Consider the following 132938-nt stretch of genomic DNA (forward strand, 5'->3'; position numbering starts at 1 on the left):
ATAGTCATTCTCAAATACTTCATAGCCATGCATTATAAACGAAAGCTGAAAGTAAACTGTCGTTTCATTACCTTAAACTTGTTATAATTATCTCAATTACATATCATATTTGTTGTTATTGACTGTTTAATAATAATTAGAATTGTTGTCATCCGATGCATATTATACGCCTTCATATAAATAAAAGTTCAAAGTTTAAAGGCAATGTTTAGACAACAAAATCAATGTCTTGTCATAGGGCAAAATTCGGTTTACTTAAATTTAATATGTTGGCAGATATATTATTATCTTCGGAACGATCAAAACAAAGCGGTATCATTTTGTTCCAGTAACCGTTGATTTTGAGAAAGACATATATTCTTTCTTCCAAAAGAGAATTTCACTTCTTATAATATACTTTTAAAACACGTCCACATAAGATGTTTTTAAAAGCCAAAGAAGTCGGGATTTTGTCTCAAAGATTAGAACAAGAATTCCATACATCTATGTTCAACCATACATGTTCTTCAAGCCAGTAGTGATTGAAGTAAAGAGCCAATAATCAATATCGATCTACAGAAGACCAATCATGTATATTGACAGTGTCAACCTTGTTGTTAGCATTGCCATAATAAACCTCCAAGTCTTGCACTTTTACATTAGGCCATATACAATATTGGAGATCGTATAGGATCTCTGAAAATGTGCATAATGGTAGTTAGCGGTATCATACCAAGATGTACACAAAAGGTCAAGTTCAAGTCAAATATCCGATGAAACTAAATGCATGTAGCTATATCATTTTTAGCCAAGATAAAAAGGTTACATAAAACAATTTGAAGAGTAAAAGGTTCATATACATGTTGTTGTAATTACACTGAGTGTTGGAATACATGAAAAAACAGGACACTTTTCCAGCTCTGATCTCGTATATAACATCTTCAGACCAAAATAGTGTAAGACCTTCATATAACGATAGCTCCCCATGTTCGTGTTGTTATATCCTCTGAGCTGGTACTATAATACAAATACAATCACCAGCGAATTAAGAGTGCCCTCCCCCCCCCCCCCCCCCACACACACACACGTGTGTAAAAACATATCTGAGAAAAAAGTAATAATGTGCGCTCCAAATGCACCACTCCGGAATAGAAATTATGAAAAAAAGAATAATGGGGGAGTACCCCTACCGCCCCCCCCCCCCCCCACTGCTTACACTTGAAACCATTTAAAGGTCGGTTCTGAGGAAGTGGCGAATGTCAAAAAGATGTGCCCCTTAGTTACACCTCCTCTAACGTCATTTCCTAGATCCGGCCCCAATTTCTCGAAACTTGTTATCTTAACAGGCTTAAGTATACTTACTTAAATTGAATTATTATTGGAAAAACTGGTTTATTGTGATTATCATAAAGATAATTCCTACCTTAACTGTAAAAGTTCTTAAAGAAGTAAATATTACGCAAATTATTGAGAAAAAAAATAGTGAGCTTAGCTAAGTGCTGTTATAAGGGGCTTAATTAAGAAGTTTCGGGAAATTGGACCCGTACAGTAGTGCATTTTGTAAATCAGTCATAGGTATTTTTTGATATCATGTAAATGTTTTATCAGTATATATATACACAAATGAAACCAATCTTATTTCGAATAAATTAACCGAATACCACACGCATTCTTTCAAAAAACAATGTAAACATCAGGGACAAGCAACGCAGCCACGAATGTACTAAGGCACTTTGTGAAAGTCATGTAATTACATGTATATACATATATTAGGCCTTTCAAAGTTTTTTTTCAAATACTTTTATCGAAATCACACATCTGATCACATAACAAAATTAACAATACTATACTGTCTTATATTGAATCGAAAACGTTCAGAGGTCTTGCTTTGAGAGGACATGCTTCAATATGTCTGATAAAATACACAAAATAAAATACTGAAAACCTTTTTTAACTTTTTGTTAAACAACAATGTCAAAATCAACCTGAATAAAAACTTCCCGAGCTCTTACTCTTCTCAAAACCAAGTATAACATCATATTAATCAGGAGTCTAGCCTTAATTAGCCCCACTTCATAGCTTCATTCGACCATAAAGAAATAATTTGAAAAGGTTTTGGTCACATTTTGCCTCTTCTTTGACTGTTTGAGGTGTGAGGATTGGCGGAACTCAACTGCTAACTTGGGCAGCCTAAGTCAGGTTTGCCTGTAAATAGAAATGGACAGGCAAAGAGCAATGCTATCAAAAGAAGATTTGTTTTAATGAAAACATATTTATGTATTTTATTTTATTTAAGAATAATTTGCATCAAATGGTAACCATGTCAAGACGGCGTGTCGCCTAAAGCCCCAAGTCTGAAGGTCAAAACTCAAGGACACACACAAACACGTCAGCGTGTCACTTTTCAAAATCAGGCTTTGTAGTTTGGCTTGTCCGGGCTGTAACTTGGCCATATATTTGGGGATAGTGCTCACCCTCATATTGGAAGTCTTGATTCTATACCTCGATTATTAGCTGTTACGATTCTATACATTTTTATAATACAAGTCAATAATTAATTTCGTTTAGAGTATTGTAACACAGTCATGCAAACGCCCTTGCTTGTAAGTGTGTGGAGAAACCAGACCCGATTCCGCCAAGTGCAATTATCTTCAAGATTCGCAATGGTTTGTCATAATGATGACTCCCACGTCATCAGTTCTTTTGAGACGCTATTTTTACATTAAACCCGTGTCAGGCACCATGCCGCCAAGTAACCCTGAAGTAAACAAGCACGGGTACCTGGCACATGGCACCGGTAATCCACCGGCTACCCTGTCCACCCCTTAGCGACCCGGGATCCGTTGATAGGGTTCCATGGACAGGACCCGAGCCCCGAGCATCCCGAGAGTTATCGAAGTTTGCTTTGGTTATTCAGTGGTGGCATTGCCTCATTGTCAAAATCCACTTCCAGTCCACCACTACTGCCTTTTATATACCTAGATGATAAAAAAACCATACGAAAATGTCAAGATAGGAAAATATGACAGCATTTGTTCCGAAACTTTGCTAAAACCCCTCGTATGCGCTATGTATAAATGTGTTTATTATTTATAAGACTACGCAGTCATTCATCCTCACAATGATATTTTATTTTTGCATTCAGCGATGCTGGTATTATACAGGGTAGCTCGACCAATTCAAATAATGCCCCCTTTTCCCTCAAAAACATTGACAATCATGTGCTATAGTAACACAGTAAAATATATTGAGGGTCGGACGCACTCTGAACTGGCGTTTAATGGAAGTGTGGCGATTTCGCCTGGTTGTGCAATACATATTTCTATACTTTTCAAAATAAGGTGCGGACTGTAATCAATTTATGTTCCTAAAAGTGTTTAGGTTTTAAAAGATCGCTTTAACGAGTATCTTAGTATTTAACAAAACGTTCAAACATAAATTAAAAACTAATGTGTTGGTTTATTTTCGCCATTTTCGAATGTTCCTTAACATAAAGCATTAAAACATTAAAGCATGGGAGGCCTGTGCACGTCTATGCAACAAAACGGATGGGGGTGGGGGCGATTTTTGTCCGGGATGAATTATGGCTCGATCTTCAATTTTTAAAGCAGTTACATGCATCTTTCATTTGTTATACATCAAATAGCCGTAGGATATTAAGGTTTAAAGCTGCACTTTCACAGATTTACCGATTTTACAACTTTTTTTTTTCTTGGAACGAGCAAACTTTTGCGTAAATATCTGCAAACCAACGATAAAAGATAGCTGACAAAAGATCAGAGTGCAGATTTTCATATTTACGTTCGAAAATTAATGTGTTATGGTTTAAACCGTTACTAACGGTTTAAGAAAACTGCAAAAGACATCAATTTTGGAGCGCAAATATGAAAATCTGCGATCTGATCTTTTAACATCAGTATTTTATCACTGGTTTGCAGATATTTACGAAAAAAAAATGCTCGTTCCAAGACAAAAAATAAAAAAAGTTGTCAAAACGTTCAATATGTGAGAGTGCAGCTTTAATGCGTAATACGTTCATAAACCGATCACGACTCAGACTAGTACCTGCTCTCTATAGTTGTCTATGACTTTGTCTGCAATTCTTATTTAGTTAATGGTATTAATATATGAAAGACAATTTCATGACGAAAAAGACATGCATTTCTTTTTTGGATATTAAGATTCGCCTCTGCATTTACTACACTGTAAGCATATTAAAATGTAGGTAGGTCATCGTTTAGTGTAATCAAATATATAAAATAAAACAACATCAACAAACAAACACATAACAACAACGAAAAAAGACGATTGATACATGAACATATAGTATAAAAAATGGCATTAGTGTTGAGATATGTTCTAGCCAATCAGCAGCAACAAATAGAGCCATGACAGGGGCCTTACCAGGGGCATATTCAGCCTTTGGCGTTATAGGGAACGCAATTTGGGAGCGTAACTAAGAAAGTAAGCCACTTCCCAAAGAATACGAACAAAGCATGGTTTTAATTAGTTAAATAAATGGGACTTGAGGTCGTTCTCAAGGAAAGATGGTCATTTTAGCCTGAAATAGTGCAATCGAGTGCAGTATTTTCATATTGTTTCTTGAATATTGACATAAAAAGTAAACTTGAACAATTTTAGAAAGGGGCGCGCGCAGAGTGTCTAAAACTACCCCCCCCCCCCCCCCTGTAAGCCGCTTACATCAAAAGCGTCACATACACATACATGTACCACTTTAACAAACTCTTAACATCTCATTTGCTTCTCTCTGTAACAGCAAATGAAACATACACTGTGGCAATGGAAACGGGTTGTTTTGCTCCAAACAACAATGTACAAATATCGATGAATTCATTTATTGCACAAGTATATTTTGTGTCAGCGCAATTTGAAATCATGTACACGCCTGTGCAGCAAGGCGTTCTGTATTCGGAAGTATGCCGAATAAATTAAACAGCGTGTTATTCATACCTGATATTGCTCCCTGTTTTATGTCAAATAACGTTTATAACAAAATGTACGAGCAAATAATTGAGGTACATTACACTATATTCGGCATCTAAATTAACATTCAGAACAGCTATATCAGATTTTGCGCAGGCTTGTAGATATTTAGTCACGGATCAATCCATAGCGATGACGAGTCTGTGTGGTATATAAACAGCGAAGTTTGCCATTTTACTTCGGAATACCCCCACTAAAGGAAAGCTTTGGTGAAATCTGTCTGGGAGCGGCAGGCTTCGATCTGCGTCCGGACTTGAGGAAACCATGGTGGACTGGAAGTGGATTTTGTCGATGGAGTAATTACACTAACTCTGACCAATGCATACTTCGATACCTCTCGGGATGTTTGTGTCTCGGGAAACTTCCCGGTTCGCGGGTCCTGTCCATGCAACCCCGCTTACGGCTTCCGGGCTGCTAAGGGGTGGGTAGGGTAGCCTGTGGACCACAGGCGCCATGTGCCGGGTACTCGTGTTTGTTTACTTCCGAGTAACCTGGCGGCATGGTGCCTGTTGGGTCCATTGGGCGTTTCTACACCCGCAAGGTAGGTAGTTGTATGTTTTCTCAGGGACACGAACTATAGAGAGCAGAGGTATCGAAGAATGTGGCTGATCAGTGTTTGTGACATTATTCTACCGAAAAAAATCCACTTCAGTGCATCTATGGACTCAAGTTAAACGGATCGAAGCCTCGTTCTGTCTGGTTCTGTATACTTACTATTCAATAACTTTTGGATTTAGGTTTATTTCACTTATAATATTGCCATCGTCCTCTGTGATCTTTTACATTTTTTTAGCAATATTAAAATATATGGATTTTTTTTATAAAAAACAACAAGAAAATAACAAACTATCATGGATGTACTTGTGATAAAAACATGGGGTAATCAGCAATTTGAAAAATAAACCATTGGTATGGCAATGTTTAGCCAACAATGCGTAGCCAAAGAGCAAAAATTAAGTTTACTTAAGTTAAAAATGTCGGAAGATATATTATCGTATTCGGAACGATCAAAACAAAAGGGGGCCATATGGTTCCAGTTTTATTTCTGATAGAGAAAAACTTATGCTTCGAAAAGAGAACTAAACTAATAAATCGCAGAGACTCTTAACACAAGATGTTTTTTAAAAACTAAATTGAAATATTAAGAAGTCAGAATTATTTTTCAAATATAATAACAGACATACAACCATACATGTAGTGACTACATGTACTATATTAACATTATTAATGTATACAGTAGAGCCAATAATCAATATCGATCCACAGTAGACCAAGCATTTGTATATTGACAGTGACAACCTTCTAGTTAGCATTGTCATAATAAACCACCAAAGCCTGCTCAGATAGATTTGGCCTGGGACCAATAATAATCCTACTTCGAGATAAGGCCACATAAAATATTCATTTTGATACCACATATTTGAAAGATCAAGTTATAATAATAATAATAATATAATATAAATAATAATAATTATTATTATTAATAATAATTAATAATAACAATAATAATAAAATAATAATAATAATAATAATAATAATAATATGAAGATAGCACACTAAGGCACATCAGTATCTTGTTTACAATGTGGTCTTCAACTATGACAAAACAAGATCATATAAACACAGGACTTAACATTTATATGAAAATAATCATCAATCATTACACATGCACCAAAATTATGCAAACAGTAATTGGCAATAAGTTCTAATCAGGATGAGAGTGGTCAAGTGGTAAACATTTGTACATGTAGGTGTCCACCTCTCAACCAAGAGGTTTTATGTTTGAGCCTACCCTGGGGTAATTTCTCATTATCTCATAAAATGGACAGTGGTTATCCACAAAACAGACTCTAGCGTGATTTTATTAGCTAATTGGTTTCGTCAAAATCAAGCTTAAAGTAATTAGAATGAAGTAAGTTCTAATAAATACAAAATGTACATATAATTTTATAGCTATCTCTTTCAAAGTAAATCCAAGGGGAAAAGGGTCACAAAAAACAATCATATTTAAATACATAATTATCATTGTATATAAAAGATGGTGGTTTAATTCAAGGGATATTTACATACTTAAGATATATTTAATTCTCTCCGAGATTGTTTTTCCCATGTGGTAAGTATACAGGTCTGACATTAAAAAGACATGTTAAAGTCAAAATAACTATACAATATTATATAGAGCTTTTACTTTTTTAATGTTTAACTATATAGTTAAATATAAAAAAACAGTAAAATCTCTCTATATATCTTTTAAATTTGATCCAAATTGAAAGATGAATTACAAAGTCACATTCCTCAATGCTCAATAGAAAGGCCATGTTTCTATTAAAATAATATTTATATACCACCATGCATGGACCTATAAACCATAGGTCCGTGATTCGCCTCAAAGGCGTACCTTGACACAATACAAAACGCCCGGGCTTACAGATAAAAAGATTGTTTGCCCCAAAAGGGCAAGGGATCAGGAAAAAAAAAGAATATTAAAAGGCTACGAAGAGTATATACATGCAACTTTTAAACGGTTTGTTGCAATTCTACTGAATGAAGCATTTAGATTGCTTAAAAATGGTCCTTCGGTGCAATGGTTCATGACTGTGTTCGTTAAAAGTGGTACACTTTTTCAGCTCTGATCCCGTATAACATATGAAGAATGTCCATATATCGAGAGCTTACTGATATGTATGTGTACAATTCAAAATTCTACCATACAGGCCTGTAGCTATATATTTGAAAGTGGCCAAATGTGAACTCTTAGCTTGTTCTCCATGTATAATAAAACAACGTACCAGATATGAGATATATGGTCATTGTTTACATTTGAACTAGTTGTGGGATATATTTGATAATTTTGAGATCATGTGAATATTCAAGTTTTATCAGTTGGTAAACAATGGATTGTACATGTGTGTTCGAATAGCAAGCCAAAAAAAATCATCAGTACCTGTATTAAATCTTATTTTTTAAACAAATACAGAATACCAACTTATTACTTTAAATACCGGTAATACAATATATCCTACAGTGACATGATCTGTTGCCCAAAATCTATAAAGCACTGTTATAAGGCACAAGGTATTGAAACCATTTCTTTATTGTAAGAAAGCTAATGTTTACAGAGACTATAAAACACTGTATTAAAGTCCATGTTTTTTAATTCAAGTTGTGAAAGTCATGTAATTACATGTGTATACATATTGGCCTTCTTAACATTTCTTTTCAAATATGATTATTGAAATCTTACATCTACTTTAATTACAAAGCCAGAACTTATATTGAAAGGACAACTTTAAAGACATTACAGAATTTAAACCTATAGTTACTTACATGCTACAACATGTATGTAATGGTTTGCATAATTACATAAAAGCTACTTATAAAACAACAATGTCGAGATTAACATGAATTAAAACTTAAAGCAAGATCTTAATATTCTCCAACATAATCCTCTCCAGAGTGCTGATTCAACAAGCAAATTCGTTGAATTGATATCCCCCGCCTGATTGGGCTAAGTCAAGGAATGGAAATCAATTGTTGATGAAATATATTTATCACATGCTTACCCTTGTTTTCCGTGTAATATACCCATTACGAATATTTTTATCTTACACATGTGTAAGATAACCTATCAGACATTTCTATTGGCTAGACTAATCACACGCAACCTAGATATCCCTCCGCATTGTTTGTAAACAAAATGGTTTAAATGCCAACAAATACTTACCTCAATAATGAAGCTGAAAGACTTCCGGGAGACAAATGACTAACGAATCATAGCGCCAGAAAGCATCTTGTACAAAAACTTTCTGATAACAATGTTCCGCCAACCAGATAATGAAAATCATTAGTCACAGAAATATCCAGTCAGTCAACAAATAGTGAAATACAGCCACATTAGTGACAAACATCACAAGAACATTTCAAACATTTCCATCTTGACCAACACAAGCAATACGCAATCAATGCCATTTGCTTGCCAGTTTAATCAGCTGTCGGTTACCGAAAACACAGATACGAATTCCGCAGCACAGACATCTCCTTACACATCCCATGGCGGCTAGAACATCATGTTCTCTGGAAACATTCTTGGTGGAACTTTTTCAACATCAACATCCATGTAGTACAGAGAAAGGCTTCGCCGTAATCATCTGCATGTTGTGAAACTCCAATTACACTAAGAAAACGCTGCAAAATCATCGTAGAAAGCGACAGCAAATAACCTTTTTTCTAAGATTTGACCTAGTGACCTAATTTTTGACCCCATGTGACCCACTTTTTTAAGTGGTCCATATTTCTTCAAGGGGTACATCATGACTAATTTTGAACATAACTTGACCAATCATTACCATGAAATGGTTCTGGACAAGATTTTTCTAAGATTTGACCTATTGACATAATTTTTGATCATATGTGACCCAGTTTTATTTACGACCAAGAGTTCAACAAGGAAAACATTCTGATAAAGTTTCATGAATATTTGACCATGTATAATGCCTCTAGTATGTTCAAGATATTTTTCTAAGATTTGACCTAGTGACCTAGTTTTTGACCCCATGTGACCCACTTAAAATAGGTCGAAATATGATCAAGGGGAACATTCTGACCTGAAGTTTGAACATTTTCTGATCAATGCCTACCAAGATATGGTACCAGACGGTAGGATGGACGAACAACGCCAAAACAATATCCCACTCCCGAAATCTTCGATTCAGCGGGGGATAATAAAGACCTTATTCGAATTCAGTCATAAGGTAAAATTATTTTAGTGTGATTATAAGTGTCTTTATTCTGCTACATAATTGAGTGCAATGACCTTAAGCCAGTATTAAAAATGAAGACAAAGTTGAGGAAATAAAATAAATCATTGAATGTCATAAATATAATGAAGCTCATACAGATTAAAGATGGTTGAAGTTACAACTTAAGTCCTGTATTGATATGGTCCACTCAAGTTTTTCTGGGCCATGTTCACTTAAGGAAAATATTTCAAGGCCAAATAAGTTCATGTTCAACTTTCTTATTATGATGTTCAACTTTCTTATTATGAAAACATGTTTTAAGTGGATAAGGAAAACACTTGGGCAATATTCACTTTTGTATGGAGTCTGAGACATTTAATATTGAGACATTTATACATAAATTTTAACAATCAAGTGTTCATATCATTCCATTTGACAAAATGTGGACAATAACAGTAAAACTAGTCATATGTAACATATACAGCCAGGCGTGTAGCTAGGAACAATTTGTGATTACACAGATCAATGACGGACAGCATATTAACCCCTTCACTCCTACCCCTCTTCTGTTTTTATTTCATATTCGGGGGATTTGGTATAACAAAAACTTCCACCTGTCAAAATTTCATTACCCAACTGCATATTTGCTAACAGCTTTTGTTATCATTAACACTCTGCTGATACTAAATTTTCAAAACAAAGTCACGGTTTAGGTTTTCAAACACAGATTCAAGACGTTAATAAATACTGGCTCTGTCTCAAGTCTGAGTTTCAAGTGAAACTCAATACCAGTAATCAAAACTGCTTATTATAATTTTGAGAGCAACCCTTGTATAAATTGCTGTACTCTTACAAATAATCCACCCTTCAATCAATCGCACACCTTTCACAAAAAAATAGTGATATGGCCAATTTAAGTTAATTGCTCGATTTTCATACAATTTTTTGGAATGGGGGCAGCGGGGTCACTTTTTTTCTCAGATGACTGTTTTACCGTTGAATATGTGTTCATGCTATTTTTTATTGCATAAGGGACCATACACATGTATTTCTAGATGAACTTAACACACCATCAGAACAGTTCTTCTTTTATACATGTGGATGTTTACATCGGCTGGTATGAGTAAACGCCGTTACCGAAGAGTACCAGAACGATGAGCAAATACAGTCCCTACTTCAACAGTTTTATTTTGAGTCGATAAAATTTAAGAGGCAGCAGAAAAAAAGAGGGGGCGGGCGGGAATGTATATCTAGCAATTAATCAATAGGCGCCTTTCAAAGATTTAAAGTTTCACTTTTCTTAGTCTGAATCTAAAACTCAAACACAAGACATTTCTGCCCATAACTTCAGCGGTGTCCCTGAACACTCTTAAGCAGTTCATGGTTCATCATGAAGATATCTTATTGAGACAGGGCCTTCAAAGGGCGATCGACTGCCCCATACACCAATGGTCCCAGCAAAAAATATTTTCTTTGCAGTCCACAGATTATTCATGAGGTAGAATCTCAGCATGTCTTTTTGTTTTCATGCTACACTGTTAGAAGTCACAATGATGAACAAAAGTTTGAGCCCATCTATGCATCTTGTTCCCAGTATCACACTGTCAGGAGTAAAGGAATGTCCGAACATTTTCTGCACTTGCTTTCCCGACCACTGATGTCAGCTCCTGTAAAAAAATGTGCTAGTGTATCATAGTAACAGAAATTAAAGACAAAATTATTGAGCCGGACAAACGGACGGACGGACTGACGGATGGTGCGATTTTCTGAGACCCTGTTATTCTATTAAGAAAGAAATAATTGACATTCACCTGGAATGACATGAAATCACATGTTTCACCTGACTGGAGCACCCATTTTACTAGCAAAGGTCACCATGACCTTGACCTTTGACCTACTGACTCCAAAATAAGCAGAGGTCATTTTCTGAATATGACCAATGTGCATACATGTACAAAGTGTCAAGACTAACAACAAGTCATTCAAATGTTATTAATCGGAAACAAAAGTATGATGCGACCCCATCACCCTGTCACTGATCCCTATCTGTCTGCCGTGCTTCCCAGGCAACACAAGGACATGTAGGCCTCTTAAAGAATATAAACATGTAAACGAATTGGTGCATACCTCAACTGTTGCTGCTTGTATTGCCTTTAGACCTGAAAACAAATATCATACTAATTTATTTAAGATTGATTATGAAAATAATAATCGTTCATTTATTTATAAGCCGATCAGATAATTAATCATGCTTGAGTCTACTTACTGTATAGAAACACCTAAGTTATTGTGTCCACTATCAGAGGACACGAGAAAGTGTACCTGGCGTGGCTTGAACCCACAACCACTCAGATAAGACAGAGGCAGACTAATACATGTTACTTATGAAGCTACATGCACTTGTAGGCACTGGATGTTATGAATTATTTGTTGCCCGCAAAAAGAATATTCATTTATCATCATTTATAACACTAAGCCACCTCACCTTTTAACCGAATCATTGGCATCATGCTAAAATTGTCTCTTGTTTTCTAATATCTATATATAATACATACTTTTGAACCGCTCCAGGAGTTTTCTTGCCTTGACGGCTCCTAGTTTTGGAATGCTCTGTACTGTTGAAAGTAACATCTCATCCAAATTTGGTGGCCGTCGTCGCTTCCTAAAAGGGTTACTTTCAAGCTTGCTCTCTGTTAAAACCTGCGTAAAGCAATATATTGTGGTTATTACACCAGATTGTGAAATGGACTGAACATTCCAACATTATAACAATAGATTTTAATTATTGCAATAGATTGTGATTATAACTATATATTGTGCAATCGACATTACAGCCTTTTTAGCCCGATTTTTCATCGAAAAATTACGGGTTATAGAATGACGAAAACCGGGCGTGTGGGCCATTGGGCGGGCGGGCGGTTTTCGTTAACAATTTTGCGTTAAAGTTTTCATTTTTTGTAATAATCTCAAGAGTTTTTATCCAATGGTAATCAAACTTCATCTAATGGTAGAGCATAATGAGAGAAAGTGCAGTGTACAATAACCATATCTCTATTCTTGCTTATTACTGAGTTATTGCCCCTTGTTACTTTTTTTTTGTTCAGAGTATAACTTGAAAAGTACTGGATGGAATTCGTTGGAACTTCATACAATGGTAAAGCACAGTGAGAGGAAGTGCTGTGTACAATAACCATAACTCTATTCTTGCTTATTACTGAGTTATTGCCCCTTGTTACTTTTCTTTGTCCAGAGTATACCTTGAAAAGTACTGGATGGAATTCATTGGAACTTCATGCAATGGTAAATAAAGCACAGTGAGAGGAAGTGCAGTGTTCAAGAACCATATCTCTACCTTAACTAATTACTGAGTTATTGCCCTTTATTTGTTTTTTTTGCTGTCAAATTTTTTTCCGACATTAACTTGCAAACTACTTGATGGAATTTATTAAAACTTCATACAATGGTAAAGCACAATGAGAGGAAGCGAAGTGCACAAGAACCATAACTCTATTTCAGCTTATTACAGAGTTAATTTAATAAAACTTCATACAGTGATATATCATAATGAGAGGAAGTGTAATGTACAGGAACCGCAATTATTTTTCAACCAATTACAGAGTTATTGCCCTTTGTTACTTTTTCTTGTCTGGAGCATAACTTGAAAACCATTGGATGGAATTTAATAAAACTTCATACAGTGATAGATCATAATGAGAGGGAGTGCAGTGTACAGGAACCACAATTCTATATCAGCTTATTACATAGTTAGTGCCCTTTGTTACTTCTTTTCTTGTCCGGAGCATAACTTGAAAACTATAAGATGGAATTTAATAAAACTTCATACAGTGATAGATCATAATGAGAGGAAGTGCAGTGTACAGGAACCGCAATTCTAAAGTTAATTCCAGAGTTGCTGCCCTTTGTTACTTTTTTCTTGTCTGGAGCATAACTTGAAAATTATTGGATGGAATTTAATAAAACTTCATACAGTGATAGATCATAATGAGATAAATTTGCTTTATACAGGAACCGCAATTCTATTTCAGCTAATTACAGAGTTACTGCCCTTTGTTACTTTTTCTTGTCAGGAGCATAACTTTTAAACTATTGGATGGAATTTAATAAATCTTCTTAAGTGATAGATCATAATGAGAGGGAGTGCAGTGTACAGGAACCGCAATTCTATTTCAGCTATTTCAACCAATTAGAGTTATTGCCCTTTGTTACTTTTTTCTTGTCCGGAGCATAACTTGAAAACTATTAGATGGAATTAAATAAAACTTCATACAGTGATAAATCATAATGAGAGGGAGTGCAGTGTACAGGAATTGCAATTCTATTTCAGCTAATTTCAGAGTTACGGCCTTAAGAGAAACAATTCCACGGCCATAAAAATTCATTAATTTTTGTCAAATCTTTATGAAACTTGCTCAGAATATTTGTCTACTTGTTGTCCTAAAATTTTGTGAATATGGGTCACCTCAGATCAAAAACTAGGTCAAATCTTAGGAAATATTTTCCCAATGTCATAAAAAAAATCTCAAATTTTCATGAAACTTTTACAATTTTTTTTTCCAGGATATCTTAGTCACATTAAAGTATAATAAAAAATTAGCAAAAATTAGTTTTTTCCTGCAGGATATTGATTTTTTTTTCAAATTTTCATGACATTTGGTTACTTTACATACATACTCACAGGTGCACAAATGCTTTCACACTGGCACACACACCATTGACCGATCAGCACCACAGTGAAACTACAGACTACCACTCTGGCATGGCCCATATATATGTCTCATATATGCCTCACAAAACAGATGTCATGGAAACCTTCTGGACTGACCAAAAAACTGTCTGGATTGGTTTGCAAAATTGCAATAAATAAAAAATCCGGCTTTAATGCGGCGTTGCCGCATTGGCGTCTTGTTTATTGATTGAAATTAAGCAGAATTTATTAGATCGATAGAACCACTTTTTCTATATTACTTTTTGAAAGCTAAACACCTTTACTAGATCAGATGGGATCACGATCAGTTACAGTATCTAATTCTGGGCCATTATTAGGATTCATGTGTAGCAAAAAAAAACACTATCTGATGAAATGATTTTTACTTAATAATTTATTGCAGTGACATTCAAAGGGAAATAACAACAATGCCATGAATACACATTGTGGCACATACATGCAAGAGTAGTGTACCTTATTTGATATTTTTTTTTTTAAAAGGCTCTTGATCTCAAATAGGGTTTCCATTTCCAAAGGTTTCCACAATTTACTGGCACAATAGTTAAAAATATTATCAAAATATATATGCAAGAGTCTTTTCCTAGATTGTTTTATCAGCATTCCAATTACTATATCACCAGAACAAGTTACATACCATCTGTGTAAGAATTCCTGCTGCCTCGATCTGGCCAGGGATCGGTGTTATAGTGAAGCCAAGCTCAAGAGCTACGTATTTCTGCAGTGGGAGGAAATACTGACCACTTGTTCCAGTCCTCTCTGCAAGGACCAGCACCTGCACCTGGTTAGCCTAGAAAACAGGGAGCAATAGACAAATTATCGTACATTAAGAATTTCAGTTGGATTATCTGAAATTGTCTGAAAGTAGGAGAGTAGCTTTCTTTATGCCGTGTAAGCTGCAGCTAACAATTTTGTTATAAAAAATCGAAAAAATATAAAATGTCAAAATAAATGCGTTGATTTGTTTTTGTTTTTTTTGCAAATGACGTGATGCAGACAAATGAATTGAAGGACACATTTAACATTTTACTTATTTTCATTAGAATACTAAATTTATGAATATTTCATTAAATCTTGTTGTTGTGTTTGTAATCTATACCTTCCGTAATTTGGCCAGTTTTCTGCGGAGGCTCGCCTGGGACACCAGATCTGCCTCAGTTGCATACACAACCCCAATTTGCGTACTTGGATGAAAGTCAATAAAGCCAAGTTTGTCCTCATACACTAGCCTTACGCCTGCAATATAATAAACAAAATTTTACTGTGCATGATTAGGGATGTGTGATATTATTAATAAGTTGAAACAGAGTAGATTAGTGATATGTATCGAGGAATATCGATATTTTTCTTGTTCTATTTTTCTCCTTCTTTAAATGCAGTTCAATTACTATTGTCAACCGCATTCTTTGATGTGTTTTGAAATGTGGAAAATATTATCATGTTCACTTGCAGATATAGGTGGGGCGCATCCAGCACATGTCACCCCCTCCCCAACCCCCTCTAAAATTGCCCAAGTTTAAATTTTTTTCAATATAGGACAAAAAGGTAATACAATATTCCCTAAATGCACCATTTCGGATATTGTTACATTTTCTTGGGGGGGTACCCCTAAACCACCCTGCCAAAAATTTCAACCAAATAACTTTTGGTTCTCAGGGAGGTGGGCGGGTCAAATGGTTATGCCCCTAATAAAGTTACTCCCCCTCTAACATCAAATCCTGGCTCGGCCCCTGATGTCATACTTAAGCATAATGAAGTGTATGATGATTGTTGTATTATTAAAAAAAATGGAAAAAGCATGAAATGCCAAGGTGCTCGTTTTATTCACTATTATGCACCAGTCATTTGTAACCACGGCCCCCCCAGGTCCGGGGAATAGCGGGGACTTTGACTTTTGGTCCAGCCAAGCCCGGGCAAAGTCTCCGCCCTGCAGGGACAATCTGCTGGTAAAACTCCCGCCAAATGCCCCCGCACCCAAGGGACCCTAGATATACTGTACATTGTACTGTAACAGAAGAAGACAAGCATTGAAGACAATGGCATACACTTCTAAAGACCTCTCAACATGCGTATCGTACATGAAGAAAACTATATTATCCAAACCAGTGATTTAATATAAGTCACATATGTATCTCAAGTTCAAAAAGGATATAAATTGTTGTTTTACTTGTAGAAGTTTGATTTAATGGTCAATTTACATTGCATAGAAATCACGGACCTATAAATGGTTTATAGGTCCGTGATAGAAATTTACAAAAAAATCTAAAAATTACTATTTCTGAATACACTGCACATGTACCCTGTATTGCATTAGATAACTCTGAGTTTCTCCACTTCGTAGAAACAACAAGATGTCCACAAGGAACTCTCATACACGCTTTCTCTGGCGTTTCAGTACACTGCAAATCTTGCGATTCTTGCCAGTTATCCGCCATACCTCTTTTTGAAGAGTTTTAGAAGGACACATATTAAGGGTAAGTTTTAAACTCGACACCAACATGAAAATAAATGAAAACACAAAACTTGTCTCAGGAAAAGTTGTTTTAGTTCCGTATGAAAAGAAACATGTTTTGAAGTAAGTCATATACCCTTCTTTAATATTCATTAATCAAATTTAGATGACAATCGAAAGAAAGGGATATATCAGTATATATTTCTCTGTAGTGTTATTCGGACGTTGTTATTCGGACCATTGACATTTTATGCACCAGTCAATTGTAACCACGCCCCCCCCCCCCAGGTCCGGGGGTATACCGAGGATAGCTGGTGAAATGGGCCGTGTTTTTAACTTTCAGGTGGACCCACAGTGCCGGGTGAATGCGGTGGTTTTGTCTTTGCTTTAAATATAGCAGGGGAATGGGCCTTACCTAGGGTCCCTGGGGTGCAGGGGCATTTGTCGGGGATTTTACCAACTGTTCGTTTCTGCATGGCGGGGATTTTAGCTGGGATTGGCTGGACTGAAAGTCAAAGTCCCCGCTATTCCCCGGACCTGGGGGGGCCGTGGTTACAATTGACTGGTGCATTACTGAACTTATCAATGACATTACTACCAACAATCGGTCCGAGCCTCATATTGGGAACACTTTTCCTCCCAGGTTTATTTTAAAATCTACAAACATATACATATTGTGTGGCTTATGTTATCATCCTTTATAGAAGCAGTGGTAGATGACAAAAAATATTGACATGACTTGTACAGTAGAAACTTATTAAACCGGAACTCCACAAAACCGGAATGCTCGGGATACCGGACTTTTTTCAGGTTCCCGGTTTTCCCCTTCTATTTTCAATGTAAAAAAATCCCAACAAAACCGGAATTCCGGATACCGGACAAAAAATCGAGAAAATTTGTTAGTTGTCAACGTAATTTTACCTCACAAAACCGGACATATATTTGTTCCAACATGTCAAAATGATTTTGTGTATTAGTAATTCGGGAATCGCGTGTCACTTTGTTTTGACAGCCGGTGCGTCGTTAAATATTGCACCTGTGATGTGTTAACTCAATAATGGATAATAATGATTGCGCTGTGGATTGACTGCCGCACGATAATCAAACTTGTGAAAAGAAAATTGAAACATTAATTTGTTTGTTACAGAAACAGACGACACTGGACACTTGCTTTAAGTAATGTAGAACAATTACCTTGACTGAACATTATGTGTCACAGTAGAAACATAAAGATACAATGATATAAACGATATAAATGATATAATCTGTATCTGTGATGTAACAAGCACATGCACATTGATATATTAATGAATATATATTCTATGCATTATTTCAAGTTACTTGAACCATTGTTGATGTTAAATAAATGTTATCTTTATGTGTTTTCATTTTATTCCAGTTTTCAACTTCAAGGTTAACTCAGTTAATATTTTGAGTAAACTTACTCCGTACATCAAATCCTCACTAAACCGGAATCCTCACTAAACCAGAAATTTTGCCTAGTCCGGACCTTGTCCAGTTTAGTGAGTTTCTACTGTACCAGGCTGTATGCAAGTCCATATGAACAGGTTTTTGATGTTTTTCTTTGTACATGGCAGGCGCTAGATCTATGTGGAAAACAATACAGGATTTTTTTGAGTACAGATAATTGGACTAGCGTTCTGCCTGCGAAATTTGAGGTCTAAACAATTATCTCATCTATCAAAATCAGAGATGAAAACACCCCTATACACCAAGTTAAGAAAATAAACGATCTCTTAAAATTTCCATGCATACTGAAGTTCTCACTTAAATGTATGACTTGAACGACCATAGTGTGTTTATGATTTCTTTTTTGTTCTATTTAATAGGTACCATGAGTGGATGAAGTCCGAGGAGTTACAACAACTGACAGCATCCGAGCCCCTTACACTGGAAGAGGAGTATAGCATGCAGGAGTCCTGGAGAAATGATGATAATAGTGAGTTGCGATTATCGGTAAAAAGGGCTTTTTGTTTTACGTTACAGTCTGGGGCTTTGTCCTACAATTTTTGTGCTTTTAAAGCACAAACATCAGGCAATTCATATGCAGGCCGGTAGCCTTGTTGAAAGCAGTTTTTAACATAGAGGATATCTCATTCCAATCATTAAATTATTTCTCATTGGGCTAACATTTAGTAGCTTCTCGTCATGTTTTAGGGTAGTGTTGAGCTTAGGCCAGGGCAACATGATAGGGTCAATCGTACGAAGAATGACCAGTTTACAGTAATGTATGCAATGAATGGTTGGACTAGACTGTTTTGTGTATGTGGTGTTTATATGTTTGTGTCCCTAGTTTATTGTTGTTTGGGCCCTTGCTTCGTTCGTCTTATAGGGTTTATTTTAGAATTTTCAACTACTAGGCTTGTCCCCTGAAGTTTAATAAATTTAGCAGTGTAATAATTATGTCTTAATGACTGTTGAAAATAGCACATGTTTAAACTGTTGCTTTTCATTGTTGACTTGATGTTCCATAATCGCTGTCGATGAACTGCTTTTTTATTAAAACTTACAGATCTGATGTAGTTTGCACTTCCATAGCATTTGACTTCTAGAATGTATGTCTATGATATTGATTTCCTTTTCAGAATGCACCTTTATTGTCCTTGACAAGAAGCGATATGACCATACAGAGGCATCAGAGATAGGTAACACATACTGTCAATGTAACATTTTCTGAACTAAAAATAATTTCTAAGGGACTTTTAATACTCTGAAAAAAAATCACATAAAGAATTGTGCAATCTGTAATATTCTGTTATATTCTGAAACAGTACACCATTTTTCTCTCAGTGACTTTTGTAAAGCGGTTTAATGTTTTTTTTTACTATTTAGTTTAGATAAAAAAAAATGGGGCATGGATGTGGGGTGGGTACATTTTGATGGGAACCGGTACCTCGGTACAATTTTAGTTCTCGGTTCCAGACCAATACAGCAATACCATTTAATGTTTGGTGCTTTTCAGGTGTTTTAACATCAGCCTTGTCACCTGCTGCTCGTTTAAGTAAATGAAATCAGTGTTTTTTCTCCATGTACCTTTTTATCGATGAAGTTTCACCATTGTGACTGAGAACAGCATTTTCATCTTTTAATTTAACAAATTATAAAAAAAAAACACTTCCAAACTGCTTGTTTTTGTTTTATATAACATGGTTTTATTGTGCTTAAATATTTCCTATTCCGTGTCATGTTTATTCACAAGTTTAAACAAAATATCATTTCCAACATAAAATCTGGGAATGTATCTCTTAATTGTTTTTAACTGAAAATCAGACAAACATTATGGTATCCTCACTCTTTGTGATATGTTTTTTCATTTATTTTCAGACAGTATGGTTGGTGATGTGAACCTATTTTTCAATGATGAGGTGGACAAATCAACAGCAGAAATTGAAATCATGATTGCAGGTAAGTAACTGAAGAACAAGAGTGTTGCTGAGGGAACTCTAATGCTTGTCTGTTCTCAAAAAAGGTGCACAATCTGACAATTATAAAAGCAAGAGTTGTGGGCCTTGCTACACATGTGTGTGTTTCTGTGTTGCGTCTTGGAAAGATGTCTACCATGTGTCATTTGAATATCAATGATGAACAGATTTTAACTTTTTGCTTCTATAAATAAAGGTTAAAAAAATTTGCACATCACCGCCAGCAACCCGCTATACATCATTGACAATTTACCAAATATTTCTTTAAAACATTGACAAGCTATAAATGCTTTAATGTATAATTTGTCAGATCAGAAATTGCTAATTGGTTTAACTCCCAACAAACGACTTTTGTTTACTATTTTGAAAGATGAAATTACTATTATTAATTCAAATATCTTTTTACGCCGTCTTATAATATTTAGAAATACAAAAGTGAAATATTGTCATAGTTTTGCATTTTTTTGCATTTTTCTTTATTAATCTCTACAGATCCATCTGCAAGGGGCCAAGGAATTGGGAAAGAAGCATTGTTTTGTATGATGGTGTATGGTAAGATTTAGTTCTGAAATTAATTTTGGCTCGTCTAGTTTTTTGGAAGAAAAAGAAGCTGAAAATATGGTCCTATTTTTTTTGTGTGGTCATCTTCATAGTATTTAAAAATCACACCCACATGTAATGAAAAAACTTAAGTATTGTAACAATTGATTTTAAATATGAATATCACCTTAAGAATGTTCATGATATTGGAGTCAGGCTTTTTTAAAAAGCAGACCGTTCTATGAATAAAGACGTACAAGGATTTATTTACCTCATATGCGTTTTTGAATAAAACATAAAAATCAAAAGTAAACATCATTCTCTAGTGTAAAAAAATATTGATAGGAAATTAAGGTAGAATTACTTGGGAAAGTGTTGTCTTTTAATGGAGATTTAAAGACGATTCATGCTTTATTTTTCTTCAGTACCCTGTATTCTCCTGTCCTTTGCAGGGTTTGAGGAACTGTCAGTGCGCTGTTATACAGCTAAGATAGGCTATGACAACCACACCAGTGCAACTATGTTCACCAAGATCGGGTTTAAAGAGGTAACTATTGTGCTAAGATTGGCTATGACAACCACACCAGTGCAACTATGTTCACGAAGATTGGGTTTAAAGAGGTAACTATTGTGCTAAGATAGTCTATGACAACCACACCAGTGCAACTATGTTCACCAAGATCGGGTTTAAAGAGGTAACTAGTGTGCTAAGATAGGCTATGACAACCACACCAGTGCAACTATGTTAACAAAGATCAGGTTTAAAGAGGTAACTATTGTGCTAAGATAGTCTATGACAACCACACCAGTGCAACTATGTTCACCAAGATCGGGTTTAAAGAGGTAACTATTGTGCTAAGATAGGCTATGACAACCACACCAGTGCAACTATGTTAACAAAGATCAGGTTTAAAGAGGTAACTATTGTGCTAAGATAGTCAATGACAACCACACCAGTGCAACTATGTTCACGAAGATCGGGTTTAAAGAGGTAACTATTGTGCTAAGATAGTCTATGACAACCACCCCAGTGCAACTATGTTCACCAAGATCGGGTTTAAAGAGGTAACTATTGTCCTAAGATAGTCTATGACAACCACACCAGTGCAACTATGTTCACCAAGATCGGGTTTAAAGAGGTAACTATTGTGCTAAGATAGGCTATGACTACCACACCAGTGCAACTATGTTAATAAAGATCAGGTTTAAAGACGTAGGTATTACGGTAAAATAATCTATGATAATCACTTGTGTGCATCTATATTCACCAAGATCTGTTTAAAAAAAGTAACGATTGTGCTAAAATAGTCTATGACAATCACGGCAGTTCAACTATGTTTACCAAGATCCCATTTAAAGAGGTAACTTCAGTGGAGGGTAAAGCCAGACTGGTACTATGTGGCATAGGCAGGGTGGCTTTCGTCATTTAACACATTATTGTCAATTAACAGTCTTGACCAAACCGAGACATATGCTTTTTTCATAATTTGGCAGTAGCTTAATTGGTATGTTTTTCTTTTGGATCTTTTGAAATTGGGATTCTTTTTATGGTTGGAAGGGAATCTGGTGATGATGAAACAGGCATGCTTACAATTTTATTTTATGGAAATATTATTAATAAATCAATTAACTTTTGTGGCTTGCTGGAAAGTAATTGCATGTGTGCAAGTCCATCAGTTAAAAATGAAGAATTTTATTACACATATTTATGTTTGATTTAAACATGTTTCAGATACAGAAAAGTGATGTATTTCGAGAAACCACTTATGAGCTGAGAGTTACAGACGATGTGATTGCTGGTATTCTTCAAGGCTCACAACTCTATAAAGAAGAAAGATATGAAAAAAGATGACATCATATTGAGAAGCCATAAGATATTAAAAGATAAAAATGAATGCCATAATGCATGCAGGGTCCAAAGAGTCAGGTGGCAACGTTCTTCAATTCTGATTAAGTTTCTCCTGGATTGTTCATTTCCAATTCAAAGTAATAGAACTGTCCTATTTTTGAGTCATATTCACATTCCTTATGGTTATAGGCCAAGAAAATGGCTTGAAACTATTTAAACTGCATAGTTACATGGTTGGAAAGACACATTTACTTTTCTCAAATTATGCAACTTTCTGTCGTATACAAGTATGTTAAGACACAAAGCCCACATAGAACTTATATCAAGATAAAAATACTTGTTGTGGGTTAATCTGGCTGATTTCTGAAAACATTGATGACAGTAACGTTCAAAAACTGAAGAGTCTGGCATTTGGGATCATAACAGATGAAGCACAGATATTAGTAGGGAGGAACCAACATCTAATAATAATAACATTAATAATCTCGATCATGGATGTCATTGATTAAACTTGTTTCAACAGACGCTAGTTTTGTAAACAATGCACTTGTCAGCTATCTAAGAGCTTGACGTGTCTGAAACTCACAGGTTAAGTACTGATGGTGCTGCTGTCATGGTTGGTAAAAACAACGGTATTGCACAAAGTCTAAAAACAGAGAATCAATATAATTCTTGTCCAGCCTTGAAGCTGCAAAGTTGGTGAAAGAAGTAACCTTCTATGAAAACATTTTGCATGCTCTTCACTCGTTCTAAAGTAGATGTAGTAAAGCCTTTAGGACTTGAGCATACATGTACATGAATCTGGCAAGATGTTTTGGATGATCCAAAAGTTAAGCCATTTGCAGTTTAGGAGTAAGGTTGCTTAGCTTTTCAAACTTCATGGCAAATGTACACAAAGTTCCTGCTAGCATCCCTGCAAAGCGACACCCATTATCCTTTCGAATACCGCTACCGTACATCAACGCGCTACCGTAGCCGCCTAATGCAGACCAATTTTTCAAGGGTGCTGGTTACCGCTACTGTTTTACTGTAGGAATACTGTAGACGACTGAAACGTACCGAAAAAGTAGGTACGTCCAGTTCCACAGCCGCAAAATGCACATTTTCCACAAATTTATGGTACGTTTTTCATTAAAAGAAGAAGAATTGTGAATTTTAAAAACAGTATTAGTACGCTATGGTACTTTGTCTTAGAAACAGTTACTACACTATGGAATTTCTTTCAAATATAATAACCATGCAAAAATAAGCAACGGTATTTCTTTAAAAATCGTCATTCAACATTATTCGCCTCTGGCTTTTGTAAATTGGCTTTAATAAAACAGCATGCTTATGGTTTTCCTCTTGTATCAGGAGTACACTGTGGTATCACTGTTAAATTTAAGAAATGAGCAAAACTGCACAGTGGTATTACTGTGATATTTGTTTTACGGACTGTGTGTTAACTTCGATAAGGTAGACATTTCATGTTTGAATCAAACTAAATCAGTCACTTAAGTGCACTTTGGTAGCGTTCTTGAATCCAGAAGTATGCAAAACTACGCAGCGGTATTTCCTGTATAAACATAATACATAATCAACATAACAAAACCCATTTCAAAGGCGACGTTGCCTTTGAATGTCATTTAACGCTAGTTACGCTTTTTTCCTGTTGAAATATATGCTATAACTTTCTTATACATCCAACCGGACATCTATTACGTGATCGCTATAAAGATATCATGGAAACCATAGTGACTGCAAATATATCAACAGAACATCCAATACAAAATAGCTGTCACAGTTGCCATGAAAACCACTGCAATAGACAATAAACCAACCGGACAAATATCACAAGGTTACATTGGAACCACAGTGACCCCTGTTATGAAAGTTGTATGGGAAAGGAGCATGACTTAATACAACATGCATCAATACATATCTGTCGATGAAGCAATGATCAAATGTCACGATCACCATTCAAGAATCGTTGGTGCTCCGTGTGTCATGGGGTATCTCAGGAATTACCAGGCGTACTTAATATAATTATTTGCAAAAAGCTACAGAAACATGCTCAGTAGCAAAAAGTTTAAACATAAACCCGGTTTAGTGGCAATGGGCAACACCAAAGACATAGAACACAAATTCACAGACAAGAAACATAAGTCGAAAGATAGAAGTAGGGTTGACTCAAACAGTTGTAGAGAACTGAAGAGAAAACATCACAGGATGATCATGTTGTATTTGCCGACAAGTTTAAAACATCAGTTCCTCTGGCGTTTGGAAAAAATCTATACATTCGTGTCACGCATTAAACACCGGAAGGACATATTGGTCAATCGCAAAATCAGTCCACGAAAAGAGATGACAAAGTTAGGGTGCTCAGCAGAGGGGAACACATGGCATGAAATAGTTCGGACCGGAAGCTTATGTCCACTGCATGGGAATAATCAAAACATGTGTGCAACCCGATGACATGTTTCAATCCTATAATAAATAGCCGACAGAACAAGGTTTTGATGGAAGAAGTAAATGCAAAAGGAAAGTGGGAAAAACATGCATCAAAGTTATTTTTTTAATTAAAAAAGAACATGGGTGTTGTAGACAGTCAACATTTACAGTGTACCAACACCTAATTTGGACCTAATTTGTGTGGATGCCGTGGACATCTCGCTTGTGATTCATCATGTATAAAACGTCAACCCTCCGGCTACCTATAAGCTGTTTGAGAGAATGGTAATACTTTTTTTACAGTATATTACCAACATGCTGTAGAATGTTAAATAGTAACCATAATCAGGCTTAATAACGTATTGATCGTTGCAAATACCACCAAAATGAAACATGATCAACATCTTTTAAAATCAATCAGCTGTTTAATGTTTTATGTTTCTGTTTTTAGGTTGCAGAACAACTTATCGGCGGGAATAGCACACGTATAAGGAAATCAAAACAAACAATCGACATTTTTTAACTTGACCTCTTTGGCAATGTGCAGTGCAGAGTCAGCTTGCACAAGTATAATTCTAATGTTTATAAAATAAAACTCAAATGAAATGTTATTTTATTTAAAGGAATGTTTTATTTCGTATCGTGGCATTACCTCTATGAAAGGCCGAATAGAGGTCAAGTCAAACAAGACTATGGCTCCAGAAACACAGAAGAATGGAAAACAACAACTCATGGTTGTAAAACATTTTCAATAATATACGTTTTTTTTATATAATTGCATTTTGAAATGACCCTTAAATCGAAACAATGAACAGCCTCTGAAGTTCATGAAAATGCATTAAATTATTTCTACTGTTTAATGGCACATCTTGAATTTCAGAGTCTAGCACAAGAAAGCGCCATTTAGATCAATCATGTATTAAAATAAATTTTCAATATAGTATTGATGAAATAATCATAACAAAATGTTGTTCAATGTTTGTTTTAATGTTGTTTTTTTTATAGAATTTAACATTTCATGCTTAAAATGAGGACATATTTTACGAAATTACACATATACAATGCAATTGTCGCTAACAAAGTGTCTTTATAAAAATATTAATCAATATGTGATTTCTTTTTACAGACGGTCACCGATGATATTGCATTGCACCAGAAACTCCACTAGACACTGTTGCCGTTTCGTTAATCGCATGCTGTGATTATACTGGTGTTGTTTTCCGTGACAAATCTTGCGATATTTTTAGCAATATGATAGTTAGTCAAATACTTTGATTTATGCTTTGGTCTATGTTTTTCTATTATATAATTATGTACATGTGTTCTTTGTTGATAGGAGAAAAATTATTATCATTATTGATTTTCGTCATGTTTGATTTTATCCCTATGTATTCCTCAAGTTCCTATGATGTAAATAAATGATCTTTACATTTTATAACCTTGATGTATAAATGAATTGTGAATCTGTATTTGGATTTTAGTCCTATAAGTATACATTTATATAGGAACATGTGTGTCAAAAATCATGATATTGAATTGTTATTTTAATTCTTTTCTGATTTATTTGATAAAAAACATATTGTTTTGTAATCGCTTTATGCATGTGTAAATACTAAAATACACAAACATATGTATAATATAATGAAAACTACAGGGACAAGCCCATTAGTTGAACAGTAAAAAATAGGCCCTGTTAAGGTACACGTAAAGGGCCCAAACAACAATGAACTAGAGACACAAACATTGTTTCACCACTTCTTAAATCATAAGTTTCACTTTTTGTTTTATTACTGAATTTTAAATGGAATGACACTTGCCTAAAAAACTGTGATAATGTGATGTCTGCATTAAAATTAAGCACGGCTAAAATAGCGTATTTATACATACATAGTTTAGTCACACATGGCATTCCAGAGAGTGTTTATGAGGATTTTTTCCGATTCAAGCACACACATGCATAATATGATTGAAATAATAAAAAACATTTCGCAACGTTGCCTTACAAACATCTTTTTAAGCATTGTACTTTTGAAATATTTTGGAAAACCTTTTTCTACTACTGTAGTACAAAATTGCTGTTTTAGAAATATCAAATACTAGCCGTAGCATATTTATGAGGAAAACAACAGACATAAATATCAAGTTACTACAAAAGCTAAAACTGCCCTAGTGTATCTATGCATGCACACGTGGTATAATTCCAAGATTGATCATAACATTAAACGTCTCCGGCAATTTTGAACTATATATACCTGAAATGTTTGTACTAGAACTACCAGAGTGTATTAATGCATAATATTATCCTTTATGTACTTAACAATTTGTTTAAAGAAGTAATTCCTGTCTACAAAACTCGCCTATAGTAGTTTTATAAACATTAAAAAGTAGCCAATACCGAAGATGAAAATTACCACAACCTACATATCACAGGATTACCATTGCGCTGTTTTGCAAACATGTGCGTTTACCTAATGATGATTGTCTTCAATCAAATTACTACAACACACGACTACGGTTATTCCTACATTTGTTCAAAATTCATCATAATCGTAGTGTATTAATGAGAGTTTTGTATTTTTCCGAAGTCAACCAGAGCGTAGTTATGCCGATATGTCATATTTATTAATAAGTGAATATTTTAATTGCCGTTACATAATTAAACCAATAAAATGCATTTTATTGTATTAATGTGTCTATTAAAGGGTTTAAGTAAAAGGAAAAATGTACATTTTCACTAGAACATTACCTAATTAGGGATAATGTATATGTCACTAATTCGTGAAATGCAAACTTGATTTATAAGGGTGTTATGTTATATAATTTTATGTACTATATAATGTTTGTAATTAATTTCTTTAATTGTGTTAAACAAACATCAATAAACCAGTATAAACTATGCAACATTAAATAGGTTAAAACAGTTATAAACCAGATTAATTCTGTGATTTTTTTAATTCTGCAAGAAGAATTAAAATAATATTTTTGAATTCATACCATTAGGAATGACTGTGCCAAGAATGTGCATCCATTTACTCTCCTTTAATAATCGTTTCCAATTGTTCTCAATTTTATCAATTGGAAACGATTATTAAAGGAGAGTAAATGGATGCACATTCTTGGCACAGTCATTCCTAATGGTATGAATTCAAAAATATTATTTTAATTCTTCTTGCAGAATTAAAAAAATCACAGAATTAATCTGGTTTATAACTGTTTTAACCTATTTAATGTTGCATAGTTTATACTGGTTTATTGATGTTTGTTTATGCATTTATATTGCATTTTACCAGTATAATTGTATCTCTTTAGATCCTATAAGACATTATTTTGCGCAAAAATGTATGCTATATTTTGACGTTATCAACGTTGACGTCATTTGATGTTGACGTCATTTCCTGTTCATTATATACATACAACCCGATGAAGGCCGAATGGCCGAAACGTTGTTTCATAAATAAATAATTTGTGTTGAAGTTGGACTTCTTTAATTATCACCATCTTTAATTGTGTTATAAATTTGTACTGTTTCGAAATTGATAAACATTTTACCTAATTGCTAACGCATTTTAATCGGGAGATTTAAGTCTCTGCTTTTAGCAAAACATGTACAAGATTATAAAAATAAGCGGTATTCCCACGCTGTAGGATAGCGGTAATCAGAAGCCGAAAATTTGAGTACGGTTTACACTGCTGCGGTAGTTCGCCGGTGAATGATAGAGGTATTGGGGACACCCGAATTTAGGGTCTGCATTAGGCGGCTATGGTAGCGGAAAGGTTATGGCTAATGTCAGAATACTTTTTCCATGCCTTGTCGTCATACACATGCCTGTTTCTGACTCCATTCTACAGTTACATCATGGGTGAAATTGCTACGGTGGGTTAGATAAGGTGTTTGCAGTTCAATAAAACTGTAGTATGTGGTTGAAGATGACAGTTACGTGAATTTCTAGATATTAAATGCAAAGAAATTTGACATAAACAATAGCGAAAATTGAGAGAAGATTGTTTTAGGGGCAAACTAATGAATTGCGGATTGGGGAATTTAGGGCCAATGGGCCCAAGCTGATTGAGATTTCATCATCCCTGCTATGGCGTCGTTGCTTCAAATGATTTGCCAGTGTTGTTTTGTAACAGTGTTATTATGTTAAATGTATTACCTTTCTCTTTTATTTTTATATGGCCTTATAGAATTTATTCCAGTTTCAACTGAAGTTAATGTATTTAGTTCCTTCGTGTAATTTCCCAGATTTATGAAAGAAATGATGTCATAATTATATTGATTTATTTTTTCTTCCTCAATCAAAATTAACATAAGACGGTCTTGATGGACATTAGAATAGACTCTTGCCACTAGTACCACTATGCATAAGTATGGTATCGTTAATATTACATGTAAAAGACACTGTAGTATCATATGACATCTAGTTTGTTGTCTGACATCGTTACTGTATCTCTCATTATCATAGCAGTGCAAAACAAAAAAACTCCAAATAAAATGCTGGAATGGAAATAGATTTTATTTTTTTCAATTCCATTACAGACTGATCGACTCACATCTGCAGCAAAACAATTAAATCCTACAAATAGAATTCCACAGGTCTGATATATAGCCTGTAAGGAGCATCCATCATTTTATCTTTTAAAGGTCTCCATGACATTGACCTTTGATGTACTGAGCCCAGGAGCATCCATCATTTTATCTTTTCAAGGTCTCCATGACATTGACCTTTGATGTACTGAGCCCAGGAGCATCCATCATTTTATCTTTTCAAGGTCTCCATGACATTGACCTTTGATGTACTGAGCCCAGGAGCATCCATCATTTTATTTAGTAAAGGTCACCATGACTTTGACCTTTGGTCTACTGACCCATTAGTTTAAGGCTGATATGATTCCCTCTAAAGACTGACTTACTGTGGTGGAGGTGTCCTGAGAGGCCAAGAGCACATTCCTCAGTTGGGGCTCGAACTCTTGAGGTTTTGGGTGATAGGGGTCACCTTTACTACCTGTACTAGAAATCATTGACCCTCTTTTGTGTACCAAAGCCAATGAAATTTAGGAAACTATTTGTTCAAGTCTGTATTGAATGGCACTCATGCTTTTCATGTTAAATATTGTAAGAAAGAAGTATAAGAAATTACAATGTGTTTCAGTTTCTATGTTTGCCTGCTCATGTTTGAGAAAAGGTGCCAAATTCGGGTAATAAAATAAACATTAACCTCTCTTCACATCTGACCAATACTATAGGACTGACTTAGGCAGTTGTGTGACATAGAAATGTATAATACTACTAACTCATCTGAAATATGCAACCATTTTTCAAAGCAATCTATGAGTATTATTGAGTAGATTGCAAAAGCTAAAAGGGCCCCTTAGGCTCCTAAACATGCCCTAAGTAGACAACTTGTTCAGAGAGTTGTGTATTGTTACTTTCCCTTTGCCCAGATCTGCCCATGCATAACTGGATCATGGCCTTTGAAATGGTGTAGCCCTTACTCTAAGTGATACAGAGAGTTGTGTATTGTTACGCTCCCTTTGCCCAGATCTGCCCATGCATGACTGAATCATGGTGTTTGAAATGCTGTTATCCTCTAGTGTAAGGGAGGCTACTTGTACAGAGAGTTGTGTTTTATTACGCTCCCTTTGCCCTTTGTAGCAAATGAACACATGGTTCTCTGACTGCTTCCCTTTGTGGGTTCAATGTATTGCCTATTGGTGGTTTGTATATGCTTTGGATAACAAAATACCTGAAGTCATGCTAGTCAATCGTTGGCTCTCAAGGGTCACCAAGTTGTTCACCATTGGTTAAATGGTGTTTCACTCATCCAATCAGACATCGGCAGTTTTTCTTTGACTAGTAAATAAGAAAGAGCATTGAATATTTTTTTTATAATTTTATTGCCCATGAACAGTGTACACATTTCTGACCATATATTACAATATATAATCACTAACAATGATTCTACTATAGAAAATACAAGATAAATGCTATGAAAACCAACAGTGATAACTTTTTAAACCAGAGATTTCTTTTTATTAAGAACATAAAAAATAAAAAGAATGCCGCGGAGAAAATGCCAATGCTGTTCTGATGCTGTTTTATCAGTAGAACAAGGTGCATTATTTTACAATTATTAAAATCAGAGTAATGGGCCTTGTTTTAAATGTGCCTATTGTCTGTAGCAACATGTGTACCAAGTTTCATTTGAATAGCTTGAGTAATGGCCAATGGTTAAGCTCTGTATGATAACACTGTTGCTTTAGATGACACCATGGCTATGATAATACTCAAAACGTTTTTCTTTGAGAAAAGGACAAGCTCAAATGTTGAACTCATGTTTGTTTTTTTCTAGTTACCATACATTTTAATGTAAGAAAGCTGCTAAATAATTTCAACAAGAATTCTTTTTTGCACTTTTACAGATCATTTTCCTATAAGGTGTAAGAATTGAAAAGTAAATTTAAAAGAATCGGAGCATAAACAACAAAAAATATCTTTACAACCAAAACACAACAACTAAACAAGAAATATTGCACTTGTGAAAACATTGTTAATTTATTAGATAGGAATATAATATCTTTTGTAAGCATTCAATTAACTGCAGTAAGTTAATTTTAGACAAAAAACTTTAAACTGAAAAACTACAGCATAATTTTGACCAAAAAAAGGTTATAACTTGGAATTAGAATACAACCTACATTTTCAACCAATGAAATTGCAGATAGTCAATCATTAAGTACTAGATTTAATTATAAAGAATTTCAACTTTTGTGGGAGTTTAAAGGTCTGCCTACAGCCACTCATCCTGTATCAGCCAATAAGGTTGTATTCTAGTCAATTAGATGACCTGAAGTAATATCTAAATAATTAAGAAGGGCTCGATTAGTACGCTCACTCTGCCCATTCTTAATCATTAAGAATTTACTTCATGTCATCTATATATTACTCAGTCCTTATTTGAAGCTGACTTATTTGTTATCCATCTTTGAAAGATAAAGTAACAAGTCATACAGTGTAATAATGCTTTGGTATTAAAACGGGATTTCATGTTTCTGGTGACAATGTTAGAAATTCTGGAGAAACTGTAAGGAATGTTAAATTGAATAATGGAATGAATTATACAGTAGTTGATAAAAAAAGTGTGAACACATTTTAAATTATGTAAAACAAGAAAATAGGGTAAATGAAAAAGCATAACAATTAACAAGCAACCATACATTCTACAATAATATTCATTATTTAAACACAAAAAACCTGATGTAATTGCATTAATAAATAAATTGTAACTTTTCAGTCATAAACATGTATTCTTTTGAAAAAACACACTCGAATCACTTTATGCTACATTAGATAAAGTCATAAAACAAGCTCAACTTTGACTAAAAACCCACAATAAATCATGAATTCTCATGAGATATTCCACATTCAACACTTTTGCATCATTTATGTACAAGTTCAGTAATTTTCAATGTTCAGTTTGTGATAATTTGCGTAAGTTCCTTGAAATGTACATGTGCTTGTAATCAATGTGTTGACTACATGCATGAAGGATAATGGAATTCTACATGATTGAAAAATGTAAATATCACATAATACACAACTTTGAAAGAAGTAGCCCCTTCAAAATAAAGGTGATTTTCTTGTATGAACAACATAAATATTGATCTTATGACACAAATTTTGACCTCTTGGGCTACATTATACCCCTAGGCCCCATTTCAATCAAGATTGTAAGCTTTAGTCAAGCCCTTAAAGCTGCGATCTCGCAGATTAAATGTTTTGACAACTTTTTCTTTTTCTTGGAACAAGCCAGTTTTTGCGAAATTACCTGGAAACCAGTCATATAAGACTGCTGACAAAAAATCAGGGTTTAATAATTTTTCTGATCAAAAATTGATGTTTTCTGCATTTTTCTGAAAGTGTTAGGAACGCTTTAAGTCATAAATCCTCAATTTTCAAACGTTAATATGAAAACTGCGATCTTAGCTTTTGTCAGCAGTGTTATTTCACCGGATTTCAGATATTTACCCAAAATTGGCACAATCATTACGAGACAAAATAAAAAGTTTCCAAATGGTCAATCTGTGATGGTGTAGCATTAAGGGTGCCCTCGAGCTCTCGTAAGCAATGAGTACTCTTAAGAAGCGTAAGGTTTTCGACTAAGATATCTTATTGAAACAGGGCCCTGATTGACATAATAAAGTAAAATAAATTCAAACATAAAAACAAAATAATCAGATTCATTTATACCCATCTAGATTACATGTTCTGATCACAACATCCATCATTTAAACATAATACATGTAAGTTATTGGATTTCATCCATAGGATCTATATATATACATATATATTTGTATCATTCAACAATAAATGTCAATATTCCCACGATAAAACTATGATTAAACAAGTTAACATCAAAAGTTACCTGCTCGAATGCATACATATGGCAAATGTCAATTAATTGCTAGATTTTCATCCATTTTTTTTTCAAATTGGGCAGGGATAACAGTTTTTAATTTTTTTCTTAGATGACCATTTCACTATTGAATTTGTGATCATCTCTTTCTTATTGCATAAGGGATCATCTATATGTGTTATTAGACGAACAATGAACACCATCGTAACAATGTTTTTTTTTTACATGTGAATGTTTACATCAACAACGTAAATCAATAAATAAACGCTGTTCCCCGACAGTACCGGACCGATACACAAATATCATTTTATCAGTTTATACCCAGTTTATCATTTTTATTGGAGTAAATAAAACTAAAGGGCCGCAGAAAAAAGAGAGGGTGGACAGGGATGGAAAATCTCGCAATTAATTTATAATCACCTGAATTACATACTAGCAAAAAAAAGTAACTGCATATAACGAATCAGGTTTAAAAAATGATCAACAAATATTTGATAAACAACAATGATTGTTCACTTCATTCAATTAAAATATTAATGATTGTGTAATATAATGGAAAATGTTTTTAAACATGTGACAAGTTTCAGAATAACTGTTTAAAATCCTTTCAAAAGTTTTGTAAGAAATGGTATGTTTCAATATGTACAGTCAACTTAGTATATAATACTACTAGAAATTCATAATATTTCTTCATTAAGTCTTTCAGAGTTAATATTTTGTTCAGTGTCCAATGTTGTCATCTTGTTCTTCCTTTTATTACCAATTTTATTTCACAGTCTTGCTAGCTGTATAAACTCTGGAACAGCTTCAAATCTGAATAAAAGCTTCTCCCTTCCTTGCTCTGTTTTACAAACGGTCCATTCAGTGGTCTAAACCCTCTGTATCTCGAACAGCTTCACGTTTGTATCATACCATATTGGGGGATCCACATTTCTGTAAAGAAAAAACAATATGTAAATTTGACCATACACACAGTCAAACCAGGCTAAGGTTTGTTTTGTCAAACCACACTTACAGCCAATGATATAAACAGTTCCCGAGCTAGGACTAAATAGCAGGGTGGGGCAACCGCTGCCCTTTCCCATCGCCTGCTGTGCACTTTTGTTTGCCAGAGTCAATTTTTAGGACCCCCCCCCATTTTGTTTACCAGTATACATAATTCTGTCACTTAAGTAAGGATAACCACTAATTAAGGTACTCATAACAAACTATTAGTATTGAAAGTAGTGACAACACATACACAATATGAACTGAACATTGACCCTTGCAAGCGCCCCATTAAGGCTCTTTCAATTCACATCAAAAGTGCCCTTTCTGACCTAGCACCCTGCTCTTTTCAAAACCTGGCTAGAGCACTGGGCCTTTATTATTAAACAGACTTAAAATCAACTACCAGTAATTCTCAAACCTGAGATAGATGACGCCCCACAGGTACGTTCGGAACCACATTGTTGTGCCGCTGTTGGCCTGGTATTTCCGGATCAATATCGGGTGTGGGACGGGCAGAAGCCCAACCAGGGTACCATGCTGAAGGAACTTCAGAATCTCGCTCTCGTCTGTTAGACCCCTGAAATGAATTAAAAGAAAACAAATTTATTAATTAATTTTTAACCTAGCTGATTTATAATTTTCTTAGGTTGTGGATAATTTGTTTTAACAGCCTTGTTATTTATTTTGCTATACATCATTTTTCATAGCTGTTCACATAATATCCTAAGGGTTCTTGAGATTTATCAGTGAAATAAAAATGATATTTCACTGTTTACAACAGTAGTTTGCCATTTTTAAACTTGAGTACATGTATCTTAAACAACTTATTTAAAACCATAACATTGTTTGCTTGTAAAATGATATTTCATGTTTGAATGACAAAATATCTAAGGCCAACATAAATTAATTAAGATTTTCATCCAAATATTTTTTTTAAATAGGGGCAGTGGGTAACATTTTATTTTTCACTATTCTTAGATGACCATCATTTCACCATTAAATATGTGTTCATGCTCTTTCTTATTGCATTAGGCACCATATACATGTTTCATGATGAACCTAGAACATCATAATACAATTCTACATTTTCACATTTGAATGTTATACACCCACAATGTAGTTATGAATTAATGCGTTCCCGGACATTACTGTACCGATACGCAAATACAGATGCCAGTTCAACATTTTAATTAAGTCCATAAAAATTTAAGGGGCTGCTGAAAAAAGAGGGGGCGGGTGTGAAGAAAAATCTATGAATATTTCACCATTGAATATGTCATCACCTTAGTGCAAGAACTCAATATCTGCTTCTATTTCTGCATGCAGTTATTGAGTTATTGCACTAAGGTGACGATGTGTTCATGCTCTTTCTTATTACATAAGGGACCATATACTTTTGTTGCTAGACAAACCATGAACACAATCATAACAATTTTTCACATTTGAATGTTATAAATCAACACTAGGTACGAATAAATGTGTTCCCAGACTATTTCATTTTGAGTTAATAAAATTTAAGGCGCGGAGGAAAAAAGAGGAGGCGGATGGGGATGAACATCTAGCATGTAATTTACAGTCACCTTAGTGATAACCATACTTACTTGTCAATACAGATTTTCTCGACCTGCGGCACCAGAACCTGCAACATCCTCATGATTGTCTGTAGGGGAAGTTTATGCTTCCATGTGTGTACCTGATAAATTGGACAAAGAATTAATTTCTTAGTTTAAGCAAATATAAGTGATATTCTGAAAACAATGAAGGATAAAACTTTACTAAAACATTCTCGCTGAAGATGAAATTCTGTTTACAAACACAGGAATTTAGTCTATATAAGCAATTTTGGGAAGTCTTATAATGACAACATTACAAATACGATTGCCAATTGTATTGACTCTCTTATTCATGCTTTTTATGTTAACTTGCCACCCAGTAGTTGGAACAGTACATAATCAAATATCGCAATAATAATTATCTTATTAAGACATATAGCTACTATCAAATCATTCAAGACTATATTAATCTTGGGTATTGTCATACTGACAACTGCAAACTATTTGTTCAAAAGCTCTCAGAGCTTACAAATGACTGATTGTTAGATTGCTGTCTCAAAACAAGATTGTTTTATCTTACCCACTCTGGGGAGGCTACCCAGCCCCCTCCAGCACTCGCATTGGAGCCCGCACGTTTAAGTGGGGCTTTTCCAGGATCAGTTGGGGTTGTGGGTGTGGCAGGGGGCGTCTCCTGAAATTATTATAAGGCATTTAAGGAAAGGAATGTAAACAAATATTTTGTGAGATGTTTGATGAAACAAAACTTAGTTTATACTTTTTTCTTTTAGCTTCATTGTGACAAAAGCTGACAGCTTATGAAGGTAACGGACTCGAGAGTGATTCTATAAGCTACAAGGTTCTGTCACAATGGAGGTAAAACAAATTAGTATAAAACTATGAAGCTAAAATCAAGCTGGAGTATGTATCCTGTGTAGAAACCAGTACTATGTCCATTTTGAGACAACCTGATAAGGTTGGGTACCTTATAATGGTGTCTTAAATTGGACAACAGTACTAGTTTCTACCCAGGATGCAGACTCCAGCATGGTTGGTGATCAAACCAATAGCCTCTTGGGTGCGATGTGGACACCTTAAACATCAGACCACACTAATCCTCCAGTATAATGGGAACTGCGCACAGAGGACCAATCAAAATCAAAGCTTAATAGTTACATAATACTTTGTAAGGCCTTCCAATAAGGAAACTAGGTTCAAATTTCTCCCACCCCAGATAAGTATATCAAAATATTTGGCCATGCTGGAAATCTTTACCTTGCTGCTTGCTCGAGAGCAAAGATAAAAAATAATAATTTTAATACATTTTACTATATTTTGTTTAATTTAGGTTTGAGAAAAAGCATGGCCGCTCGTTTATAGTTTATCCCAAGCCGAGCACAGGGTGTTCTGCGTAAACTCAGTAAACTTTGTTTACGCAAAACAACCTACTGTCGGGTTGGTATAGTCCTATCTTACATGAGCGGCCATGGAAGATACAGTACATAGAAATACTTTTATGTAAGAATATGGACAATAACACCAAAACAACCATACCCCTTAAGAACAGAAAATCCATTGAAATGGTACCAGAACTTACAGTGCTTGGGGACTTGAAAACTTTGGGCTCGGGCTTGGTAGGAGAACCCTGAGGGGCCATGGGGTCCTCTATCTCATTCCGTGGCTGAATGGACATGGTGCCCGTGCTTGTCGCCAGCTCCTGCAAAGCTTCTTTGTGGACCTCGTCCGGCGCTGTGTGTTCTGTCATCTTTTCAAGACCTTTTGAAGGAACGGTAGAACAGCTTGATGTTATTTCTAGTAGATTAAGGATTAAATATATTTATCTCGAAATTCTGATCTCACTTTGATATTAAAAGTACAGGGGAAAAAATCAATGTCTAGATAGAATAAGTTCAGTAAATAAGTTCAGTAACAAGAATTTCTATTGTTATACATTGGTATGCTTTGGTGTTCTCACTTCTAAGTTAACGGGAACGTAAAAGGGAGGTAATCAATGAAGATACTTTAAGTTCAGTAACAATGACTTCTATTGTTCTACATAGGCACGCTTTGGTTTAACTAAATTATTCTTGTTTAAATAAAGACAAAATAGTGGATTATTGCTATAAGGGACACACTCACAGATATTATGTTGGCAAATTGTTGCCAACATAGTTTAATGAGCAAACTACAAAATGGCAGATATTTATTTAAAGGGGGCAATATAGTTTTACACTTGATAGATGCACAAAAGAAACACATTTTAATGCATTATTTTGTTTAACTGATTTGACTTTAATGAAAGTCAAATGTTTAATTTAAACCAAAAAGCAGATGATTTGTGAGCAGATGAAAGAATATTAGTTGTATTTTGGTGCTGTTTTTAATTGGGAAAGTTGTGGCCACATAGCTAATAATTGAAAACCCCATATATATGAAGGCTAATATTTTTCATACACAATGATTGCGAACAGCAAGTTCAATGTATAATAGATCCAGGAGTGTTTGTTGTGATAGCTGTTTTTGTACCTTTTCTCAATCTCCATAGTACAATATGAAGCATGTGTAATTGAAATATCATTAAATTTATCTGCTTCTTATTACAGGGTACGAGCCTCTGCCTAATTTGTATGTGTTACCTACAGTTCTGATTTAAGGAATAATACATAAATAAAAACCAAGAAAACACCCTTTTTGCCCCAACTTGGTATAAGCTTGTATCAGATAATGCAGTGAGATGGGTGGTTTAAAGAATTATTTTTGGGGGCCTGTCCGCCTACAGCCATTGTCAGAACCCTCGCTATATTATTTGATTACTCCACAAAATATACCCTTGATGAAAAAGGTTAGTGAAACTTCCTAATACATGAATATTCATATTCAACCATAGTGCCTGAGGTGTGTCTCGGGCATCCAATCAAAACGTCTGGATTTCAATATTCATGAATATGAAGTTTCTGCAGTCAATTTGCCCAGGGTATTCAATTGAGTTATATGATATGAACAGGCTGGGTACCGATGATTCCCCGAAGCAGAAGCACTAAGGAACATTGAGAGAAATGAAAAATTGCTTTTCAACAGTTTTTAACCCAATGCATGAAGCAAATTGTAATATAGAACATGCCTCCAACTAAACTTGTTCAAAGTAATTTATCCACTTAAAAAGCAAAGAGAAAAAAATCATAACCAAAAACAGTAGAAAAAATGAATTCAGTTTAAAAATAATCTGATACATTATAATGCTTTGTAATTTGCAAATCCAAACTCCCTCAATGTACCTTTAACCATTTGCTTCACAGATTTTGGACAATACACTTCATGTACTGCTCTGAAATGCTGAAAACCTAGAAAATTCATTGATATATGTAAGTCAATGAAATTCAAGTTTTTAATGAACAAGCCCTAATTCAATCACTGCTTTACGCAAAGCTGTCACAAAAATGTGACAAATGCCCCATCCCCTTGATTTGGCCTTGTTGGAGTAACCTTGACCCTTGAAACAAGAGCACAAAAATATGCGATACACCCTTTTAAATGCTGTTGTACAATTTTGTAAATTTTGATTGGAATTTAAGTTAGTTACAGTTGTGACATTAGAGTATAGGATTTATTGAAAAAAGAAGGAATACACGGGTTTCAACATGAGGCTTGTCCATTTGTCTATATTTTGCTGGCCCCTCTGTAATCTGATTTGAGAAAGCATTTAAACGGTGCCAGGTTTGCAAGCTAATTTTGACTAGTGAACAATGTACATCACTCTAAAACAAGAATTGGGTTGTTCTTAAATAAATTAAAATTTGTCACCTTAGTGCAAGAACTCAATATCTGCTTCTATTTCTATATGAAGTTATTGAGTTATTGCACTAAGGTGACATCATAATCAATTGTAACAGAGTGATTAAAGATGCTACACATTCTTTATAAAATTATGTGTAAAAGGGTGCTGAAATCGGAAAATCTATAACAAAATGTGCTGGTTACATGAGAAGTTTGAATTTGTTATATCTAGCAAGCTAATAGCAATGTTAGTCATTAAGTCTTTGTTAGAGAAAGAAATTCAAACAAATATCAAAATAATTATCTTGTTACTTTGTAACTGAGAAAAATATTGTAGTTAATCACCACACTTCATAGCTGTGTCAATAAATTAGTATTTTTAATACCAGTCCAAACCTTTCTAGCATTTAAATTCTACTTTAAAACCAATCCACTGTTAACACCACAAATTCCACTTAAACAATTTAAATTTATTAAATGATTTATTGTTTCATGTTTTTTGCTTTAAATATTAAATATCATTGCATATTAGTCTAAGAATGCTTCATAAAACTCACAAGTTGTTAGTTTAAAAGAGATTATAATCATTATTTACACAATGAACATACCACATGACTTTATTTCATAATTATGCAAACAGAAAGTTGATCTATATTTTGAACTTTTTTTCAGCTGGACATGAATGTTTTTTACTAGGAATGGCAACCAGTTGTAAAATTGGTACTGGAGTACTCGGATAGTTTTCCAATCGAGTACTGGGGTACTTGATCATTGTACATTGTGCCATGTTGGCAATATGCCAGTACTGTTACTTGTATGTATGTTCTGCAATTAGTAAAATTTAAGTTATTTTGTAGTTGTTGTTTTTTCCCACAAGTACTCTAGTCGTGAATTAGTATTCAAGTACTTGGACAATCGATGGAGTACTCAGGTACTCGTTGTCATCCAAATGCTACATAACCAAGCACAGGCTGATGGACTAGACATGTGTACACAAAAGCTCATCTAGAACTATTCGGTAACTCAAGCGCGAAAGGGGGACAAAAAAAAAAAGTTTTTTAAGGGACAATAAAAAAAGTAACACATTCATCCTTTACTTCATAGAGAAGTGGCCAAATCAGCCAGTCCTAGTTAATCGCCTTGTTATAGAACATTTTAATAAAAAGGCATATCTATAAGGCTATGGAAAGAGGTGTAAAATGGCGTATCTAAAAAGGAATACTGGATATAATCTATTAAGGATGTGCATACATACAGCTTTTATATGAATTCAGCCATCACGCATTTACTTATTATGCAAATCACAGCTTTCGAAAGAAGAAATTTGTGCAAACCGATATACAGCTCAAAAATGCCCAAAATACTCATCAAGTTTTTGTTTACATATGATGATTTAACCCTGTGGTACTTACAACGTAATTTAGAACTCATAATGTTAGTAAGAGATGGTTATAACATAAATATTATATAAGGTTCAGACATTATGCACAGAATTGCGTTAATCTGCGTATATGAGAATACAGCATAGGTATACGAACACATGCACTTCAGGCATTTTACGTTTTTTTGATTTTGTGGTGTGCACAGTTGGTGTGGGGGAAACTTCGTAAATATCTAGCTTGAAAAGCGGTCTACCATTATACACTGCAGTACCGTGATCAGCACGCGATAAATCATGCTCAAGGCCGATGCTCACTGTGTGGAATTAAACAGAGGAAAATATACTAGTTGGTAATCATACATAATTTCTAAAAAAATAGAGTTTATTAACTTAATATGAGTTATACAACAACTAATAGTTTTAAAAGACTGCTGACAACAGAACAGATTGCAGTTTTTAGTATTTTGATCGAAAATTGAAGTTTTGTGGCCAAAAGCGTAACTAGCTCCTTAATAAGAAAAGTGATAACATTAATCATCAATTTTCAAACGTATTCCTTTGTCAGCAGTCTTATATAACTGGTTGTCAGACATTTATGCAAAAATTGTCTCGTTCTAAGACAAAAAATTAAAACAGTTGTCAAAACTGTCAATCTGAGAGAGTGCAGCATTAACAATAATTCTGACATTTACATAAATCAAATAAAAACTCACAATATAATGAAACACACAATACAACATGAAATAAAACGCTGTCATCTCTTCCTTATAATACTACTACAAAATCAGCTATTAATTTTTCTGCTATCTGTTATAGATAAAAGATGCATAAAGATTTGAGCCCTCAAATTAGTTTATACTTTTTATTTTAGCTCAATTATGAAATAGGCTGAAAGCTCATATGACTTAAAATTGAGTCTGTTTCCTGGATAGAAACCATAACTGTTGTTAATTTTGAGCATTCAATAGAAAGAAATGTGGGTGGGGACAGAACCCACAACATCTTTGGTGAGAGGCAGGCACCTTTACCACTTGGCCACTCTTAACCTTCAGCCCTTCTTGTACAAAATGTAACAATGTGCAAGCCTACTTACGGGGTGTGGCTGCCAGTGAGACTTTTAGGGTCCCCGGCTCTGCCTCTGCAGCCGGCAGGGCTCCATCCATTGTCTGGGGCTCCTGTATAAAATAATTAAAGCATTCATGACCATGTTAAGTTTTTAACAAACTAGTTCATATACTTTCATCAAGTAGTGTACTGAAAATGCAATCCTCCAAAAGGCAAAGCCCTTAGTAGAATAGAAATAGAGAATGGTCAGTTGGAGTGAGTGGCTGTGTGAGTTTCTTGCCTCTCTTTGTCAGAGCCTTGTATAAAGCGGAGTGGTCAAGGGATTCACACTTACCGTGTGGTCAGTTGGAGTGAGTGGCTGTGTGAGTTTCTTGCCTCTCTTTGTCAGAGCCTTGGCTATAGAGGAATGGTCAGTCGGGAGGTTGGCCAACTGATGGAACACCTGGCGCTTCCGTATAATCGTGTACACAAGATTACAGTTACCTGTGAAAAAAAGTTGCAATCAAAGATGTAGTAAAGTCAAGATATATGATTGTATATGTGCTTTGATTGTATATGTGCTTTGTCACAAATTTCTTTCAAAAATATACAATCAATGTCATCGAACCAAATTTTCCAGAAAGCTTTTTTCGCCATTGAAATATTACAAGGAGGCTGAAAATCCATTATAGTAATCAATGGAGGAGAGGTTATATTGTCCATTAAAGATTAAATTCCACGTCTTGGGATTGTTGTATCATAAATCCTAAGACATGATTTTTGTACCTAGATGAGTTTAAGGCTGGGCATTACCACTTTATAAAATCTCTCCTAGATACAAAATTGCTTAATGATTCATGATGAACCAGCTCCTTGGTGGAGTTAATTCGAAGAACCAGACAGTACCCTTCTCACTTTACTAACCTTGCCCAGACCAAATGTTTTTATTCACCAATGAACAACAGTACTACAACATTCTTTTCAAAACAAAAATTAAAATCCTGCCAGACTGGGGCCAGTATTCAATATCATTCTTATCCTTAGACATGCCTCAATAACTCCATTCTGTCTATTGGCCAGATATTTACTGGCCAATCAAAACACTCAGATTCTACTCATAAACTTAGGTTTTAACTATGTTGGTCATTGAATACAGCTCTAAGATCAACTCTCTGTAATGGTCTCCGTGGCCTAGTGGTTAAGGGTCCACCTATGGAGCGGGAGGTCGTGGGTTCAATCCCTGGCATGTCATACCAAAAGACGTTAAAAGTTGGTACAAGTAGCTCCCTTGCCTGGCGCTCAGCATTAAAAAGGGCAGTGCTTGGAGAAGTGGTGAACTCAGTACTGGTTTAACCCAGGAAAGTTGTACCCTGTGTATCGGTGCTTTACACCTAGCACGTAAAAGAACCAAGGGGTCTCTTCGAAAAAGAGCTAGGGTATCGCACCCGGACTTCCTTGTATCCCACCACTGTCTCTTCAGCGTGCTGTTCCTTCAGCAAAAAACAAAGGACCCCGTGCTTGCACTTTCACGGGTTATCCTTGACCGCAAGGTCTAAAGAAATACAAACTAAATCATTGTCCATATCTAGATGTCCTACCATCAAACTGGTACTGAATGATATTGTTGAAGACCTCAAGGAGGAAGAAAACAAGATGGTGGTTGGTCGGGCTTGCGTACAGGAACCAAGGGGTGCTGAATGCCTGAAACAACATGAAAATATTCTGATAGAAATGATATATTTGATGATTATTAAACAAATACATTTTACAGTTAAATAAGTCATTGGGCAAAAAAAAATGGTTTGGTAAGGGTAACATCCTTTTCAAAAACAGGTAAGGTATGTAGGCTTTTTGTTTCATTTATAGTTTTTTTTATTAGGCTTTATATAAGAACTTCATTGTCATCATTGGGGAATGTTGTTAAAGTACTCTTAGAAGTATAAGCTTTAAATGTTTTAAACTACATATTCAGACACTTTTTCCACAGAAAAAATAAAAATAATAGCAACAGACTAAAAAAAACTATAAAAACAGTAGGGTAGGCGCTTATTTCGTAGGTAGAGTTGGGTAACCCTAACCAAATGGGTTTTTTAGGCCTTAGCACAGAGTAACGCGAGAGTGCGGTCCTGTTCTCTAGGGTAAACAGGAGTGTCTGCACAGCCCCTATCTTCTTCAGTGAGATTCAGACTCAGAAAGGTCTTCTTTTTGTCAAATATCTTTAATATAACTATTTGTAACAACGGCTGCGTTCCTGATTGTAGAACAGGTTATAAATTTGTGACAGATACTTTCATTTGCACAATTATTGCGACAAAATTAATCATGCATTTTTGAGTCTCCAGTACAATCGCAGCAAATCACTTCATGGTCTCGGGCAGCAATAAAACTGTCTTGTTATCTCATCTTAATTATTCAAGAAATAAGGTAAAATGTACCTCGAGTAAATGCAGTAGTTTGGTACTGGCCACCATGGAGAGTGTTTTCAGGTAAGGGGACACTGTAAAATAATGAGTTAATGCAATAAACACAATAATGTTATAAAAAAAAAATTGTATACTTTTTCAAACAAATATTTTTCACACTTTAATTTTATACTCATTTTTTGTGTGCTTTGAACTGCACTGAACTATAAATATACTCTTCTCTTCTAAGACAAGACATTAAACATGAATATCATCATGAATATCACTTGGAAAATACTAATTTTCAGTAAAAAATGCACAAATAAAAAGACTTGTTTAAACTAGGTGTTAAAAAATAATGATAAAGGTTGTCAGAAATAAGGATTTATCTTATTATAGTAATTCTCGGTCAAAGCACAACCGAAGCAATTGTACCGTTTACAACGATAGTGAGTAGACAGTCAAACAGTGGCTGGAGTCTTTGGTGACCAGTCGTGATGATCTTATGGAACACCTGCAGAAAACAGATATAGATAAATATGAAGTAAACTATACATTTAAGATACTGACGAATAAGTTCTTTATGCCCTTGGAGAGATACAGATAACTTTTTTCCTAAAGTGTATTGTATTGCCTTTAGGTATTTATGATAAGTCAAAGTGTATTGTACACCTTGGTTTGATTCAATAAAGAGTAAAATCAATCGTTACATTGTACTGGCAATTGTACTGGTTAACTTGATTAAAAACATCAAACAGTGCTTACTTCCCTTTGCATTATAGAACACTATGCTCATCAAGGGAGATAACTGAATAGGAGTAAAATAGATTCCATACTGTATTAGGTGCCATCTTTGATTTGGTCAAAACTGTTGTTTCTGAAACAATTGTACTAATACCATAAAAAAATATTTTTTTACTGTAAATAGTTACTTTTTGCATATTTTTATCCATTATGATCTTTAGTTTCAAAATATTGAATAAACATCAGAATGTGTACTTACAATAATGAGAAAATCGGCATGCGTGCCTGTGAACACGGGAATATCCATGGGAACCCGGACTGTGTATGGCTTGTTTAGACGAACACCAAAGTTACGCTCCCCACTCAGTAACAGCAGTATGAACACACCAATATGCATAAGTCCAACCCTCGCTGTGAAATATACATGAATCATTTATTTTATTGAATAATCACTTCAAATGTTTTTATGTAAAAGAATCAGTATTTTGGGCTTTTTAAATACCGTAAGTATCATTAAATTCTTGTTTTTGATAAATTTGTATTTTCAAGAGTGTTTAGTATTTTCAAATTGTGATACTTAATTTTTACAACATCATAAATCAATTATAAAGTCACATGTTTTGTTTTAGGAAAATTGCTCTGCGAGCTATTGTTGTAATTTATGTATATTCAACGTGAAATAAATTTTCTTGTACCTTGTATTTAAACACATTAATAAAAATTCATATATATTATTCATTTTACTTTATAAGTTATAGTCATTAATAAAATCACCAGCATCAATATGCCCCTATGAGATATATTAAGCTACCAATGAAGTCATATTAACACATTAATGTGATTAAATACATACACTGGTCGGCCCGGGCGTCATTCAGGTAATACAGAATGGGAACTAGAATGTCCAGAACATCGCTGCTCTTCAGAACATAAAACATGAACTTCTGAAATAAGAAAATAGAACATATTAATCATTATTCAACTTAGACATTTTTCATTATTCAGCTTATAGACATTATTTTTATTATTGTAGTTTTAGACATTTTTCATATTTAAATTTATAGATATATTCATTATTCAACTTATAGACATTTTTCATTATTTGACCTGTACACATTTATCATTATTTAACTTAAAGACATTTTCTAGATTCAACTCATTGAAATTTTCTTGAAAAAAGTGATATAAAACTGCCGACGAAAGAGCAGATCAACGTTTTCATATTAATATTTGAAAAGTATAGTTTTATGGCTAAAAGAGTAAGTAATGCTTTAAGAAAAATGAAATATTTGACAGATACATTCTATTGTGTTATCTTATATGACTGAATTGATGGCACTGATGCCAAACTTAGCTGATTCTGAGAAGAAAAAAAAGGTAAATCTGTGAGTGTGCAAAGTACAAACCTTATTTATGTCGCACATTTTCCAGAAGAGCACAAGTAATTCCTGGTGAAACTGGATCTTCTTTGTGGATCCAGGCAGGTAAGTCTGCATCAGAGGGTTGTTTAACAGGCGGGTAATGCCTTTCAGGATAAAGTAAAAGTCCTGCAGGGGGAAAGGTTTGAAGTTGACATAGAATGAGACAGTTTTGAGGGCACTGCACAAGATATACAATAATAATACAGAATTAAGCCCTTGGTTTGTCTGATGAGGCTATGGTGTCAGTTAAAGATACAGACTAACCCAGTTGACTTAAAATCCCAGGGACTGGCAAAATTACCTTGAGCCTCGGGAAATTTGAGTAAAGTGGTAATGCAATAAAATAGTAAAAACAATCGGTCACTTACATCCAGTTTGAGCCAACGAGGAAATTGAGCCAAGTGAGTTCAAGCCACTGGTGTTCGAATTTATGTATGTATTGGTAAAATACATTTAGGATTTTCAGAGGATCCTAATTAGCATAACTGTTTCATTACTTTTGATCTTAAATATCATTAAGCTTTTAAAAAATATTTATATTATTCGGGTTCTAGCCAAATGGATGGTGCCCTAAGGAATGGCTAAATAGGCTCAACATTAAGGGCTATTCTAGTAAAACAGATAACCCATGGGGGGGAAAGGCGATTATTTTCATAGAATATGGGCGGGTGTCTTTCATTTTCATATTTGGACCCCAAACGGGTAAATTTTCTTCTGTGGGGGAGTGGCTTAAGTGCCTCCCCCCCCCCCGGGTTATATGTTTAAATGGAATACCCCTAATGTATAACCCACATTCCTACTACTACCTACTTACATTCTTCAGATGACAAAACCATTCCAGAGAAAAGCATATGTCTCATACAATTTACATTTGCAGGTTTAACAGCATGTCAATCATGGACAATGATGGACAAGGATGGTGCTGTTTTTCTTGAAATAGCAAGTTTTTCACACAAAAACAAATCTGATTTTTAAACCTTTAAGAAATACTTAAGTATGTTATTGATTGTTACCTCCTCTCTGTGGATTCTAGACAGGTAGTTCACAAATAAGTTGTCCGGACCACCAGCCTAGAAAACAGAGCAAGATAATATTGGAAATACCACCTTCTTGTTAAAAGATCGTAATGTTTAATACAAATTGTTAGGTGAACTTGACTGGGATGGTTCTTGGTTATATTCCTTTAATCATAATCTATTTGAAATCATCTGCTCGAGTTTCTTCAATCATTATTATTAGGGATGGCAACAAGAAGTAAAATTGGTACTCAAGTACTCGGACAATCTTCTTTAATTTATTATCAATGTGTTTACATTTGCCAATTCTTTTGTATATATAGAAAAAGCTCTAGTTCATTGTCGCTTGGGCCCTTGCCTTTTGTCTCTTTACAGGGATTATTTTTGATTTTTTGGCCACTGGGCATGTCCCTGTAGTTTCATTGTATCTTTGACTTTCATATTGTAAAACATGCAAGAGGTTATGGCGTTATTGTTTATATTGATATGGCGCTCTGATTGGATTTGCGGAAAATCATTTAAACAATGGTATAAAATGTTAAAAATTATTGGCCTTTCTTTTATTCAATCAATGTTAAAGCTTACCTATATTTAGCGATAAAGGGTAAAACTGTAATGATGCCTATAATTTAGATGAACGGAAAAACTTGATCACAGAAATATTCTTAAAAGCCAAAATAAAGATGCTGTGACAAATTGACAATGTTACATAAATTCCTGCCTCAGTCTGAGGTTCCATGGCAGTCCCCCCGGCAGTGCCATCAACAGACACATTCTGATTGGTCGATTCATTCTCCATGGTGACACAGAGCACCTGAAAGTAGCAATTGGATAAGCAGTGGTGGAAATTAGAACAACATCACACTGGCAATATGCTTTTTGGGCTTGCACAGAATTCAGTAAAATTTAGTCAAAGCGTCCAAAAGATGATGATTGGATCAGCCAAATAACTCTATGGTACTAATTTTAAAATAAAAACTCATTGCATATATATATTAACAAAATTTTACATATTCTTTTTGGCTTCAATAAGTCTTAATTCAAAACAAGCTTTCAAAATAGGATGGGTTTTTCTGCTGTAAACATTTCTAAGAAATAACATTAAGAAATTGAATTGAAACAAAAAATAACTTTGATGATACGTTTGGAACTTGTCTGCATTTCTTGATGCACTTCCATGTGCCTTGTATTATGTGTTATTAATCTCATTTAGCATATGTTGCATTTATATGACAAGCTTTATCCTTGGGGGACAAATTTGCACCCCTGGAAGAATTAACAAGGGCAAATATGTTCATATAAACGCAGGGGTAAATTTACCAATCAGCGGCAAATTTGCCCTTTGGAGGTGAGATATATTTGTCCCTGGGGAAAAAATGCAATACAAAGACATGTTGATGACTGCAATATTTAAACATGGATTTCTATAACCAACCTGACCCATGATATCACTTACCTGTAAAGCCGATTCCACAAGTGCCTCTCGGGAGTCAGTGAACATGAGGTGATTGTAGGGCAAGCCGTAACCCACAGGGTCGTATGCACATACAACATTCAGGAGAGATGTGAACAATGGCAAAGCGTGCCTGGAATAGGAACAGAAAAATATATGAATATTCAAGTAGTTATAAGGCCCCAATTTTGGTTCGATTTCCTTGTAATTCATTGCACAGTCAGAAATTCTATGTATGATTAAACCCGACTTTGTTGAAAAGGTTTTTTATTCATAGAAAACCAAAGTAATTGTTTGACATTTAAAAATGAACTAATATTTGGAATTGTGCATATAGATAGGCCATTATGAGCAATGATGGGCTCATTGCTTTACATCTACCGTAATACAAATAGCCAACATAAAAAGGAGTTGCTTCACTTAATTAGGGAGTTGACAGCAAACAATTGAATGCCAAAAAAGGTACGAAACAATCAGGCAACTACTTCTGAAATTTGATATTTTTCTAGCTTAGGGTCTGTATATTTCATGTTGCAAAAATATTTTCAATGAAACCTCCAAATTTGTATTTCAATTCAGCTTGTACTATTGCTGTACCTGTTTTCTGTAGATGTGAAGAAATGAATCCACTGGTTTGGGCTACTGTGGGCATCAGCTGTAAACACAATTGTAACATTTATATAGTGACCCTTCAGTCACATTATTTGAATCTCACAAAACATTCCATGAAAAAAAGAGAATGCAACTTATTACACATGCTGTAGACAATTGTATAAAACTGGTTAATTCTTTGGTTTACTCCCTTTAGTCAAAGTTAACCAAAATGGCTTTTGATTGGCCAATATTTAAACAATAAATCCAATTAACCAATCAAATCATTTACATGTTCAAACTGGCCAAATATAATTTGTGGACATTTTATCTAATTTTATATAATTGGCTGGTGACTTACCTATTGGGGGCAGGTACATGGTTTCTGAGAAGCATGTGAGGAGAAGTTTGATTATTTCACTGCGGTTGGTGTCATGGTTCACGTTGTGGGTGGGGGAATGAGCAAAGCCCACTCCGGACTCCCAAATATACTCGCAGCTGTCGATCGAGGCCATGTCCTCTGGGTTGTCCTAATGGAATAAGATTGTTAATGTTATTAGTATGTTTTTTAAATTCAATTACATAACTGCTTGGATTAGTTTATAGTTTATGCTAATTTCTTTTAGCTCAATTATGACGAAGGCTGACAACTAATAGAATCACACTTGAATCTGTATCTTGGGGTAGAAACCAGTAGTGTAGTCCATTTTTATTTATAGAGGCCATCAGAAGGTACCCCAGGTGGGTGCCGGACCAACTTCCTCTATGGTGAAAGGTGGACACCTTAAACACTGGACCACTCTCACTTTGGGATCATCCCTGTAGTTGTCATTAGATTATTTCAAAACTCATTGTTATGTTTTGGTAGTTCTTGGTATATTTTTTAAATAACTCACTGGCAGAAATATTTCAATTGAAACTGACAAAATTAAAAAGGTGGAATAGACATTTATTTTTTCTAATAAAAGCAATTCTTCTTTTAGCATAACTAATACTGAAAACAAAGCTGATTTTTAATGTCTGCTCAAGTGATCAAATTAAGTTTTGTTTTCCATATTTGGATAACTCACCGGACCAGATTTTCTGCTCGATGCCACCGTGAACTCCGGGCAAAACAGCAAATCCTGAAACAGAACAGTTTTAAGTGTTTTATTCTAGATAATAACACTTTTATATTTTACCATTTTAATTGCATGCAAGCCAATATTAAAAACTTAATTTGATAAAAACATGCGTATTTATAAGTCATGGTTGAAATTATGTAAAATCTATATGATCAGCCATTAAGATTCTACATGTAATATGTTGAAACTGAATAGACTACCGGTAGAACATGTTTTCACCAGGCGGCAAACCAAATAATGACATCAAGGATTTATAATTTTAGCATTGAGCTTTTTTTAAAGGCTTATATCTGTATACTATTTCATTGGCTGGAAAAATAAAGTTCAAATCTTCAACATCAGATGCCTCAAGTTTAACACTAAGTCTTGGCAGATATTACAAAATTACTACTGAAATACTAATAAATTAAAAAATCTACATGTACAAATACTTACACACAATGCATTCAGCAAGGTTTGTGCCAAGGGTGGACTGTCATTCTGAAAAAAGAGATATCAATTTAAAATGGATTGACAAATACATTTTCTTGAGTGTTGAGTACGGGCATGTGGCAACAAAGATTTCCCAGAACTGCAGTCTCACTAATAGGTGGCATTTTCACAAGAGGTGTTGAATAACATTTTTTTATACATTGATATACCAGAAGATAAGAAAGTCTCCAAAACTGTCCCTTGCCCAATAACACCAAACAAATAAACACATACATAAAATCTCTTTTCAAGAGTCGGATAGACAAACAATTTGGCATAAACTGTGTTGAATTTTTTTCAAGAAAATTAACGTCTTATTTCTTGAGATTGTTTTTTTTTGGTAAAAAATTCAAAAGTAATACATCAGATCCAACAGTAAGGACAACCGGCAAGGTAATATTGCATTCTATACTGTTATCTATTAAAATTAATATCCCAATCTCTGGGTAAAATTGTCTACTCTTGAGTCCCACCAGTGCTGCAAGTACAGCACTTAAAACAGTTACCATGCCAAACCATGAAAGTGCAACATGTGACATAAAAGACGCAACAGATCCCTTCAGAGAAAAGCATACTCGACCCTAAAGGGGTCCACTGGTCTTTAGAAACAGTAAATTCTCTACTTGAGCCAGGCTTTGCTTATATTCATATTACCAACCAAATACATTAATGTACTATGAACATACTTCCATCCATAACGAAATGTGATAATATGAACGCACATCCGCCTACAGCGGACCATTACAAAAGTAACAATTATAAAAGCTACACAGCTATGAGTGATCTAAATTGAATTTTCATTCTGCATGGCATGGGGCCTGAATCTCACTTCTGCTTCTTCTCCTTGTCCAGGCAGTGTCGACCAGAAAAATCCCCGCCAGTCTGGATCCTCAAAGATATAGGGCAACACGCGTGTCAAAAGGCGAATGCAATTAAGCACTGAAAATAGAAAATCAAACAAACATTTTCTAAAATGGCAGAAGTAAAAAAAATGAATATTATATGCAAGCGAACACGAAATCTTAATCTTTCTAGAGAAAATACCTTTACATTAAGTCAAGCTAAGAAGAAAGAATTAATAAGAGATACTAAAAACAACATAATATAAAATTTTGCTTTAATATCTGCCTTAAACCCTTTTTTATTAGTCCCAGCTCAGAACTATTTTCTATAAAGCTAGCATTCCTAAAGCCAAGCATGAATCTTGGCGTTGTCTTATAGTTCGATTTTTCACCTATTTGTTGTTCACGCTGCGAAGGACAGCCACTCTCTGCTGCAGAGACCAGTTTCTCCACAGCCTTGTAACAGAGGGTGGCTAAATTGGATGGAGATTCCTCCCGTAATGCTCGTATCTCGGCAGCCGGTATAAGCGTGAATACATCTTGCACACAGGTGACGCATTCTGACCAGAACTGCTCCCAGAATGCCTCGTCACTAGCTTCAATAGGCTGTAAAGGAGAAGTATATTTTGGAACTCAAAACCAAGCTCATTTCATCATAAAAACCTTTTTCCATATAAACGTGCGTCAGTCTTAGACAATTTTGTTTTGGCGACTCTACAGGGGTCCACATTTAGTCATTCTAAAATGCCGTCCAGGTTGTTTTTTTAATTATTAAAAAAAAGCCTGGACGGCATTTTAGAATGACTAGTCCACATGTTGAATTCTGAAATTTTCCCTTAACACCCTTTCTTTGAGGCTAAATAATAATTGAATGTAAATTTACTTATTTTTGTTCTTTTGTTGAATGATACCATGTTAAGTATTATATATAGTGATAAACAAATATGATAATTTATAATGGTTGACTGCAACCTGTAAAATTATTCTGTGCAATGACAGAAATTATTGTTTTTACCAGTTGTTGATCGGTATATGTGCAAATATATTAAGATGCAGATGAAAACAAATGTCATAAATTATTCCCACCTGTGTTTTTGTCGTCAGCTGAATAACAGCTTTCCTAAAATTCAGTTTTGTGTCAGAATTTCCCATTTTTTGACAGATGGTTTGTTGGCATAATGCGCAGTGACGTAAGTCGGAAAATTTGATTGGCTGAAAATCGATTTTTGCAAAGGGAGGTAGACCCGTTTCAAAAAAGCTCTTCAATCAAAATGGCCGAGCGCGAAAGAGATCCGTATTATTTGGTAACCGTTTTTGTACTTAAAAGCCTTAAAAACTGCTAAAATTGTTAACCTGAATATCCTTAGCAAGTATCCTTGACAAGAGTCACCGACCGGCATTTTCAAACTATTTATCATATTTGTTTTACTTTGTTTGAAATATCCGAAATAATTGTATCCGGAAAAAGGATCAAGTTGTTCACACATTTTAGTATTTGATATGAAAGGCAACTGCAATGATTTGTAAGATTTCGGAAGAGATAAATTCAAGAAGGATTACATGAGGTTATCTGAAAAAACAGTTGTCATGAAGATTGAGGCGAAAGAAAAACACTAATTTATTGTTGTTGTTCGTCTAGTTTATTGGCTATGCCAAATGGCTTGGTTGTCGCCTATGGTCTCCTTGTACTTTTGACGAATCAATTCACCTTTGTGATCGCATGGTACTAATTCTCTATATACTTATACACTTGATACTTGTTAATTTAGTGACAGGCACTTTAATTTAATATTTTTTAGAATTTGGTGTTGGTGGTCGTACATTGCAGAAAAAGAGTTGCCTTCATGAAAGAAATTGTGTCAGAAAGATAAATCCTAGCTATATATTCCTTGGTAGCCAACGTGGACATACGCTTATCATTGAATTCATCTGGTGCTACCCCGTACAACTTAGAAAACATGCAGGTGGCATATAGAAATATTACGTTTTCTGCACCTATCATTTAAATTAAACATGGTCTCCTTCATGAGAACCCAGGGCTCGACATTAACCACTGCCCGATTGCCCGGGGCAAGTAATTTTTGCAGGTGGGCAGTAGTTTTTAGAATCTACCTGTCTGATCGGGCAGTAACAAAAACTCATCATATTGGCGACTTTTCTGGAAAAAAAATAGTAGTCTGTACTCTCCTTCTTGGAGAGTATTTATTAAACAGAAACTAATGCACTCATTGGTTATTGACTCGAAAAATCGGGTCAAACGGAGCTCCTCTGACATTTTCATTCGAAACTACGATGGCGAAGACTGCCAAATATTTTCCGATAGAGCTCGAGTAATTCCGTCTAGATCCGTTGTCCAATCACGTGAGCTGCACCAAATCCATATTGCTAGCATTCCAGTTGCCCTCACAATAAACCCAAATGGCGTTTCAACAGTCGACACTGTCAAGTTTTTTTAATGTTTCAAACGAAAAAAAGGCTATGTCATCCGAGAAAAAGACCAGCTATGAAAAGAAACGAAATTGACGCTGGGTCGATTCTTGGGGAAACAATTTTCCTGGACTCAAAGAGAGCGAGAATGGTACTTTTGGCTTTTTTTCGGACTGCGCCAATTTTCAGATGCTCGGTTTTTGGAACTTCACGATTTCACTTTACATTGCGATAAATTGTAATTTAGTTCAAAATAAATGTAAGATTACAAGGCTAAGATAATAAGAGGTTGACTGTTCGTTCTTATAATTCAATTTTATTTCATCCTAGTGCTTTAATATGTGCTTATTGCTTATTTTAATTTTTATTTTGCTTTGTGCTAAAAATGATGAAAGTTCACATAAAAGTTATGTGTTATGTTACTGAATGTTAGGCCGTTTATTTCTGTTGTTTTTCATGAAAATATTATACCATTGTAAAACTATGTTGAAGTCAATTCTTCTTGTTTCATTAAGCCTCTGTCAGGATCTCATTTCCATTTCTTATATGAATTGTGCCATTGTATGTTGCATTGACTGTTTACCTTTTAATTAATTCAAATACATCAAGCTCTGATGTGTAGGTTGAATCTGAAAATGGGTTTTGATGTGAATTAAAACAACAAAATGAGCCCCAAAAAATTGGGCAAGTAAAAAATCCATTCGGGCAAGTGAAAATGGCTAGGTGGTTGCCCAAAGGGCAACCAAGTATTAGAATAAGCGTCAAGCCCTGGAACCATTGTTTTAAATATTCATTTATCCTTTTCGGTTAATTAAAACAAATGTATTACATTTGGTTTATCTTATTTGGGAATAAAACTGCATCTTAATGATTTTTTAATATGTAGTTAAAATTTTTGATGCTTTATACACAATATTGCTTTAACAGTTAACACCATTCTCCAATGATGAAAATTATGTTCTTATATAAAGCCTAATAAAAAACTAAAATAAAACAAATGCACTACCTGTTTTTGAAAAGGATGTATCCCTAACCAAATCATTTTAAATTTTTTTGCCTAATGTATATAAACACATGTCAAGAGTAATGAATGCCCAACGTAACAAGTGATTATCGATCAATATCTTACTGGTAACTGTGTCTATTAGCAGCAGTCAAACTCAATGACATTAATAACTCCACTCATTATGTTATTAATGGATAGCTTCGGCATTTTTCTCTTTTTGCGAAAAATTGAAAACAGCTCTCTTAATTAACTTTGTATAAATGCTGCATTGACTTGCAGGGGAATGTTGAACAAATTATAGAAATGAATGCAGTGGCGTAAGCACAGGGTATAGTAAAAGTATCAATGCAATAAAAAATTGCGATGTTGGAAGTGTATATATTGAATGATATCATTATTGTCACTTATGATCGTGATTTGCTTTTTATGCCCCCGAAGGTGGGCATATTAAAATCGCACCGTCCGTCCGTCCGTCCGGCTCTATAATTTTCCCTTGTATGGACAGATTTTAAAATAACTTGCCACATGTGTTCCACATACCAAGACGACGTGTGGCGTGCAAGACTCGTGTCCCTACCTCAAAGGTCAAGGTCACACTTGGTGTTTATTCACAATGGAATGCTGCATATAAGGACATAGAGTATAGGTTGTCGTGTCTGGGCTGTAACTTTCTCTTGTATGGACAGATTTTAAAATAACTTGCCACATGTGTTCCACATACCAAGACGACGTGTCGCATGTAAGACCCGTGTCCCTACCTCAAAGGTCAAGGTCACACTTAGTGTTTATTTACAATGGAGTGCTGCATATAAGGACATAGAGTATAGGTTGTCGTGTCCGGGCTGTAACTTCCCCTTGTATGGACAGATTTTAAAATAACTTGCCACATGTGTTCCACATACCAAGACAACGTGTCGCGTGCAAGACTAGTGTCCCTACTTCAAAGGTCAAGGTCACACTTAGTGTTTATTCACAATGGAATGCTGCATATAAGGACATAGAGTATAGGTTGTCGTGTCCGGGCTGTAACTTTCCCTTGTATGAACAGATTTTAAAATAACTTGCCACATGTGTTCCACATACCAAGACAACGTGTCGCGTGCAAGACCCGTGTCCCTACTTCAAAGGTCAAGGTCACACTTAGTGTTTATTCACAATGGAATGCTGCATATAAGGACATAGAGTATAGGTTGTCGTGTCCGGGCTGTAACTTTCCCTTGTATGAACAGATTTTAAAATAACTTGCCAAATGTGTTCCACATACCAAGACGACGTGTCGCGTGCAAGACCCGTGTCCCTACTTCAAAGGTCAAGGTCACACTTAGTGTTTATTCACAATGGAATGCTGCATATAAGGACATAGAGTATAGGTTGTCATGTCCGGGCTGTAACTTTCCCTTGTATGAACAGATTTTAAAATAACTTGCCAAATGTGTTCCACGTACCAAGACGATGTGTCTCGTGCAAGACCTGTGTCCCAACCTCAAAGGTCAAGGTCACACTTAGTGTTTATTCACAATGGAGTGCTGCATATAAGGATATAGAGTATAGGTTGTCGTGTCCGGGCTGTAACTTTCTCTTGTAAGGACCGATTTTAAAATAACTTGCCACATGTGTTCCACATACCAAGATGACGTGTCGCGTGTAAGACCCGTGTCCCTACCTCAAAGGTCAAGGTCACACTAAGTGTTTATTCACAATGGAGTGCTGCATATAAGGACATAGAGTATAGGTTGTCGTGTCCGGGCTGTAACTTTCTCTTGTATGGACAGATTTTAAAATAACTTGCCACATGTGTTCCACATACCAAGACAACGTGTCGCGTGCAAGACCCGTGTCCCTGCCTCAAAGGTCAAGGTCACACTTAGTGTTTATTCACAATGGAGTGCTGCATATAAGGACATAGAGTATAGGTTGTCGTGTCCGGGTTGTAACTTTCCCTTGTATGGACAGATTTTAAAATAACTTGCCACATGTGTTCCACATACCAAGACAACGTGTCGCGTGCAAGACCTGTGTCCCTACCTCAAAGGTCAAGGTCACACTTAGTGTTTATTCACAATGGAGTGCTGCATATAAGGACATAGAGTTTAGGTTGTTGTGTCAGAGCTGTTACTTTCCCTTGTATGGACAGATTTTAAATTCACTTGCTACATGTGTTCCACATACCAAGACGACGTGTCGTGTGCAAGACCCATGTCCCTACCTCTAAAGTGAAAGATACACTAAGTGTTTATTCACAAGGGAATTCTGAATATAAGGACATAAGAATGTAGGTTGTCAAGTATGGGTGGTATTTTTTTATGTTCAGAGGCAATTTAAAATAACTTGCCATATGTATTTGACACGTAAAGGCAAGATCAACTTTTCATGTACTGACCTTGTCCGTAGGTCAATGTCACATTCGGGGGCATTCGTCACATACTGTGACAGCTCTTGTTACTACAATCATCGTTATCTTTCCCGTGCTTCATTTTTTGTGTTCTGAAGCTCTTTTTAAATAGGGTTATAGCCAGGTTTTTAAAAAAGGCAGGCTGCTGCAGAAAAGGGACAGGGTGCTAAGGGAGAAAAGGGACAGGCTGCTGCAGAAAAGGGACAGGGTGCTAAGGGAGAAAAGGGACAGGCTGCTGCAGAAAAGGGACAGGGTGCTAAGGGAGAAAAGGGACAGGCTACTGCAGAAAAGGGACAGGGTGCTAAGGGAGAAAAAGGCAGGCTGCTGCAGAAAAGGGACAGGGTGCGAAGGGAGAAAAGGGACAGGCTGCTGCAGAAAAGGGACAGGGTGCTAAGGGAGAAAAGGGACAGGCTGCTGCAGAAAAGGGACAGGGTGCTAAGGGAGAAAAGGGCACATTGTATAGGACTGGAGTACATCAACATTTTTAATTTGACAGAATGTGTTAGGAATTACGCTTAATTGAAATGTATTGGGTTTCAAATGTCACTTACATAGGTGTGTGTTTTAATATCTTATAAGTTTTAATTACATCAAATGAAATATTTGATTATCTTAAGCATTTAATTCTATGAAGGCAGAAGAGTTTTCATGTGGGTCCCCTTGAGGGCATAACTTTGCATAAGGTAGCTATCTGAAATGAATAGGGTGAAGCACCCTTCCTTCTTCAGCTATAACTCACTATATGTCAACAGGTGAAATTACATCATGATTATCGTGACAGTAATTTGTCAATCTTTTTTTAATTGTGCTTTGCTCATAGGTTTATGTTGGGTCATAAGACTGGTTCTCTTAAAAACACTCAATGTCGGTGTTCAGGTCACACTGGTAATTATTAAACAGCATAATTATGCCCCCGAAGGTGGGCATATTAAAATCTGACCGTCCGTCCGTCTGTCCGACTCAATAACACAGATTATTATGGACAGATTTTAAAATAACTTGCCACATGTGTTCGGCATACCAAGATGACATGTCGCATGCAAGAACCGTGTCCCTTCCTCTAAGGTCAAGGTCACACTTTGGTGATTATTCCCAATGGAATGCTGCATATAAGGACATTATGCAGAGTATAGGTTGTCGTGTCCGGACTGTAACTTTCCCTTGTATGAACAGATTTTAAAATAACTTGCCACATGTGTTCGGCATACCAAGACGACGTGTTGCGTGCAAAACTTGTGTCCCTATTTCTTAGGTCAAGGTCAAACTTAGTGTTTATTCACAATGGAATGCTGCATATAAGGACATAGAGTATAGGTTGTCGTGTCCGGGCTGTAACTTTCCCTTGTATGGACAGAATTTAAGATAACTTTCCACATGTGTTTGACATACCAAGACAACGTGTCACATGCAAGACCCATGTCCCTACCTCTAAGGTCAAGGTCACACTTAGGTGTTTATTCACAATGGAGTGCTGCATATAAGGATACAGAGTATTGGTTGTTATGTCCGGGCTGTAACTTTTTCTTGTATGGACAGATTTTAAAATAACTTGCCACATGTGTTCGACATACCAAGACGACGTGTCACGTGCAAGACCCATGTCCCTACCTCTAAGGTGAAAGATACACTTTGTGTTTATTCACAATGGAATGCTGAATATAAGGACATAAGAATGTAGGTTGTCAAGTATGGGTGGAATTTTTTTATGCTCAGAGGCAATTTAAAATAACTTGCCATATGTATTTGTTTGATCTTTAACTTTTCATGTACTGACCTTGTTCATAGGTCAATGTCACATTCGGGGGCATTCGTCACATACTGTGACAGCTCTTGTTATCTTCTAGAACACCTATACTTGAAAGATAAATATGCTATCAAACTTAGTATGCAATGCATTAACTTCCATAAATGCCATTATGTTTGTCTGGTTAGGGCAGTGGCTAGCGCACTCTCTTCTCATCTACAATGTACGACCCAGGCTCAATTCTCAGCCTGGGTGTATGTGAGTTTGGTTCATGGTCACCAAGCGGGACAAGTGAGTTTCCTCCGGGTGATCGGGTTCCCCCACAACACAAGACCACACTCTCACGTGTCATCGTGCCAACGAGAGTGATTATTTGAATGTTGTAATAAATTTCACGATCATTGTTAAAAAATTAACAAAATGCCATTAATGAATTGCATGTTTTTCCAGGCAGTTGCAGTACACTGCATTTCATTCTGGTAGCCATTTTGATGATCGACATCCTCATAGCTATAATTAGCCACCAATCAGTAATGATATTCTCATGACTTTAAATAGCCACCAATCAGTAAAGACATCTTCATGACTATAAGTATAAATAGTGACCAATCAGTATAATGTTTCTATGCAAATTTCAACAATTCTTTTACAGGAGTTGCCGCACACAAGTGGAACGGCCGGGCTACAAGCTACTTGGGGTTTGGGCAATCAGCTGTTTGTATTCCCTGGCAAAAGAGGACCACTCTACTCTGGTAAAAACAAAGTTGATAATTTCCCTTGTAGACTTTCAATGAATAATTCTTGTCAATGTATCCTGCTACATGTATATGCTATATGTTTGTAGAATATTTAAAAGTAAATGTTCTAAATTTTAACACAACTGCAGCATTTGAAGCAGTGATCAAAATAATGGCGTGACTAAACAAGCCCGGGCTTGTGAATAAATCAGGGTTCTCTGATACGTTTATTTACTTTAGTTTTTCAGGCCAGTTAAAGACAATTTTCATTTTGATGGCTGTAGAAGCATATGAAAGTTTTTTAGCTCGACTATTCGAAGAATAAGGAGAGCTATTCTAGTCACCCAAGCGTCGGCGTAATTACTTATATTAAAGTTTGCGTACCACCTTAAATATTTTCGAAGTCCATTGACATATGGCTTTGAAACTTTTCACACTTATTCACCATCATGCCCCTATCCTGTACACAGGAGGAGGTAACTCTATCAAGCATTTTGACAAAATAATGCCCCTTTTTCTACTTAGAATTTACATTTAAGTTTGTGTACCACCTCAAATATTTTCAAAGTCCATTGACATCTCGCTTTGAAACTTCACACGCTTGTTCACCAACATGCCCCCAACCTGTACATGGGAGGAGGTAACTCTATCAAGCCTTTTGACAGAAATATGCCCCTTTTGCGATTTAGAATTTATGTTAAAGTTTGCGTACCATTTATGTTAAAGTTTGCGTACCACCACTGAGAATAGTCTAGTGCGCTGTCTACTGACAGCTCTTCTTTAATTATTGCTGTTGAAAGTTGACTTACCTGACTCTACCTACGGTTATAAATTATCCTTTGGTTCAAGAAATATAAAAAATATAAAAAAAATTTTTTATGTGTGTGTGTGTTTCAATATGTAGTTTAAATTTTTTAATCCTGATCTAAACAATTTTTCTCTTTTCAACTGATTCCCTCTTGTTTTGGCCACAAAACTTTAAATCAAAATTGTTGCATTTTATCTAATCTGTACGTGAAATGATGTTTCGTACATAGTGTGATGGGGATATTTTTCATATTTGTACTGGTTTCCTCATTTTTTACAAATTTGCATTGGCATCTCTGTACTAAAATACTTGTATACTGACAAATGACAACAACGTCCTTACATAAAGAGATATAAAAAATATATATGAAAAAGCAAAATGTTTTTGGACAAGATGTTACCCTAACGCCCCATTTTTATTTTTGTTTGCCTTTCGTAGGTCATGCCGAGGGTGGTGGTGTATCCGTGATCAATGAGGTGCGATGGGAGACAGACATGCATGGCACTGTTACTAGGAAACTGGTCAATGAGACACACAGTAAGTTCTGGCTTGTTCTGAGATAAGAGAAGATTATAAGTATCTTCCATGGCCGAGAGTGTAAGATAGGTTCATTCCAACCCGAGCGTAGGGTGTTTTGTGGAAACGAGGTTTACCGAGTTTCCACAAAACACTCTGCGCGAGGGTCAGGATGAACCGATCTTACATGAGCGGCTATGGTAGATGCTTTTTCTCCAACCTCATTTTAACAAAATTAAATGAAAATGTATTTTTTGCTGGAACTCTTTTGTGCTTAGTGAAAATAATTGCGTATGGATATGCGATAGCAAGTGGTTGTCATGGATATGTGCGCAATGATCCAGTTAATGTTTATAGTCAAATCGGTCTTTTTGAATAGTTCTAAGGAGAATGAAGCATTATTTCTTGAATGGTGCTTGAAAACTCTTTTATGGTGACATTTGAAGCAAAAATAATTAATTAGCATTCTAAATATTACCATAAGACAAGATTTCCTTGATGCTACTGACGACAGTCTTCAACATGGGAGGTAATTACAATGTGGTGACCATTAAAAGAAGTTCCATACGGGCATTTTATCTTCGCCCGTGGGCAAGATAAGAATATCTAGCATGGTTAAATTATTTGATCTACTTATCTGAGGTGGGAGAAAAAAAGATAAACTTCATTATAGTTCATGACCTTAGGATAGTGATGTTATAGCCCAAAATTGCAAACATTCTGGTTTTACCCAGATAGTTTACAGGACAAACAATATTGTACTGATTTAAAAGACACATGTTACTTTAGAAATAATAAAATTTTTGATCTACTATATAAATTTCAATAGTGTTACTGTTAAGTAAACTTTTTACATTTTGTGTGTACCGGCAATCCGGCATAGGAAATCCCAGTTATATCAACTGCGGGTAACTAACATACTGATATCGCGGAGGGTTATTGTATCTGATTAACATTTGGCTTAAATAAAACAAATAGCTAGTTACTGAAGCAATTAGATCCATTACATTCAGAGTATGAAGTTTAATAAATACGTATGATATATATAGCCTCTGTGTGTGAAGATATCATAACTAAATAAAATGTTCCATGTTTTTTTGCAACCCGTGAGTTTTCCCTTGATTTATGAATACAATTACAGTGATTTTTTTAGCAATTTACTGCCTTCTAAAGGCCGTTTCCCCTTGCGAAAACTGTCCATTTTTCCCCAATTTTTTCTCCCAATTTGATAAACGCAGATTACATTATTGAATAAAAAAGCAATGAGTTTCTTGAATTATAAACAAAATCTAGACAATATTTACTCTTACACAGCATAATGTATGCATAAACAAGTTAAAACATGTATATTTTCCATTATTTAAGCTATTTTGGCCTGATTTTGTATTTTTCCCAAAGTCAACTTTTTTTTCCAATTTGCAAGCACAGGCGGTAAAATTAATTCCCAAAAAAATGAGGAATCATGTATGCTTTCTGATGATGTATGCTTACTATTCTTGGATATTTTTTACAGATATATTCGTCACACTTCAAAACCAGGCAGTTGAGTCTACTGGGCCAGGACTTAAGCCGCTGTAAGTAGTTTTCTGTAATTATTCTAGTATATCTTGAACAGTGATGAGAACATGTTTAATCAAATTAAGGAATTCAGTAGTATGATTGATTTCAACTGGACACAGGATGGTCCCTAAAACAGCAAACACAGTATTGCCTCAAAACAAGCCTAGAATTATCAATACAAAATAGTATGAGGCTGGTAATACATAATTTTACATGGTTAAAATAATATTTTGTCAATGTCTTGGATGAGTCTACCAGTTTAAAAATAGCGCATAATGGTTTCCCAGTTTAGTGTATTTTAAGCATGTGAGAGATACATGTGTCAAAAGCGATGTGATACATAAATATTTAAAGTAAGATTCAACGCATTGTACACAATGATATCAATTTTAGGTAAGAGTATGACTATTTTCTTCTTTTCTTGCAAAGGTATCATCTGGTGTCTAGTCCCTTTAAACCTTGAGTGTTTGAAATTGCGCCCAATGTAAAAAAAAACTTGTTTAATGAATAGTTTATTTGTGCAAGTAGAAAATGTTGATAATCTTAATAAAAATGTATAGCCCGGCTTTTATGTCTGATTTTGTATTATTTGGTTGTGTGTTTAGGTTGGTGAAGGCAAGTAAGCAGTATCGGAGTGTTTTGAAGGCCTGCAGTCTTGACGTCTACAGCATGGCTGGTAAATAGTTGTTTTATTTTTAAAGTAGGTTAATTTCCCAAGGATGTTCCTCAAGAGAGCCTGTAAAAATGTGTATGTATGCCACTGAAGGATGGCATGTAGTTATCATACCGCAGCCTTCCAGCTAAGATTTGAAAAGGGCAGGTAGCTATGATGAGCCTTAATGCGTGCTTAATGGCCAATATTCAATTCTTATCGTGTATGTGTTGTAATTAGTTTCAATACTAATAGTTTGTTATGACTACCTAAGCTGTGTTCTTAAATTTTGTGTCAATGTTTTATATTTTTATTATTTTCATACTTATTTCTAAAAATTGACTCTGTCAAACAAAAGGGCACAGCAGGGTGAAGTAAAAGGCAGCAGGGTGCCGGAATAGGGTAGCGGGGTGCCCCACCAAGCTATTTCAGCCTACATATACCTGGCGCACTGATACTGTCTGTTCATCCGTCCGTCTCCACGGTATTAATATCTTGTGAAAACTTGATAGGCAGATTGGTAATGACCAGCAGATAAGCTTTGTTTTTGAGGACAGTGGGTCATAGGTTAAGGTAGTGGCAGCTCTTCTAATCAAAGCACTGATAGCGCTGCATGAACAGGGTTTTATACGGGTTTTCACCATTATGATACACGAATCATGTGTGTATTAATAGGGTGCTAATATGTTGCACAGTGAATCTAAGAGTCCCTGTGTAAAACAACCACAGGAGCCGCCCCAGGTTTATTGAAGCATGATGGTAAATGAAAAATTAATATTTTATTGACAATAAGATTAATGTCGCTGTGTAAGAAGGCAAACAAGGATGGAGAATGTAACCAATCCAAGCAGAACTCCATTATATGGTGTTACATATGAGTATATATATACTAATCAAACTTTACTCATTTGAAAGAGTGTGCCTATGTTTGCCTTGTTATTCACAAAACAACTTCGAAAATACAACAGATTAAAGAGAAATAGTTTCTTAATTAAAATGATGAAAATTTAAATAATTGATTTCAAACAATTGTAGATGAAACACCTCAAAAAGTTATTAAATCCTCGATATTTTCTCATATTTTCACCAAACCAGCAAAAATAGAACTTGATTCATTTCAATAAAATTCCATTTTCAAAAATAAATGCACAAACATCCGTCTATAAGCACACTATAAAAAGTGCATATATATATATAAAATAAAGTAAGTTTGTTATTCCCACGTGGCCTATCACATGATGTTTCCAGCAGGAAAACTGTGCGATCATTGAGATCAATGAGACCATTGTTGCTTTCTAGGTCATTCCAGGTTTTAATATGAGAATACATTTGTATTTCGTAAGCCAGGGTGGGTCTTTATGTCCAGGTTACCATATGTTCAAACAACAAACACAGTGTGCTTCAATATCTCTATATTCAACATTATTGAATGTAGATATAATATAGGAGCGTCCTGAAAATATAAATATAAACAATCATAAGATAATGAATAATAACATGTTTATAAAGTTAACATCGTAAAGAGTCTTAATATCTTATATAATTTAATCGTGTGCAGTGGCAGATTAAATTAAATGGCTAAAGCATATAAAACACACATATAATTCAAGCGATTACAACAACAACAACAACACAGTACATCATAAAACAAAACATTGACATGGAACTTACTGATTTATGGAATCCAACACTCTTACTCCCTTGTACTCCCATGGTGACTTCTGTTATCCATGCATGTTATCATCTGTAACCAAACCCACATGTATTAGTATATGGAAAGAGGCTAAAAGAATATCACGGAACTGCCATTCTCGTTTTAAATACAAAATCTGCTGATGTCATAAAAATACATGACAAAACTATATAAATGCTGCTAAATGAAATAATGATCATTCCAATCCATTGCTAACCCAAGACAAACACTAAAGACTACAAATGCAAATCAATACTAACCATCAGAACATCAGATTCCAAGTAAAACAATCAAGTTTTCTAAAACAAAGTAAAACAAACATCTCTGTAGACTTCAACTGTGCATGACAATCAATCAAGCTTGAAATTTCTTGCTTCGCAAGGGAGAGAAATCTGATTCACTGCATTATCTCATTACAGGTTTATCTCTCTTCGAGTGTAAATTCATTCTGCTTCATCATTGTGTCACGTGATTGAATGATGCACTTTGATTGGATAGTAATTCTTTGTTTACGTTTCGATGTTCATTCATTTTTTGGCACAGGGATACTACTGTAATGTTCAACAGATTAAATTATTTAAATAGATATTGCGTTATGATTGCTTCTTGCTTTGTCAAATCTACCTCGGTTATTGGAAACATAGCTTGCAATTTAAATAGTCTACACTTTTTCAAACTATATTTTAAGTGGTAAATCGGCTGGCGACATTTGTTACTATTAATAAGAATTTTCTGTTGTGAGTGTCGAGTTTGTGGCTACACTGAACAGGGTTGAAACAACCCTGTTCAAAAACTAACAATTTGCCGGTCTGGACCAGGTCATACACAATTCTGGTTTGTCATAAAAGAATTCCCCAACACCCAATAAAAGTGACAAGACAACCATCAAATTAACTTGACCAGTTGCCTTGTTTCGCTACAATGAACTCTTGATTTCTTCTTATTGGCAGATGCTTGTTATTGGTCCAAACTAATGGGAGATAACAGGAGACTCATTTTGCTGACTATATAATGCAAATATTTTAGACATTGTTTGTCTTTTTATTTGTTACATATCCGAAATAAAACTTACTTTTTTTCTTACGATCAGTCTTTGCGTATTTACATGCTAAATGGCAGGTTTAGATACACCTTTTCTAAATCCAAACAAGGAACTGAGAGGGTTTAACCTATTTACACTTGTATTGAAATATGTGTCAGCTGCAAACCATTAAACCTACAAAAAATTATCGCGCACAATTTCCAAGATGGCGGAAGCCGGCACTTAATCCTTATGATGTGAACTGAAATATGTTTCATTGTTTTGTGATATCACATGCATATTATATGCCATGATGAAAATAAAACTTGAAACTTGCTTGATTTCATCATCTAAGCGCTTGTAAGGAAAATGGCTGCCTTTTACGCAATTTTAAAGTGGATTTAGTTTGACTGAAACTGTTCTTCATAAAATCGTGGCGTTTGTCATTTTGTGATATTTCGGAACGGAATTGTATTTTCTTTATACTGAAGCATACAATCACTTAAATATTGAGGTGTGTAGACCTGTTTACACGGGGACACACTAAAAATTGGAATTTGCTGTACAGGTTCCGACTACAGAAAAAGACGAGAATGTGACATTGGATTTGGCTTGTTTGTCTAAAGACAATGAATTTATACCAACATATTGCATACCATTTTAATGGGCATTGACTCCTCTTTTCATGTCACCCATTTTAAAATGGATTGGAAAACTGCTATTATAAACTGGATCATTTCAATAGAATATATGGATTGATTATGTCCTTAAAGCATTACCACTGACATTTGTATTCACTTTATCTTGGAGCATACATTACTTATAGCAAAAATTTATGAAATATTAAATTTCAAATATGAAATATGTTATTCAAATCTGTTGAAAGTTTTGAAGCATGATGACATAATGTTTCATGTTGCACAATGAAATTCAATTTAATGCCAAGTGTCTTTTATTTTGGTAGTTAATGTCTCAAGTCAATATTATAAATAATTATATGAACTTGATTTTTGTATCTGGTCGTTGAGAACTCAGTTTAAATGTTATGTTTTACTTTATTCTTCATTGTATTCAAGTTGATGCATTACACTGATGAGGCTTATACGGGCTTGAAGACAAACGCGAAGCGTTTGTCTGTACAAGCCCTCTTACGTTTTGTACATGTATGCAAGGGACTACTTCTTTTTTGCCGGAGTGATAGGTATTAAAAAATTTGGGCACCACTGAACCGTGAAAATGAGAACCAGAAAAGCTCGTCTTACATTGTTCATATAAAGCGCGTGCATGCCGGCAAGCAAATTGTACATGTTTAGGGCGGGGTTTGACCTCCGTTAACCAATGAAAATCAATACGAAAATACCCGAGGTACATGTACAATCCACCTTCGGCACTTCCATAAAAGGAAATATTATGAATACACGTCTAAAGAGTACTTCTTTTGACCGGAAATTATATTTCATAACTCTGCAATAATAATACAACACGAACAGGGTTTGTCATAACAATTGTTTTTTTACCCCACATCTTAAAAAATACCGTCTAATCCGAATATCTAAATAATTAAGATAAATGTATTTATGCGTATTTTACGACAGTTGATGTAAACAATGATTTGCATATATCAATATCATGATGCAATAACACGGATTTAACGTTGTTTTCACGGTGAGTTGAACTAAGAATTATACATCAATCGTTCATACGTTGCCGTTTGGACACCATAATGACATAACATTGGTTTTTACGTAATGAACAAGCTAAAGTGATGCAAACGGTAGCCCTATCAACATCCATTCCAAAGTGGGTGGAGAAGGTCAAAAACTAAAACGTTGAAAATGCATGTTTTATTTAGATTTGAGAAACGATCTTTTTTGGGGCTGAAACATTTATTCTTGGCGACATGTTTGGGGTTATTTAGGAGTTGGACAAATTTTACAAAAAAAGATTTTAACAGATTATGGGTCAAAAAGCATTCACATTATTATAATATTAAGAAAAAGTCTGTCGACATAAGTACTGTACTTCGTCATTATGTCAAAATGCCACAGAATACTTATCCAACAATGTCTTGAGAGATTCTTAAAATATTTTGTCAAATAAGAATGTTATTTAGAAAAATAATGAATTTTCGCGGTTACAAAAATGCATAAATCATTTTAAAAATAGCTGCAATCAACACAAATCCATAAGACATTGTTGATTGGGAAGTCCCGATAAATTTGACTCTCAAACATATTATTTTTGCTTTACGACATTTCCGGGAAAGCTTAAATTTATGCTTTTTGACTAGAAATCTAATAAAATATTCTTTTCATTAAACTTGTTCAACTCCTAATTACACGTTTTTATGTTGCATCAGATATATATAAGTCATGCTTGTTAAATATTGAACCTCAAAACTACATAGAAATTGATTTTTTCAATATTTAACATTTGTTTTCCATTAAAAATCATTGTGCATGGTATGGTAAACCTGAGAAGAAAAGTGTGCCTGGTGTGGGGCTCAGACTCATGGCTGCAGGAACACTAGCACGGCGCTATTGCCAACTGAGTTAAACGGGCAGCTAGTCGCATAGGCTATACTCGGTCGCCAATTAAAGGGGCTGTCTCACAGATGATAAAATAAAAATCAATGTTTTTGTCATGGCAGAGTGGGGCAGATGACTCGCGAATACTTTAAGCGATAAAGATGTATGAATGAAATTACAGAAAACATCTTCAGCACAAATAATGAAATCAAATGTTTAGTAATTCATAATTTGTTTTTCAGGGGAGGGTTCGGGAGGGGTTTCCCCTCCCGACAACCATCAAATTTGGCATGTTTGACCTGGTTTCAACAAGCATAATAATGTGAGTATTATAGATAATGAACCCGGGGGAGATTTCAGCATAAAAGGCAGCGTTTCTTTTTTGGCAGAATTACATGATAACACTATAGCTACAGCGTCTTACTGGTGATTTTTTTACCAAGGTTTTCAGAAGGATAACCTTTAGGCGAGATGTAATGTATTGACATGTCTCGCTTAAACTGGCACATGTTTCCGCACATAATTTCTTTAAGTTAATCTCTTTTCAAAGTTATTCAGCTGAAGGCATGTATAAGCATGCAAGACAGTTTTAGACAAACTCATTCCTACAAAGTAAAAAATGACATTTAAGTAATTAAATATTTGAATGGGGTGGGTTCGGGAGGGGTTTCCCCTCACGAAAAGCAATGTTTATAATGCCTTTTTTCTTCTGCATATTATCAGAAAATGCGGGGTCATCAGTTCAGCACAAAAACAGTGGCAGTTTTCGCAATATTTTTCAGAAGTTTTTAACATGCTTGTAGATTAGTGATTTTTCTTCGTGCAGTGTGAAATTTACTCTTCCTAACTGCTGTTTCGACTTGAGATAGAATATGGACGAGAAATATTTTCTTCTCATTTTTTTCTTCGAACACAATCTATATGAATTACTTAAAAAGCGATATTGTTCATGTAAAATTAACAAGACATTTACAATGCCAGCTCTAATATAGTAAAGCATAGGCATAGCAAAATTCAAAACATTTTTACTATATATCATTTGTGGTGATTTATAGACATTCATAAACAACAGAAAAACAACCTTTCACTGTTTCAAACATATTGATATTTTTTTTACTGTTTGAAATTTCAGCCAGCTCTCAAATAAATATTGAATGCCAGTGCTAAGAGGGCTGGGACACAATTTGAACAACTTCATTATCAAAATAATGTAACCTTTGTATACAAATTTAATTTTAGCCAGGGTTGGCTTGACCAGAAGTCAAAGTCCCTGCTTATACCCGGACCTTGGGGGATGGTTACAATTGACTGGTACATAAATGCCAGCTTCACCAACCCAACTCGAAGCCTTTAGTGAATGTCCTTATGAAAATAAGATTTTTAGTAATTACATCAACCAGGTAAAGTGGACATTTTTTAGTAAGTCAATTCCTTAATAATTTATGATTAATTTGTTATTGTTTGCAACAGGTTGGAGATGGGGATGATGACAGACCAGCCAGTCGAACTCAAATTGGATAAGACATCATGCGGTAAATTATTAGTATTTCACAATCACTTTATGAAAAAGTATCCAAACAGTAGCAGGTTTGAATCTTTTAAGTTTATCTTTTCTGTTTGTTTCATTCCTAAATAACATTGTTTCATGCTGGTTGTAAATTATTTCCGGTCACGGCCATGAGATTATATCATTTTCTAATGAACTATTTAGTTTGATTTTTTATAAATTTCAGGTTTTTGACTTATCCCTCAATACTTCTTAATACATTTCAACATTCTGTAAAGCACAAATGTATTGGTTCTTTTTTATAGCCACCTGGTTGCTGAATTCGAAAGGACCTTTATGGACAAAAAAATCCTGTTCAAGATAGCTCTATCTGGAATTCCATACCACCTCCAGAGAATGGAAAATGTCATTAAGTAAGAAGAGATTCTAAGCAAGTGCATTTCTGACTCCTCCAAAATGCTTCTTTATAGTCAATTACCTTGGAGTTGTTTAATACTCATTGCAAAATATTCAAACATAATATATTTCATCTATTTTGTCTTGATCTTTGAATCCGTCAAATTACACTATGACTATCAACATTATCAACGTTGACGTCATTTTATGTTAACGTCATTTCCTGTTCATTATATACATACAACCTGATGAAGGCTGAATGGCCAAAACGTTGTTTCATAAATAAATAATTGTGTTGAAGTTGGACTTCTTTAATTATCACCATATGTGACTATATCAAATTTATGACTACATAAAGAAGTGTGTATGCCTCAAATGATTGTTAACTGGTATACCTTCACAGTAGTAGTTAGTACTGTTATTCTGTTAAAAAACATTGCATTTATGTTATTTGCAGATTTTGATGTGCCAGCAGCCTGAAGTCGTCGAACAATTTGAAACTGGATGCAGCACAGAATCCCATATTTCAAGAGAATGCAGATGTTAGTCACCCCTGTCCAGCTGTCAGTACAGAAAACATTGATTGTGCTTTTGAGAACACTGAATTTTATCAACATAATTTGACACTACATATTGCAAGCATTTTTTCACATCTATATAAATTAATAGTAGATAATGTAGCCTTATTTTGTGCATATTAACATATGTGAATAGTTTAATAGCCTCATGATGTCATTCTGTATAAATTATATAATATAATCATTTTAATTGTTTCAATTGTTTTCATATATAAATGGTTTTGGAACTGAAATTTGATCTTGCTCTATTGGCTGGTACACTCAACAAATATAAAAAAAATATATGAAATAGTGCTTAGTGAGCTCAGCTGACAGTTTTTCACTGGGTTCCTATTTGGGTGTGTTCCAACAATATCACTAACTTGATTACTTTTATTGTATATTCTATATAGGTGCTAAATTTAGAATATATTTTCAGCTCTGTTGAATGTTGATTGTAATTGCAATTTATCATTTCTTTCTAGATCACCCTGTGGGTTAAACATTATGTGAGGGTTAGAAGTCATTTGTTTGTAATTACACCTTGATAAGTTTAATCTTTAATACACTGGGTCTTGAAAGTCCCATGATATGAACAATTGGTTTTGACTATTTGAATGCTTCATTTAGAATATACCTCATAAGAGGTCATAACATAATCGGCCTTTAAAAGTTGAAAATTTTAACATTAATTTATTCATACAATTTTATTTCCCTCCAGATGTAAAAAACAACAACCTTTTTATCAAAAAGGTCACTGTTGGTGATCTGTAAAAAATACACGTGTTGCTGCATATTTAACTGTCACAGGTCTTTTGGTTTATACCTGATTTTGGCAAAGCTGTTTACAATATTCATTAATTGAAATTTAGATAATTTTGATCATTAGACATGATGTTTGTCAGATTTGTCATTGCAAACACAAATTATTTTAAAGTTTATTGAAAGCATCGCTAAGATAATTCTGTAATTAAAGCAGAATTGTATTTGCCCTTAAAACTAAACAACACATTTGTTCATAATTAACATTTTGCAACTTTTTTGGCGGGGGTGGGGTGTATGTTTTTGTAACAAACAAATAAGAATATATTCTGTATTCTCACTGAGATATTTTGCAGATAATTTTCCAGAGTTGCTTGGCTACATATTGTTCATATACAATCATAATTATAAGTAATTGATTAAAAGTTTTGCCATGTTTTACCATCATATTTAAATAGGTTTTTGCCCATTCAATTCTAGTTAAAATTAAAATTACCCCTGCTTGTTATATACTTCAGTGCAGCATTATTGATATGTGATCATTTTTAGCTTGACTATTCGATGAATAATGAGAGCTATCCTAGTCACCCGAGCGTCAGCGTCAGCATAACCACTTATGTTAAAGTTTGCGTACCACCTCAAATATTTTCAAAGTCCATTGACATCTGGCTTTGAAACTTTGCACGCTTGTTCACCATCATGCCCCCAACCTGTACACAGGAGGAGGTCACTGTATCAAGCATTTTGACAAAATTATGCCCCTTTTTCAACTTACAATTTATGTTAAAGTTTGCATACTACCTCAAATATTTTCCAATTCAATTTATGTAAATATCTCAGCACATCATGTATTGCATTGAAATCTAATCTAACAGTGATCAATGCATGTTTCTCCAAATCTTTTCAGTCCCTACACCGAAAAGCGGCTGAATAGTCGAGCGCGCTGTCTCTGTGACAGCTTGTTTTTATTTATTTTCTGTTTGAAACATATTCCTCAAATGCGTTTGTGTACTTGATCTCAAATGCATAGTAGCTTTATTTAAGTTAATTAAGAAGAATAACTCTAAACTTCATATAAAATATAAAGTAATGCATTATATGTAATGTATACACTATTATTGAAGATTGTTGCGTCTACACTAAATAAATTGCTAACAGCAACAGAACTGCTTGTTATTTAAAAAGTTTTATTAACATGTACAAATAAACCCATTTCCCTTTTACTCCTTGTATGTTTCACTTAGTCATTAAGTAAACTTAAAGTGTCCAGCAATAGCACTTCAAGCCCGTAGAGGCAGCGCCTTAGTTCATATTATTTTTAGTAATTATTGACAATGTTGGGATAAGTTTCAAGTTTTGGCCATGCAAACTTGTTAAAGCTCCTAGTAGACTTGGGCTCCAGGTCTTGTTTCACTGACTGTTCTAAGGTGGTAATTCCTATGCTTTCAAAAAAAAAGATATTTAAATATCCCATTGAAACTTGGTACACACAAAGCCAAAAACAAACCTCTCATGTACAGCAAGGCCAATTTTTCTGGCTGTAATGATGGTTATGCCCCCTTTTTCACTGAACAAAAATAGATTTTTGGGTTTGTTCCACCGGGCTCTTGATCATTATATGCTATGACTATACATACAAAATGTTGTTTTAAAAAATATTTAAGGCAGGAATAAGTCTATAGGTAACATGGTGTGTTTTTACCCAATACAGTTGCTAGAAAAGTAGTGTAGGTACGTAAGATATATTGGCGCTGTTGAACAGGTAACATCAGCTTTAAGTTCTTTCCAGCCATCCAGTGTGGAATGGTCAGAAAATATTTAGTCTAAATCTGTACAATATCCTTTTTAATTAGTGACAGTTTAACCATAATGAGGCATAGTGTCGCAAGCACACATAGGTTAATATCTCTGCAACTAGTCGTGGTATTGCATTGAGACAATGGTACTCAACCATCCAACCTAATTAATTAACCAAGTTAGATAATCTACTTTGCATTTAATGCAAATAATTGCACTTTATTATTCGACTTAGAAATTCTGGTTAAGGTTTTGTGTGCAAGCACACATTATTTTAATATCAAAGCAACTACTTGATGTATTGCATTGAGACTCGATACAATGGTACTCAACCATCCAACCTACTTAATTAACCATGTAAGATAACTCTAGTTTCATTTAATGCAAATAATGGGCCTTTATTATTCAACATAGAAATTCTGGTTAAGGTCTTGCATGTTAGCACACATAGGTTAATTTCTAAGCAAATACTCGATGTATTGAATTGAGACGTTATAAAATGGTATTCAACCTCTCAACGTAATTGAATAACCAAGATATATAAATGTATTTTGCAAATAATTGCCCTTTATTATTAGTTTTTGCATGTAACCACATTTATGTTACTATCTCAGCACATCATGAATTGCATTGAAATCTAATCTAACAGTGATCCATGCATGTTTGGCCAAAACTTTTCAATCCTTACCCTGAAAAGCTGCGGAACAGTCGAGCGCGCTGTCTTAGTGACAGCTCTTGTTTTATTACCTTTAAACTTGTGTAAAAAGTGATGTTACAAAAGCCGAAATCACAAAGCAGTTCCGGAAGCCGTTGACTGTTAAGGGAGTTTCCCGTGCATTTCGTATAGCCTTTCAGTCAATATTTAAACCTGTCTGTAGATTGTCTTTATTTAGAAAGGAAAGAACCATTTTCCACTGTATGTCGTGTTTTAGTCGTCAGACATTAGTCATTCTAAAGTGCCATCCAGGCTTTTTTTAATAATGGTAAGCCTGGACAAAAAAGCCTTGACGGCAATTTAGAATGACTATGTCAGACATGTGAACCTCTGCCATTGGCAGCGAGGTAGATTTCGGTTTGAGGTTTTGAACTGTTCAAAAGTGGTAGAATTTCTAAATTCCTTGCATTTTCAGTCGGACACAATGATAGATACGATGTAGACAAATACTTGATGGTTGTTACTATTTTTTGATAAAGCAAACAGAGGGGACACTATGCATTGCTTGTGAAATATTTTAACTAGCTTTTAGAACAGCAGCTGGTCAATTAGTCATACTGCCAAAAAAGGTCTAATTCAGAGTAAGTGCAGACGTCAGCAGAATTGTGTGGGTTAATTTTCGCGCCAAAATGTAACATTTTATACGTTGAAGCTATGGCCAATAACAATTTTTGTCTTACTCCCATATTAAAATAATTAACATCAATTTAGAAATTATTTCATTATATTTTTAAGCAGTATTATTATCTTGTTTATAATAACAAATATTACTGAATAGTAGGATGCCAATGATCAAATATTGCCTATCAGTAGGATGTCTGTCATTTGAGCCATAACTTAGCACTGATCTTGAGCGAGGTGTCAAGTGATTTATTGCACCATTTTCCTTGAAGTGACAGATTATGGGGTATTTAAGCATGGTTTTTAGATTTTAATTCTGTGGTATTTTAGCATGGTTTTTAGATTATTATTTTTTAAGGATTCAAAATAAAATTTAATGACCAAAAAATGTTTTGAAGAACGTGGACCAATAATCTTACTTCCAGGATTGAGATAGATAAAAAACATGAACAATCAAAGGACAATGTTTTAAGGAAAAGGCTTAAAGTCTCGCAAAACACTGAAGGAATCCGTTGTAGGCTTGCATTTTTGGACTATCAAAATTTTTGCTGGACTGCCTGGATTTCAGATCTAGTAGTCTGAGGGACTACCTTGTGAAAAATGTTAGTGTCTAACCCTGTATATCCAAGCAAAAACATGTACAAACTAAGAAGTTAAAACACACACAAATAAAGATTTGAACTTTGACCCTTGCAAATGACCATTTTGAAGGCGCATTCAATGCACATCAAAAGGGAACTTTCTGAACAAGAACCCTCATGGTGTACTGTAATGGTAGAGTCCTTTCAACAGTATATGCCAACATACATATATATTTAAAGGCACCATGTTGACATGCCTCATTATTTTGACCAAAATATCTGGCTTTCATTTCTTTATTACTGAATTATTCCCTTGTACTTATAGAAACACAAACAAACATCACATCAAAACTGAAACTATTGGTAACAAAAAATGATAATAGTCAGTATATTCATGTAAATAACAAGTAACAATAACCACTGGCTGATCCAGGGGTTGGCGAACCCAGTGCCCCCTTTAAATCGAAAAGTTTTACTTTTTTCCGACCTTTTTATTCCAATATAGGTGAAAAAAGGTTATTAAATGTGCCCAAAAGGCACAATTTAGACTAGAAATTGTTTATATTTTCTTTGATGAGTATCCCCTTACCAACACTTTCAACTGAATAAATTTCAGTTTTGTCAGTGCAAGTCAAAAGGTTAAACCCTTAAGGAATTCCCCTCTTGGACCACCTCTGAGAACATCATTTAATGTAGATTTATGTACCATCCTGGCTACATGCTTTGAATGCAGTGTTGTCTATGTTATACACCTATGTACATTTCTGGTTACCAGCAAGATGGCAGCATTGTCTTTGATATACACTCATGTACTATCCTGGCTAAATGCCAGATGGCAGCATTGTCTTTGTTATAAATGTTTAATGAGTTTCTGTAGCACAACCAAGCCTGGTCCAGTCTGTTCTGCAGTTCAAAGCAGTGGCCCAGCATGTTGAGGGCTGTGTCTATGTGGCCATCGCGTGTCCCCTTTGTGTACTCTAGTAGGTGATCTAGTGCTTTCAGTGCTTCTACTGGCTGAAGTAGTTTCCTGTAAGTGAGGTGTTGTAGATAGTAAAGGAATGGGATACAGTCAATGACTACATTGTTCTTCCACTCGGTCAAAGGTCCTCTGTCTTTAGATTCTATACACCTGCACAATTCATATGCAACATGTTTCGGAATGCAGTTTATTTCTTCTTTTGAAAACCTAATGCACAACATTATATGAGTTGTAAGTATCTTTTTAAGTGAGTCCATGATTTCCTCTTCGCAATGCTTATGTACCTCTAAAACATTACTGCCTTGGTGTACACAAAACTGACACACTTTTGGCCCCAGCAGTCCTTCATAGTCAGTAAGTACATCTGCAGCTTCTTCATACTGCCCTCTGCAGTACAGCATAGATGCAAACTTCAGCCTACTGGACATTAGGTCAGAGTCAAATGAGAGCTTGTAATAGTCCAATATTTGTTGTGTGATCGGTTCCCCTGGGTAGATGCCCATTGAGGCCATTTTGGAGGCAAGGATACTGTAAACGAATGGGACTATGACAGAAACTGCTTCTTTTTCTATGTCACTTCGGGAATTACACTTACCTTCAAATATATGTAAATTGTTCCGTATGTTTTTATGTGAATCTGTTAAGAATAAATCAACATGTCCCACGATGGAAGCTATTGCGCTACCCAATATATCGTCAAAGATTATAGGATATAATGGAATAGTCCTAATGTTGAAACCTTGTTCGACTTCATGACATGTGTATTGTTGCAGCCTAATATTAATGAGGTCCATTTTTACATAGTTCAAACACTGAAGTTTTGTGTTGACCTTATCGGAAATATCGTTGAACAATTTAGGAAGTTCCCACTTGTGCAACTTTCCAACAAAAAGGTTGACTCCAGAGATTGTAAAATGTGGACAGTATTTTCGTTTTAACCATCTTGTAAGTGTAGTTAGAATGAGACTTACACATTGCACAATGTTGTCTTCCCTCCATATTGTAGGGGGGTAGTTTTCTACCGTATACATCATTGCAGTCTTAATATGAAAAGTGCTGAAGCGATCTCCATACAGTGGTTTGAAAACAGATTTTCTTATCACTTTGGCAAGTGTATATGCTTTCACTTGTTCAACTGTTAAATCAAACATTAAATATCTTTCCATTAATGAAGTTGAAAACCTCCACTGCCATTTGGAATAAGGGTAGTTTGGCGATGTTGACGGGATCATACAAACAAATGCTGAAGGTTTACATCTTACTCTTCTAGCGGGGCTCTCACTGTAACCCTGTGGTACAAGGAATACTACAGACTGCCTTGCCCTGTCCATTATGTCTTTTCTGGGCCAGTGTCCTGGACGTGGTCTGTGAAACATGAACTTGCATTCCTCTGGCAGTTCAGCACATTGGTATGCACAAACACTGTCCACTTTGGTTGTGTTAGATATTGATGGTCCGCTGCGAATAATTTCAGGATCTTTACTATAATATTTTTGTACTAACACATGTGTATTAGCCAATAAAACTCTCCCATCACTAATCAGCACATCATCAGGACCTTCTGTTTGTACTGCTGGTTCACGAACGTCACCTCTCATTCGTTGTAAGTAGCAGTGCTGAGGAGGAGTATGCTCATCCCTTAAAACCAAAAGATTTGGCTTTCCTTTCTGCCATTTATTCCATTCAAGAATGACATTCATATTTTCGATACTTCTCAAAATGTCAGTGTCAGATTTCATCCCAGGAGTTGTTGTGACCTCACTTTGACTACCAAAGTAATATTTAGTACAACAAAAATTATTTATCGTATCACAGACTCCTACAATTGTCTCAAGCCTAAGGTATGTTGTCCTTCTCCAGGCAATCATAAATTTATTGACCCCGAGATCGTCCATCACCTTAGACAACCGCAGGGAAAACAGTCGCTCACTCTCTTTGTCACTATCCATGTCTTCTTGTTTTTTTAATTATTTGTGCATTGTTGACAATAAAGGACAACACAATATATTCAATAATTTGTTTGTGCTTATTCTTTTTTTATTTTGTGATATTTGTTCAAATCCATAGTGTCTAGTTCCAGATGTTGTATTAAACCAATCCAATTACTTTTTGAATTGTGTGTGGAAAGTCCAACTATTAAAAATGAAGCCGATACTTGTCTTATCATATCAAACACATTATGACCGTACAGTCACACAAACTGTTACCATAATGATACTCTATCTTTTTAATAGGATACCTGCATTGATAAAGTCCTTTAATATTATGCATTTACATGGAGCATTATCTCACTAGGTATAGCAAATAATTCATGAAATATTATACTCAGTCCTACGCATAATTATGTACCAGATTTCCATTTTTCCCCAAATTTCCTATGCGGTGGCCAGTGATGGGCATGTAATTATAATAACATGGCTTGTCATGAGCTGCTGATAGTATCATCCTGGAATGTTTTATGATCCTATCAAGTTTCAAGATTACAGTCTTGGCTCGGGGTGAATAAAGTGAACATTGCTAGAAATAACGAAGACAGAGATTTTCAGTTTTTAAAGGGATATTTTTATCTCAACACATTATAACATTTTTGTAACAATTTTTTACAAAGGTTACAATAATTTTGATTGAATATAAGTAATTGGTTTATAACACTTATGACTCATAATGAGAATATACACATAAGTATGTACAATAATGCTGAAATAATTTTTTTTTTCAAAGATCTTAAAGATTTGTCTGAAAATAAGTGTCTAGGTCCGTAGTAGGGGTTTGACATTAATGGAAGATATATAGATAGATAGATCAATTATTAATACCCTTGTCATATTATTCCTTAAAAAATAAGAAATTACTATTTAGCCCTCGCTTTAAATTAATAACTACAACAAGTTAGTCAAGTAGTAATACTTTGTGCAATTGGACTGTCTGAGAACAGTTCATTCAGTGCTCAATGAATTTCAGAAAACTGCATTGTGAATTTTCAAGACGTAATGATCAATGCAAACTTTAATATGTCTAAAAATTATCCATTACTCGTGAACTTAATAAATAAATGAATAAATGATTAAAAAATGTCCTTATCATTATTATTTTTCATTTAGTGAATTCAAAAAAGTGTCATATTGGCAATATAGTATCGTATATTTCTTGCCAAAAATGATTGTCATCAGCATGCCTTATTATTACCTTGTTCATGAACCCTTTGAAGAGAACTTGAATCATGAGAGGGGTTTCAAGGTACCACTCTTGAATAACATCAAATGAATTCTTTGATAATGGTTTCACAAACTTATGATTCATTGTTCCAGCCAGGATTTGTAAAGGGCAGGGTGCTAGGTCAGAAAGGGCACTTCTGATGTGTGCTGAATGATCCTTATTCAAGTTATTGGCACTTGCATGGACCAATGTCCACTTCTTATTGTGAAAGTGTTGTAACTGCTTTCAATACTAATAGTGTGTTATGAATACCTACACTGTTATTATTCCTTTAGTGTCAAAATTATGTTTAATTATGTTTATACTTATTTCTGAAAATTTACTTAAATGGCACAACAGGGCGTAGTAAAAAGATAGTAGGGTGCTGGAAAGGGACAGCCGGGTGTCCCATTCTACTATTTAGGCTTAGCTGGAGCACTGACTCACTCAGTATCTGAGAAACATGTTTCACAGTTTGTAACATCTCAAAATATGCATCCTCCCTTTCAACATTCTTCCATAATTGTAAAACCTAAGATTAACTTTGACCTTTAACCAAAATATGCTATTCTTGAGGATGACAAGTTTTCGAGCCATGTTATTTTAACCGCCCAACCCCTTCCACGCATAAGAAACAGACTGGAAAGAAAAAGGGACGGGCGGTACAGGCGGTGCAATGTTTTACCTTCATGTGAGGATAAATTTCGTTTCTTTCTTTTTTGTTCCCAAAGTTACCATACAATGGAAATATTAATAAATCATTATTTGTATATAACATTATACAATTTAACTAATAATTAAAACTTATGACAATTCCTTACTTCAATAATGCCCAAAACCTTGAAATATTTATGCATAAACTCATCTACTCCAGGGCTCGACGTTAACTTTTAAATCCACTGGTCCATTCGGACTAGTAGATATATTTTCTACTGGTCCTGACCTAATATCCACTGGTCCTGACCAAATTGATACTTTTTGATGATATGATTTTAATTCTTTGCCTGTGAAGGTTTATTATATACGCACATGATGAAAATAATAGTGAGCTTTTAATTTTAATATAAAACTTTAACTGGTTAACATTACAACAATGAAACAATAGTATGAGGATTGACTAGAATATACGTTGGATTATCAGGCAGCAATAAAAGATATATAGTACATATCTGACTTGAATGTACATTAAAATTTGTCAATCACATCAGCAAATGGCAATAATTGAGTAAGTTCAAAACATATATAATGGTATGACTAGAAATCTGAATGCACATCAATACTGGTTTGGTTAGAAAGTTACATAAAATCATGTAAAGCAACAACAATCATACATTGATGGACTAGTATAAAACTTCAATGGTCAGTAATAACAGAATGTATACCATGTATGGCCATTTACATGTTTGACTAGAACGCACATACACTTATTTATAACTAGTCAGAAAGTAACATCAGAAATAATACAAACTCAATACTATAGCATTTAGCAAATAGGAAATAGGTATATGTCCATGATCCAAACAAGCATTTTCAAACAGATAGTGAGTACTTATTGGTCATCAATAATAAATATGGACGAAATGATTTGCTAAAATAAGTTATTGGAATTTTACATCGTAATAAAGATTGACCTAATTCCGATGATTTCACAGTTATCGTAAACTGTTCTGTGCTGTTTACTTCCGGTCGCAGATGTAACGCATGCGCAAGGGAATGTAAATAAAAACAACGAACGCTGCTTGCACTGCATTTATTTGTTGGATTATACATATTGTCAGATTAAGTCAGGGATCGTGCTTTACATTTCTGATTAAATTATTTCTTCTTGGAAATTTCACTGGTCCAGTCGGACTAGCCAGAACTGGTTTCTACTGGTCCGGACCATGAATCTGGTGGTCCCGGACCATCGGACCACCGTTAATGTCGAGCCCTGCTACTCCATAATTACGAAGTTAAAAGTATTACAATCAATTAAAAAACACACAACAATACAGACTTAATCAAACATTGCCTTATTAATTAAAACAATCACATTCAGAACGTTAAAAAATAAAGCATTAAATCTTCTTCTTTCTAGTTAAGAAATGTATTTATAAAATAAATAATATATTATGAGGAACTGCATCTAAAGAAATTAGCTTGACCCTTCAGAAATCAACTTCACATCCCCAGATAAGATCAAAGAGGGCCAATTAGTGATGGCTAGGCTTTCAGCTGAAGTTAATGGGAGAATAACAGCTATAAGTGAATTACTTACTAGCTGATAAGCCCTTGCTGAGTCCCAGTCGCTGTCTGGTACATATGCATAGGACTGTGCTACCATATTCAAATTGGTTGATAGATGTTTAGCATATAAAATTATGTTTGGCTTGTTCCACATTGAATTTCAATTTAATGCCAATATAAGTGTCTTTGGGTTTTGGTAGTTAATGTCTACATTATAGATATGTGAACTCGATTTTTGTATCTGGTCATTAAGAACGTGAAATTAATGTATTAGTTTAAATGTTAATTTTTACTTGATTTTTCATGTTTTCAAGTTGATGTGTTTTTCTGATGAGGCTTATAGTTTTTAACTTAGTAATTATTGATAAATGTTGGGACAAGTGTGAGGTTAAGATATTCAAAAATTCCATTGAAATTTGGTACACACCTTGCCAAAAACAAAACCCTCATGTACAGCAAGGCCAATTACTCTGGCTGTAATAATTGTTATGCCCCCTTTATTACTGAACAAAAATAGATGAGCGCTCGAGAATTAATTTTTATGCCCCCGAAGGTGGGCATATTAAAATCGCACCGTCCGTCCGTCCGTCCGTCCGTCCGTCCGTCCGTCCGGCTCTGTAACTTTCCCTTGTATGAACAGATTTTAAAATAACTTGCCACATGTGTTCCACATACCAAGACGACGTGTGGCGTGCAAGACTCGTGTCCCTACCTCAAAGGTTAAGGTCACACTTAGTGTTTATTTACAATGGAGTGCTGCATATAAGGACATAGAGTATAGGTTGTCGTGTCCGGGCTGTAACTTTCCCTTGTATGGACAGATTTTAAAATAACTTGCCAAATGTGTTCCACATACCAAGACGACGTGTCGCGTACAAAACCCGTGTCCCTACCTCAAAGGTCAAGGTCACACTTAGTGTTTATTCACAATGGAGTGCTGCATATAAGGACATAGAGTATAGGTTGTCGTGTCCGGGCTGTAACTTTCTCTTGTATGGACAGATTTTAAAATAACTTGCCACATGTGTTCCACATACCAAGACGACGTGTCGCGTGCAAGACCCGTGTCCCTACCTCAAAGGTCAAGGTCACACTTAGTGTTTATTTACAATGGAGTGCTGCATATAAGGACAAAGAGTATAGGTTGTCGTGTCCGGGCTGTAACTTTCCCTTGTATGGACAGATTTTAAAATAACTTGCCACATGTGTTCCACATACCAAGACGACGTGTCGTGTGCAAGACCCGTGTCCCTACCTCAAAGGTCAAGGTCACACTTAGTGTTTATTCACGATGGAGTGCTTCATATAAGGACATAGGGTATAGGTTGTCGTGTCCGGGCTGTAACTTTCTCTTGTATGGACAGATTTTAAAATAACTTGCCACATGTGTTCCACATACCAAGACGACGTGTCGCGTGCAAGACCCGTGTCCCTGCCTCAAAGGTCAAGGTCACACATAGTGTTTATTCACAATGGAGTGCTGCATATAAGGACATAGAGTATAGGTTGTCGTGTCCGGGCTGTAACTTTCCCTTGTATGGACAGATTTTAAAATAACTTGCCACATGTGTTCCACATACCAAGACGACGTGTCGCGTGTAAGACCCGTGTCCCTACCTCAAAGGTCAAGGTCACACTTAGTGTTTATTCACAATGGAGTGCTGCATACAAGGACATAGGGTATAGGTTGTCGTGTCCGGGCTGTAACTTTCTCTTGTATGGACAGATTTTAAAATAACTTGCTACATGTGTTCCACATACGAAGACGACGTGTCGTGTGCATGACCCATGTCCCTACCTCTAAGGTGAAAGATACACTTAGTGTTTATTCACAAGGGAATTCTGAATATAAGGACATAACAGTGTAGGTTGTCAAGTATGGGTGGTATTTTTTATGTTCAGAGGCAATTTAAAATAACTTGCCATATGTATTTGACACGTAAAGGCAAGATCAACTTTTCATGTACTGACCTTGTTCGTAGGTCAATTTCACATTCGGGGGCATTCGTCATATACTGTGACAGCTCTTGTTTTTATCTATGTTTTGGGTTTTAGGACGCATAGAAAAAATGTTAAAATTGTCTGCCAATATCGGCCACCATGTTTGTTGACAGTGACGAAATTTATGTTTTTTGTTTTGTAAAGCAAAAACCTTATATTGTACGTGTTTGTTCTCAAAATGCCAACATCTACAGGAAAGTATAAAGAACGTGGCAACGTTCTTAAAAACAAGACTTTTATCGCAACAGTTTGGTTCGCAACTATTGGTATGTTAAACTGCATAAAGGCAGTGCAAGTTTTTCACACCTTATCATACCACTGACAAACAATATTTCGACAGTGCACAGCTATGCTTCTCTATTTGCATGTATAAATATTGTTTTATACCAAATAATGTTGAATAATTTTATTCGTACAATAATAAAAAAAATTCAATAGTAAACGTTTTATGATACACCGTATCCCGATCTTCAACTGCCATTTTAACACATATAAACTTGATAAAGATGACGCGGGTGACATCCCTTTCTACATTAATGTTAACAAACTAGTTTTTTCACCATTGATTTTTCTGTAGTTCTGGCTTCCAAACTTTAATGTAGATATTTTTTTATGTTTACTTTACATTAACACGTCCAAAAATGTAATTGATAAGTGTTCGCTAAAGTTCTTTAGCTAATTTCTTTGACGAGCCAATTTCGGCCTGAAATCGACAACAGAAAAAATGTCAAAAGCTTGTTACTGGTTGTAAGACGCAAGCAATCTGAGGGAAAAATGTGCGTCTTATAACCAGTCATTTACGGTAATTAAACTCTTACAACATTTGTTGACAAATTATGCCACAATTGTGATGGATATAGTCTGTGACTGCTGACTGAGACGACCCAGGTACGATCCATGCTGCGACCAAAATTTTATTTTTATTTTAATCCATTTTTAGCTCTACTGGCCAAAGTCGATTGTAATGTGTACGTCATATGTGCGTCAGTGTGTCTGTAAACAATTGTTTGTGAACATGATACAGTCGTCAGTTTTGATTGTATCTCGATAAAACTTGTACAGTACTGAGATATTAATCACAGCTCCGTTCCTTTCAAAAACCAGCCAGATCCACCCATGCATGCCTTGATTATGGGCCTTGAAAGTTTTTAAAAAATGCTATTTTTAGCTAACCTAATTTTAGCCAAGTCTGCATGAGCAAATTCTATTTTTAGCCAAGTTTACATGTAAAGTCAAGTCTAGGATTAAAGGGAGACAACCTGCTTTTTAGCGTGACTTTTCGAAGAATAAGTAGAGCTATCCTAGTCACCCGAGCGTCAGCGTCGGCGTAACCACTTATGTTAAAGTTTGCGTACCACCTCAAATATTTTCAAAGTCCATTGACATATGGCTTTGAAACTATGCACACTTGTTCACCATCATGCCCTTAACCTGTACACAGGAGGAGGTAACTCTATCAAGCATTTTGATAAAATTATGCCCCTTTTTCTACTTAGAAATTACGTTAAAGTTTGCGTACCACCTCAAATATTTTCAAAGTCCATTGACATCTAGCTTTAAAACTTTGCATGCTTGTTCATCATTATGCCCCAAACATGTATACAGGAGGAGGTAACTATCAAGCATTTTGACAGAATTATGCACCTTTTTCGACTTAGAATTTACGTAAAGTTTGAGTACTACCTCAAATATTTTCAAAGTCCATTGACATCTGGCTTTGAAACTTTGCACGCTTGTTCACCATCATGCCGACAACCTGTACACAGGAGGAGGTCACTGTATCAAGCATTTTGACAGATTTATGCCCCTTTTTGGACTTAGAATTTACGTTAAAGTTTGCGTACCACCTCAAATATTTTCCAATTCAATTGTCATCTGGCTTTGAAACTTTGCACACTTGTTCACCATTATGCCTTCAACCTGTACACATGAGGAGGTAACTCTATTAAGCCTTTTGACAGAATTATGCGCCTTTTTCGACTTAGAATTTATGTTAAGTTTGCGTTCTACCTCAGATAATTTCAATGTCCATCGACATATGGCTTTAAAACTTTGCACATTTGTTCACCATCATGATCCGAACCTGTGAGACTTTATACAATGGTATTCAACCGCCCAACCTTATTGAATAACCAAGTTAGATAACTGTATTTTGCAAATAATGGCCCTTTATTATTAGACTTAAACATTCTGGTTAAAATTTTGCATGTTACAAAATTTATGTTAATATCTCAGCACATCATGTATTGCATTGAAATCTAATCTAACAGTGATCCATGCATGTTTTGCCAAAACTTTTCAATCCTTACACTAAAAAGCGGTGGAAAATTTGAGCACACTGTCTCTGTGACAGCTCTTGTTGGTTCTGCAGTTGATTTTGTGAATTACTCTGCCTTGTTCTTGTTGAAAAGCCAATGGCCATTTATGAGCTCTAAGTGTCTGTATTTCTCGCATTCAAAATATGTTGTGAATGTTTGTTCAAATTATGCCCCTGGGGTCCTTACTGGCCATGCCCCAGGGTTCACAGGTTTGGTAAACTTAAACAGGGAAATGTTTTAAAATCTTTTTGTGTGTTCATGCATCCATCTCAGCACAAATGATTGTGAATGTTTGTTTAAATTATGCCCCTGGGGTCATTATTGGCCATCAATCCCCCAGGGTTCACAGGTTTGGTATACTTAAATTGGGAATGTTTGAAAATCTTTTTGTCTGAACCAGCTATGCAGACACTTGCTATTTTGACCATGAGTACAGTTTTGGAAGCATTTTTTTTGTCAGATGACCTTTACTTGGCACACTATAAAATAGTTTATGCAACTTACAACGCTTTCTGTCCTCAGATGTTGAACGTGCAACATTTTCAGGTAACCCAAACACATAATGTGAACTATATGTTTGTTGCCTTTTAACCATACATACATGCTCTGGATTGAAAATGACCACAAGAGTCATGCCCGTAGAGCATAGGCCCTAATGGGCCTCTTGTTGTGTACCTAAATTGGGAAATGTTTGAATATCTTTTTGTCTGAAACTGCTAGGCACACCCTTGCTATTTTGAATAAGGCATAATTTAGTGGTCCGCTACCATGGTTGTTAAAATTATGTCCCTGGGGTCAAAACCGGCACTGCCCCTGGGATCACAAGTTTCTTAGAGACTTATTTAAGAAAAACTTTCAAAATCTTCTTGTTTCAAACCACAAGGCTCATACATTTGATATTTGTTGTGGAGCATCATATGATGACCATCTAGCAATTAGGACCATGTGAGCAGTTTTGCAAACCAGCATCAATGGTGTCCTCAGATGACCGTGACTGTGACCTTTTGACCTACTTTCTTATGTTTGAAGCTACAACAATGAACTTTGGACCATGTGTACAGTTTTGCAAACCAGCATCAATGTTATTCTCGGATGATCTTGACTGTGACCATTTGACCTACTTTCTTTTTTTTAAGGCTACAACAATGAAATTTGGACCATGTGTACAGTTTTGCAAACGAGCATCAATGTTGTCCTCAGATGACCTTGACTGTGACCTTTTGACCTACTTAATTATTTTTGAAGGTACTGCAATGAAATTTGGATCATGTGTACTGTTTGTAAACAAATATTTATTTTGTACTTTGATGACCTTGTTTGTGACCTCTTGACCTACTTTCTTATTTTTGACACTACAGCAATGAAATTTGGACCATGTGTACTGTTTTAAAAACAAATATTATTTGTTTTTTTTCAGATGACCTTTACTTGGCACATATTAAAATAGTTAATGCAACTAATCTGCTTACAACACTTTCTGTCCTCAAATGTTGAACGCACAAAGTTTTCAGCTAACCCAAACACAAAACATGAACTTTATGTTTGTTGCCTATTACCCATGCTTACCATACATGTGAACTCTACCGGCGGTAGGTAAAATATACCGCTTTTTATACCCTTCTAACGCCATACCGCTTTCCTGTCAAAATCAAATGTTTTTGGGGGTCATCGGGCCAAAGGTCAAGGTCACATTGACCTGGAATGGTAAAAGGTTGTCCGAGTGGTAACTCGACAATACCTGCACCCATGGCCCTCATACTTGATTTGGAGGTTGGGCCTGTACAGTAGATGACCCCTATTGTTTTTTGGGTCATCAGGCCAAAGGTCAAAGTCACAGTGACCTGGAATGGTAAAAGGTTGTCCGAGTGATAACTCGACAATGCCTGCACCCATGGCCCTCAAACTTTACTTTGAGGTTGGGCCTGGCCAGTAGATGGCCCCTATTGTTTAAGGGGTCATTGGGCCAAAGGTCAAGGTCACAGTGACCTTGAATGATAAAAGGTTGTCCTGGTGATAACTTATCAATGTCTGCATTCATGGCCCTCAAACTTGACTTGGAGGTTGGGCCTGACAAGTAGATGACACCTTTTGATTTTAGAGGTCAAAGGTCAAGGTCACAGTGACCTGGAATGGTAAAAGGTTGTCCGAGTGATAACTCGACAATGCCTGCACCCATGGCCCTCAAACTAGACTTGGAGGTTGGGCCTGGCCAGTAGATGGCCCCTATTGTTTTAGGGGTCATTGGACCAAAGGTCAAGGTCACAGTGACCTTTGAATGATAAAAGGTTGTCCTGGTGATAACAATGCCTGTATTCATGGCCCTCAAACTTGACTTGGAGTTTGGGCCTGACAAGTAGATGACACCTTTTGATTTTAGAGGTCAAAGGTCAAGGTCACAGTGACTTTGAAAGCAAACTCGACAATTCCTGGACTTGACATGAAGGTTGGCCCTGACCATTAAATGACTCCTATCGACTTTGGGGGTCATCAGGCCAAGGCCAAGGTCACAGTAACCTTTAACACAAAAAAGTTAACTAATCATGCATGATCATTATCATTCAAGGTCACTGTGACCTTGACTTTTGACCCTATGACTCCTAAAATCAATAAGAGTCATCTACTGATCAGGCCCAACATCCATGTCAAGTTTGATGACCATAGGTTCAGGCAATGTTGAAGTATTAGTCAAGGTCAGTGTTACCAAAAATAGAAAAACAGACACAGGCTGAAGTTCTTCTGTCAATCATTAAAAACCTGGTTTCGCCGCATTGCGGTGTTTCTTGTTTATTTTGTTATATCTCTTCAAATCCATTATGTCTAGTTCCAGTTTTTGTGTATGGTCAGTCCAACAAGTAAAATTGAAGACGATACTTCTCTAATCCTATTAAACACATGTTGACTATGTTGTCAAGCAAACTGCATCATAAACTTGATCTTTTCAATATAATATTTGGACTGATTATGTCCTTAAATCATTACCACTGACTTGTGTATTATGGAGCATGCATGATCTTTAGCAAATAATTTATGAAATATTATTTTACCTTAAACATGAAATATGCTATTCAAGCAAATTTGTAGCTTGATAATACAATGATTGGCTTGTTTGTTCTACAATGAATTTCAATTTCAAAAGTGTCTTGTTTTGGTTGTTAATAACTATATCATAGATATTTAATCTTGATTTTTGTATCTGGGCGTTGAGAACTTAAAATTGATTTATTAGTTTAAATGTTATTTTTTACTTTATTCTTCATTGTTTTCAAGTTGATGAGTTGTCTGATAAGGCATATATCTTTTAATTCAGTAATTATTGATAAATGTTGGGACACTTGGTGTGAGATTTTGGCCTTGCAAACTAGTCTAAGCCTCTAGTAGACTCAGGCTCCAGTTTTTGTTTCACTGACCGTTCCAAGGTCTTAATCCCAACGTTTATCTGTAAAGCAATTTTGATGAGTCTGAGTTTGTATTTGTGTATGTGGAGTTTGTTTTGGTGTTTGAATTTGTGTATGCGGAGTTTGTTTTGGTGTTTGTATTTGTGTATGCGGAGTTTGTTTTGGTGTTTGAATTTGTGTATGCGGAGTTTGTTTTGGTGTTTGTATTTGTGTATGTGGAGTTTGTTTTGGTGTTTGTATTTGTGTATGTGGGGTTTGTTTTGGTGTTTGTATTTGTGTATGTGGAGTTTGTTTTGGTGTTTGTATTTGTGTATGTGGAGTTTGTTTTGGTGTTTGTATTTGTGTATGTGGAGTTTGTTTTGGTGTTTGTATTTGTGTATGTGGAGTTTGTTTTGGTGTTTGTATTTGTGTATGTGGAGTTTGTTTTGGTGTTTGTATTTGTGTATTTGGAGTTTGTTTTGGTGTTTGTATTTGTGTATGTGGAGTTTGTTTTGGTGTTTGTATTTGTGTATGTGGAGTTTGTTTTGGTGTTTGTATTTGTGTATGTGGAGTTTGTTTTGGTGTTTGTGTATGTGGTGTTAGTTTGTTTTGGTGTTTGTATTTGTGTATGTGGAGTTTGTTTTGGTGTTTGTATTTGTGTATATGGAGTTTGTTTTGGTGTTTGAATTTGTGTATGCGGGGTTTGTTTTGGTGTTTGTATTTGTGTATGTGGGGTTTGTTTTGGTGTTTGTATTTGTGTATGTGGAGTTTGTTTTGGTGTTTGTATTTGTGTATGTGGAGTTTGTTTTGGTGTTTGTATTTGTGTATGTGGAGTTTGTTTTGGTGTTTGTATTTGTGTATGTGGAGTTTGTTTTGGTGTTTGTATTTGTGTATGTGGGGTTTGTTTTGGTGTTTGTATTTGTGTATGTGGAGTTTGTTTTGGTGTTTGTATTTGTGTATGTGGAGATTGTTTTGGTATTTGTGTATGTGGAGTTTGTTTTGGTGTTTGAATGTGTGTATGTGGAGTTTGTTTTGGTGTTTGTATTTGTGTATGTGGGGTTTGTTTTGGTGTTTGTATTTGTGTATGTGGGGTTTGTTTTGGTGTTTGTATTTGTGTATGTGGAGTTTGTTTTGGTGTTTGTATTTGTGTATGTGGGGTTTGTTTTGGTGTTTGTATTTGTGTATGTGGAGTTTGTTTTGGTGTTTGTATTTATGTATGTGGAGTTTGTTTTGGTGTTTGTATTTGTGTATGTGGAGTTTGTTTTGGTGTTTGTTTTTGTGTATGTGGAGTTTGTTTTGGTGTTTGTATTTGTGTATGTGGGGTTTGTTTTGGTGTTTGTATTTGTGTATGTGGGGTTTGTTTTGGTGTTTGTATTTGTGTATGTGGAGTTTGTTTTGGTGTTTGTTTTTGTGTATGTGGAGTTTGTTTTGGTGTTTGTATTTGTGTATGTGGAGTTTGGTTTGGTGTTTGTATTTGTGTATGTGGAGTTTGTTTTGGTGTTTGTATTTGTGTATGTGGAGTTTGTTTTGGTGTTTGTATTTGTGTATGTGGAGTTTGTTTTGGTGTTTGAATTTGTGTATGTGGTGTTTGTTTTGGTGTTTGTATTTGTGTATGTGGGGTTTGTTTTGGTGTTTGTATTTGTGTATGTGGAGTTTGTTTTGGTGTTTGTATTTGTGTATGCGGGGTTTGTTTTGGTGTTTGTATTTGTGTATGTGGAGTTTGTTTTGGTGTTTGTGTATGTGGAGTTTGTTTTGGTGTTTGTATTTGTGTATGTGGAGTTAGTTTTGGTGTTTGTGTATGTGGAGTTTGTTTTGGTGTTTGTATTTGTGTATGTGGAGTTTGTTTTGGTGTTTGTATTTGTGTATGTGGAGTTTGTTTTAGTGTTTGTATTTGTGTATGTGGAATTTGTTTTGGTGTTTGTATTTGTGTATGTGGAGTTTGTTTTGGTGTTTGAATTTGTGTATGTGGAGTTAGTTTGTTTGGGTGTTTGTATATGTGAATGTGGAGTTAGTTTGTTTTGGTGTTTGTATTTGTGTATGTGGAATTTGTTTTGGTGTTTGTATTTGTGTATGTGGAGTTAGTTTGTTTTGGTGTTTGTATTTGTGTATGTGATGTTAGTTTGTTTTGGTGTTTGTATTTGTGTATGTGATGTTAATGTGTTTTTGGCTCTAGTTCATTGTCGTTTTGACCCTTGCCTTGTGCTTTATTTAGAATTTTTCGACTTCTGGACTGGCCTGTTGTTTTCATTGTATTATTAAGGATACTTGTCTTTTGTTTCATAATCATCAGGTAATTTTGGCAAGGTTTTGTGGTCTTGAATAGGTTATTTGTCATTTGTATCATAACAGACATAGTAGGGTTTTGGATCAATTTTAAATATCTCAGGAAACCAACCTGTTCTCTGTTTACGAAAAGTATTCTTTACCTGTGCCAAAAATTGAATGTTAACCAGTACAGGCATTCGTAAAACAGTAATTTTACTTAAAATAGTGAGACGTGTATGTTATGCAGGGCTGTGAAAATAAAATGTTTGGTAAAATGTATGTTAGGGTTTATCATTATTCCCCACCATTGGGTTTTTGCTTGGAACCACAGGGTCAATACCATATATTTATTTGACTCCAAATTATTTTCAAATTACACTCCTGTTCGGGGAAATATTTCTTACCCAGGTTAGCGGTTAAGGGACCTTTTCATTACTTATTGTTATTATAATTAGTACCGGTATATTTAGCTGTTCTATTGTTGCTGTTTTTATAAAAATTGAGGTATTGGAAAAACTTAAAACCTTAGCCATTATAAACTCCATTACTATAATAGACAGGGCTTCTGGACCAATTTTGACCAAGCCTGACCGATTTCAGTTTCAAAAAGTGTAAAAAAAATCGGTCTGAAATTTTCTAAAAAAAATTGTAATTTCGGTCCAAAACGACTAAATCAGTAAAAGATGTAGTAATTGTAATACACAAACATTCATGGGTCATTCACACATTCAAAACTACAGTACATCCAACAGGTCATAAGAGTGTCTTGGTTACCATGAGGCCGATGCGACCAGCTGCTTTTTCCGCTACGCTGATCACTCTATAGATCTGTTAATTAGCACACACTTGCAATCAGTCCAATCACGTGTTTTGGTATAAGCAGAAGACACAATTAAACAAACTATGTGCTAATTATCTGCTTGCAGCTTTCCTGGTTAAGTGTTAAAATCGGTCCATATTTTCACATGGCAATATGCTATGTCGTCGTCGATCATTACATGATATCCGTTTGTTAATTACAAAACGGTTAAATTTAAATTGTTAAAAAGAACCATTGCTGGTTAAAAACGGCTTTAAAGATAATCGCATGTCATTGTTAATCCGTGAAAGCATGAAAATACCGAATTAATTAACGTTACTGGACAGTTGCCTAATTCCGGATTTGCCTAAATATTCGGAAATCGTTTAAAATGCATTTCGGCGACCGTGATCAATATAGAATGATCACAGTCTACGCAACTGACCTCCATAGCAACAGAAACAAGACAAAGGTGCAGCTATTCGAGTATAACCCCAAAATAAATACCTCTAAACTTTCGCTTTCCTAAATGTCAATATTTAGTCACGTGGGGGATGACATCACACAGCGCGAGCTTTTATATTGAGGTTCGACAGGGTTATCTTTAAACACTAGACTTACTATACGATGTTTATGACTTATCTTCAATCACGAAATACAATGCCAATTACATATAAAGTAAATAAATTGACGATGTCATTGTTTTGTGTTGTGCAGCATTTGATATGAAAACGAAGCAGAAATGAAGCAGATTCGTACTTTCAAAATTTTGCAAATTCGGACAAATTAGTAGTTCGGATACGCCGAAAATACACATACAAATACTTCAGAGAAATATAAAATTTATATACAGGTTAAACATTTAATACATGATGTTCATTTAAGCAGCATTTAAATATTTGTATATTGACTTGATAATGTTTATTTTGTTCTTTGAAAAAATCCGAATATTTAGGCACTGAATGCAGGTTTTTGTCGTCGTTTAAGCCGTTATTGCGTACTGAATATTATATTATAATTAATTGTTTTTTCCTTTTATTCTTTTTCCAGTTTGGTTGATATAGGACCCAACATTTTTCTATTAAAATTTTATGCACTTATGTTCAGTAATTAAGACAATATTTTAAGAAAACTTAAAAATTGATCCGGAATTAGGCAACTGCCCTGTATAATATATAGGATATCAACAGCGATATGCTTGATTAACTACATAGTCTGACAGCTGTGTCCACCGCTTATGTCATATTTATTCGCAGTAATGAAAAAATCGTTGTCGATATCACACTTTAAGCTTGTTGCCCCGATTATAAATCTAGATATATACTATTATTCAAGATTATCAGTTGAATGTTGACCTACTAAAGAAGCATTAAGCAAATAAATCATAATACTGTTTCACTTTTTGTCATCTGATCGCCTCCCGACAGCCACAGTTAATTACGATCGCAGTCTCTCTTGTTAAAAACGCCGCAGAACTCGATGAGAATCTCATTTGAATTAAACTTGTATCAATGACTATACGAATCGGCTATGCTAGCTCTAGAGCCCTCTTATGAATTGCCTCATCGCAAAAAATATCGACAGAAAAGACGTCGCGAAAATGTATGACATTTTTATAAAATCGGACTGAACAGGTCTTTCTTTTTTGGGGGTGGGGGGGGGATTTATTATTTTATTTTTATTTATTTTATTTTATTTTTTTTGGGGGGGGGGGGTCGTCGCCGGGTCCGGACCGATTGATGTTCCAAAGTTTTAGAAGCCCTGATAATAGATATTCAAATATTCCAATGAGACTTGGTACACTCAATGTCAAAGTGTCATAATTGGCCATGCCTTCGAAAATTATGTAAAGGCAGAAATAGGTTGTAAGGGTAACATTGTGAGAGGAAATGAATAATGATAGCCATTTTTTTGCCATCTGAATTAGCCAAATTTATTTGTAAACACACCTGTCATCTGAATAAAAAAAGTGGTACACTCAATGTCAAAGTGTCATAATTGGCCATGCCTTCGAAAATTATGTAAAGGCAGAAATAGGTCGTAAGGGTAACATTGTGAGAGGAAATGAATAATGATAGCCATTTTTTTGCCATCTGAATTAGCCAAATTTATTTGTAAACACACCTGTCATCTGAATAAAAAAAAAGTGCTTTATATATGGAAATGTTGATGCCTGTAGCATTTTAATACAACTCTACATTTCAGAGAGCTGTGAGGATGGTGACTCGAAGGTGGTGTTGGAAGAACAGATGAAGATCTTCAATATGACTGAGCTCATATGGAGTCTGTGCGAAATACTGTGGATCGACCTCGCCCCTGGTGAGTTAGGGTCCAGATATAGTGTAGAAGTAAGATACTTATTCCGAGCCTTTGTGAGATACTGCTCAAGCCCCTGGTGAGTAGGGTCCAGATATAGTGTTGAAGTTAGATACTCAGTCCCAGTCTGTGAGATACTGTGGTTCGACCTCGCACCTGGTGAGATACGGTAAATTATTTAGTGTCGGAATATAGTTTAGAAGTTAGTTACTCATTGGGTGTCTTTGAGATACTGTGATTCAATTTTGCTCCTGGTGAGTAAGGAGTAAAATATGTGTGACTGGATAAAGTTTAGAAGTTTGTCACATGTTCGGAACCTAAGTGAGATACTGTGGATCGAACTAGCACCCGGTGAGTTAGGATAGAATAGTGAGTTACTCATTGCGAGCCTTAGAGAGATTTTTGGGATCAATCTCACACCTGATGATGGATTGGTAGTTATGCCCCCACAAAGTGGGGGCATATAGGGTTGCCCTTGTCCATACGTACGTCTGTCTGTCTGTACGTACGTACGTCCCGAAGATTGTTTCCGATCTAATTCTTGAAAACCGTTTGTCCAATCCTCACCAAACTTTAAACACATGTTTGTGACCATAATATCTTGATCAAGTTCGATAGTCATGGAAATCGCTTTAGTCATTTAGGAGTTACGGCCCTTTTTTGCCAAAAATACTTCAAAAATATATGTTTCCAATCTAATTCTTGAAAAGTATGTGTCCAATCCTCACCAAACTTTACATACATGATTGTGACCATAATATCTTGATCAAGTTCGATAGCCATGGAAATCGCTTTTGTCATTTAGGAGTTACGGCCCTTTATTTGCAAAAAAAAGACTTGAAAAATACGTCCCGAAGATTGTTTCCGATCTAATTCTTGAAAACTGTTTGTCCAATCCTCACCAAACTTTTAACACATGTTTGTGACCATAATACCTTGATCAAGTTCGATAGCCATGGAAATCGCTTTAATCATTTAGGAGTTAGGGCCCTTTATTTCCCAACAATACTTAAAAAATATCTTATCCGATCTAATTTTTGAAAAGGATTTGCCCTTGTGCAGATTATCCTGAATAATCATTATGGCTTATTTTCTGTGACAAAAAATCGAAGTGGGGGCATCCGTGTCCTATGGACACATTTCTAGTTTAAATTTAATTTCACAACGATTGTGAAGAAAGTTATATAAACTTATACTAAGTAACTCTCATTGGCACAATGTTGTGCGAGAGGGTGGTCTTGTGTTGTGGGGAGATCTGGGGAAAACTCAATTTTCCGGATTCATGACCACAAACTTATATGTGCCCGTGCCCGGAATGGAACCCTGGTGGCCTTGAAGAGAAGTAAGTGCACTTAAAACTGTGCTAACTGGACAAACTGTCAAGGATGGATTGTTGGTAGTGCAGATGTAGTTAAAGATGTTACTTTTTCCAATCCTTATGAGATTTTGAAAATTAACTTTGTTACTGGAGTTTAAAGAAAGCTTAGGTATCAGAATTCTTTTGTAAATCTTTGTGAGAATATCCGGATGGAGATTGCCTCTGGTTAGCTTGGATGGTTCGTTGGTACATTGTAGTCTAGATATAGCCAAAATGTTAGTTTCCCCATTCTGGTTCGTTGTGTTATTCTGTGGATTTGTATCGCCTTGTGATGGTTAAGATGGATGGTAGGTAGTCCAGATAGAAATTGAAATACAGTTGAACCTCGCTATGTCGACGTCGGATAAGTCGACTTTCCGGTTATGTCGACTTTTTTTCCGGTCCCGAATTTATTCCTTCTTATTCTATATAAAATAAATTTGTGTCGAATTTTTTTATCTTGACTTTTTCGCTATGTCGACCTCGTTTTTCAGTCCCAGTGGTCGAATTCCACACTTTTCCTATGTTCTTTATGTTGAACTGTAGATCGAGACGTAGGTGTGAAAATATTCATGATGGTTTGCGGCATGTCGCAAAATACCGTGCGTGTCAATATAACAAGCTATCATAATTGGGGGATACAAAAATGTAATGGGTAATTGTGAATAATTAAAGTTGTTTGTTTATATATTTAATTAAAGAGACATTTATTGCTCAAGCTCTTTGGTATTGTATAAAAGATGACAATTTTATTGATAAGATATCAATCCCGAATGGGAACAGAAAGAATAACTTCAAAATGTCAAATGTTAGTTCCACTGCTCTGGTCGACCAATTCAGAGAAGGACCCGGTATAAAATCTTACAATATACAAATGTATGCAATTATGGTTTTATATGTTTTGTGTGATCCATAAACGTAAAAGAAATAAATTTGACACAAATAATTCTTCTTTTGTTTCACTTTATTTTTCAATAATAAGTTTGCTGTTTTCACAACGAAAATATTTAACAAGACCGTTCAATTGTGGATGTAAACATCGGACAATCCAACTCATACGTGTTGGGATTGGTGATATTTTTTGTAATTTGGATGAGTCGACTTTTTGTTATCTCGACTTTTTTCACTAGGTCCCGAAAAAGTCGACATAACGAGGTTCGACTGTATCTCTGAATGCATAAAAATGTAATTCATTTCAAGCAGTTATGAGGTTTTGTAAATAACCTAGCTACTTGCAGTTTCTGTCAACTGTTGGTATAGTCCCTAAGTACCAGAATTTTTGATAATATTGTTGTAAACTTGGAAACTCAGAGCTGTGTTAGTAAAAATTTCAGACTTTTTTAAAGTTAATTGTTAATCATTTTAGGGGGAGTTGTAATCTCTCAGCTGTTGGAATGGCTTCGCTGGCATTTTACTGAGGGCGAACAGCTATTTGCTGAAATCACAAGAGATGAATTTCCTGAGCAGCACCGAGAATACTGGGATTGTGTAAGTTTGTGTTGTGTTTGATTAAGTTGTTGCTTGTGTTTTGCCTTGAAAAATCCACTTGCCTGCTCGCATTTGCGAGTGAATATCGAGGTCTGGCAAAATGAAATTCAACCTCACTTGTCCACCTGGGCAAGTAAGATTCTTCAGGTTCAATATTTGATCCTATTTAATTTCCAAAAACAAGATCATTGTGATAAATATTATAGTCAAATACCGGATATAAACCTCTTACCTCATTTATCTAATGAATTTGGTCAAACGTGGAGACTGTAGATAATTGTTTAGGAATTGAAAAAAACAAATTATGACTAGTTGTTTATTGTTTAGCTATTTATTAACTATTAAGTTAATTATTCAAATATTTTTAATAATTTATAATCGATCATAACTATTAAGTTAATTATTCAAATATTTTTAATAATTTATAATCGATCATAACTATTAAGTTAATTATTCAAATATTTTTAATAATTTATAATCGATCATAACTATTAAGTTAATTATTCAAATATTTTTAATAATTTATAATCGATCATAACTATTAAGTTAATTATTCAAATATTTTTAATAATTTATAATCGATCATAGCTATTAAGTTAATTATTCAAATATTTTTAATAATTTATAATCGATCATAACTATTAAGTTAATTATTCAAATATTTTTAATAATTTATAATCGATAACAAGCTGGTTTTATATGTCCTGGTTCCCGACATCATCATAAATGAATTACGCAAAAGGAAGCGGCCGGGATTAGGTTAAAAAACACTATTTTACAATAATCGAGCGGATTTTAGTTTATTTTCTTTGCAGGGCAAATGACGCAAATCAAATTGTGCAAGGCCCGATTTACTATTAAAACTATAATCATTCAAGATCTGTTACGGTAACTAAGTTTTAGAAATACAAAAGAAAGCAATGGCATTGGCAATTGGCATCTACAGAATCCACTCTCTAACTTGGCCCTAATGTACAACCACTTACCGCATTATACTATGTATAGGACACTAGCATGGATAGGACGCAGGCAAAAAAATTGGTGAAAAAAAACAGGTGTAAACCCTTAATATATAAGATAGCACGCAGAAGAAAAATGTCAAAATCGGAGCCGAAAAATTTAGGTTGGTAAAGTATTGTAAATAAGGCATATTTTGATAACTGTCTTGTGTATTTCGATAATTATCGTCGTATATCAGTAATTTAGCGTATTTCGGTAAGTCCAGTATCCGCCTCATTTGTTTTGACGATTTATTTTTTGGGATCGTGAAAATGGCAAAGGTCATTATAAACCATGCGATATTAAATTTTATAGCAAACTGATACGTACTTCGTGTTTATTTCAAGTAAATTTATACAGTAGATACGCAAAAAAAGTAACAGTAGCACATGTAATAATACAGTTTTATCCGTCAACCTGATGACGCTTTTCTTCAATTCCCCTTCGTTGTCTTCTGACGGTGTATCGTAAAGAACAATGATATAAGTCTTAAAGTATGCGTGAATGTTCTCAAAATGTCATCACCCTCAGATAGGTATTAAAACACGTTTTAAAGTGCCAACAAACAACCATACTGTAGAGTATTAACATCGCAATAGTTCGTTCTATTGATGTTTTTCTAATGACAGGCGCAAGTGTTTTTGACACCTTCACACATTTTGATTTGATTTGATAGTGACAATAATGCTACTTTGCGGTTAATGCTACTTTGCAGTATGCACATTCCTTTATTATTATTTTAAAACAGTAACATACAACAAAATGTTTTGTAAAATATCAAAATGTTAAAATCGTGATCAACGTTTAATTGGTATTTACCTCATATCCCGTTTCTGTTGCCATTATAACTCAATCCAGTTAAAGCGCTGACTCAAATTGAGTTTTTGTGAGTAGCGTCCCTTTTGTAAAAAATAAAAAATACTCATGTTTGTTTTCATTTTATTTTTTAATAAATCATTTTAAAGTAAACATTTAATATATTTCTGTGTGTGTTAACTTAAGTGATTTTACCTACGTCAGTTGTTCTCTTGGGTGGACACCGAGTATCGGCACTTACCATTACCGCGTTCATCTCCGGTCTGACACTTTCTGCCTGAAATGGACTTGTGAAAAAAGGATTAAATCCTAATAGCATAGAAAGGACACAGGCAATTTTTTAAATGTTAATCTGGGGTTAAAAAAAGTGCGTCCTATGCATAATATAATACGGTATCACCGAACTTGGTGACCTAAAATTAAAAATTGTGACAGTTGGTGCTCTTGCTTTTAGTGAAAGCTATGACCTTTTGGTTTCAAAATCAACAACAGTATCACTTCATTTTCAGATCTACCGCCTTGTTCTTCAAGGCCAGCTGGATAAAGTTCGCATTCTTCTCTCCCACAATGCAGCCGCTCGCACGGATGCCTTCCTGAGCATGGACGAGGTCCTTAGGAAAATGCCCATTTTCAATGTATGTATTCATGTAAAAGTGGTTACATAAAAGGGTCAATGATTTTAGGTCTTGTTAAAAAGTGCCAGGGGCCGTACAGCTCTAGTAGTAATGTTTATTTTGGGCTTGTTTTATCAAATTGAGACGTTATATCATGTCATAACCTTTATGTTCAACACCCTTCAAATGAATATTTTCCCAAAATTATCAAAACTGTCACTTAAAACGATGTTTTGTACAGATTTAGACTTTTTTAGAATATTTTCTGACCATTTCACTTTTGAAAGGTTTGAAATAACTTTTGTGAACTATGTGACTTTTTTAACAATTTACATTTTACTTACAGCAGGGTTAGACACTAACATTTTTCACAAGGTAGTCCCTCGGACTACTGAGTCCCTCGGACTACTGGATCCCAAATCTGGGTAGTCCAGCAAAAACTCTGGTAGTCCATAAAAATGCAAGCCCGATAAATTCCTCCGCCTTGCCAGATAAACTTCCTCCATCCACGGCACTAACCTAGTATTCTCTATTTATCTGTCTCAATCTTAAAATTTCCACATTCTTCAAAACAATTTTTGGCCTTTAAATTTAATTTTAAAACCAAAAAAATGCTAAAAACTATGTTTATGCTAAAATACCTCAGATTAAAAATATAAAAACCATGCTAAAATACCCCATAATCTGTCACTTTCAGGAAAATGTTGCAATAAATCACTTGACACTAAAACACCTCGACTGAGATCGTTGCTAAGTTATGGCACAAATGACAGACATCCTACTGATAAGCAATATTTGATTATTGGCATCCTACTATTCAGTATTCTTTGTTAATCTAAACAACATATCATATAATACTTAAAAAAAACATGATGAAATAAATTCCGAAAGTGTTATTAATTATTTTTTGTATGGGAGTAAGATAACAATTAACATGATGCTGCCTGTCACTCAAACTAGCGTCCAGATTAGGCAGGGCTTATCAGTTGCCGTTGCTATCCGCCATGACCTCCGACAATCCTCACATATCAACAGTAGTGTAATTACGCTGTTATATATATTTAACACAAATTATGTTTCATAATTGAGAGATAGTAAAGACAGTTTAAGAAATCCGAAATACTGACATTTTCCCTTTATGCTGCTAAAATTATAATTGATAACAAGGGACTGTTTAGTAGACTAATTCAAATCTCAAAATGTCTTAATGTAAACGTACATAATATATGTATATTTCCGTTTTAATAGCATAAGAAATATCATTATGAGAATTAGTGTACAATATTGATGATATCTTGCGATTTAGTTTGATTTTGAAATTTGTCTCCTTATTGTGCGAAAAGTTTTAAAACCGAGGCATATACATTTGCATTTAAGTTTGTTTGACATATTAGTGAAAAAGACACCTCAATTTATGTGAGTTACATTTTTTATTAAATTTAATTAAATATCTGATATATAGCTTAAGGTCACAAAAAGTATATACGTATAGATAAAATAAAATCATATTTTAAAATGATGCAAATCAAAGTAAAAACCTTTACATGTATAATGACTATGGTCGTTTCAAAATTTCTATGCTGATTGTTTGAACAGTTTTGCATTTCATTTAAAACGGAAATTTATTCATTGAGAGAAACAATAAGGTAGTTATATAAATAATGATAATAATGCATTACACTTGTATAAAACAGGTGATTCTGAATCGAAAAAGGAAGAAAAACAGCGAAATCCATTGAGTTTGACAATGGATCTATACAAACATCTTTTTTTGTTGATTTTCGGATAGGAAATTAATACATGTTTTGTTTCCCTTTATTTGAGTTTTAAAATAGAGACTGTTATTGTACTGTAACAAAATTCCGATGTTATTTAGAAATAAATTATTTTAAAGACTAGACATTTTTCTACCTGAATTATACATTGCATACAATTAATAATAATGAACTTATTTAATGTTATACTTGGTTTTATTGCTATGTTTTACGATGTTCCATGCATTTTTTATCTTATTGTCATTTATAACTTTTGTATTATTATCGTCTGCTTCTGGGTATTTGTCGGAGGTCCTTAATTAAGAGGTCATGTGACACTGTAGGTGTAGCCTTATCGCTATCGGCGTGGTGTTAATTGTTATTGGCCCTAGCTTCAATATATAAAATGTTACATTTTGGCGCGAAAATTAAAGCACACAACTCTGTCATCGTCTGCACTTACACTGCATTATACCTGTTTTGGCAGTATGATTAATTTATCAGCTGTTCTTTTAAAAGCCAGTTTAAAAGATTTCATAAGCCAGACATAATGTTCCTTCTGTTTGCTTTAAATAAACACCGACATTTGGCAATACCCTAAACCATAATAATCATGACGTATTTTCAGAAAATCTAAAAAAAGTAACAACCGTCAAGTGTTTATCTGCATCGTATCTTTCATTGTTTTTGACTGAAAATGCAAGGGATTTAGAAAATCTGCCAGTTGGACCCAAATCTACATTTAAGCAGAGGTGCACATGTCTGACGATTAAAACACACCATAGAGTGTGAAAATGGTTTTTCCCTTTCTAAATAAAGACATTCTACTGACTGGTTTAAACATTAATCGAAAGGCTATACGAAATGCGCGTGGAATTCAGTCCAACAGTCCATGTTGTCCGGAACTGCTCGGCCATCTTCGGCAAGCTTTACAATGAGTGTTTACCGGTGATAATCGGCTTCTTGACATCACGTTTTACGCAAGTTTAAGCGTAATAAAGATTTTATGCTCAATTAACTGATGTGATATTTACTTTCTTCTAGTAGTCCGACGGACTATTGACTTAAAATTTCTTGTAGTCCGACCATAAATCTGGTAGTCTCGGACTACCGGACTACTGTAATTGTCGAACCCTGCTTACATACACTTTACCTTTCCAGCAACTGTATCGGGGAAACTCTGTCTCTGAGTTTGACATGAAATGGCGTCACTGGCGGGATGACTGCGAACGACGTCTCGAGTCTGGGGAATTCTCCACCAGTACAAATCTTGATATAATGGCAAGGGTAGGTATTTCTTAAGTAGTTATATAACTCCATGTGAGCTTTTAATATTACATTGGCTGTAAACTATCTGGTGCATGTAAATGTCAAGATTTAATTGAATATTCGAATAATCTTTACCAAAAATCATTATTTCCCTTTTATTTCTACTGTTTTGAAAACTCATGAGTGTATCAGAACTACTGTTAAAACAACCTCTTTAATAAGGATATGGTTACAGCATTTAAGATAAGGCTTAAGTACTTGTTCTTTGTCATACAATTCTAAAGGGATGGCCTAACTATCTTACTTTATTCAAATATATAATGTGGTGCATTTTCCCATGTAAAGGAGCTATATCAATTTATTCACATATATGACGTGGCTTTGCCCATGTAAATGAGCTAACTCATTTTATTCACATACATGATGTGGATTTTCACATGAAGAGGAGCTATCTCACTTTATGCACATATATGATGTGTATTAGCCCATATTAAAGAACTATCTCATTTTATTAGCTCCACTGGCTGAAGGCCATGGAGCTTATGTCGTCACAGATTGTCCGTCGTGAGTGCGTGCGTGCGTGCGTGTGTAAACTTTTACTTTAAACGACATCTCCTCTGAAACTGATAAGCGGATTTTGACAAAACTTCACAGGAATGTTCCTTTGGTGGTCCTTTACCAAAATTGCTCAAATGGTTCCGGTCCATTGCACAATATGGCCGCCAGAGCTAAAAATAGCAAAATCTTTAAACGACATCTCCTCTGAAACGGTTCAGCAGATTTTGATGAAACTTGACAGTAATGTTCCTTGGGTGGTCCTTTATTAAAATTGCTCAAATGGTTCTGGTCCATTGCACAATATGGCCGCCACAGCTAAAAATAGCAAAATCTTTAAACGACATCTCCTCTGAAACGGATAGGCAGATTTTGATGAAACTTGACAGAATTGTTCCTTGGGTGGTCCTTAACCAAAATTGCTCAAATGGTTCCGGTCCGCTGCACAACATGGCTGCCAGGGCAAAAAAATAGAAAAACCTTTTAAGAACATCTTCTCAGAAACCGATGATCAGATTTTGATGAAACTTAACAGAAATGTTCCTTGGATGGTCCTTTATCAAATTTGCTTCAATGGTTTCGGTCCACTGCACAAGATGGCCCCCAGAGGTAAAAATAGAAAAACCTTTAAACGACTTCTCCTCAGAAACCGATGATCGTATTGCAATGAAACTTGACAGAAATGTTACTTGGGTAGTCCTTAACCAAAATAGCCCAAACAGTTCTGGTCTGCTGCACAACATGGGCACCAGAGCTAAGAATAGAAAAAAACGTTAAACTACATCTTCTCAGAAACCGATTATCAGATTTTGATGAAACTTTACATAAATGTTCATCGGGATGCCCTTTAACCAAAATTGCCCAAATGGTTCCGGTCCGCTGCACAACATGGCTGCGAGAGTTAAAAATAGAAAAACCTTTAAGGACTTCTCGTCCGCAGTCTTCACGAAAAACATTTTAACCTACTAGCCAGTTGGACTAGCATAATGGCATATTTTACTAGTCCGAATGACAATCTAGTAGTCCGGCTATATTGCCACATTATAAAACTGTATGCTTGAGGTAAATACCTATTTCAATTGAGCAACTTGCAGTTTGAGTAAACATTTCTTTATTATGATGCTCATGCAGTGATAGGGAGTGACATCCTTCGGTTGGGAATAGTGCTCCTTGTCTTTCAGAACCTATGGGTACTATGTAAAAACAAAAGGCATCTTGCTTGAATAGACTGTAATAATATCAACATGGTTAGAAAAGAAATGCCATGCTTTAATAGCTTTGATTACATTTTACTACTGAATTACCTCCCTTTAATAGAAAAAAAAATAATGTCTTAATTTTTCACGTATAGCATCTTTAAATAATTTTTAAACAATAATAATTTATGAGTAAACATATAAGCATAAAGTTCTCACAAAAAGATCAATTTAAAAACCTTACATTTATACATAGGAAAGTATATACAGACTGAACATTAATTTTCGTTTAAGTGACATTCTGAAAGTTTATGAAACAGCTATTTTTAGTAACTTAAATGGCCGAAAAGTGTAAGTGAAACACCAAGTCGATTCTATCTCGTCAGTTCTTTTTCAGGTTAGATATTTGCTTCATAATCTATTCAGATTAAATGTTAACCGATGATCAGATTTTGATGAAACTTGACAGAAATGTTCCTTGGGTGGTCATTAACCAAAATTTGTTAAATGGTTCCAGTCCATTGCACACCATGGCTGCCAGAGCTGAAAAATAAAAAAAACTTTATACGACTTGTCGTCGAAACCGATGACCTTTTTTCGATAAAACTTGACAGAAATGTTTGTTTGGTGCTCCTTTACTCAAATTGCCCAAATCATTTCGGTCCACTGCACAACATGGCAGCCAGAGCTATTAAAGTAAAAAATTTTTTTAAATAACTTCTCCCCAAAAATTGATGATTGTATTTCTATGAAACTTGACGAAAATGTTCGTTAGGTGGTCTTTGCTTGAACCTTTTGGCCAGTGGAGCACAGGCACTGATGTGCCTCTTGTTCACAGATACTATGCAGAGAAGAGCGTGTATTTGCACATATGAAGGACCTATCTTACTTCATTTACAGATACTATGTGGGGAAGAGAGTTTATTTGCCAATATTAAGGACCTATCTTACTTTATTCACAGATAGTATGCGGGGAAGAGAATGTATTTGCCAATATTAAGGACCTATCTCACTTTATTCACAGATACTATGCGGGGAAGAGAATGTATTTGCCAATATTAAGGACCTATCTCACTTTATTTACAGATACTATGCAGAGAAGAGCGTGTATTTGCACATATGAAGGACCTATCTTACTTCATTTACAGATACTATGCGGGGAAGAAAGTGTATTTGCCCATATTAAGGACCTATCTCACTTTATTCACAGATACTATGCGGGGAAGAGAATGTATTTGCCAATATTAAGGACCTATCTCACTTTATTCACAGATACTATGCGGGGAAGAGAATGTATTTGCCAATATTAAGGACCTATCTCACTTTATTCACAGATAGTATGCGGGGAAGAAAGTGTATTTGCCAATATTAAGGACCTGTCTCACTTTATTCACAGATACTATGCGGGGAAGAAAGTGTATTTGCCCATATTAAAGACCTCTGCGAGACATGGTACCACATGCTTGTCTCCAAGATGTTGTACCAGCGACCTACAGTCAAATCTGTGGACCTTCACTACTATGCCCAGGTATAGTTTAACTGTATTCTGACATTTTATCCAATGTTAGATAATTTAAGTTTATATTCTCAGTAATTTTTGTAGTTTCTGTACAGGCAAAGTCTTTTAAGCAAATACAGGCAATATATTGGCAACCATTTAACTTGATTTTGCATGAAAGAGGAACTCAGCATACTAGTAAATTAAGTAGGTTGAGATTGTCTGTCTTAAATGCAAAATTTAGGATTAACAAATCAAAACTTCAAATTCTTCATGATTATCAAGAATGGTTTCTATTGGAATAAGTCAATACATATGACTCATGGAATATAAATAAAGGTTATAGATGATAATATTATACTGTTTAATCATGATTCTTCAGGCAAGTATGGATGAGTTTCGGGGCGACGGTCGTATGAGTGAGATGGACAGTATTCTTCTGTCAACACTCGAGTTTGACGTGCATCAGGTCATTAAGGATTGCAGGTATGATCGAAGCTTGAGTTTGTTTACTTACCAATTAAAACAGGTGTTTGGTTTCCCCCAATGAGTAACTTGCAATAATTCTTTTAACTTTTAGCAAATTGAGATAACACTCATAAAGTTAAACCTACTGCCATGTTAACAAAAAGCAATGGATTTTATTATATGCTTTCTGATTGAATATAGAGATAAATCAGTGAAATGAAATTGATATTTTCACTGTTTAGAAATTTGAGCCCGCTCTCTGTTTCAAAGAATGAATATTTCAGTCGTAGCAACGCCATTCATGAAATATAAATTAAAGGGGCTCACTTGGGGAAATATATAAGGATCTTACACCGAAACAAATGATTATCCTCTATTATTTATATGCATATATTATAAGTAAAATTTAAAGTTTTAAATCATACTTGTGTCAGTATTTTGGCTTCTGAATCCAAAATTTTATTCAGAAGACTGAATTGACGTAGTACGACTATATTGTTGTATATATTTCAGTGCTGTGTTGTATATATTTCAGTGCTGTGTTGTATATATTTCAGTGCTGTATTGAGCGGCTGGTGGTTTGTGTCACATCTGACTGACATACTTCATCATTGTGGCCAACTGGAGTCACACAGGCTGGAGTGAGTGTTATTTGTCTGGTGTAAGGGTTATTTGCATGGAGTAAGTGTAATTTCTCTGGTGTAAAGGTAATTTGAATGGAGTAAGTGTAATTTGTCTGGTGTAAAGGTAATTTGAATGGAGTAAGTGTAATTTCTCTGGTGTAAGGGTTATTTGAATGGAGTAAGTGTAATTTCTCTGGTGTAAGGGTTATTTGAATGGAGTAAGTGTAATTTGTCTGGTGTAAGGGTAATTTGAATGGAGTAAGTGTAATTTGTCTGGTGTAAGGGTAATTTGAATGGAGTAAGTGTAATTTCTCTGGTGTAAAGGTAATTTGAATGGAGTTAGTGTTAATTTCTCTGGTGTAAGGGTTATTTGCATGGAGTAAGTGTAATTTCTCTGGTGTAAAGGTAATTTGAATGGAGTAAGTGTAATTTCTCTGGTGTAAGGGTTATTTGAATGGAGTAAGTGTAATTTGTCTGGTGTAAGGGTAATTTGAATTGAGTAAGTGTAATTTGTCTGGTGTAAAGGTAATTTGAATGGAGTAAGTGTAATTTCTCTGGTGTAAGGGTTATTTGAATGGAGTAAGTGTTATTTGTCTGGTGTAAGGGTTATTTGAATGGAGTAAGTGTAATTTGTCTGGTGTAAGGGTAATTTGAATGTAGTATGGGTAATTTCTCTGGTGTGAGGGTAATTTTTCTGGTGTAAAGGTAATTTTAATGGAATAAGGGTAATTTGGATGGAAAAAGTGGAAACTAAATGAGTTTTTTATTAAGGAAATGTAATCTGTATTGAGTATTTTAAGTATGTGTTATTTGTATGGTGTATTTTTAAGTAAGTGTTATTTAAATTGAATTTCTTTAGGAATTGTAATTTGTATGGAGCGTTTTTAAGTAAGTGTAATTTGTATGGAGTGTTTTTAAGTACCGGTAAGTGTAATTTGTATGGAGTTTTTTGAGTGAGTGTAATTTGAATGGAACCTTGGTTGTTTATTATATTACAATTTGTTATATGCAGACAATTTTGGAAAATACATCTCAAACTAGTTGTTTTGTTCATGTATGTAGGTTTGGTCACAATCTACGGGAGTACCTGCTGTTGGATTACGCGACCAGTCTGATGTCCCACTGTAGTCTGTGGCAAGTGGGAGTCGACTACCTAGACCAATGCCATGACACTGGGAGGTATGTCCATGTTTGTCAAACTAATGAAGGGGTAGCATTGGTATTTGCTTCTGAAGATATCGCCATAATCCTAGTTACAGATTTCCAGAATTAAATTTAGTATGTCCAAGTCTCATACAATTGGTTTGAACACTATGAGTAAAAATCATAGTAAAGAATTTATTTTGGAGGTATAACATACATTGGCTTTCATAAGCTTTGTTTGTTGTAAAACTTTAATTTAGTTTGGAGACAATATATTTCAGTAAAAATGTCATCAAAACATTTTATCTTATTCTAAACCATTCAATTTTTACTTTCTTGTTCAAGCTATTACATTTTCCTCTTCTCATCTACCCTGGGTGTATTTATTGTACATTTAACATTTTTCTCTTTATGTAGACATTACCTTGAGCAGTTTATTGACAACATGCCGATCGAGACTGAAAGGAAGGCCCACAAACTGTTGAATATCTGTGAAAAGAGGAACATGCCCGAACAAAGTAGGTTGACATTTTGTGAAGTCAGCTATAAAAGGCACTTCTTTGTGTAGTTCAAAAATGAAAGTTGCATTGTTAATCAGCGTAATTAAGAAATACATTCCTCTTATTTATTGGCCACAATTGTATTTGGTGACTTTTCAAACATTTACATTGCTCATAATTTTTGCGTTATGTGTTTTTTTACAATGTTAATACCAAGTTTGGTTGAAGGTTAATTATAAAAATGAGATTAAGCACGATTTACATGCATGTGAGTTGCATGAAGGGATAAAATAATCAGATTCTTGTTAAAATTGGATGTGTACAAAGCTATAATGTATGTGTAAGCTTGCAAATATAAACATGCATTCTTTTTGTGAAAAGGGCCGGTTTTCTTTGAGTTGTGGAAATACAGATACATATACCAAATTATGAAAATAACTGTAAATTTGGTCAAATTATGCTGCATTTAGTTAGGTAAAATATAACTCTTGTGTGTGATCTGCATAACTTTTTCCTTAAAACTATGTTTAAGTAAAAATGCACCTGACTGTAATATAATGAGACTTCCTTATCCCTTTGAACTTTTCAGTTAAAAGCATCTGTAAGGTGATGGGAATGAGGTGTTTGAAAAACCAGAGACTCGGTGCTGCTCTGTCATGGTTCCTTCGCTCAAAGGTAATTTAATTAAGTTGTATTAACTTCTACTTAATCCTCTCGTTGGCATGATGTTGTTCGTTGGCATGATGTTGTGCGAGAGTGTGGTCTAGTGTTGGGGAAACAGTAGAACCTGGAGAAAAGCACTTGTCCTGCTTGGTGACCACCATCAAACTCACATGCGCCCAGGTCGGTTATTGAACCTGGGTCTCCTTGGTGAAAAAAGCGAGTGCGCTTACCGGTCAAGAGAGTTAAGCATACATTCTAGTTGTATAGGTGTCTGTCGCTCATTGTAAATCTCTTGGCTTCAGTCCCCATTATACACACTCTTCTGCAAGGCCTCTCAAATTGAACCTTGTTATTATAAGTTTCTACCTGGTACATTGACTTGAGCATGGCTCTATAAGCCTATAAATTGTCATCATTTGTCTCAACCAGTCAAAATTCTTATTTTATACAGTCATATAGATAATGTATCTATGTAGATGTTATAAACTGCTCTGTAAAGATGTGTTTTGTGTCTTACAGGATGTGGCTTTTGCAACATTGATAGCAGAAAAGTAAGTTTAACAATAAAAATGAAATTCTAGTGAAAGGTAGTTTCAATACATTTTTTGCAAGCATTTAGTTCATTTATTGCATTTGTCCGGCATCTTATGAGGTTAAATATGAAACTAAGTTTAGTTGATATGAAATAATTAGTTATGGTATAGTCATAAAACAACTATGCAAAAGAATCTTGCTGTTATATGGATCTTAGTGTGAATGTTTCCATTCGTATAACTCCAGTTTGATTATAATATAGTTATTTCCCTTGACTAAAACATGAATAAAGAGTTCACTTAGAATACTCTTGTTTCTCCTTTGATTTTATCAAATTCAGAAACCATAATAAGAATTCATTGACATGTGTTTAGTTGTGATGATATGTTTATTAAACAAACGTTAATTTTCCAGATTTTTATCAGAATACAATGAGCATGGAGAGTTCTCCAACTTGGATTTGCTCGACAACCTTGGCTCTAGTATGCTGATAAGCCATCGCCTTACATTCCTTGCAAAATATCGGGAATACCACCGACTGTATGAGGAGCGAGAATTGTATGCAGCTGGTTCCCTGCTTCTTTCATTGTTGACTTCACGATTGGCGCCGAGGGAGTGAGTAGTTATAGTAATATTTCATTACAATATTATCTTTAAGCTGCACTCTCACCGATGAACCTATTTGACAACTTTGACATTTTTTGTCTCAGAATAAGCTGATTTTGCATCAGGTCTTTAAGATGAACTATAAGAATCATAATATAACAGATCTCAATTGTTTGGATCACTGCTGAAACTTTCATTTTTCTTAAAGCATTAGTAACACTTTTAGCCATAAAATATCAATTTCTGAGCATTAATTTTAAGAACAGTGCTCCAATCTTTAATCAGTAGTTTTCAGACATTTGTGCACAATTTGGCTCATTCCAAGACAAGAATATAAAAAGTTGTCAAAATGGTCAATCTATTAAAGTGCAGCCTTAAGCGCCAATTTTGATAAAGGAGTTAAATGTTGTAAATGAAAACAAGCCTGGCTGTTCTACTCCTATTGGATGATATGAATGAAAATTGGCATGATGCCGACCACCTGACTGAATCAAATATTCATAACTGTTAAACAAATGGAAAAATTACCTAATCAGATGAGTACCATTATCAAACAAATGCACATTAAATCTGATTCAACATACATCATACATGTTATTGTACTAATATACTACTGTTTGCAAATAAAGTTGGCACAACGTGCTGGTCAGTCACTTAAACAAAGCACGATCACAATGCCATTTTGCATTGAGGACAGTTTCAACTCTTCAAAGAGTTTCATTTGTCGCCGCCTCCTTCTAGCAAAATTATTTCAAAGCTTGAATTTATTTGTCTGTTTGAAGTAAAACCAACAGGAACAGTGTATGCATATATGCTTTGTGGGGTAACGAGTCCACCTCTCCAGTGGTCAGATCCAACTGATTCGTAACAGTGTTGCATTTTTAATGTTAGTAAGTTAATGCCACATACAAATGTACATATGTTTTTTTTATTCAGATTTTGGATCACATTACTTAAGGACGCCATCACGTTGTTGGAGGCCAAAGAGGTTTATAATGGTTTCTTAATGGTCTATTCATCAATAGTGTTGTCATAGCCATGGTGTCGTTTACCTTTTCTTATGACTTTGTTGGTGTTGGCAGTCTGTTGGCAAAAAAGAAAACAGTTGTCAAAGTGTGCAATCAGCTTTAAAACAAATACTAGACCAAGTTTGACTTTTGACATGTACAGTCGAAATTGTTCACTTTTTCAAACTCAATTTTATCAAGCTCAGAAACTGTTCAAGATCGGTAAATATTAAGTATGGAATAATACAAACACTCCCTTTTCCAATCATTCTTAATCATTGAAATATCTGTAATGTTTTGCCATAAATTTGAAAAAAAATTAGTAATACATGCAGAATCTTTTTATTGTCTTAATTGTTACGAAATTAGTTTAGAATTAATCAATTTAATTGGTAAAATTTTGTTTATGACGGACAAAACGACTTTGTTGTAATTTCACCTTACTTTGATAATTGAAGACTAATGCATATTTGATCATTTTAATCCTTAATAAAGATAAAACGAACCTGTATATAAACTAATGACACGTATGTTTGTATGTATCTACAGTGTATCTACGGGAGGAAGGAGACGTTTGAGTTGATGCATTGTTTGGAAGAGCTAACAAAGGACAGACAATTCCTCGCTCCTGACAATGAGAAAGAGGTTAAACAAGTACTTAATCCCAAGATGAATTGTTCAACATAAGCCAACAAAGAGGTTTCTAGGCTAGGGACCAACTAATGGCACTTTCTTGTGGTCTCTAAAGTGGACACCAGTTCTTATTATCACTAAAGAAATTAGTTTGAATGTGATTTCTTTAGATTGCAGCTGTCTATTATTCTAAATAGCCTGGTGATCTCATAGATGCAAATAGTCAATTTTAAGTATATACTTAAGATTATGCTGAAAAAATGTTATGTAAAGATGTCTCCTTAAACAAATTCTGGCATATTTTATGAACAAAAGCTGTAACATTGGTAAGAAATGGAGAAAAAATGGAGTACCGATACCTAATGCAATACTTTTGGTGTGTAAATGAAACTTATTTATTCATTTATCTCTTTTTCAGGACATCTCTGACTTGAGGGAAACAATCGACTTGCTAAATTTAGCCTTGACAAGAAACTTGGCTCGATCTATTGTCATAGAAGGAGTGATTAAACCAACCTAGCGACATCGTGGGCTATAAAACTGCAGGTTAAAAGATTAGTACAGAAAACGTGATTGTTGGTTGATACAGGATATTGAACGACTTGGATCATTGATGATTATCTCGATTTCCGCAGCAAGAGACAAGTTTATGATTGTTTAAGAAAATGTTATAATAGTGAATCAAAAAGGTTCAACGTTATGATATACAGAAAAGCATAAACATGCACTGTTTCATACATAGCACACAAAAGAATTCAGAAATGTTTCTTTTGTCATTTGTCTTGTACATTAAACTTATTGTGTCCAACATTTTGATAGAAATTATTCATTTCCAAAACTGGTTGAGTGCATCCAGCGAATCTCACATATTTAACAACCATATTTCCTGAGAGCCCAATCATTACTTGGTGCACGTATTTCTTAAAAGAAAGTGCATCCTCAGTATGCAAATAATACTGAAAAATGGGTCAAAGGAAAAAATGAGTAAAGGACTCCGGATGCGCTAAAAATGAATGAATGACATTGCAGTGACTGGCTTTTAAAGACGAATTTAAGAATGTTTTATCATGAACATAAATCAAAGGTTACTACTGAGAAAGTGACTTGAAACGTTATAAAGACTTTGATGCAACAATATTTATTTTTGGTTCCCAACTTACCTTTTTTTGCACTCAACCCTATTTGTTTTATAGTCCGTCAACAATTTTTTGGGCTGTTAATTTCTCAACTAGTTTTGGGATAACCTATCGGTTCTTGAATGGAAAAGACAAGTTATTGTACCAATAAAGAAGTTAATTCATTGTGTTAATACCATTTTTCCAATGACTAATAAATATGTGAAAATAAGAATAAAAGTATCAAAAATGACTGTAGAAAATTGTAATGTTAAACACCAAATTGTCTTTTTACTTGATTATCCTCAATGAACCCTTTTGATAGTTATGAAAATCCCAAACGCCTCTGAACATAACTTGCGGATTGGGAAAGACAAATGCAGACCTTATATGTCCTTGACTTCCTTCTATAGCTGAATGTGCTTGCATATATACTTATCATCTTAAATCTTAACTATTGCTAGATACAATTTTAATGCTCACTCGCTGAGCTAGCTTTTGAATATGAATATAACATACTTATAAACGATATTTGAACTATTGCCGGTTTTACTTTTCGGTGAGAGATCTGGCCAAAACATTTAAAATTAACTAAAAACGATGTTGATCATTATGTTAAAAATAGTTTGTGTCTATTATTACAAATGTTCCTCTGGGGCCCACCGCCGCCAGAAGAACACACCCTATAGAATAATTAACATTTAGCCACCAATGTACCTGATAATCAGAGATATTTGATCATGCAGAATGGACAGTTCTAAAATACGGTCTTTACAGCGGATGATATAGAAAGTGTTGAAAAGTGCCGACGACAAACAAAGCAAGGTATATAAATTGCGGCCAATATAGACAAAGAATGAAATCAAATACTTGTGATTTTCTTGATTTGCGTAAGCTGCATGTTGCAAATTTTAATGGGTTTTTTTTTTATTAGAAGTGATATGCTACATGTTATAAGAGCTTTTATCTGTTTATTAATAGTGTTTTTATCATCAAAAATTCGGCTTTTGTGGCAAAAATAAGATTATTTTGGCAAAAATCCATCTACAACTTAGCGCTCTTACAATATATTTTATACTGATAAATACAATAATAATACTTCCTATGTGATTATTTTGCCAAATTATCCAATTTTCGCCACAAAAAGCTGATTTTGCTGTAAAGACCACATTTCAGTGCGACCCATGCAATACATAACGTAGGGGAGGTAAATTCAGTAAACTCAAAATAAGAAATTGTATCTATTGTTACATCCCTTGTAAAACTAAAACTCCAATTTATTGCTACAATTTTAATCCAAGTCTAAAATGTTCACATTTATTATTATGCTCCTTGTTAATATTATGTGTATGATTGATGTGGTTCGCTTACTTTGGGTTTTCACTTAACCTTTATTGCCATTATTGACCCCTCCATTATGTTTGTTTTTTATGAAACAAGCAGATCTCCCTGACTGCATTTACAGTTGGTATTGGTGTTGGCCCTGCTGTTGTAGCTACTGCTTCTGTAAGGAACGGTCGAAAATTGCCACAAATAATGGTCAATCATGTTATTAGATGATTGCAACATGTTTTTTTTGCACCCAGTGGGTATACTCTTGAGACTTTTCAAATAAGGAGATGTGGTCTAGGTCCTGGGCTGAATACCTTTTATAAAACCAAAGTAATGTGTCTGTTTATTATGTTATCACCCATCTCAATTAAAAGACTTAGAAATTCTGGTTAAGGTCTTGCATGTTGGCACACATAGGATAATATCTCAGCAACTACTTGATGTATTGCATTGAGACTTTATACAATGGTATTCAACCACCCAATGTAATTGAATAACCAAGTTAGATAACTATTTTGCAAATAATGGCCCTTTATTATTAGACTTAAAATTTCTGGTTAAAATTTTCCATGTAACCACATCTATGTTAATATCTCAGCACATCATGTATTACATTGAAATCTAATCTAGCAGTGATCCATGCATGTTTCGCCAAAACTTTTCAATCCTTACACTGAAAAGCGGCGGAAAAGTTGAGCGTGCTGTCTCTGTGGCAGCTCTTGTTATGGGAAAAACTATCACATGTAGCACCATGTAGGCAATATAGGCCCTGGCTTGCATATGCTTTTTAAAAAGTTCAAAATGGATGCATTTAAAGCCTAAAGGGTTAGGGGGTATACACTTCAGAAAAAACACTAGCCAGCCTTTCTTTAGTTATTTTTTTAGCTCAGTGTAAGCTTTATCTATCGCTCTTTCTTAATTTTGAAGCTACAGCAATGGAATTTGGAATGTGTGTACAGTTTTGAAAACAAATGTCAATTTGTGTGCCAGGATAACCTTGAAGGTGACCTTTTGACCTTATTTATTATTAATGAAGCTACAGCAATGCAGTTTGGACCATGTCTAAAGTTTTGAAAACAAATATCACTGTTGATCTGGGATGAACTATATGGTGACATTTTGACCTACTTTTTAGCTCACCAGAGCACGAAACAGCTTCCTTGGGTGTCCCTCTACAAAAAATACAACAAGGGGTCACAATTAATTAACAAAAACAACAACAAAATGGCCGACTTCCTGTTTTGCTTTAAAAAAACTTCTTCTCTAAAACTACCACTCCAAATTCAATGAAACTTTACAGGAAGCTTCCTTGGGTGACCCTCTACAAAAATACAACAAGGGGTCACTATTGATCAACAACAACAGCAACAACAAAAAGGCTGACTTTCTGTTTTGCTTTAAAAAACATCTCATCTGAAACTACAAGTCCAAATTCAATAAAACTTTGCAGGAAGCTTCTTTGCATGACCATCTACAAAAAACAACAACAAGGCATTGAGATTGATCAACAACCATGTGTACAGTTTCGAAAACAAATATCAATATTGTGCTTGGATGACATTGAATTGACCTTTCGGACGTCTTTCTTATTTTTGAAGCTACAGCAATGAAATTAAGATCATTTGTGCAGTTATGTTAACACATATCAATGCCTCAGATGAACTATACTGTGACTTTACCTGCTGACCTTTCGTATAATTGAAGCTACAGCAATGAAATTTGGACCATGTGTTCAGATTTGATAAAAATATATCAGTGTTGTGTTTGGATGGCCTAAACCACTACAATAGATGACAATACTCGACCATAGGTTAACCCCTAGATACATTGCCATAAAACCAACAATCTCTTTTTTTCTCATAAAAAACAAAGGTTTAAATAGTTTACTCTGGTGAGCGATTAAGGGCCATTATAGCCATCTTGTTTATTGGTTTTTGTTGTGAATTTTTTTTATTTCGAGTGTAGTAGAAAATGCACTAAAGCACATCTGGCTGCGAAAAAAAATCCGAATCGCGATCCTCCCAAAAATACTAGGTCTGCACATCTTTCCTTGTTGCTCATGATTTATGTTTTATTATCTGAAATAAATACTTGTCAAACTGAAGTGTTCCTACAATCGACGGAGTTACACCAAAAGACTAAAGTTTGATTCAAGGTATATATTTGTTTCATATAGTTTTTTGAAAGACTTCCATTTACATTCTTGTCAAGTCAAGTTTTTCTTTATACCCCCCCCCCCCCCCCCCCCCCACACACACACACACACAATTGTTAAATTTCACCGTTGGGGTATATTGGATTTCTTAAATTTGGGACTGGGTGACATTTATCATTGTTGTATTTTATGTAATGGAAGAGTGATCTGGTTTTGGTCTTTTATTTTCATTGCAGACATTCAATTTGTGGAAAAATATTCTATACGCGCTTTGTCGACCGAACTATATACCTACTTAACATTTCAATGCCTCATTCTCAAAAACAAACATCTCGCATTTCCTCTGACAGTTTAAATTTTAGCGCACTCTTCCGGTCATGCACATTTTAACAAATCAGTTACCCTTTGAAATTTAATTACATTTGAAATGTCTTGCAATATTTCCAAACCTTTGTTCAAACGAGATTTTCTTTGAATTCAATAAATCATAACTTTAAGCTTAAAATATATCAGCAGTTCTGCATTTTATAGCTTTGCTTTTGAAATACACCTAATATAACATTGTTTCTCCAGAACCGCTTCTCATAGCCTCATAAACTGGACCGGGATGACAACGTCTTTGTTTTGCGACGTTACTACGCGTTGCATTATTGTAAATTACCTCATTCCCAGACTAGACACTTTTTTGTATATGCACGTTAGCTCTTATAGTAACTATGTGCTTTTCTGACAAACTAGACTAAGCTGTAATTTTACATCCAAAAAGGATATAAAAAGTTTTGATAAAAGCTGTCATTTCATATCCAAAAAGGACTCTGAGACACAAGATCCCAATCAAGCGTCTGTATTTCATCTCATTTATCGTTCATGAGTATGAGGTTTGTGCAGTCAAGGTGTCCAGGGTATTACATTGAGTTATGCGTTATAAAAAGACTGGGTACCGTGGATGATTGTCTGTGTCTTGATGAGCTTCTTCATCGCCCAAGTTCCCTCCATCATTGTCTCCATCATTGTCAGCTTGACGTTCATAAACGCAAAGCATTATGACTATTGGGCCTCTGGGAAATCTCGGCATTGACAAATATGTGCTAGTTTTAAGAATACGTAAAATCTGATTTTTTTTTATAAAATATAGCGTTAGATACCCTTCCATATTGGCAAATAACTTTTATTTTAAAACTGTAAATAAGACACAAATTGAGGGAACATATATATGACAGAGTAGTATTATGCATGTTTATTAAATAAAGTTCTTTTTCAAACCATTTTAAGATGTTGCGTGTAGGTCCATTGGGTATATTGAAAACATTCACGAGCTATATGAACACTGTGAAATAACACTGTAATTATTTATGAACTATCTAGTTTTTTTTTAAACTCTAGCGCCGACTACTTAATTGTGAATCTGTCTGGCGATCCAATTGACGAAGGCATGAGCCTGAAAATTGTTTATCTTGCTATTGTTTTTATTGTGTCATCAGGTCCCGAATAAAATAAATCAAAGTGTTAATTTATGATATGTGAAATTTATTGTTGGCATTAGTCTTTCAATTTTAGGTTTAAAAATGATTGAATTTTCCCCGCGTTATTGTGACGTCATTTGATAAACTGTTTCCTGTTACGGTCAGGTCGTTCTATTTATAGAATTGATGAGAAATCATTACTGCAAGGTTTTTATCAATTGAATGAAATATTTTTTAAAAATCTTGAATGAAATAATGAACTATTGCCGAATATATAAGTAATGAATTTCGCAATTAATATCATTAATGGGATATAAACGCAGTTGGGCTGGTTATAGTACACGAATCCTTCGACTTAACCAGCCCAACTGCGTTCATATCCCAATAGTGACATCAATCCCGCAATTCATTCTTTAAAGTGTTTGTACTGAGTCGGCAAGCCCGGAAAATCAACATGTTAAAAAGTGTTAATGTATGCTATGCAAAATGTACTGTTGTCATTAGTTTTTTTCTTTTTTACGTTTAAAAGTGATTTGAAGTAATTGATTATTTCCCGCGTTATTGTGACGTAATAAACTGTTTCCGATTACGGTTGTGTCGTCCTACTTACAGAGTGGGTGTAAGGTTTTCTTAAATGAAATCAAGCATGTTTTAACAGTTCTTCAACGAAATAAAAACATCTTGGTGTAAATTTACGCAATGAATGGTGTGATTAATGTCATTATTGGGGGTATTTACCCAGTAATGAATTCCTTCAAACTCCACACATTTTCACAAGTCCAACTGCTGTCATACCCCGATAATGACATTTATCCCGCATTTCATTCTTTGAGTAGTTACAACACATAAGATATTGAACATTGGCCCTTGCAAGTGCCCAATTAAGGCTCATTCAATGCAGACCAAAAGGGCACTCTCTAACCTAGAACCCTCGTGAACTACTGAATTGGTGAGTCCCTTCCATAGTTTATGACAACATACATATATTCAAAGGCACAATGTATAAAATGCCTCATTATTTTGACCAAAAAATCTGGCTTTATTTGTTTATTACTGAATTATGCACTTGTATATATAAACACACCAACAATCATCACATAAAAATAGCTAACTAACAAAAGTTCATAAAAGTCAGCATATACATGTAAATAACAAGTCACAAGAACCACAAGCGGACCCAAGGGTAGGCGAACCCGCCCTCCCCCCCCCCCTCCTTGAATGGTTAGAGTTTACCTTTTGTTCCAAAATAGGAGGAAAAGGTAACCCCTAAAATCAACACCCTCTCTAAGATAAAATCCTTGAACAGCCCCTGAAAACACCATTAACAATTAAATGTAAAAAATATGTACATGTACCACCCTGGCTACATGCCTGATGGCAGCGTTCTATATGTTTTGCACTAATGTACTATCCTGGCTACAAACCTTATGAAAGCAATCTCTTTCAATTTTAATACTCTTCAAGTTATGTACTTTTCTGGCTATATGCCAGTCGGATGTATGCCCGTTTTATACTCTTATGTACTTCTTGGCTACATGCCAGATGGAGACATTGTCTTTCTTATACACTCATGTACTATCCTGGCTAAATGCCATCCGGCAGCATTGTCTTTGTTATAAATGCTTAATGAGTTTCTGTAGCACAACCAAGCCTGATCAAGTCTGTCCTGCAGTTCAAAGCAGTGACCCAGAATGTTGAGGGCTGTTTCTATATGGCCATGGACTGGCCCTTTTGTATACTCTTGTAGGTTATCTAGTGCTGTTTGTGCTTCCACTTGCTGTTTTAGTTTCCTGTACGTGAGGTGTTGCAGGTAGTAAAGGAATGGGATACAGTCAATAACAATACAGTCCTTCCACTTGTCACCAGGTCCTCTATCTTCAGATTCTATACACCTGCACAATTCATATGCAACATGTTTTGGAATGCAGTTTATTTCTGCTTCTGTAAACAAAATGCACATCGTTATGTAAGTTCTAAGTAGCTTTTTACTCGAGTTATCCAATCGCTGTGCGCAAAGATTATAAAACTCATTTCCAAAATGCATCCTGTCAGCATGTGTACAATACTGACACACTTCTGGCCCCAGCAGTCCTTCACAGTGAGTCAGTTGAACTGCAGCTTCCTCATACTGACCATTGCAATACAGCATAGTGGCAAACTTCAGCCTACTTGACATTAGGTCAGAGTCAAATGACAGCTCGTACAAGTCCAAAATATCCTGTGTGATTGGTTCCTCACGGGAGATGCACCTTGAGGCCAATTTGGTGGCAAGAATACTTTGAATGAATGGGACAAGGATTGAAACTGCTTCCTGTTCAATTTGACTTAAGGAATTTAACTTAATTTGTAAATTTTTCTTTAAAATTTCGACTGAACTTTCGAAGGAAAATGATTCAACACGTGTCCTGATATAATTAAATTCTTTTTTTAATGCATCCGCCGAGATTTTACCATACAATGAAGTATCCATGTCTGAACTTTGTTTGAGCTTGAGCTTTTCGCCTATGTTGTCCATTTTTATATCGAACAAACACTGCAGTTTTGTGTTTTTCATATTAGAAATAACGCGGCACAATTCAGGAAGTTCCCACTTGTGCAACTTTCCCACAAAAAGGTTGACTCTAGCAATTGTAAAATGTGGACAGTATTTTTGTTTTAACCATCTTGTAAGTGTAGTCAGAATGTAACTTACACATTGCACAATGTTGTCTTCCCTCCATATTGTAGGAGGATAGTTTTCTACTGTATACATCATTGCAGTTTTAATATGAAAGGTGCTGAAGCGATCTCCATACTGTGGTTTGAAAAAAGATTTTCTTATCACTTTGGTGAGTGTATATGCTTTAATTTGTACGGTGGTGAAATCAAACATTAAATATCTTTCCATTAATGAAGTTGAAAACCTCCACTGCCGTTTTGAATAAGGGTAATTTGGCGATGTTGACGGAATCATACCAACATAAGCTGTAGGTTTACTTGTTTCTTCACTAGCTGGGCTCTCACTGTAGCCCTGTGGTACAAGGAAGACTACAGACTGCCTTGCCCTGTTCATTATTTCTGGCCTGGGCCAATGTCCTGGACGTGGTCTGTGGAACATGAACTGGCACTCCTCTGGCAGTTCAGCACATTGGAATGCAGAGACAAAATCCAATTTGTCTGAAGGAGATATTGATGGTCCCCTGTGAAAAACTTCACCATCTCGACCATACAATTCTTGTACTTGTACACATGTATTAGCCATTAATACTTTCCCATCACCAGTCAGCACATCATCAGGACCTTCTGTTTGTTCTGCTGGTAGTGGGCAGTCATCTTTCAGTCTCTGTAGGTAGCAGTGCTGAGGAGGAGTGAGTTCATTGCGTAAAACCAAAAGATTTGGCTTTCCATACTGCCATTTGTTCAATTTAAGGATGACATGAACTTTTTCGTCACTTTTCAAAGTGTCAATGTCAGATTCCATCCCAAAAGTTGTTGTTGCCTCACTTTGACTACCAAAGACATATGAAGTTTCACTCATATTCTTCATCAACGAACAAACATTATCCATTGTCTCAATCCTAAGGTATGTTTTCCTTCTAAAGTCAATAATAATTTCATTGACCCCGATATCGTCCATCACCCCTGACACCTTCAGGGAAAACGGTCGGTCACTTTCCTTGTCACTATCCATGTCTTTTTGTTTTGTTATTTTTTATTTTATTTTTGCATATCTACAATTTTATTTTTGCATCTCTACAATTAAGGACAACACAATTAAATTGATGAATTGATTTTTGCTATATTTCTTCAAGTGACAGTCTAGTTCCAGATATATTATTAAAACCAATACAATTACTCTTGAATTGTGTGTGGAAAGTCCAACTAGTAAAAATGAAGACGATACTTTTCTTATCCTATAAAACACACTTTGCCCATGTAGTCAAACAAACTGCGATCATAAACTCGATCTTTTCAATAGAATACCTGGATTGATTATGTCCGTAAAGCATGACGCTTGTATTCACATTATCTTGGAGCATACAGTATGTATAGCAAAAATTTATGAAATATTAAATTTCAAATATGAGATATGCTTTTCAAATCTGTTGAAAGGACGATGATATAATGTTTCATGTTGCACAATGAAATTCAATTTAATACCAAGTGTCTTTTATTTTGGTATTTAATGTCTCCAGTCAATATTATAAATATGTGAACTTGATTTTTGTATCTGGTCGTTGAGAACTCAGTTTAAATGTTATGTTTTACTTTATTCTTCATTGTTTTCAAGTTGATGCGTTTTCTGATGAGGCTTATATTTTTAATTTAGTAATTATTAATAAATGTTGGGACAAGTGTGAGATTTTGGCCATGCAAACTAGTTTAAGCCCCCAGTAGACATGGGCTCCAGTTCTAGTTTCACTGACCGTTCTAAGGTGGGAATTCCAACGCTTTAAAAAAAATAATTAAATATTCCATTGAAACTTGGTAAAAATCAACAAAACTCACTTGTAGCACAAGGCCAATTACTCTGGCTGTAATAATTGTTAGGCCCCTTTTTCACTGAACAAAAATAAGATGAACGTTTGGCTTGTTCCATGGGGCTCTTGTAATATGCTATGACTATACATACAAACTGTTCTTTTAAAGGAAATATTTAAGGCAGGAAAAATTATAAGTCTATGGGTAACATGGTGTGAGTTTACCTAAAACAGTTGCTGTAAATGTAAAGTGTAGGTCTGAAAGATGTATTGGCGCTGTTGAACAAGTAATATCAGGGTTAAGTTCTTTCCAGCCTTCCAGAGTGGAATGGTCAGAAAATATTTAAAGTCTTAATCTGGTCAAAAATCCTTTTTGAAGTGACAGGTTAACCATAATGAGGCAGAGTGACGCAGGTACCACATTTTGTTCAACTCCAAATTATAGCCCAATAATTGCATAGAAGAGCATTTTGTCTGTGTCAAGGGTTCTTTCAACGGGCTCGACATGTCACCATTTAGCCTCTAGTTCTATTCTAGGTCAATCCTTGCAAAAAGATCTCAAACAGTATGCCAAGTGTTCACAAACATATAGGTTAAATAATGCCTAACAATCTCATTTAAAAGTGCAACAGACACGATTTGATATACCCGGTACATTCCTCTTGCAATGAGTTATCAGCTTTATGTTCATAATTTGCACCTGCAAAAATGTTTGCGATTCATTTTTCTTTAATTCTTAAGAAGGTCATCATGAAACATATCCGAAACAAAAGGCTATCTTTCTCTATCGGCACATAGTTTAATGGCTATCTGTCCAACAAGGCCTTTCAGTGGTATTTGTCATATTTCTATATAAGCAGTGCTGGTTAAAGCAATAACAGTTAACTTTAAATACTGACAATATTTATTTCACTCTTGACAAATTCCGCCACAATTGTAATGGATATAGTCTGTGACTGCTGACTGAGACGACCCAGGTACAATCCCTGCTGCGACCAAAATATTTAATTCTAATTTTCTTATTCATCTGCGCCAGGGAGCTAGCCACTTAAATGTCTGTGTGCTAACTCCCCATAAAATTGTCTGATTATTACCAAACTTATTTATGACAATATTTGTATGGTCAGAATATCTCAGCCTATTTTGATGACCAACAATGTCAACCAAGACTCCATGAAATGTCAGTGGAATGTTGCGATTTACTTCTATTGATTTTGATGCTAGTAGGTCAAGTTCATGGTCAACAGTCTTATGAAAACTTGCTTAGTGGTTCCCTAGACCAGTAGTTTACCGTAATTGTATTTAGGTCAGTTGGTAAAACGTCAAGATCACACAGAATTTATTCATTTGAAAACTAATCAGTCGCTTTTTAGCAACATTTTTGCGGAGGAATTTCAACAAAAGATTGAAAATAATAAATAGTTATGTATTTATTGCATTTTTTGCATACAGTTTTGTACATTTGGTGAAGATTTATTGAAAAAATCTGCCACATTTGGAATCAGGCAAATCGCGTATTTTGTTTATATGACATAAAATACCCAAGGGGCAAATTTACCCCACCTCCAGACATTGGGACCCCCAAGTTGCCCCTGAGGGTTTAATTCCCGCTTTTGAATTACTGAAAAAATATGTGCCAGAATGTGTATAGTATTCTATTTTTCTATTTTTATCCCAGCTCACTTCACAAACATTTCAAAGACAATATTTGAACATATCAACTTTGATAGAAGGTTGCAAGCTGTCAGTAAATAAGTTTTAACACTTAAAATCAATTTGCCATGTTAAATGTTGAAAAAAAGCAATTTAATATAATAACAGTGCTCCAACTAGGCCTAAATAGCAGGGCGGGGCATCCAACTGCCGTTTTCCAGTACCATGCTGCCTTTTTACTATGTCTGCACTTTTTGACAGAGTCGCCTTTCCTGATCATTTAATTTACTTATATGTCTAATTTGTAAAAAAACAATAACGGTTATGATGTTGTTATGTTTAAAAATGTTATGTCATTTTTGAGAAACTTTAAGTGAAATATTTTTACAGTACCAAGTTAACCTGCTCCAAAAAAGCAAAACCTTGCACAACCTGGTTTCTTTTACAGTTTTGAACTATAGTTGATATTTAAACTATAAGTAAGTAGTTACAACACAAACAAATTAAGAATTGAACATTGACCCTTGCAAATGACCATTAAGGCTCATTAAATGCACAGCAAAAGGGTCCTTTCTGACCAGAATTCTCGTGGAGTTCCGTAATGAGCCAGTCCCTTCACTATTATATGACAATATACATATATATTGAAAGGCACCATGTATAACATGCCTTATAATTTTGACAGAAAAATCTTGCTTTGATTTGTTTATTACTGAAATTCCCTTGTACTTTTAAAAACGCCAACAAACATCACATCAAAAATGCAAACTGACAAAACATTAATCATAATCAGTTTATACATGTAATTAACAAATCACAAGTACTACAAGCAGATCCGGGGGGGGGGGGCGAACCTGGTGCCCCCCCCCCCATAAAATTATTAAAGTTTTTATTCCATTATAGGGGAAAAGAAAGTAATAAAATGCGCCCAAAATGCAAAATTTCGGACTAGAAATTACCTAACCCCTTGCCGACACTTAAATCTTAATTAATTTCAATTTTGTGGGTGCAAGTCAAAAGGTTAAACCCCTAAGAATCCTGGATCCGCCTCAGAGAACATCATAAAATGTAAAAAAAAATACCGGTATGTATCATCCAGGCGACATGCCGGTTGGCAGCATTGTCTATATTTTGTACGTATGAATTATCCTGGCTACATACCAGATGGAGACATCTGGTTTGTTATACACTTAAATAATGTTCTTTTTTGGCTACATGCCAAATGGAGGCGTTGTCTTTGTTATATACTCATGTACTATCCTGGCTAAATGCCATCTGGCAGCATTGTCTTTGTTATAAATGTTTAATGAGTTTCTATAGCACAGCCAAGCCTGGTCCAGCCTGTTCTGCAGTTCAAAGCAGTGGCCCAGCATGTTGAGGGCTGTGTCAATATGGCCTTCAATTGACCCCTTTGTGTACTCTAGTAGGTTATCTAGTGCTGTTAGTGCTTCCACTGGCTGTTGTAGTTTCCTGTAAGTGAGGTGTTGTAAGTAGTACAGGAATGGGATACAGTCAATGACAACATTATTCTTCCACTTGTCAATAAGTGCTCTGTCTTTAGATTCTATACACCTGCACAATTCATATGCAACATGTTTCGGAATGCAGTTTATTTCTTCTTCTGAAACACAATGCACACCATTAGGTACATTGCAAGTATTCTTTTACTTGAGTACATAAGTCCCTTTTTGCAAAGATAATTGCCTGCCTTTACAGGATTCCTGTCAACATGTGTACAATGTGTACAAAACTGACACACTTCTGGCCCCTGCAGTCCTTCACAGTAAGTCAGTTCATCTGCAGCTTCCTTATACTGCCCTCTGCAGTACAGCATAGAGGCGAACTTAAGCCTATTGGACATAAGGTCAAAGTGAAATGACAACTTGTAACAGTCCAATATATCCTTTGGGATCGTTTTATCGTAGTTTATGCATATTGAGGCGAATCTGGAGGCAGGGATACTAAAAACGAATGGGGCTATGAGAGAAAATGCTTCCTTTTCTATGTCACTTAGGGAATTTAACTTACTTTGTAATATAAATTCCTCTAAATAATTCAGTAACTTTTTTAAGTGACGACGTTAAACAAAAAAAATTCAACACATAACATGAGGCAACCAATTTCGTTAAAAAAGATTTCGTCAAACATGTCAAAATATAATGGAGTATTCATATAGATGGAACCTTTTTCGACTTCATGACCTGTGTATTTTTGCAGCCTCATGACAATTTTGTCCATTTTTATATCGAACAAACACTGCAGTTTTGTGTTTATCATATTATAAATAACGCGGCACAATTCAGGAAGTTCCCACTTGTGCAACTTTCCCACAAACAGGTTGACTCCAAAGATTGTAAAATGTGGACAGTATTTTTGTTTTAGCCATCTTGTAAGTGTAGTCAGAAGTAAACATATACATTGCACAATGTTGTCTTCCCTCCAAATTGTAGGGGGGTAGTTTTCTACTGTATACATCATTGCAGTTTTAATATGGAAAGTGCTGAAGCGATCTCCATATAGTGGTTTGAAAACTTCTTTTCTTATCATTTTGGCAAGGGTATATACTTTCAATTGTACTGTGGTTAAATCAAACATTAAATATCTTTCCATAAATGAAGTTGAAAACCTCCACTGCCACTTTGAATATGGGTAGTTTGGCGATGTTGACGGAATCATACAAACAAGTGCTGTATGTTTACATGTTACTTTACTAGCTAGACTCTCACTGTAGCACTGTGTCACAAGGAAGACTCCAGCTTGTCTTGCCCTTTCCATTATATCTGGTCTGGGCCAGTGTCCAGGGCGTGGTATGTGGAACATGAACTGGCATTCCACTGGGACTTTAGCACATTGGAATGCATCAACAATGTCCATAGCTTCTGTGAAAGATAGTGATGGTCCGTGTTGAATTACTTCATCATCTTTACCATATTGTTTAAGCACTTCAACCCTTGTATTAGCCAGTAACACTCTCCCATCACCAATCAGCACATCATCAGGACTTTCTGGTTGTACTGCCGGTAGTGGAACGTCACGTCTCAGTCTCTGTAAGTAGCAGTGCTGAGGAGGAGTGAGCTAATTCCTTAAAAACCAAAAGATTTGGCTTTCCTTTCTGCCATCTGTCCTCGTGGAGGATGACATGAACAATTTTGTCACTTTTCAAGGTGTCAAGGTCAGATTCCATTCCAGGAGTTGTTGTGACTTCACTTTGACTACCAAAGACATAAGTCGTCATATCTATATTTTCCATAAAAAAAACAGACACTATTAATTGTCTCAATCCTAAGGTATGTTTTCCTTCTCCAGTTAATCATCTGTCTGTTGATTCCTATATCCTCCATCACCCTGGACAACCGCAGGGAAAACAGCCTCTCACTCTCCCTGTCACTATCCATGTCTTCTTGTTATAAGTTGATTTCATTTGTGCATTGATGACAGTTAAGGACAATACAGTATTATCGATCAATTGTTTGCGGTTATTCTTTTTATTATTTTATTTTATTTCTTCAAATGAATACTGTCTACTTCCAGTAATTTATTAAAACCAATACAATTATTTTTAAATTGTGGATGGACAGTCCAACTATTAAAAATGAAAACTATACTTGTCTAATCCTATAAAAGACACTTTGAGCATGGAGTGTAACAGACTGCAATCATATCCTGGATCTTTTCAATATATGGATTGAAAATTTCCTTTAAGCAGAAATACCACTTAATGTTGTATTTACTTGGAGCAAACATTACATATAGCAAGTGATTTATGAAATATTATAATACAATTTTGATGAGTGTGAGATTGTATTTGTTTTTGTGGTGTAAGGTTTTTCTGGTGTTTGTTATTGTGTATGTGGTGTTAATTTGTTTTTTGGTGTTTGTATTTGTGGTGTTAGTGTGGTTTTAGAGCTTATGCGATGGTTATGTGTACGTCGTATACTGTGCGTCCGTGCCTCTGTAAACAATTGCTTGTGAACACAATACATTCTTCAGTTTTGATTGTATCTCGATGAAACTTGTACAGTATGTAGATATCCATCAGACCTCGGTTCCGTTCGAAAACCAGCTAGATCCGCCCATGCATGACTAGATTATGGACCGTGAAAGTATAAAATAATGTTATTTTCAGATCTATAGCCAAGTCTAGAATTAAAGGGAGACAACTTGTTTTTGGTTGTGCAGTTGGTTTTATGTTGTACTCTCCCTTGCCCTTGTTGAAAGAGATCGAAATTACAGTTTAAAGGGGTTGGTTGATTTTTAGCTCTATTGGCCAAAAGGCTTTTTTTTTAGCTCTATTGTCCAAATAATGCCCTTGGGGTCAAAACTGGCCTTGCCCCGGGGGTCGCAAGTTTCCTAGAGACTTATAAGAAAAACTTTCAAAATCTTCTTGTTTCAAACACAAGGCTCATAACTTGATATTTGTTATGGAGCATCATATGATGACCCTCTACCAAAACAGTTGAACTTATGCCCCTGGGGCCAAACCTGGCCCCACCCCTTTTGACCGCCACAATAATTTTTGAAGTAGGAGGGTGAGCATAGAAAGAAGAAGGGGGTGGGGTCTGGGGGCCTCCGCCAGCGGGGTTTCAGGGGCAGAGCCCCTATCTAGCCGGGGGTCCAGCGGGCCGCAGGCCCCAGGCCGAGAATGATTTTAAGCATTATGAAATCTGTAAAGTTAGATCTCCTAAGAGCAAAATTCCTGTTTTGCACATCATTTTACATGTGTTTCGAGTGGAAATACCATTGATGCAAGTAAAACAAATAATCCTAAGTTCGAAAACATACATAATTTTATTTATTAAAGGAAATTTCAATCAAAATAGTCCTCATCCTGATCAGTCATCAGCCCATGGCAGATCAAACGCCTTGCTGAAAAGATAAACTAGCTTAAAGCAGTCATTGTAACAGAAAATTGGGTCTTTCAGAAGAATATCAACACAGTCGAAAATAATCGTATCCAAAATATGTGTAGTTCTTGCAATCACATTTTTAAAGCCATAATTACGCCATTATTGATTTGCCATTAATAAAACTGGAATAAACTAGAGACAAAGAACGATTCCAGTTTTCTTTGTTTACCGTCGTCTTTTGGCAGTGTTCGAAATTCGCGATAGCCCGAGGTTACCGATTTTCAGCTCGGGCTACCAAATATCCGCAGAAACTAGCCCGACTGGGCTAATTTTTTTTCCTTATGCGATGTTAGAAAATGCATGCGTTGCAATAGAACGATAGGTGACGAATACCACTATATAATAGAATGTCCTGATTTTTTTAAATCTGAGAAAAACGTTAATAAAACCTGTATTTTATGTTACACCAAGTTATGTTAAATTCCTAAACCTCTTTACAAGTACGAATGAAAATGATTTTAGGAAACTATCAATATTTGTTAAACACATATTAAAATCGTTTACCACTTAGTGTTAAAAACTGTTCATTATGTAAACGTATATTACTCGTTTATTCGGCGTATTAAATTAAATTGGAGAATTCTCCCATGCTATATACCTTAAAAGTACATACTCTTCCGGAATTTTTTGAAAATTGTCATACTGTTGATTTTTTGTTTTAAAATGATTAAACTTGACATAATTTTGATTCTGATAATTGATAATTGTAATTATATTTGTAATTTGAAACTCAATGTATCATTCCTTTCAGACAACATTAACCTCATTGTACGCTTTGTTTTCATATTTGTATTTACTATGTGTCTGCATAAAGCCTCGTTATACTTAGCACTTATAATATCCTCATGTTTGTAAACTCTGTTTGCATTAAGTGTATGAATAAACTTGTAAACTTGTAATAAAAACATGCCAATTAAACGTGTAAATCATCGTGTTTTTATACGCTTATTATTTAAGAATGCGTCCTACCTGGCGACTAGAGCGATTAGTCGCCTTGACAACGGGGAAGATCAAAGCGAAGTCAGATTCGCCGTAATTTACGAAGGTCAATAAGATAATTGCTCTGCGATTCAGGACTGCAAGCCATGTGCTGAACGATTGCTTATTCATTTAATGTATATAAACACATGTCAAGAGTAATTAACGCCCGAAGTGACAAGTGATTATCGATTGTCTCTAGCCAGTAACGTCTTTTAGCAGCAGTCAAACTCAATGACGTCAATAACTCCGCCCATTATGTAAATTAATTTACGGATAGTTTCAACAGTTTTCGCTTACTTACGACGGCTGTGAAAAACAAGAAAGCTAAAATATCAATATCAAAATTGATATTTTATTTATTTCGTTTTAATTGTATTTGATTTATTAGCTAAATTTAAAAAATAGAAGTTTTTAATGAGTAACAGAAAATTAACATTTTACATCGTCTTAAATGCGCGGGAAACAGGTGCCCGTTTCCTTCCTCACATATTTTATCAAAGTGGATGGAGAATTGTTGGATATAGTTAAATCATTGTCAGTTTACAGCACAGTAAGTTTTTATTACCATTGAATTGCTTTGCCATTCATTTTAAAGAACAATTATAGGAATATTGGCAATAGAAAAATTGGGTATTTTGTTAATATCTGCGAAACTTGAAAGTGAAACTGAAAGAAGAGAGAGAAAAATGTCATTGCACCATCGCAGTCGAACGTATTTAAAAATCAAATTGATCATATTTTTTTATTTCAATTCAACTTATTAACGTACGTAATACGTATTATATTTTGTATGGTAAGGGACATTTTAGGAACAAAATCATGAAATCTTACTACATGTAATTAAGAAGGCAGCTGTTAACCTGAGAACAGCCGGGTCATAAGGCCATAATTGCCGGGGGGATTCCCCAGACCCCCCTTCTACTTTCTATGCTCACCCTCCTACTTCAAAAATTATTGAGAGCCCTGTGTCCAAATTTTATTGCTGTAACTTCAAAAATAAGAAAGTTGGTCATTTAATAAATGACCTACTTTCTTATTTTTGAAGTTACAGCAATAAAAATTGGACATGTGTACAGTTTTGCAAACAAGTATCAATATTGTCCTCGAATGACCTTAAATGCGACCTCTTGACCTACTTTCTTAATTTTGAAGCTTCAGCAGTGAAATTTTGACCATGAGTACAGTTTTGAAAACATTTGTTTTCCTCGATTGACATTGACTTGGCACATATTAAAATAGTTCATGCAACTAATCTG

At 35.1% G+C, this 132938-nt stretch overlaps 4 protein-coding genes and 1 long non-coding RNA gene across 10 annotated transcripts; 2 read left to right on the top strand and 3 right to left on the bottom strand.

Annotated features, from left to right (window-relative positions):
* Positions 1 to 8200: 8200 nt before the first annotated feature.
* LOC128223726 (Fanconi anemia core complex-associated protein 24-like) lies at positions 8201 to 16881 on the bottom strand. The gene is made up of 6 exons (XM_052933069.1): positions 16766 to 16881; positions 15566 to 15702; positions 15104 to 15256; positions 12278 to 12422; positions 11850 to 11881; positions 8201 to 11389 (listed from the first exon to the last, which is right to left on the bottom strand). The coding sequence occupies exons 1-6, from the start codon at positions 16836 to 16838 to the stop codon at positions 11327 to 11329; spliced, it is 603 nt and encodes a 200-aa protein (XP_052789029.1). The 5' UTR covers positions 16839 to 16881; the 3' UTR covers positions 8201 to 11326.
* Positions 16882 to 16946: 65 nt separating this feature from the next.
* Positions 16947 to 26682, top strand: LOC128244339 (N-acetyltransferase 9-like protein). Of its 2 annotated transcripts, XR_008262945.1 has the most exons (8): positions 16947 to 17041; positions 18769 to 18878; positions 19525 to 19584; positions 20264 to 20344; positions 20854 to 20913; positions 21354 to 21448; positions 22634 to 25465; positions 25632 to 26682. XR_008262945.1 is itself a non-coding variant. In XM_052962357.1 (7 exons), the coding sequence occupies exons 1-7, from the start codon at positions 16965 to 16967 to the stop codon at positions 22751 to 22753; spliced, it is 603 nt and encodes a 200-aa protein (XP_052818317.1). In that variant the 5' UTR covers positions 16947 to 16964; the 3' UTR covers positions 22754 to 26682. The 2 variants fall into 2 exon arrangements, 1 of the variants encoding a protein (XP_052818317.1); XM_052962357.1 differs by having other exon boundaries at positions 22634 to 26682.
* Positions 26683 to 31068: 4386 nt separating this feature from the next.
* LOC128212340 (protein HID1-like) lies at positions 31069 to 53595 on the bottom strand. 5 transcript variants are annotated; one of them, XM_052917753.1, is made up of 24 exons: positions 53487 to 53595; positions 52793 to 53006; positions 52388 to 52497; positions 51523 to 51567; positions 51034 to 51087; positions 50325 to 50493; positions 49970 to 50027; positions 49376 to 49505; positions 48641 to 48733; positions 47917 to 47973; positions 46889 to 47029; positions 46336 to 46426; positions 45742 to 45893; positions 45174 to 45252; positions 44772 to 44833; positions 43935 to 44037; positions 42692 to 42840; positions 42386 to 42467; positions 39413 to 39478; positions 37735 to 37913; positions 36721 to 36831; positions 36189 to 36280; positions 35006 to 35164; positions 31069 to 34530 (listed from the first exon to the last, which is right to left on the bottom strand). In XM_052917753.1, exons 1-24 carry the CDS (start codon positions 53550 to 53552, stop codon positions 34467 to 34469), a joined length of 2526 nt encoding a protein of 841 aa, XP_052773713.1. In that variant the 5' UTR covers positions 53553 to 53595; the 3' UTR covers positions 31069 to 34466. The 5 variants fall into 5 exon arrangements, with proteins under 5 accessions (XP_052773713.1, XP_052773729.1, XP_052773722.1 ...); XM_052917769.1 differs by lacking the exon at positions 39413 to 39478 and adding an exon at positions 41565 to 41606; XM_052917762.1 differs by lacking the exon at positions 39413 to 39478 and adding an exon at positions 41547 to 41606.
* Positions 53596 to 53651: 56 nt separating this feature from the next.
* Positions 53652 to 114985, top strand: LOC128211278 (nuclear pore complex protein Nup85-like). Its single transcript, XM_052915888.1, has 20 exons — positions 53652 to 53704; positions 60622 to 60721; positions 61953 to 62051; positions 63544 to 63604; positions 64196 to 64266; positions 95783 to 95896; positions 98617 to 98738; positions 101063 to 101188; positions 104083 to 104208; positions 107338 to 107469; positions 107822 to 107925; positions 108465 to 108548; positions 109593 to 109709; positions 110091 to 110191; positions 110763 to 110848; positions 111356 to 111387; positions 111785 to 111985; positions 112913 to 112964; positions 113533 to 113628; positions 114035 to 114985. The coding sequence occupies exons 1-20, from the start codon at positions 53672 to 53674 to the stop codon at positions 114134 to 114136; spliced, it is 1959 nt and encodes a 652-aa protein (XP_052771848.1). The 5' UTR covers positions 53652 to 53671; the 3' UTR covers positions 114137 to 114985.
* Positions 64949 to 66273, bottom strand: LOC128211282 (uncharacterized). Its single transcript, XR_008257255.1, has 3 exons — positions 66196 to 66273; positions 65914 to 65986; positions 64949 to 65695 (listed from the first exon to the last, which is right to left on the bottom strand). It is a non-coding gene; the product is annotated as an uncharacterized LOC128211282 (long non-coding RNA).
* Positions 114986 to 132938: the final 17953 nt, after the last annotated feature.

Source organism: Mya arenaria, chromosome 2 (assembly GCF_026914265.1).
Source record: "Mya arenaria isolate MELC-2E11 chromosome 2, ASM2691426v1".
Taxonomy (NCBI): Eukaryota; Metazoa; Mollusca; class Bivalvia; order Myida; family Myidae; genus Mya; species Mya arenaria.

What these genes read in the sequence shown, in the direction of transcription:
- LOC128244339 (XM_052962357.1), top strand. Translation starts at nt 16,965, where the DNA reads ATGAAAATAAATGAAAACACAAAACTTGTCTCAGGAAAAGTTGTTTTA. An exon ending in GAAAAGAAACATGTTTTGAA is followed by an intron (nt 17,042 to 18,768) that starts GTAAGTCATATA and finishes TCTATTTAATAG; the next exon opens with GTACCATGAGTGGATGAAGT. An exon ending in CCAAGATCGGGTTTAAAGAG is followed by an intron (nt 21,449 to 22,633) that starts GTAACTATTGTG and finishes AACATGTTTCAG; the next exon opens with ATACAGAAAAGTGATGTATT.
- LOC128223726 (XM_052933069.1), bottom strand. Translation starts at nt 16,838, where the DNA reads ATGAGAGTTCCTTGTGGACATCTTGTTGTTTCTACGAAGTGGAGAAAC. An exon ending in GTTATCTAATGCAATACAGG is followed by an intron (nt 15,703 to 16,765) that starts GTACATGTGCAG and finishes ATTATATTGCAG; the next exon opens with GCGTAAGGCTAGTGTATGAG. An exon ending in TACAAGCAGCAACAGTTGAG is followed by an intron (nt 11,390 to 11,849) that starts GTATGCACCAAT and finishes ATTTTTTTACAG; the next exon opens with GAGCTGACATCAGTGGTCGG.
- LOC128212340 (XM_052917747.1), bottom strand. Translation starts at nt 53,552, where the DNA reads ATGGGAAATTCTGACACAAAACTGAATTTTAGGAAAGCTGTTATTCAG. An exon ending in TTCACATCTACAGAAAACAG is followed by an intron (nt 49,506 to 49,969) that starts GTACAGCAATAG and finishes TTCCTATTCCAG; the next exon opens with GCACGCTTTGCCATTGTTCA. An exon ending in AAATGTGCGACATAAATAAG is followed by an intron (nt 46,427 to 46,888) that starts GTTTGTACTTTG and finishes TTCTTATTTCAG; the next exon opens with AAGTTCATGTTTTATGTTCT.
- LOC128211278 (XM_052915888.1), top strand. Translation starts at nt 53,672, where the DNA reads ATGGCCGAGCGCGAAAGAGATCCGTATTATTTG. An exon ending in ACCGAGAATACTGGGATTGT is followed by an intron (nt 98,739 to 101,062) that starts GTAAGTTTGTGT and finishes CTTCATTTTCAG; the next exon opens with ATCTACCGCCTTGTTCTTCA. An exon ending in CAGGTCATTAAGGATTGCAG is followed by an intron (nt 107,926 to 108,464) that starts GTATGATCGAAG and finishes TATATATTTCAG; the next exon opens with TGCTGTATTGAGCGGCTGGT.